General features: G+C 35.2%; 1 protein-coding gene across 4 annotated transcripts; it reads left to right on the top strand.

Moving 5' to 3' along the window:
* Nucleotides 1–24491: 24491 nt before the first annotated feature.
* On the top strand, nucleotides 24492–106425 carry LOC149796716 (uncharacterized). Of its 4 annotated transcripts, XM_089961352.1 has the most exons (28): nucleotides 24493–24647; nucleotides 67903–68133; nucleotides 68626–68820; nucleotides 71684–71824; nucleotides 73920–74060; nucleotides 76613–76753; nucleotides 77424–77564; nucleotides 78364–78504; nucleotides 78820–78960; nucleotides 79238–79378; nucleotides 82942–83082; nucleotides 83596–83719; nucleotides 89275–89399; nucleotides 89912–90036; nucleotides 91638–91719; nucleotides 94221–94312; nucleotides 95032–95068; nucleotides 95772–95869; nucleotides 97211–97330; nucleotides 98297–98445; nucleotides 98902–99037; nucleotides 99584–99733; nucleotides 100771–100863; nucleotides 101556–101669; nucleotides 103377–103508; nucleotides 103864–104018; nucleotides 105118–105253; nucleotides 105588–106425. In XM_089961352.1, exons 1-28 carry the CDS (start codon nucleotides 24563–24565, stop codon nucleotides 105681–105683), a joined length of 3603 nt encoding a protein of 1200 aa, XP_089817478.1. In that variant the 5' UTR covers nucleotides 24493–24562; the 3' UTR covers nucleotides 105684–106425. The 4 variants fall into 4 exon arrangements, with proteins under 4 accessions (XP_089817479.1, XP_089817480.1, XP_089817481.1 ...); XM_089961353.1 differs by lacking the exon at nucleotides 101556–101669 and having other exon boundaries at nucleotides 24492–24647; XM_089961354.1 differs by lacking the exon at nucleotides 78820–78960 and having other exon boundaries at nucleotides 24492–24647.
* Nucleotides 106426–144179: the final 37754 nt, after the last annotated feature.

The following is a 144179-nucleotide window of genomic DNA, read 5'->3' on the forward strand; positions in this document are numbered from 1 at the left end:
ATGAAAAACAAGCCAGAGGAGTGAATTTTGCTCATTTTGAATCATATGCAAAACAAGAAATAACAGGAAAATCTGAGGAAGAACGACGAATTTACGGTAGAAATCCTGCTACTAATTTTTCTTCTGAGGGACTTAGAAAATTAAATAAAAAAAATTTAGCTAGAGTCGCCAAATACGATTACGATATAAGAAATGAATATCTAAAAAAAGATTTTGTAGATCATTACTCTCTTGAAGAATGGGTTCCTGCTGTGTATTTCGCCGAGATGAACGAAGAAGTTGATCCATATAAACCAAGTTATAAAAGATTTAAAAAAGCGGTAAGAGAATTGCCAGATAAAGAGATACCACCAGTGGAAGAAGAAGAAGAAGAAGATGTGGTAGTAGATTGGTTTAGGGAGCCAAAACCAAGAGAAGGAAGCGGATATGGAACTGGATATACTGTTTGCCCCGACAGTGTTGTTAACGACGTGTCTCGTCTCGAAGTATTAATCGGAGGAAAACGAGCTGGAAATAATTCTCCTGAAATAATCAACGAGGCATCAAATATTTGTCAGCGGTTATTTCGCGGTGGTGTAATTGATTCTCATATTTATAAGAAACTCATAGATGAACTTATTGATTAAAACAACACAATTGAAATAACATGATTGTTCACAAATATCAGCGCAGACCAACACCAGTCCGCGTAGTTAACTCTCGATTGCCAGTATATAAATATGTTCACGGCAATGGATTTGGCGATATTGTTAAAAGTCTCGTTACTCGAGTAGTACCCAAAATCGGTCCAATAGCAAAACAATTAGGATTAAAAGCAATAGGAGCAATTGGCGATACTGTTGTTTCTGGTATCGGTAATTTGGCTGGTAAGGGTTTCAATTTTATCAAAAATAAAATAAAAAATTTAATACGCAAAAAACAACCCGTCAAATTACCTAGTACCAGAGAAATGCCACCTGAAATTAGTAAAGTTATAAACGTCGCGGCAAATAAAAAAATAAAAGAACTAGCACAGGAAGCTGCCACGGCGAATGTTGTAAATGAAATTGCTAAGACAAATTTGGTAAATGAAATTGCTAAGACAAATTTGACAAATGGAATTGTTGATACAAATTTAGCAGAAAAAATTAATAATAAAAATTTAGGTTTTATATCAGGCAGCGGTCTTCGTTTTAGATAAGGATCTTATTAATAATGTTCACACAAGTGTCAAACGAAGTGTTCGACATGGACGAGCCCGTAGGTAGAGACACATCTGTGCGAGATTTTCAGTATTTTTCATATATCGCGATTGAACCAAATATAAGTACTCGATTGGAAATTCAGGTTCACGATACAACAAGATATTTTCTTCCATCCGAGGCATATATCGAAGTTGTTGGTGAAATTGTTAGATCAAATAATAATCCCTATGCGGCCGATTTTAATGTTGGATTAGTCAACAACGGTATTATGGCATTATTCAAAAACGCCACTTATATGATCGACGGAAGAGAAATTGAATCAATCACTGATGATATTGATTTAGCAACAACAATAATAGGTCTAGCAAGATATTCGGATGATTTTACTAGATCAGCCGGCCCTAGTATGATGTTCGCTAAAGATACTCATGATAGCCCTATTAGTAAACCATACGAAATAAGAATACCCAAAAAAGTTACCGCAGCCGCCGATGATGCCTACGTTGCAGCTTTAATGATCAAACCCGATGTAACTTATAATGCCGGATATGCCACACGAAAATCTATGCTAATAACAGATCGTAGAAGATTTTCCTGCGCTATTCCGTTATCTCATATATTTGGATTTTGTAGGCATTTCAGAAAAGTTATATACGGCGCAAAACACACTATATCGTTTGTCAGAAAAGCAAATAGCGATGATGCTATCTGGCGAGATGGTACACTTGCCGCTGGTGTACCACACGCCGATGATGCCGCGGATAATGGTGGTAGAGTAAATTTATTAAAATTTACCTTGTGGATGCCAGCGATGACCCCATCAATAGTAGAAGAAGAAAAATTATTGTCATTCATGAATCAAGGCGGTAAAACTATAATGTCATGGTTGACGACAACAACTGATTCCGCAACAACTAATATTAATGGTGATTTTACTTGGCGTATTGCATCGCAGCAAGGTACCTCCGCACCAAGGCATATTTTTATCGCTTTCCTGCGTTCCAGTAAATATCATCAAATGTTTAACCATATGGTATTTGATAAAGTTGCAGCAACAAATGTTTCGTTGAGAATAAACGGTCAACAAGAACCTTCCGAGGAAATATCTATTGATTTTGATCAGTATTCTACGGCCCGCGCGTATCATCGATTACTAAGTTATATGGGTCGCGATCAAAATATTGATACCGGATTACAAATATCACAGTTGGATTTTAATAAACTTTATCCCATATACTACTTTTCATTGGAACATCTAGACTTGATAAAACAATCGGTTGTTGATATTCATTTCAAGGCCCGAATTAACACCGGAGCGGTTAATCATAAAGTAATTGCGATACTCCTTAGTGATAGGACAATGATCCTAGAAGGAATTAGTGGTAGAATGAGAATCATTGATGCTCCCGTAGAGCAAATGTGAGAAAATTCTAAATTTAGATAAAGTGGATTATAATATGCCATACGATCACGTTAGTGTAACTCTGACACCTGGTCAGATGAAAAATCTTCAAGCGGCAATGGCAGGGCGACACGGTTTAGGTTTAACCCTGAAAAATAACCAACTTCACGGTGGACCTAACAAACTATCGTTAACTAAAAGTCAACATGGTCATTTTAATAGAGCCAGATCGGCGAATACTGGTTTTCATATAAATCTCTCAGTTGGCGCAATTAGGGATATGGTGAAAACCGGCGGTATTATTCCATTGGCCGCGATTATACCCGGGTTAATAGCAGGTGCAAAGGCATTAGGATTGGGCGCACTTGGAGGAATAGGTTCCGCAGTGGGAAGTAGAATCATCGAAAAAGGGCGCAGAATGATCGGAAGAGGATATCGTAAAAAAAAGAGAGGGGGGATATTCCCGATTATTCCCAGTCTCGCAAAATTTATAATGATGAAGCAAGCGCAACTACAACGACAACGACAAGGATCCGGCCTACGGTTAGGACGACCCCCAATATACTAATCCAACCTAAAATAGCGTTACCAACCTCAAATTTAGATTTAATCAACGAAGCAAAAAAAAAGAAAATAAAATTTTTCAGGGGCGTATTCATGCGAGATCGACTACCGGACAAACCAAATTCCACCGAGACAGGAATAATAAATCTCGATAAAAATTCCGGTCCTGGTACTCACTGGGTTGCCTACGCGATTAATCCTCGTGAAATCATTTACTTCGATTCATACGGATTAGCACCACCAAACGAATTTTTCAAATATATCTCCTCGTTGAAACTTCCAGTTTGGTATTCAACACTTCCAACACAAACATTGGAGGATCCACCAATATGCGGCCGGGAGACAATTAATGTTCTTGATGCAATTTCAAAATCATCTCGTCCTTATCACAAAATTTTATTTGAATACACCGTAGATAAATATCATGGTTGACATTTACGGTAGATCCTTCCTTAGGAAAGAGGAAAAAATCGATACAACAAAATTTGCAACTAAGTCCGATATTAATAATCTTTTATCGCTGTCAGAGATAGATCCTGGCGAAGTTGCTATATTTCAAAATGCAGAAGGGCGATTACAAACTAGCAACGTCAAAATAACTGATATAATCAAGCGAGACGAATACAGCGATCACATTAGTCGATTTACTCAATTGTCGGATTCAGTAACAAAATATGCTGATGATATTGCAAAATTGCCATTAAAATCGGATATCACTGATATTATTACGAAATTGCCATTAAAAGCGGATATCACGGTTGTGGAAAAACTCAATAAGGAATTATTAGATTTATTACTAAAAACGCATTATGATGCTCAAGATAATATATTAATAAAATTTAATGTTTTAGTTCAGAATTTTCAAAAACTCAATAAGGAATTATTAGATTTATTACTTCAAAAAACCGATATAAAAACGCATTATGATGCTCAAGACGGAGTATCAAGAAGATTTGATGATTTAGTTAAGGATTTTCAAAAACTAGATAATACCTTAAAGCAACTTAACAAAAAAATTAACGATGATCTTGACAAAGTAGAAAAAATCAACGATAATATTATTAAGATTATCACCGATATTACCGGAATAAAAAACGTAATGGAACAAAAACTTGATATATCATTATACAACACTGATATTAAGGTTTTGCGAGAAAAACAACTCGGTGTGGAAACAAAATTATCAAAATTGAGAATTAATAAACTTTCGAAAATTGATATGATAGATCAAGTAGTTGTAAGAAATTTAACTTGTCAAATGACATTTGTATTAAGGTCACAAGATCTTACCTGGACACCTGAAAATAATTCTTTTGATTTTACCTCGCCATTACAAGGTATTTATCGAATATATATTCTCGCTGGAAAGATGAAATTTAACGTAACAGCTGTCAAACTCGGCATTTGTGAATATTACCCTGGATTTTTTGTTATTTCCATGAATGAAGATGTAACTGAGACTTTTAAATTAATACCACCAGATAGAACCACCATGGGACGAATAAATTATTTTGTAGTTTTCGATTTTTTATCCTCGTGGCATGATTTTCCAGAAACAATAGCTGCTAAAATAGGAGAACACAAACCAACTAGTTGAAAATTTACCAGGAATTAACCAAATAAATAACTAATAAATGACCGCATCGGATTACCGATACAATCAGGCGCGATCATGGCAAGACTCACTAAAAAAACAAATAGACGATTATCAGATAAAAATAAATAAATACCAGCGCAGATTAAATATCATTGATGTTGCCGTATACGCGGTATCTGCTATAGTCGCTGGTGCGGGTATTATTTTATCCGCGGTAACAGTAATCGCGCCAATCGCAGCAACAATAATAATATCATCAACAACAACAATTGCCGGTGTTTTAAGTATAATTGCAAGAAAATTATCTTCGTGCACAAATGATAAATTATTATTATACAAAAATAAACTAACTAAGATAAATGACGCGTATTCGAAATTATCATCGCTGATTTCGGAAAGTCTAAACGACGGCGTTATATCCGATTCGGAATTTACTGCAATGATCGGTATTTACTCGGAGATTGAACAAATGAATATTAATAATGTCCGAACTAGCCAAGATCGTGACAAACACGACGCCGCCGACAACAACGTTAATATCGCTAAGTTCAAAGAAACCCGAGTTTAGTATTAATTTCCCAACACCAATTAGCGTCAACGAAATTGCATTAACACAGTTGCGTGTTTATAATAGTTGGCCTAATATTAGATCGGTATCATTTGGTGAGCTAATGTCAAATAATTCACTTGTTTTTGCAAATAATAATAAACCCGATGGAACGCCGGATTGGAAATATGTTAATATACCAACGGGCAGTTATGAGATAGAACAACTGAATACTGAGTTTACCAGAAGAATATCAAATTTAACCGGCGATGCTAAACCGGGCATAAAAATATTAGCTCACGAACCAACATTATCATCAATAATCGAAGTAACATCGCCATATATGGTAGATATTTACCAATCATCTGTTAGATCTATATTAGGCTGGCCAGATACCCCACCTGATGATTTATCTAAACCCCCCGAACCGAAAAAATCGGATTTTATAACCGACGAAGCCTCATACGAAAGTTCCGATATTTTACAAAAAAATCTTTTTATTATCGATCATGTTAGAGTTTTAAATTATCATCATGAAACCGGCAAATTAATATTTGGTGTTAGTAATGTCATCCCAAAAACACCTGGACACGGAGATGTAGATTTTTATTCGTATTTATCGAATGACCCCAAGCGTAATAAAACAATAATCAAATACGACGAACTAGAATCATATATTAATATTTTTAATGACGAACACAATAGAAATTATAATAAATTAAGATCACTGTTCAACGAGTGTATATCAAGCAAATCAGATTCATGCAAACTAATAATCAAACACATAAAAATATTAAATAAACTTGCAAACGATATTGAGTATTATCACAATATATTTGTTAATACAATCATAAAAAATTCGGACAATAAGAAAAAAGAGATCATGCAAATGTATCAATTAACCGAGAAAACGCTACCAAAAATTAAATTTTTCGTCTATAATGTTGATGCGATGAGAAAATCCGTCACCGATACCATAGATGAGTTTTTTCCGAAATTGCATGCCGCGTGGGCAAATAAACAACTAAAATCTGAATTATTTCTCAAACACGACAATGATCCATCAAAAAAAAGACGACATATTTCGCCTGGTATCGTTAATATAACAGATGTGATTGCAGTTTATCTTCACGCGGATATTATCGATGGCAGCTACGTTATTGATTCATCACTGTCAAATCAAGCAAAACAAGGATATATATTATATTCGTTTTCTCCCAGTGTCTCTCCGGGTTATTTGATAATAAAAGAGCCTGTAAATCCGTTTTACCTTCGATGTCATAATAAATTATTATCAAGTATAAATTTCAAACTAACGAATCAAGATGGAAATTTACTTGATATACGCGGAGAAACACTAAGTATTAGTTTGTTGGTGAAATCGTGAGAGTCTCTGATTTTTAAATCTGTATCCCAGGGAAAAATATGCGAAAAAAATAAATAAAAACCAGGGAAATTTTCACAAAATAAAAAAAAAAGATATTTTTTCTTGAATTTTATTTTGGACCGGGGGTATTTACCCTTCAAATTAAGTAATTTATATAATTTCGTGAATCCGCTGGGGTAAATACCCGTCAGATTGTGCAATTTATATAATTTCGTGAATCCGCTGGGGTAAATACCCGTCAAAATTAAGAAATTTGTGTAATTTCAGTAAATAAATTATTTTGTTAAATAATAAAAAAAAATTAATAAAAATCAGAAAAATTAAGAAATTTGTGTAATTTCGTGAATCCGCTGGGGTATTTACCCTTCAAATTAAGTAATTTATATAATTTCGTGAATCCGCTGGGGTAAATACCCGTCAAATTGTGCAATTTATATAATTTCGCGAATCCGTTGGGTAAATACCCCCGTCAAAATTAAAAAAATAAATAAAACCCAGGGAAATTAATCTTTTTTTTTGTTTTGCAATAATCGCTTATAAATTTGTTGTCCCAGAAATTTTCTGGGTTTTAGTTTCATCGACAAGTTTTTTAAGTTGTCTGACACGTGAATTTGTAATTTTTCGTGACTCATAAGCGTCTGATAAAATCGATCTGGCGTTTTCTACCAGCATCGATAATTTGACAAAATCCTCTATACGATCATCGTCGATCGTTGCAAGTGATTGATATATCGCAATCTGGATCTTTTTTATTAATTTATATTCGGATGGCAGCGTGTATTTGTATTCAAGTTTTCCTTGAACAATTGTTTCGAATTCCGATCTGATTTTATTTGTATCTAGATCCGATGGAAGATCAACTTTCTTCTTCAGATCATCAATCGCTACAATGATGTCGTTTACTATTTCTTCTTCCATTATACTAATTTTGTAGTATTTAATTATTCTTCGTCGAATATTATTGGGATATAGGAAAATTTAATCCAAGTACCGAGGTTATAGGAAAATGTCGCACGTTGAATTCCCTCCGCTACTCGCCATATTGATACTGAACTAATTTCATAATACTTCGCAGCAGCATATATCGACACAAATATAATTTCTTCGTTTGTTTCTTGATTTACCGACTTAATAGTTTTAGCGAATCGTGCGCCACCAGTGTTACCAAATTTTGAATTTTCACTCGAAGTCACAGCTCGAAGATTGGAAAGTTTATTGTTGAGTTTATTTCCGTCAATGTGATCTATAACCAAATTATCCTTGATGAGTCCATTGAAACACTCGAATACAAATCTGTGAACCAAGTAATCCGCTTGTCTTCGATTATTATTTTTGTTGATTGAAAATCTGAGATAACCATTCGAATTAATATGACCAACAAGATTTTTTGTCCTGATGTGTCTCACATTTCCATCCTTGGATGCTTCATAATCATCAATGATGGGATGCGATTTATATTCTCTCATAGGAATCGTTGATTTCAGTTCCATATACAATATTCTCTTTGTTTAAATCGTAATTTGCTCTGAATCGATTAATATAATCTTCCTCGCATTTTATCACTGAGGAAGATCTTTTTTCATAATATCTCCGTAACTCACGATATCTCTTTCCTCCACAAGAGAAACACAATCGAGTTTTTCCTCGAATGCCAACCTGACAAACCAAACATCGTTGTGGTCCTTTGTTGCCTCGTCGAACTTCGTATATATGAGCGCCGCAATATTCACCTCTGCAGGATTTATCGCATGATTTTGTTGATCCAACTATTATCCATGAACATTGCTTCATTATATAATTAGATATTTGTCTAAAATATAATAATGGATTTATTTGATCTTGATGAGGCAGAATATACAATTCCTGAAGTAGATCGTGCAAAGAAAGAATTTTTTGACGATGGATCGATTCATGTTTGGTCAACGTGGAAAACTAATTTTGTTGATGCTACGATGAATCTAGAGCGAGCAAAGAAGATAATCGAGCATATAAAATCTGAACACAAAGATGAGCGATTTATATTTGGAATAAAATTTATTGCACAAATGCCGGACGATACTTGGATTATTCGCGACAAACGAGATCCAGTACGCGGCGGTAAGAAAAATGTTATTCTTGATAAGAATTCGAAACCGGGATTGTTATTGGGAATTGATGGTCCTTATTATGCTAGGGCGTATCCTTCTAGTGCTGTTGTTTATGGAATTTATCGTCTGAATAACAATCCTGACGCGAAAAATTTACCAGTGATGAAAGAATCTCCGATGATAAATTGCGTAGCTGAGCGCGTCATCGAGCACATGAAAAATGCTCGTCGCGGATCTGGTCTAACCCAATTGAGATTGGATAAAATTAATTCATGGGCAAAGACAGTTGCTGATGGCGCATCAATTGACGATGTTGCTGCGCTGAGTAAGAAACTTAAATTTCCTATTACGGTTAAAACACTATCGGGTGAAATATTATACTCGTCGCCGTATAAATCTCGAGGAAATCCAATCGAAATTGTTGATCATAATTCACATGCGTGGACTCAGTCGGTAATGATATTTCCACGAGATCGTGTTGTTAAATTCTATCCCGTTAATGACGCTGATGCAATGTTCCGATATATCAAACTATTAGCCAAGTCCGATCCAATATCGGTTTGGTTATTTTCTAGTGAAGAAAAATACGATCAATTTATCTTGCCACGCGGAGATATTTACCGTGATGAACTATTACACAATTCGATGAAAAATATCGCGGAGAAGTATTCGTCAAATCCAAATAAATTGCTGACAAATTGCTTTACTGTTCCTTCTGTTGCCGCTCACGCCGCGAGAGAAAGAAATTCGTGGAAACCTACAAGAAATGAGTTTCTTAATGATATTCAACTTAGCTGTATCGAATATGGCCATGGAGGATTATGGAATACCAAATACAATTTCGAAGATATGATTTCCGTTGATATGAGCGCGTGCTATCCTGGAAGTTTCCTTGGGTATGGCGATTGTGCGGATTACTTTGCTAAATTCGGCCACCCTACTAGCGAGATGACGAGAGTGGCAATTAACGGACCATTACCTGATTTTGTCATGACAGGATTCGCTAATGTTACTTCGTTCGAACTTGCTGAGAATTTGCATAGGATTTGCTATATTTGGTTTGGTCGGCATTTATCTCAGCGAAGATGGGTCCCTACGGTATTGTTGAGATATATGCTGGATTCGTCGATGTTGATATCGTTGACGATAAGCGAGGCGATTATATCGTATAGAAAACAAACTGAAGTGTGGTTGCCAACGGACTGCGAAAACGCGAAAGATATTGGAAGAAAAATAATTGGTAAATTTACTCAAGGAGGATCAGTTGATCATAAACACCGTCACGCTAGGTTATTTATCAATGATGCCGAGATGGATTTTATTATTGCCGATACAGTATCGCGTGGAATATTTTGCAATAGAGAAAATATTATTATTGATGGAACGAAATTAGGAACCGTGATTACTTATCTCGATGGAGAATCAGCGCAGTATACTCATTTAAGATCATCGATGCTCGCTTATGTGAGTATTAATTTACTGTCGATGATAAATAAATTTGCTGATATCGCGGTGAGGGTTGCAACGGATTCATTTTATATCGATAAGAAATATCAATGCAGATTAGAAAATTTAATCGCTGATGGGTCTTGGGGAACCTGGAGAATAAAAAATGAGGATATTCTAGACTATTGCGAAGACGCTGATGTAGAAGATTGCGATAAATTTCACAAAGACCAATGCGATGAGATATCAACGGCCTCATCCGCATTTGATCCGATTTCACGAAACAAATTCGTTTATCTTAATGGTCCTGGCGGTAGTGGTAAAACCACACGAGCGATAAACTTATTTTCAAAATCTGATATGATCGTGTTGACTCCAACTCACAGGTTAGCGCGAGAAATAAAACAGCGTGGCGTTAGTTCTTGTACTTATCATAGTTATTTCAAGTACAGCGGTGGATTGTGGGATCCAGCTCGAATGGGAAACAAATACGTTAATAAGATTATAATATTTGATGAAATTTGCACAGTAAATTTAGTTTTGTTAAAATCATTCCTAAGTTGGCTAGAAGAAAAAAATACCGCAGTAATAATGTGCGGCGATCATGGACAACCGGATCCTATTGATGGTGAATCTCCACATGGATGGCTTAGAAATTTTGTAGATTATTATGAAGAGATTGACGCTGATTATAGATCTAATGATAATTTATTGACTGATTTTAAAAAATTAATTCGATTGCAACCTAATAAAATTCAATGTGATGTGATGAGAAAAATAATAGACGAAACTTCGATGGATAATTTTCTAATTTTGTGGCGTCCAGATCATTTGATAGTTGCTAGTAGGAAAATTATTCGCGATGCTATTCAGAAAATATTATTTAAGCTTCACTGTGAGAGATTTCCAACGTTGCAAGTTCCGCTGTGTTACAGGCCAGCTGATACTAGAAAACAAAATATTAATGTTACTTTGCCGTGCGGAGAAGAAAAAATAATGGTTTTAAATGATATTATTTTCGTCGATATTAATCTTGTCAATGATGCGATAAACGCAGAAAGATCGCCATGGAAACTCGGATACGCAACAACGATTCATTCGTCACAGGGATTAACAGTAGATGGCCAAGTTTGGATTGTTGATGATAGAATTTCCTGGTCGAATTTAGTTTATCTGGCAGTTTCTCGAGTAAGAAAATTATCTCAGTTGGGTAGAATTAGATTTCACATTAACGAAGATGGCGGTAATTGAGTATCTCTTGGAATTACTTGTAGTTCTTCTTTGGTAAATCCTCGTTGTGGTGCTAATGAATCTAGAAAATAAATTGCTGGTCTTCCTGATGATCTTGTTACGGCCGATATTTTATGCGTTGTAACGCTCCAGTTTGGATCGGTTGCTCTTCTTCTGCCACCTTCAGCTTCTCCCTCCTTATATAAATACCTTACAATAACACTACCCAGCACAGGCGAAATTATTGAACTTCGCTTTAGTGGTATTTTTGTTTTTGTAATTGCAATTGCGGGTTTCATTGATATCGTTCGTGTTACCTCGTTATTTAGTGCATTAATCACGTGAGGTAATCTTGTTACCCAATCGTGAGATCGTTTATCTTGAATAAATTCTCTCGCGTACTGATATCCGAATAATCTTTCCGCTAGTGTTTTGTTGAATCTTTCAACGATGGCCTGATTGCGATGAACACCTACAACACCGCGACGGATTTTAACATTATTCTTTTTCATTAACGCAGTAACCGCGCCAAGAAATTCTCGTCCTGGATCAATCTGGAGAAGATTCGGCCATGTCAATGGAGATCGAGAATAAATTCTCTCAAATGCATTTGCTATTTCCGTTGCTGTTTTATTTGATAGCGGTTCTGCTTCTTTATATCTACTAGCAATATCAACAATTGTCAAAACATATTTGTATGTGATTCCATTAACGGTATCGTGAGGAAGAAACATTAAATCAGCTTGATGAACTTCGTTAGGGACACTGACGGAGAAACTTGCGTATGGTATTTTCTTAGGCGGAGGAAGATAAATTTGCCAAATAGCTTGCTTTGATAACCATAACGCAGCGGTGGAGTGTTTTACTTTTGCAGCCTTGGCAAGTTTGGCAATTGCTGATTTTCCTTTCCAGAATCCTCGCGGAGAATAATATATTTGCTCCATTATAAATTAACCAGCACCTAGGACTAATTTACCTTTCATCACTCCCTTTATCAACCAGGTTGCCAATTTCTCTTTGAAATTTTTATTAGGAATAGCGTCTATTGCGTGAATTAATTTAATATCGGCGAGATGTCGTTGTTGTAAATCTCCACTGCGATATGCGAGATCGTGATAATAGCACGCGTTATCAATAGCGTTTACTGGTTCTTCACCAGGATTTGGTTGATCATTATTATTAAGTCTTATATCTAATCTTGTACCGGGTCCGCAGTAGTTGTATCTTGGCAAATGTTTCTCTCCGGGATATTTTGCCCAAGGCAATCCTGGTAGATTTTTCATGGAGGCGGCAATGTCTCCTCCGGTTCTTCTATCTTTTTTTTTGTGAATCTAAATTTGCTTGTTCCGCAAACTGCACATTCACCTCTGATTGCATTCCTGTTGTTGCGCGTGACAACTTCGATTGGATTTAGCGTGGCAGTTCGAGTGCGACACTTAACACAATATGAATCCATAATATTCTAATAACATGAATGTAATTGATTTTTCAGCCACGAAAAAACGCGAGCAAGTAAAGCACACCGAGGCATTACCAAATTCGATTAGAATGATAATCATTGGACCATCCGGTTCTGGAAAAACTCAGTTATTACTAAATTTGATAATGAGATGGCTAAAATGGGATAAATTGTATTTGATTGCGCCGTCCGTAGATGATCAGCGATGTTATCAAGTACTAAAAGAATTTAGCGATAATACTGAGGATGGCACAATAGAATTTATAACGGACATCAATGAATCTCCATCAGTAGAAAATTTAGATGGCGATACTAATAATCTTGTTGTTTTCGACGATGTGATGCTAGACAAGCAAACTAACCCAGCTAGGATATTCTCGCGTGGCCGACACAAGAACACCGATGTAATTTACGTGACGCAGCGATATACGCAAATTCCGAAGGTAATTAGAGATAATTGTAATATTTTATCAGTTTTCAATGGCGTTGATACTCACACGCTGAGAAATATTCATCAAACTTGGTGCAATGGCGATATGGACATAAATAAGTTTAAAAATTTCTTTAGTCACGCTCAAGCGACTCCGCACGGATTTGTCACGATTAATCTTCATGATCCGCGTAGTAGATATCGAGTCGGTCTTGATCAAATTTACTCATAAAATTACAACCCAAATTTGCAATCACAAACAAATTTTACAATACCCCCCCCCAAAAAAGCTGCCATTTTTTTTATGCCCGAAAATGCAATTTGGGGGGGAATTTTGCGGATTATTTTTCGTAGGAGGCGTTATTTTTGCAATCTGAGGGTTCTACGGAGAAATGTTCGGTGGGAGGCTTAAATTTATCTGAGCCACCTGGTCTGTACAACTTCCCTGCTACAGGTGCTATGGAAACTAACCTGGAAAGTCAACAGCCAGCTTGGATATGCTGCAGGGTAAGACTTGATAACTGTATATAAACTGAAGCTTGATCCGGGAAAAGGTTATATACATTTATATCTGGTTGGGAATGGCATTGATGTCTGCAGTGAGGGCATTTCACAAAACTCCCATTAGTAAATAACCGTCTCAATTCATAAAGTTGTGGAAGAAAGAGGGAGTTTTGTTTTCTTTTGTCTTATTCCTAGCTATAAGTTAAACAGTTATTGTTGGTTCCGTGGTGTCGGTCTGTGATATGACAGTTGTCTCTTATTCGATCCATATCCAGCTCCTTTTATCTGATGTGACAGACCTTAACATCACGGAACGTAGTGGCGTTGAAGGGCGTCATCACCCAATTATGAGGGTGGGCTAGTTATTCTCGAAGATATACCATCTTTTTATCCAGGCTTTCGATCACTTCGACTGCCTCGTACTTTCCTCTGTACATCACTTGAGGTTTGGTTTTACATTCACCTCGCTTGATGATGTAGCAGAAGTCGCACTGAAGCTTGAAGGATGACTAATAGTAATGCTCTCGGTAAGATCAGCCTTTTCCCTTTTCACCGGCACGTTCAGGGCCTTGCGGTCAATATAGAAAACGTAGGGTACGTCCATGTAATGAAAGAGATACTCAAAGTAAATCTTGTTCATTCCCGACTCTTGAAGGAGGGTCATCTGCATCTTTAAAACTATACCGCGACAGACCTTGTCGAGGATCTCAAAACGGTCTAGTCAGCATGGAGGCATCAACAGCAGATGCGTTTTCGATCTTTATGCTTGTTGCTGATTAAAACCTGATAATATCAGCAACAGTCATCGGAACTTAAGCTTGTCAAATCAAAGGGTTTACTCAAATTCACTGCAATTAATCGAGAAAGTTTTGATGACATTAGAAATATCAAGGCATTAAAGAATGGCCCATACAAACATGGGCGTCTTATGTTTTCTACTTTAATGACGACTCAATTAGGGATCCAACGGGGTGTGGGTATATGTCCTTTGCCTCAATATGGCCGTTACTGCGAAATGTTGACCATTAAATCTTTCCATCGGACAAGCCGTAAGCGTAAACCTTTCCTCGTAAACTTTTCCAGCCAGTCATCAATATTTGCCATATGCTTAGCTGTCAGTTTCTCTAGGTCATCAGAAAACAGCGCCAAGTTTACTCGGCTGGTTCACAGTCGTTTGCTCTTCTGCTGAGATCTTTTCTAACTGAGCGGTAACGTCAAATTTAAACTTGACGCTTTTCTGTCCTATCTTCTGCGTCAGAATGTTATTCACTCTGGGGGTCGTGGTTCTGAGTAACTTTGAGAGGTCAACTTCCAGGGGCTGGACGCTTGGTATCATGGTTTGGCAGTCTACGACGATTTCATCCTTTCCGGAACGATCGTCGTTCGTCTTGCGAGTGGGCTGGATCCCGGTAATAAGATCGCCAATGACTTCTTTATAATGTCTGAATGTCTCTAATTATATACGTCGCAGGTTGTCAACTTGGTGACCTTTTTTTAGATATGTTGCATATGCGATGGACGGCAACAGTGCCTGCTTCGCACTTCTAACATCTCAGAAGTCAAATGCAGTCTCTGCGGTATGACCGGTGCAGAAATATTAAAGCACTTCCTCATGCAGTGGGTTATACGACCTAAAGACACCCAAGCTCATAACTCTGCTACCAAAGGTTTATGATGTTATATCGAAGGAACCCGCATCTCCAATTTGTGTGTTTTTGATCACTTGTTACCTGATTTATCTGGTCTTTGCGATCCTTAGCCGCCGTCTTTGAGGCGTCGCATCCTCTAAAAGAATTGACCCTGACAAGCTTGTCGTTCCAAGATATGTAAAGACACTGTCTTGAGGTATCTCACATAAAGTAGCAACTACCGGTACTGGTGATCCAGCTTCAAGGAACAATAGAATCTTCCACCAAAACTTGCTTACTGTAATGAAGGTATCCCGTAGAATCCTCGCGTCTCTAGTTGGTGTTTTGATGATAGTGGCCCACCCTGCCATGACCATCAGAAGCCGGCTCCTTCTAGCTCTACCCACTCACCACGGATGATGGGGACAAGGAAAATTTTCCAATAGGTGACTTAGCAAAATGTAATGTAGTCTTAAACGGCCAGTGTACAGCTACTCATTAAAAAGCTGCTGCAAACCAGAAAGAAAGCCCATTAATTTAACTTTCATATCAGTGCACGTTTGCATCCTCTGCACAAAATATATACCACGTAAGGAAGGTATACAATCTTAGAAGAGTGCGTGGATATCCGTGCCAACTGATCGCACATCACATGATAATTTGCGAAGGTTTTGTTTTGAAGGTGCTTAATACATAAGATTATCAAATCACAAATCGACCGAAGATTGACAATAGGAAAGAGATATTAAATTCTGCAGATGCAAACAAATAAATTAAACAAATGGCGAAATTCCCTTTACGTAGAAGGTTCAGTGAAGTTCAAAAGTGTTTCCTTTATGCGTCAGTTTATATCCTATTAGTTTGGTTAGTCTCTGACTATAAATAATTGTAAGATCAATTTTGCATATGTATGGGGCGTAAAAAGACAAAGCTGTACACCCAACTGACTGATTTCTTTCCGTATATACTTTTGGTACGTCCCTATCGTCGTGGACCTATTCAAAATGGTCAAATTTTGCATTGGAGGGCTAAAACTTGTAAGAGTGTTTTAGTCACACATTAATCTAGTATTTTTGCACTCTTTTTCTCAGTACAATGCATTTATTCCAGTGAAGTATTTTAGGTCTAAAATTTAATTCTAGTGTAGTGGCTCTTTGATTCACATTTCTTAGAGCAAAATTGTAATCGCAAAGAGGAAAGAACTCGTCAATAAATATTTTGTCGGTGTATTTATATTTGTGAAGAGAATAGTATTGTCTCGTGTATTTCACAGGTAAACAATATAACTCAGTCTTTAGAACCTAAAGTGAAACGTTTGTATGTTGTATGTGACGAGAGAGAGAGAGAGAGAGAGAGAGAGAGAGAGATTTGTCTTAACATGTACCATAAATGCATTTATTTATATTTAGAATAACACTGACATGCACCTGTCTAAATAATGCACATTTTAGGTATGTCATTTAAACATTCATGTTAGATGTAACTTGAGACCGAATAGGTGAATGAAGCTTTGCGACTGCATTAACACCACACGTGGCTATAATATATAACAATGTCAGAAAATCGAAAATGACAGTAACTGCATTTACACCATACACGGGCTGAAAATGCGTACAAACTACAGAGATGTCATAAGGTCTGGAGTCCGGTGGCGTGATATTTATGTAATTGAATTAGTAACAAAATTTTTCCTTTATGAAACACAGAGGTGCGCTCAGAAAACGGATAAATGCATAAAAGCCAAATTAAGTAATGCATCATGGGGGGCTTCAGCACTTCTGACCCCCTCATGGGGACTTCAGCACTTCTGACCCCCTCATGGGGGGCTTCAGCACTTCTGACCCCCTCTTTCACGTAAGAACAATATATTTTATGATGGTCTATAACCTAACTGTGTTTGAAAGACGTTATGGAAAGTGATTAAGTTCTTTCTAGTTACATGTTTTATTCTTTTGTTCTGTACTCTATAATATTAATTGTGAATCATATTTAGGGATTGTTTGAAGTTACTATGAATTTATATGTATTGTAATTGTAGTCTTGAATTATTGTTTAAACGACTTGCTGCCAACTTCATTCTCAGTTGCAATTGATTTCGAAATGGAATACCTTTCAAGCTACATAAACGTGTTAAATAGGGAGTGTAAGACTTAACATTTAATGATTTGTCCCTTAGACATAATCAATTCGTTATTAGTTAGAAATATCGTTTTCGTACCATATTTTAAGCATGTTTAATCTGTCTTTGTTTTTTCTTAATTTTAATTATTTACGTCGTTCTCAAAATGATAGGGGTTTTAGAATCATATGAAGTTGGTACGGTTCGGATAAGTACAATAATTTTATTTGTAATTCTAATAATTTAATGTGTAGTTCTAATAATTGTATGTGTAATTCTAATACTTTTAGGTGTAGTTCTAATAATTGTATGTGTAATTCTAATAGGTTTATGCGGAATTCTATATCTTGAGCATTGTTTGATCTTGATAATAATTGTTATACCATTGGGTCTTGAAGACTTCCGACCTCGTCTTGTAGTTCGGGTTCCCAGCGATATAACAAAACCCTCATATTCGGAGTAACACCTCCGCAACTGGAGGCCAGAACGACACCTGTATTTCTCTATCTCTCTCTCTCTCTTTAGATCTGAGAGTGACCATCTATAAATACAACTCAAGAAGCAATATAACAATAAAATAATAACTTTTCATAACAAGTGGTGGTGAATATAATGAAGCAGGGTGTCACTCCTCGTAACTACGACCTAAGAACAAGACTCGCACCAAAACGTCCGAGACCAGTAGTCTTCACTTGGCAAAATCAAGTCACGCAAAAATTCATCAGCAAATTTCGTGCCTCGGCCAGCTACAGCGCTACATTATTCACAAGATCGATCTTAGACTTCAGTTACTTCATTCTTGTTGGACTGTCTATCTTCGGTATACACATCGCCGGTGATAACTCTTTCGGCAATAAAACACCCGAAAGGCAACATTTTGAATGCATACAGTACCAATGGCTAGCCCATCCCCAAATCCAAGCTCGCTGCAACACAGACTGAGATACGTCTATCCATACCCTAACCTGAGATTTTCATGGATCTTAGAGCGACATCTCCAGCAGACTGTCAGGCAACAGTAGCCAGCTTTGACAGTTTCCTTTTCCAGTTATGGTGATTTTAACTTTTAAAGTTTGAATCCTTTTAATATTTACAGACAATTCGTGTCTTGATGACTATTCATTTCATATGCAATTCGTTTCAAAGGGACAATAGTTTTGGACAGTGGTAATAGTCATACACTGGTATGTTTTACGAAGTCATATTTTATTTCTTCAAATATATACTCACAGCCTCCAACATTCTAATATTATTTCATCGCGTAATTTGGAAGAACGTCTGTTTCAACATATTTCCAAATAACTGATTCCATCTTTGCTGCAATTCACTTTTTTATACAATAGTTGATTTTGTAAACATAACACTGCCATAGCCTTTCCCACTACTGTTAACGGTTTTTACTACTACATCCAAACCATGTATAACAAAACAAGGCGTGGTTGAATTAACATACTGATCTTGATTTGTATTTCATAGACTGCGCTGTACTAGAAAACAGGTCGTGTTACAATATTGACTACAGTATATGTATGTTGCGCTATTAGCACACATTAACAAAGTTTCACCGTATTTACCCTTCGTAGGGAGAAGTGTAATTTCCGCCTGGCCGTCTCAAATATGTCGATGCTGACTCTGTTTTGTTTTATCAGCCCAATGCGTTCGATAATGTCAGTGAGGTTTATCTCTCACGTTTTCGTATTAGTTGAATGTATATGTACATTATGGTCTCGTGACTAGGCCATGATGGTCCATAACCTTATTAGAATCTCAGTAAATGTAATTGTGTTTGAAAGACATTATGGAAAGTAATTCAGTTATCTCTAGATACATATTGTATTCTTTTGTTATATATCCTTATATTCTATCATATTTATTTTTTTTTTAATTATGAATCATGTTTGGGGATTGTTTAAATTAACTATGAATTTATATGTATTGTAATTGCAGTCTTGAATTATTGTTTAAACGATATGCTGCCAACTTCATGCTCAACTGCAAATGATTTCGAAATAAAATACATTTCAAGCTACATAAATGTGTTAAATAGGGAGTGTAAGACTCAACATTTAATGATTTGTCCGTTCCACAAAATGATTTCGTTATTAGTTAGAAATATTGCTTTCGTACTATATTTTAATATGTTTTGTCTGTTAATGTTTCATTCTGTCATGTTTACCCCGACCCAGAGTAGCCCAGTTTGAAACATGTATAATCAAGGTAATTCTGACGGGTCATTGTTTGATGTCGAACATTGCCGAAGGCTAGCACTAATCCGTTACGTAAGATTGTTGTGGCTAGAATCGAAGGACCGGACATCGGAGTTGCGAAGTCACAGACAGCCAATTATCACCTAGGTGTCGAAATGTTTCCAAGATCAAATGAAATTGCCTGAAGAAGTGGGAGTGTCCTAACTTCTTTCCCCTGCAAACAGACAGACAGGTTGAACTGGCCGCTAAGACGATTGGACAGGGACACAGCGCCACCCAATCAGAATCGAGATAGGGGGAGACCTTGATTTGGGTAGAATGATATCCCTGCGTTTTCCGGCAAAAGTTAGTTCGCTGAGAGAAATTACACAGAGAAGGGATTAGCGTAACTCCGAATAGCCATTCGTTATTGGCGGGAAAATCTTAGAGCGGGAAATTCTAAGTACAGAAAGCTTCAAAAGGTCAGTAGATATTTGTTCGGTCTTTGTGGAATGCGACTGCATTTTAATTGTAGGTCGTATGTATACTTTATTAGTACTAGAATCGTAGTACGAAGAATTACTTTGTTTTCTTAATATGCTTGCATATTTTGAAGAAATGAGTTGATATTTATAAAGAATTATATAGCTTGAGAGCCGTCGTAAGAGTTAATATTGTAATTTACTATGTGGGTATTTTATAGTAGACTAACACATATGTTCATATGATTATAGATTTTGCCATTGTTGAATATTTGTAATGTACAGACATGCTTCTGATTTTGTCAGATTGTAGTACGATGAGATTAAATATATATGTGTATATACTGACGTGACGCAATGTATTGATGTCTGTATAACAATTCGCTGATACTGTGTTATTAAGCCATTGTTTACCCTGCAAGAAGTGTGTGGGAATTTCGATGTGTATGCATGCGTGGCCGAAACAGTGACAGCTATCTGATGGTTAATTGTCGTTATAGTGTGAGGTGAGGTTCGATAAAACATTTGTTAACGCCTTGTGGTTTTTCACAGGAAGCTTTGAGGGACAGACCAGTTAAAGTTTGGTCCCGTTGTCTCGGGTAGAGAGACGGAGGAAAGGAGAAGAAGGTGGAGTGAAGTCTGGGAGCGGAATTGGAGGAGATAATAGAGAGGGAAAGGAGAAGAAAGGAGAAGTTGAAGTCTGGAGCGAAGTTGGAGGAGGAGATAATAGAGAGAGAAACAAAGACAAAGGAGTTAGAGGAACGGAAAGACGGAAGAATCAGCGGGAAGAAATAGATGAGTAGATGCAAGGACAGGGGGAAAATCGAACTCACACTGTAAATCACGGGATGAAGTAGGCTGTCACTTGGTCGAGGGAAAGACGAGTGATTGGAAGTTATCGTTTTAAATTATCACATTTATTAAATTGTTATTGATTGAATTTCATCTTCGTGTTCTCTATAATTTAACCGTCGGCATTGCTGACTGGGGGCTCAGAGCTGTAAATCTACATCATCACTAATTTAACTTTCTAACCTAACGAGCCAGGGTGGAACTTTCAATTTAATTTAATTAAATTATATTGGGAGAACCCCACCCCAATACGACAGAACGTCACACATTCGATATTTAATTATTTACGTCATTCTCAAAATGATATAGATTTTAGAATCATGTGAAGTTGGTAAGGTTCGGATAAGTACAATAAATGTATTTGTAATTCTAATACTTTAAGGTGTAGTTCTAATAATTTTATGTGTAATTCTAATACTTTTAGGTGTAGTTCTAATAACTTCATGTGAAAGTCTGTATCTTAAGCATTGTTTGATCTTGATAATAAGTGTTGCACCATTGGATCTTCAAGACTTCAGACCTCCTCTTGTAGTTCGAACCCAGGTCCCCAGTGTTCTAGCAACACCCTCGTCACCGGAGTGACAGTTCTGCATCGGGTGGCAAGAACGACACCCGTCTCTCTCTCTCTCTCATTAGATCTGAAAGTGACCATCAATAGATATAACCCAAAAAGCAAAATAACAATAACAACTTTACATAATACTTGTACAAAGGGGAGGTCTTAGATATCAGAACAAATTCTCAACAGGTAACCTTTTTAAACGCCCAGATAAACCAAGTATGACTTAGTTCACAGTAAGTATGTCAGACAAGAGAATGTATCGTATGCAGTCATGACACATCGTGTCGTGGGTAGCATTCATTGTTTTTTATGTTGATTGCACATTGCCACATCACAGTATGTAATTATAATTACATTTATCTACATTATAGAAGCCCTTCAACGGTATCTCTCTTATCTAACAGATTCATGATTGTTAGTCAGCTAAAATGGTCTCTTTCACAGTCTGTAGAATGTTACAGGTAAACTCATGAACATTTAAAGGAACTTCAAAAGGACAATCCAGGGTAAATTTGTATGAATCCTTTCTGAATTTGCCATCAACATATTTACTTTTTCCCTTTCATCTAATCCTGCCTTGTTTGTCTTACGTGACAACAACTGACTATTTTACAAGAATGTTGGATAGCACAGTAATGTAGAACTATCACCTACATGCCCCATATCCTACTAGTATCATTCTGACACCAAGACTACTTTCACATAGTACCTTTTGACATTTTGGGGATTTTATGCCAACATTTCAAACGCGCAGAGTAATTCATGTCCACCCTACTATATATTTTAACCTGCCTTTAGTGCAAATTGATTGACAAACAATTCAGTAAAATGTGAGTAACAAAATGCCGAAAATACAGCCTTTTTAAATCTTGGATTAAACAGTTAAATAAGATTGTTATTTAGGATTTCGTCAGTATTTATTCATCATATTTTATTTAAGTAAAAACATTTAAATGTATGCTCCGCAAATACTTCTCATAGGCATAGAAACATTTAAAAAAAAAAAAGTAAAAAAGAAAAGAATTGCTTAAAAATGAAAAAAAATGAGTGTTAATAGGTGGCCATCTTTAACTTAAAGGTTTGTCATACATATTTACTAAATGTTCACCACGATATTCTAAGCCTATGGACCGTACATATCAAACTGTTCTATATGTTCAGGTGCTTACGTCATGTATAAGGCTTCTATTACGTGTTGTTCTTATTTTGTTTTTATCCGTCTGCATGATACACGTGAGATCTGCTTCTCCTGTACGTCATCAGTATTTTTAGTTTCCTTCGTGTGCGTTCACATAGCATTTTGGGTCCAATAATATCAGCCTATGATTTATTTATTTATTTTTAAATTTTGCCATGCGGCCCTCATGCATGAACCCTATTCAAGATCCAGCTACCCTCCTGCAGAGTCCTAGGTTGCCTCATGAGTTAACGTATCAAACTTGACATCTTGTATTTTATACCGAAATACTCCATGGCATTTATTCGGTTCCTAGGGCATATATTTCAACTTACATTGTATGTGGTCTACATACTTTAATTTAGGTTCTGTACTTTTGTAATTGATTCATTTATTAAATTTAGAAATAGAATATATAAAAATATATACTTTGTGCCTTGTCAAATCCAGAAGTATCTCATAACAGCACAACGTTCACACAAAGATTTATCTTTGAGAGCTATTTATTTCGTCTAGTGACTATAATTTTTTGTTTCTGTTTAAGGAATTTATCACTATTCTCTAGTACGAAGCATGTTTAAACAGGTTTAAACCTTTTGACTGAGAGAGTTATAATTCCCTACTCCTTTTAATAACAAATATATATGAATCATATTACGCTCCATCCTCGGCTTTTATTTGTCGATATCAGGCAGTCAAAGTTCAATAAAATGTCGTTTAATTTTGACAGCATCTATTTCAAGCGATTAACGTATGATGCTTCCGTGATGATTCGATAGCAAGTATGCTCTTATCTCCCACACAAAACCGGGGTATTAACATATCAGAGGAAACACACTAGCACTTTTCAGGAAACATACTATCTTTTTTGTTTTTATCATTTATATGAAGTGCAGTTCTCTATACACCGTTGAAACTATAGCCTTGAAACTCAATGGGTGCATTAACCTTCGTCACCTACGTTTGCACCCGTAATAGTTAAATCGTGGTTGTCGTGACTTAATTTCCTTGCTTAAGTTGATGTGCAAAGTTTTTGTCATGATGTTCTGAGCAAGAAGGTAAGGCATACCAATCAAAAACAGAAGCCCAGTGGTTCATTCTTGGTAAAGACCTTTACTATGTCAACAATAATAAGCGTGAAAGGGGAGATGGATTTCGCGTATAGCAAAAATTGCAAATTTCACTCGCGTCCCACCTGTGTCTTTCCTTAGTTACCTTATTGTTATTATTATTATTATTATTATTATTATTGACAGTTACTTTGTTATAAAATATTAACAGTCTATTACGTGTCAAAATACAAAGTACCGAGTTTATGTGTATATGGTCAAATTTAGGTTAAATCTGGGGCCACAGCTTTTAACTGTAAATTGAAGTAAAATGCATTTCATCATGTGATACTTAAGACTATTTCTATAAAAAATATTTGAGCTACCTGCTTGTAATAATGCACACGCTTAGAAAATATCGGCAGGCAAAACATTCTGGCACACCAGGAACTCAGATACTTGTAAAATCTCTTACGTATGAAGATGGTGAAATTTTACCTGTGATCCCTAGGTTAGAACTACATTCAATGTTTCCAGCTATTTAGGGTTACAGTGTGTAACTGGATAGTGTAGCGATTTCAGTTTTATCAAAAGTAGTTCTTTGTTAACTTAGCCAAGTGTTGTTTAAGAGTTTGATCCAGTCCAACAGGATACCGTGTCGTCTGCTGTGATGTTGTTATTGTCAAGGATGAATATTATATCGTGGACAAGATTCATTATTTTTACTCTCATTGTTCATTTCTACATCGGACGTTGTAAGTATAATTGCATGGATGAACTTTACCATAATTATCGTAATAATCTTTGATATTATGTGTGAGATATATGCATGTCGTTTTTCGAGAATTAAATATATTTAGGACACTATTTTATAGAATGCTGGTACGTTCCTCATTCTTTGATGCAGTAGAGTTATTAATTATAAGAAGCATCAGTCTTTCAATAGTGCATACTTTCAATACTGCATACACTCTTAAAGAATAATAAAGAGTACATATATGTTGCTAGTAAATCTAAAGGCTCATATTAACATGATAATATTTAGTATCAAAATAATATGAAAAATTAAACAGACAAATAATTATCTTTGTGTATAGTGTATGGAATATTGCACACACTACAGATTTTTAAGATAAGATACGAGGGAAACAGATGTAAGGCGAGGATTACTATTCAGTTGTTCAAAATAGGAATGCGATAGAGAGCATATTTAATAATTCCGCTGCAGTAACTTTAATCTTTACAAATGAAAGAGAATTCACCTGTTTGGTTGTTTGTCTTGCAGAAAAGAAGACAGGTTGAAATATGTATGATTTTGTTTTTATTAAAAATAAGCGGTGAATCGGAACCTCTGTATACAAGGGATTACAAAAACATTTTGCTGCTACACTTACAAGAAGGAAAGGAGAGGAAATCGAAGTATAATTTACGTCATATTATATGTAAAGTCGATCAGCATAACTCTGAAAACTGTAAAATAGGGTCACCTTAAAAATGTATGCTCTACCCTTATATCATGCATTATTCTAACTGCCACTTTTATTGTTACTAATAAAGTCAAAGGTCGATACAATTTATGAAGAACAGAAAGACAGGATTCAATATAGGCAATACATACAACTATTGCCTCTTTTAAACCATTGACTATATATGGTAGAAAATAGATAGACTATTCGAATTATATGAAGATGTAAATTTGCCTCTGTTGTCTAAACATGTGTGATATCAATGATATTTTACATGATACGTCTCAACACTATTATTTTCATTGATTTTAGCTAATGACAATGCTATTTTCTCATCGACTTTGTTGCTTCAAAAAGTCTTCTTATTCATTTGTTTGACCTCATCTTGGAATACTAAGTATAAATCAGAAGAATAGTCCTTTAGAGAAAAATGCGTTAATATCATGTTTCCCCTTTAAGCTGGAGAGGGTGTTCATCTGCTACTTGATAATGGCGAAATTCATGTATTGTTAACACTTAACCCGACAGCAAGAAATCCCTAACATAATACACTATTGCTGACTCAGTTGCTCATACTCTACACACAATGACTTTCATGTGATAATACAGAGCTGGTAAAACGTATGCTTGGCTATATGGTTTTTATCGTTGCCTCCGTTTACAAGTCGGTCGATCCGTCCGTCCTTCCGTGACAAAGCTTGTCATAACTTTTCCTCTTACACCTGTTGGAGGTTTATATTAAACTTTTGTGGCCTATATGTGTGGTTAGTGCAAGTGCGCAATAACATTTTACCCTGTCTGACACAGTTTTGGGGAAATTTCTTGACCAATTGTAAACGATAGGGTTTATTGATATTTCAGATTGCAATTGTTTCCCCACTGGATATATTGTGGTATTTGTGTTTAGTAATTAGAGATTGTAATAATTCTTTGTATCAGGTTTAAGGGTAGTGTTAGTGCTGCATGACCTTAAGTACAATATTCAGCTTTGAAAGACATACTGACGATTCATACAAATGTGAAACTTGACAAGCCATGCAAGTGTGAAATTAGGGTTTCGTGATGTGTAGTTATGAGGTACTTAAAAGAAATTACCGCATTTATGAACCCTTCAGTTGATAAGGAAACTGTTCTTGAGGCTCTTATGAGTAAATGCTGATGCATTTGTTGGTTAATTTGCTCGTAGCGAGATCTCTTGCGTATAACTATATATTTTATTTACAAAAACGTGCATGACATTTTATGTCCTCGGTAAGGATTTATTTCCAGCACGTATGAGTATCCTTGGTCGACTTATGGAAGGATATGAATTGATTGGATAGGCATTACGTGTGTCAAATGGTAATATATTATTTTTTTGTCACTTGAAATAAAGATCTTTAGAGAAATGTTCATAAACTAAGGTCTCCCAAGTTCTGACGGTGACCAACTACAGATAATAGATGGAAGCATCGGCCTTAAAACTAGCAATGGTGATATTTGTAAGTAATCTAAATAAAAATGACGTGATACCTATACTGATAGTTTTAACTAATGGCTGTCGTATAAGTGTACTTGTCATAAAGTAAACGTGATGATCAAATACTTATCACCACATTATTAACCATAAACATGATAATAACTGGAAAAACTAAACTAGCAAGCAGTTGTGGAAGGTTTATAGGACCCAAACCAGCAACCATTAACTGCTTTAAATGCCACACCATCGAAGATCTACACCACGTATTCAATATATGCCTAAAATATAAACCCGCTAGGAAAATATTTATCAAAAACCAAAAAGAGATTGGATCACTACACACATACCCAGACTTACTTATGGGCTCTAATAAAAATAAACAATCAGCATATAAAAATATAAATAAATTCATAGATTCAGCAGGACTTAGGAACAAAATATAATTACTATTCCCACAAAACCAAAAGACCCAGTAACTAGCTAAATAAATTTAGAGGCCCCCACATCAAACCCATAACATATCACTCAATTTTAAAAAAATATTAATAAATAATTCACTTACGAAGCACCTATCAAAAACTAAGGAAACCGCAAAATCGGATGTCCTAGATGTCATTAACGAACCGAGTAATCAGCCAAGACTCCGGTCCTAGATGTCCTTAACGAACCGTGTAATCGGCTAGGACTCCGGTCTCTTGCTAAATAAAGTATAAATAACATTCAATCTCTAAAAACATTAATAAATAAATAACTTAAAGAGGCAATATCTAAAAACTTATAAATAACATAACCAGGAAACACACCCTAAACACCTCGACTAGTAATACCATAATAATCTTGAAAATCTCTCTTCATACATGATTTCTACTAACAACCTCTATAAACAGCATAGAACACCCCCTACTTTTTTAGAACATTTTGAAGAAAGAAGAAAAGAAGAAAAAAAAAGAGAAAAAAAAAAAAACACGCAAGAAACACCAGGCAAATGCAACAAGAAACCAGAGATGTGAAGTAACCAGGACCGTGCCCGAGCTCTCCTTCCCACTAATGACAGTCAACCATTCAACTGTAAGGGACCTTTATGGACCCACATATTGAGGCCAAACTATCAGGGTTCCTTGAACCCATAAAAGCCTGGTGGAGGTGGTACCATTCCCTTCCCCAGTAACATCTAGCAGGCTGCGGTGCAGTCAGAAAAAGTGGCACATTGCACAGTTGTGCGCACACCACTATAATTAAACTCAACAACAACAACAAAACCAGATTATTTGCACATGCGGTGAGACCTACAAACTTTACCGTCATCTTAATTTCGATGGGTAGATTTTGAAAGACGTCTGAATATGCTAGGTGTCTTCGTACTTGCGTTGGAGAGAACCCCGATACAGAGCGATGCGATCTGGAAGACATGTTTAAATTGCTTAGGCGATCTCTTTGATAAATAACTCAATGTCTACGTAAACCACCTCATTTATAGCAGTCTGGGCCATACGGAAAAATAAACATAACATAATGTGGAGATGACCAGGGCCAACATGTAGAAAAACCTGTTTTCCACAAATTTTATTTTTTCAAAATGTCATGGATGCATTTTTCCTGTTATGTACCTGCATATCTTAAACTTCGATTTTGTTGACATTTATCTTTAAAGGCCCCGACGGTAGCATCTAGGTGCTGTTTTCGAACCACCTGCATTGCATCGGCGTAAATTATGGCAAACGAGTTCTTATTGTCCAAGCACATTTTAACCAACGCGTTTTTATCGGAGGTGTATGTTTTTTGGTTCAGCGCATTGGCTATAAAGGTCTCGCTTTTTGGCAGTATTTTCAGGTCGAGTGGTGTCTTTCACGTTGCGGATTGCACTGCAATAAGGTTTCTAAAGGTGCGGCCTATCGAACGGTCTCCAATAATCGCGCAGCGTACCATAGGCCTGGAGGAAGACGAGGTTATCTGGGGTCTCAACGCTAGTCTGGTGGGACGAAGGCGAGGAAAGATCCACACCGAAGAACGTTATGTTTCTGACAATGTCGACGAATGCAACCAGACCGTTCGGGTCTGCGGTGCCGAGGCGATTGCTGTAGACTACGTGCAGCTATGCCTTGGTGTGGTCGTTAGGAACCCAGTGTACTGCCTTGTGTTTCTGCGAGCACCAGGAGATGTCTGACATCATGTTGTACATAACAACAGCTTCTTTCTAAACGAATCGATTGATCAGAGACCTCTGGGATAATCACCACCTTGGAAGCAATCATCAGGGAAAGGGGACGGGCTAACAGTAGAAAGATGCTTATTTCTTTTTGCAATGAATTTAGAGCCGTGACGAAATGGCTAAAGTTGACGCCGTGTGCTGGGTCCTGCAAGCCGCTCTGGTTAGCTTGGCTGTGAGGCTATCATCATAATAGTAGTACTGTAGGTCCACAGGACGCAGGGGGATCACCCTGGAAAGAACCAAAATAAGGATGACCTTCATTGAGAGCTACTATATTGCTGGCGGGAAATGCTCAATGGTTTTTTATTTTGAGTTGATTTTCTTGGCTAGCGAAGCAGATGCGCTGACGAGTCTCAAAAGATGCATCCATGCCAGTCACGATAATTTACTTATTATGTCAGCCGTCGGTTTATTCATGACAGTTACATTTTAACTGTCATTGCTGAAAACTGGCCAAGCGTTTGGTGGACCTTGATGTAGAAGACGACGGTGAGCGTCTCATCTTGGAAGTTCAATATTTGAGTTTCCAGATTAGTCTTCATAAAGAGTAGGCTAGTGTTTCAGGGCTTTCGATAGGGCAGGTAAACGAGCAGAAGCGACCCGGATATCTAGTGATCCGGTCAGGCTCAAATATGACTCTAAATTTAAATTTTAAGAAAGCCAAATCGACAATTCTTTTTGAAAGTTTAGTTGGGCGCGCGAAATAATTTCAAAATTTGCTGGACGGAGTTATCTACGCATTAATATTGTTTGTGTATTGATGAATCTGCACTTGCGTATTTATTTTGGAATACATCATACATTCAATTACTTTGTTTCTTGTTGTGTATTTTTTATATGTATAATTAAGTCTTATGATGCATAAGAAAATAAGTATATAATACAAAGGTTACCGTATTTGCATGGCAAAATATGAATTCGTTTTGTGTGATGGATATTACACTCCCACAGGTCGTGCAGCATCCGTCCAAAAAATCTCTTTCATGTTTTCCCATACAAATGCAGTAGCCTGTAATTGCTGTAGCTGAGACAGTGCTATAACAAGCTTAAGCTTTCAACTGAATCCCCACAAGCTTATATTTATAATTGCATTAGGCAAAGTTTCTCAGAATGAAAATGGTTTAAAACAAAACATGGTTTTTCGACTTCTTCACTTTCTCAGCCATTGTATTCAACAAATCCGATTTATTATACAGTACACAGCAAACTGTCTAACCAAATGCGGTAACATTACTCACCACTGTAATTTAACGCTCAAGACAATACTTGCTTGCTTCCTCTCTTAAAAAAATACCACATAAGGAAGTCATACAGTCTTTGAAAAGTGCGTGGATACTTTGTAAAGTTTTTGATTAAGGAACTAACATAAGCCTAAACATTTGACACCGCAGTGGTAAGTGTTTCCTCAGTGCGTCAGCTTATGTCGTATTAGTTTGCTTAGTCTCGGGTTACTTCCTTGTGTTAATGCTTCATTACTATTATTATTGATATGTATATTTAATTTGTTTTGTGTGCTTGACCGTTGTTGGTGATAAAGGGCAATAGTTATAGTCTACCTGACCTTAATTTTGAAACTGTTGGAGCGATTTTATGAAACTTTGCCCATGTATATCATGGGTGGAAGGTTTGTAGCCTACCAAAGCAAGATGCACTGTCAACACGTCAAGGTCATAGTAAGGGAAAATAAAAAAAATTGATTTGTGGTTTTACGGCGGGGGACAAGCATCGACTTAATACGATACAATTGTCTATTCTGAGGACGATGAGTGGTTATAGAAAACTTGAGTCTCAAAATTGTATGAGTACATTGAAGTTTCATATGACACTAATATATATGCACTTAAAATTCCTATTTATATACCATATATATATATATATATATATATATATATATATATATATATAATATATGATATGTTCTTGCACATGTAGAACTTGTTTGATGAGATTGTAAAATGAAATGTACATACACCAGCCTACTCTTTCCGACATCGATAGAGTCGAGAGGAAGACAAGAGAGTGAAAAGACAGAATTGCCGAGGTCACTCGTGCAAATATTACAAACTCAAAGTAAATGGGTACATAATTAAAACAGAGACAAACGTTGTGTTTGATGCTGGCCACTTTCGTGACTTTGTATTGAACATAAATGATATTAGTGAACCAAACATTGGGCATGTATTACAGCATAACCTAACTATTTGGACAAAGTCTATTGAGCAAACTAGCAATGGAATTGAACAATTAGACCTAGCGTATAATACAGAAATATTTTGAGGCTGCAACCGCCGTAAACATGATTGTAATATACTGAGCAGACTCGACCTAAACTATGTATTTACATCAATATGACTTCGAACAAAATATATCAAGTAACGATGCTAACAAATAAAACACTGAGACGAGTGACATTATTACAAAACGAGACTGTAGAAGCTGTATAACCTTGTAAGAGAATATGTGCGGATGCATCCGCCTAAAAACTGAACAAATATAGAAAACACCCCCCCAACCCCAAATAAACAACAATAAGCAAGCATGTCATTAACAACACGATAGCATATAACAATTATATACATGGAGGTATGATGTTGCGAAGATTTAGGAAGGGGGATGTCCACGTCTATTACACGCGCGCTGGTGGCTGACGAGCCCAATACGTGACAGGCACGTCCGTCCACAGAGGCTCTAGGTGAATGTCTGGGTCATGGTTGGTGCTGGCGATGGTTCACTGGTTTTTCTTCGCCATCTTTTTTCCTTCAAGCTTGCCCGTCTCTTTCTTTCTTCAAAAGTGGCAGTGGTCCAGTGAACTGTACGGCGCTAGCTTTCACGGTCTGCGGCGGTGATCGATGCCACAGGTTGTGAAGGTCATTTTCAAGGAATCTTTACCTCTCTTTCGATGTGCCCCTATATCACGGTGGCCAGTGGACAGCTCACCATACAGTGCGATCTTTGGCAGGCGATCATCCTCCATCCTGGACACGTGCCACGCAGCGCGTAGCTGTATCTTCATGAGCGTGGCCTCAACGCTGGTGATCCCTGCTTGTTTGAGGACTTCAGTGTTGGTGACGAAGTCACTCCAGTGGATGTTGAGGATGGTGCAGAGGCAGCATTGATGGAAGCGTTCAAGGAGGCAGAGGTGAAGGCTGTAGGTGACCCAGGATTCGGCGCCATATAGGAGGGTGGTCAGTACAACAAATCTGTAGACGCTGATCTTTGTATCATTCTTGAGACTGGCGTTGTACCCTACTCGTTTATAGAATTTACCAAAGGCGCTGGTGGCCTTGGCCAGTCTGTTGTTTACTTCTTTGTCGCTAATGGCATCAGATAAGAACGCACAGCCCAGGTAGGTGAACTGGTGGACTACATTCAGCTCTGTCTGTCAATGAAGATGCTTGATGGCCGGTATTCTTCCTTGGGAGCAGGCTGGCGAAGTACCTCTGTTTTTTTAGGCTGATCTCAAGACCAAAGAGCTGGCAAGCTTCTGCAAAGCATGGTGTTACGTTTTCTAAGGCGGTTTATGTGTGTGCAACAAGAGCGTCGTCGTTTGCAAAGAGAAGTTCTCTAATCAGTTTTTACAAGGTCTTGGTGTAGTCCTGAAGTCGACTTAAGTTGGAGAGATTGCCATCAGTACGAAATCGGATATAGATGCCGTCTTTGTCATCAAGATAAACCAGCTCTGTTTCACGCCATTTTGGACGGTGAAGGTCTGTGACAGGTCGTTATTGCTTCTGATCTGACCAGCTGGTCTTCATGTAGCTGGATGACCATGGTAAGAAACTTTGGGAGACAGCCGAGCTTTTCAAGGATTTTCCACAGTCCAGTTCAGCTCACCGTGTCAAATGACATCGTCAGGTCCACAAATGTGATGTACAGTCATTCGTTTTGTTCTCGTATGTATGTATGTATATATGTATGTCTGTTTGTCTGTCTGGGTCTGTGTGTGTGTGTGTGTGTGTGTGTGTGTGTGTGTCTGTGTAAAGGTACGTGGTCTTGGAGTTGATGTCGTTTTTAATATTCGAAATCCTCCATTGCTGCCAACATCCTGTTTCGGCAAAAGTTTAGCAGGTATATGGCGCAAAAGGGTATAAAAGGCATTAATAACAACATGTCATTAAAATATCGGTGCAATGCAGGAGAATGATTTTTTTGGTAATAATGGTGTATTTTATCGTTCCAGCGATACATTCATCGTTGTAACTGTAATCTGTTTCGTTGTAAGGCTAAAGTTATATTTTTAAGAACATCGATGTTACTCTTGTAATTGTACGTTTTATCATCGTTGCGCTAAATGTAGCGTTGTATCAATATAAACCTGTCGCAACAACAACAACATAAACAACGACAAGAAAGATATCTATGAGTCTGTATTGGAATATCGTTGCTGGGGTAGGTGAATATCGTTGCAGGGGTATATCAATATCATTGCTGGAGTAGGTGAAGATCGTTGCAGGATTCGGTGAATATCGTTGCAGGGGTATATCAATATCATTACCGGGGTAGGTGAATATCGTTGCAATCGTCGGTGAATATCATTGATGGGGTAGATGAATATCGTTGCAGGGGAGGATGAATATTGTTGTCACGGTATATGTATGCCGTTGTAACAAATATAGGTATTATTTCAATGACACCAGTGTTGAAAATACCTTTTCCCACAGTCAATTGTACTACTGCACTATAAACATTAACGTTGCATCACCAAACGTAGGACTTTTATTAAGAGCTGGATGTTATTAGAGATATAAAAAGCGCAAATTGATTCTATACAATTTTCTCAAGTGATCCTTCATGGATTTTATTCACTGATAAATGGAGAAGGAAGAGAAATCAGGAACAAGAATAGTCTAGAAATCGGAATTCAAAGTTGTTTCCCTGAGTTAGATAAGTCGATTAACAGAGAACCCAGTGAAACAAATAACTTGCGTACTTCTCTGTCTTTGTTTCAGTTAAGTTTTCCTTACCAATAAAATTCTTTTGTTCTGTAACATCTAGTAGAAAAAAAGGATATTATATTTTTAAATGTATAAACGTAGCTGAGAAGTACAGACAAGGTTTTTCAATGATAATTGGACCGTATACATTTTTCTAGGTAAACGTCTCCCGCACAGGAAGATCTTAAAAATAACTTAATTATAATGATGTATTTCTGGGCAGACGCCATATTTTGTTCTTCTTATGTGAAACAAATAAATAAATAACTCTATGCTTAAAACACGTGCTTGGCATCAAATCAAAAAGGATTTTATCCATACAGCTGAAATTTGTCTCCAGAGTCCTGCTTAACCACCAAGGGGCTAAAACTATAGGGCAAAATGAAGAAAATATTAAGCTCTTATGTGCATATCTATGGGTCGTAAAACGACAAAGGTACACTACCAACTTAGTGTTTCCTTTGATTGCGTCCCTACCTTCGTGGACCTATCCAAAAGGCTCAAATTTCGGAGTGAAAGGTTACAATATGCATGCGTATTGTCATCGCACATACCTCTAATGATTTTGTTCTCTTTTCCCAACACATTGCGCGTGTACAGGGAAGATATTTCAGGTCCAAATTTATTCTAGTGCAGAGGCAGTTTGATTCAAAATTTCTAAAATATTGTTTTAGATTAAAGTGATAGGTCGCAAGTAGGAAAGAAAGCGTCGACCAGCACATCCTCGGTGTATTTGTATGTGTGAATACAATAGAATTGTCTCATGTGTTTCACACGGTTACAGGATAGCCCAGGATTCAGCGTTACAGTCTAAAGTGAAACCCTAGTATTATTTAAGTCAGAATATTTAAAAGAATATTTCGCTATTACTTCTCAGTGGCATGGAAACAAATTTAAAAAAGAATTAAAACAAAAATTTGTTGAAAATTAAAATCCAAAGAGTAATAAGAGGTCGCCATCTTTAACGTCAAGGTTTGTCATACAGTTTCGCAAAATGCGCACCACAATATTAAAAGCTTGTGACCATATAGGCAGTATATATATCCACACACACACACACACACACACATATATATATATATATATATATATATATATATATATATATATATATATATATATATATATATATATATATATATATATATATATATATATATAGGGTCCACGAGTGGCCGAGTGGTCTAACCATCTCTGTCTGCGTAGGTTCGAGTCTCGGATCTCGGCAAATGTGGATATGTGAGAAAGCTTCTCGGTAGCTTCTCGTGGGTTAGTGGTTCTTTCCGGGGTTTTCCCAGGTTCTTCCTCCACCATTAATACTGACCGCCATGTATAGCCTATCTTGTGCTGAAAAATGGCGTTAAACCCTATAACAACAACAACAACAATATATATATATATATATATATATATATATATATATATATATATATATATATATATATATATATATATATATATATATATATATATATATATTGACGTGACGGATTGTTATGCCGCCACTGTGGTAGGTGTGTTATGGTTGGGGAGGGGTGCACCCAATATTATATTTAAATTGTTATAGAAGTCCCACCCAGGCTCTATTTTGGTTGGAAGTTAACTTAGTGAAAGCTAGATGTAAAGCTCCATGCCCCCAACCAGCAATGCCGACGGTTAAATCATTGAATATACAAAAAAGTGAAATTCAACGAATAACAATTTAATGACAATTCAATAGTCATGTGCTTAAAGTTTCCCAAGTAATCTCCTTCTGCTCGACATTTGATAACCTATTGCATCACATGATTAGTAATATAAGATAGCTTTCCAATTATCCTTGTATTCTACTCATCTGTGTATTTTTCTCTCTTATTCTTCCAATTCCATCACCTCTTCCTCCCGGCCTTTTACATATTCCTTTTCCTCGTCGACTTCTCTTTGATCCTCCTCCTTCTCTAATTTCTCATCCTCGACTCCTTTTTTACCTCCTCCTCAACTCTCTCCACCGACTAGACTTGTCGACTCCGTCTGCTCTGCTAGTCTCACTTCCGTCTCCCCTCTAAGAGACTCGGGACTTAACTGAACCGGAAGTTTTGTCCCACAAAAAGCTTCCTGTGAAAACACAAGGACGGTATAATATTCTCGTTAGCCTTTCTTACCTCGCACTACACCCAGCCTATAATCAGATAACGGCTATTAAATTTCTTCTGTCACGAATTCATTCGCAGCGAAATAGGGGTCCGAGAGTGGCCAAGTGGTCTAAATCGCTCTCCGTTACGGATCACTGCCATCTCACCTCTGTCTGTGTGGGTTCTAGTCTAGGATTCGGCCAATGTGGGTATGTGAGAAAGCTTGCCAGTAGCTTCTCGAGGGTCGGTGGTTCTTCGCGGGGTTGTCCCAGATTCTTCCTTTACAATTAATACTGGCCGCCATGCATAGGCTATCGTGTACTGAAAAATAACGTTAAACCCCACAACAACAACAGCACATCGAAATATGGTAAAACAACGTCGTAAAAAAGCACGGTATCAATTACTTCTCATACATATATCAATAAATTGTGTCGCATCAGTAAATATTACTAATCCCATTATAATAAACAATATCACAGCAATCAGTTGCATTTATTTACATTACAACTCATGCAAAGTACACAAATATTCAGATAACCATGTTCTGATATATCCATATTAACTAATCTTACAAACTTCAACCATTTTCCGTCTCGACAATTCAAGCATGTGTAAATTCCAACATATTGCATTAATAAATTCACTAGTTTACTACGAAGTAACCTAATAGCGAATTACAAAATTAATTATGACCACAAGCTAACAATCTACATAACTCTCTATATAATACTCAAGCTCATTTCTCAAGTACGCATGTAAATTAAAAACTACAAAGGTAATTCTACGTACTAAACGGTTCTATTAATTAAGTATACATGCGACACGTAATTACAATTACAATGCCGTAATATTCTGCAAAAAATTGAGCAAACATCTTACTGACCTTTACGAAGCTTTGTCTTTCCTTAGAATCTCCTCTCTAAGTTTTACCGCCAAATTACGAGTGGCTTCCTCGGAGTTACCCTATATTACTCAGCACTCTTCCTAGGCGAGATTTAATTTTCGCTTGCTAGTTAGAAGTTATAACTTGTTATCATACCCTCTATCTCAATTCCGACTGGGTGTCGTTTTGACCCAATCCAACCAAATTTAGCGGACAATGTCATTCTCGCTGTCTGTCCACGTGAGGACGAATATAGAACACATCCCGGTTCATTGCGGGTTCCTCCGCTGTTAGGACTAAGCTGTAACACATAGGTGGGAATTTGCTCAATCTAACGCCTGTGCCGATTCAAGATGTCGGGTCTTCTCTATGGTCACGGTAACCTTGCATAAGAGATTGACTCTAACGTACTGCAATGCTTAGACATCAAACCATGGCTTCTAATAATACCATAGTTTATACATGACTTACTATTTAGGGTTGAGAAAACGTGACACACACGCACGCACAAACACTCAAACACATGCACGCACACACGCACACATACATACATGCATACATACATACATACATACATACATATATATATATATATATATATATATATATATATATATATATATATATATATATATATATATATATATATATATATATATATATATAACTGTCTGACATGATGTGTGCAGCTTTCAGTATCTTAGCCATGCGATTATTTTGTTGTGTCGTTCATTTGTATCCGTCAGGATGCCACTTATAAGATACGAGTCATTCGTATTTCTAGATTGCTTCGATTGCGTTCGCATGACATAATATGTTCAGTAAAATCAGTGTATATATTATTTTTTTTACAATCTTGTCACTCGGCTCTCATGATTACCCCCACACACGATCCCGGCCCCCACCCGAGTGTTTTGACGCCTAGGTTGCCTCATGCATTCACATATCTACTTTAGAACTTGCATATTATGCCGAAATTTGAAGTACTCGATGCTATTTATTCAGCTCAACGAGCATTTATTTCAATTTGCTTTTTATGTCATCTACTTTATTTACTCGGGACCCCGGTTGGCCTAGTGGTCTAAAACACCCGCCTTTACCGATCTCTGCCATCTTACTTATTTCTGTGTAGCTTCTAGTCTCGGGCTCGGCCAGTGTGGGTCTCTGAGAAAGCACCCAGCAGCTTCCCGTGAGTCGGTGTTTCTTACTGGTGTTGTCCCAGGTTCTTCCTGCATCAGATATATAGGCCACCGTGAATATTCTATATTGCGCTGAGAAATGGCGTTAAACCCCCAACCCCCGCCAAAAAAAAAACAAAACAAAGGCAACAAAGAACAACCAATTATTTACTAAGGATGTTAGTCAGATACCCACAGTTAATCGAGTTAATGGGGATAGGATGAATACGGCACTGTTGTCTTCAAGTTTCTCAATAAACGAGTGCGTCTTATTTACTGAAGTTATTGATGTATGTCCCTTCAAAAAAAACACAGGCAACGCCTGGCTTCAATGGTCTAATCTCGATTTCAATTCTGACGTTTTCTCTATAGTCAGTATTACAAGTAACTGCCTAAAACACTGGGATGAATGAGATATCAGGGGTTGTAATTTACTTACTAAGACGAGCTGAGCTATAAGGGTTTTTAGCGTAGTAATGAGATGGACAGAGATATTTGGGGCTTACTTTGCTTAATGATCTGCCATTATATATTAGAGGTTTTAATTTACTTACTAAGATTGACTGAGCTGTTACGGGTTTCAAACTACGTACTGAGCTGTACTGAGATATTAGAGTTTTGAATATTCTTTTGAAAATGACTGAGATATTTTAATCTGATTATTGAGATAGACTGAGATATTAGGGCTTTATTCTAATTATTGAGATGACACTGATATATTTTAATCTTTCTTTGAGATAGACTGAGATAATAGGGCTTTATTCTAATGTTGAGATATACTGAGATTTTTAATCTGATTATTGAGATTGACTGAGATATTAGGGCTATATTCTAATTATTGAGATGGACTCATACATTTTAATCTTATTATTGAGATAAACGGAGATAATAGGGCTTTGATCTAATTGCTGAGATGGACTGATATATTTTAATCTTTTTTTTAGATTGACTGAGATAATAGGGCTTTAACCTAATTGTTGAGATGGACTGAGATATTTTAATCTTATTTTTTTAGATAGACTGATATATTAGGGCTTTATTCTAATTAATGAAATGAACTAATATATTTTAAACAGATTATTGAAATAGACTGAGATATTAGGGCTTTATTCTAAATAATGAAATGAACTGAGATTTTTGAATCTCATTATTGAAATAGACTGAGATAATAGGGCTTTATTCTAAATAATGAAATGAACTGAGATATTTGAATCTCATTATTGAAATAGACTGAGATATAGGACTTGATTCTAATTATTGAGATTATTATTGCACATCTTTTCAGACACACATCAACACTTGTTAATTGGGCAAAGCCCGTGTCGGATTATTCTTTCCAAAATCCCCAAGGATTTTAATTTCAGCACACCATTTCTACGTTTATTTTTCTCTATGCTGCCATCCTGTGTGTGTGTGTGTGTGTGTGTGTGATTTGGATTTTTAACGTAGGTTTAAAAAATTCAGTCATATCGCTACGATGTCTGAAGTTAAGCAGTTTATAGTGATGTATATCACTGGGGCATCATGTCGCAGACATGTAGCATGATGTCCCACCCAGTCACATTATCCTGACACCATGCCGACCAGTCCTAACACTAACCTCTTAATGCTGAGCGCTAAGCGAGGCAGCTGTTAGTACCATTTTTATAAGTCTTTGGTATGACTCGGCCGGGGATGGAACCCACAAGCTCCCGCATCCGAGGCGGACTCTCTAACCACTAGGCCACCGGAGCGGTCGTCACCCTTTGTTTTCCAAAGGTATGTGGTTTATTTAGAGACATATTGTTCTTTAGTCAAATATCATTTTATAAACGGTCATATACTTTTGTAAAGAAAGGGTATACCAATATATCCTTTATTTTAGGCTATTTGCGTTTTAAATTGTTGCACTTGTTTATTAAATGTTTGAGAAAAATCTATAGAGGATCTAGGTCATATTGTGTCAGAACCAGAAGTACCCCATCATGGAATAACCAACACACATTGATTTATCACCCTTTGATAAATATCTAGGTGGTCTAAGTACCCCATCATAAAATAGCCAACACACATTGATTTATCACCCTTAGATAAATATCTATGTGGTCTAAGTACCCCATCATAAAATAACCACCACACATTGATTAATCACCCTTTGATCAATATCTAGGTGGTCTAAGTGCCCCATCATAGAATAACCAACACACATTGATTTATCACCCTTAGATAAATATATATGTAGTCTAAGTACACCATAATAGAATAACCAACACACACTGCTTAATCACCCTTAGATAAATATCTAGGTGGTCTAAGTACCCCATCATAAAATAACCAACACACATTGATTTATCACCCTTAGATAAATATCTATGTGGTCTAAGTACCCTATCATAGAATAACCAACACACATTGATTAATCACCCTTAGATCAATATCTATGTGGTCTAAGTACCGCATCATAGAATAACCATCACACATTGATTAATCACTCTTTGATCAATATCTATGTGGTCTAAGTGCACCATCATAGAATAACCAACACACATTGATTTATCACCTTTAGATAAATATATATGTGGTTTAAGTACCCCATCATAGAATAACCAACACACATTGATTAATCATCCTTAGATCAACATCTATGTGGTCTAAGTAGAATAACCAACACACATTGATTTATCACCCTTTGATCAATATCAAGGTGGTCTAAGTACCCCATCGTAGAATAACCAATACACATTGATTTATCACCCTTAGATCAATATATATGTGGTCCAGTTACTATAGTGTGCTGGTTGTGTTTAAGAAATGTATTAGTGCTGTCTTGTATATGGCATGTATAAACCGGCATGAACCGACTGAATGTTTCAGAAAGTTCTCGCATCGAGGTACGAGTATACCGTTTTAAAACTTTCTGTTTCAACACTTTCTCATATCAGAGTATGATTATAATTATATTTAAACCGTTTTAAGACTTTCTGTTTTCAGACTTTCTCTCATCGGAGTACGAGTATCTTTAAACCGTTTTAGGACTTTCTGTTTTAATACTTGCAAAAATACCAGTAAGAGGATGTTGAATCTGATGGCAAACTTGTGATGCACACATCTATAGTTTTCACGTCTATTTCTAAATTCTCTTTGTATTATGTCAAGGTAAAAGTAAAGCTGCGAACAAAATCTTTAAGTAATGCGTGATGAAATCTCTAGTGGGTAGACTTTGTATACGCTCATCGCTACTTCATGTATCAAAATTTACTGAAAAAAATAGTTTGTGGAATTTTGTTTGAAATGTTCGCAGGTAAATACACGTGCAAATTAGTATTTAAACATATCGGTGTTAGATTTAACCATCTATGATAATTACTTTGGCAAAATACTCTAAAAACTCTTCGGAACGTAGATACATAGAACTGCATTGTATACCCTGGAATTCCGTGTACAGTTGACCTATCAAGCTATCGATAAATGGTATATTGATCTTGGTGCATACTACTGTATTCAAAATTAAATCATGGGGATCATATACATTTTTCTATTAAGTCCTGACACTTGAAATTGCCAGAGGCAGAAGGAACATCAAGTTAGAAGATACACATATGGAGTTTTCAATTCAATGTTTTTGACCTTTTCCACCCTGTTTTAATGATAAACAGATATACATTTGAATAATATTACATTTCTGTTTCTTATTGTTGATATCAGTCAATTAGGGTTCAATACAACGTCATCCAGTTTTGCTAGTTTCTGTCTAATGCTACCTATGTCTGTCGTTTCTTCGCGTTTTGAGCGAACTCCATGTTTTTGATAGCGAATACGCCCTGACTTCCCACACCAACACAACAGACCAGATATCTAGCACGAGGTGTGAATATAAGAGGAACCTCACACTAGCACTTTTAATGCTTTATGTTGTTCTTTTTTCATATATATGAAGAGCAGTTTTATAGACACAGTTGAAACTATGGTCTTGAAACTTAATGTTTCGTTGACCGTTGTCACTTACGTTTGAACCCGTAAATTTTTAAAAGGTAAATTGTGGTTGTATATACTTCCCTTGCTTGAGTAGCTGTGCTGAGTTTTTTCATCTTGTTCTACGGAAGCCGGCAAGACATACCATTCAAAAACAGAAACCCAATGGTTCATTCTTGGCATATACTTTCACTATTTCAACAATAATAATTGTGAAAGGGGAGAAGATATGTATTGGATTGATTTCGTCGATAGGAAACAATGATACAGCTGTAGTATGCAATTTCAATCGCGTCCTCACCTGTCTTTCCTTTGTAACAATATTATTATTGTTTATTATCGTGTTTGACATTTTCTTTGTGGTAAAATATACGCAGTCTATTACGTGTCAAAATACAAAGTATCAGAGTTTTTGAGTATGTGATATGTGGTCAAATATAAGTTAAAAATTTGGTGCCACAGTTTAAAAGTGTAAATTGAATTAAAATGCATTCCATTATTTGACACTTAAGACTATTTCCAAAAAAAATATTTGCTTTTTCCGCTTGTAGTAATGTACACGCGTAGAAAATATCTATCTGCAGGCAAAACATTTTGGCACACCATGATCTCAGATACTTGTCCCACTAGTAAGAAACTAATCTATGTTGACACCAATGGTGTCGGCGAATTCCAACTTCTCGACAGGGCAATAACTCGGACCCTACACCCTAACATAAATGTCCAAAAATCAAAAGTAGGGTGCGAATGGTCAGTGGTATTAGGCGCCGTAGCGGACAAAAGCTGGTCTAATGGGAAAGTTGCCGTTGAAATTTCGATGTCGTATGTCGAGAAATCCAATATCACGTGTTGGATCAAATTGCATGTCCTTTAAGTTCCATTTTTTAGATCGAGGTGTTATATTTTATATGTTGAATTATACAGTGGTGATTTAAAGTTATACTTCCTATGTTGACGTTTTACAGTATATATTCTGAATAAAACAGCGGTGGTTGAAATTTCAATATCATATGTCGAGAATGCCTAATTCACACGTTGAATGTAATTGTTTGTGATGAAAGTTGCATTTCATATGGCGAGTATTTAGATTTCATCTGTTGAATTTTCACAGCAACGAGAAACAGCCTTCTTGTTTAAAAAAAAAATGCGGTCCGTTCACGAGAGCGACCTGTAGCTAAGAAATTCATAGTAATGCTCGACCTGTGAATGATAACTTTCAAACCGTAAATGCACGAAATGTAATGGCGCCTAATAATTGAATACACGAATGATGTGTCATAATACTCGATATTATTTTGAATTGTTAAAGTGGAAATTGTGAAATGTTACTTTTAGCACCAACACATCATTTCACCATACAAAAATAGCAATTCTGACAAGCACAATAAAATATTGTTGTTGTTGTTGTTGTAGGGTTTTACGCCATTTTTCAGCACACGATAGGCTATACATGGCGGCCAGTATTAATGGTGGAGGAAGAACCCGGGAAAACCCCGGAAAGAACCACCGACCCACGAGAAGCTACTGGCAAGCTTTCTCACATGCCCACATTGGCTGAATCCGAGACTCGAACCCACGCAGACAGAGGTGAGATGGCAGTGATCCGTAACGGAGAGCGCTTTAGACCACTCGGCCACTCGGGGCCCCTCACAATAAAATATCCAACCTGTGTAATTCAACAGATACAATTTAACAACTCAACATACAAAATGGAACTTTGAGCACAATCAATGTGATTTAACATGTTGAATTGAAACTCTTGACATATGACATCAAACTTTCAACAACCGCCGTGTATTTCAGAAGACACAATCTAAAAACTCGACATTGGACATCGAATTTTCAACCAGCGCTGTGCAATTCAACAGATGAAATCTAAATACTCAACATATGAAATGGAACTTTCAATATAAATTCTTTGAACCAATACGTAAATTAGGAATTCACGACGTATGACATTGATATGTCAACCACCACCGTGTAATTCAAACGACACAATCTAAAACCTCGGCATAGAAAATATGACGTTCAACCAATACCGATTAATTTAACAGATACAATCTAAAATATCGACCTAGAAAATGGAACTTTAAGGACAAGCATTTTTTAAACAACACGTGAAATTGGAATTCTGGACATATAACATTAAAATTTCAACGGCAACGTTCTGATTGGACCAGCTTTTGTCCGCTACGGCGCCTCATACAGGGGAAACAGGGATTACATAACCCTCGATCACAATCATGACATACATCAAGCATGAAACACAAGAATCAGTCAGAGAGAAATTAAGCACACTATACATTAAATATACGCCCAGTGATTTATATCCTGGGTCATGTCTTGGAAAGTAATGAGATCTTTACCCTGTACTATATATGCGCTTAGAGGGCAAAAACATCTAACGTTTTGCATGCAACTCACGCTAATTTCTGGATCAATCCGTACTCCTGGGTCATAACTCATAAATTAGAATTTTGAGATCACAGTAATACATACATACATATATATATATATATATATATATATATATATATATATATATATATATATATATATATATATATATGGAGCTGAATTTGCCTTGCTATTCATCTTATCTCCTAATCGACTAAACACTTGGGGCATGATGGGACTAAGCCCTTGAAGCCAAGTATGCAGAATATTAAAATCAAAAGTACAAATGAATGAGACGTGACATGACGAATGTACACACCCAACTGAATAGTCATCTTTGGACTCTCTGTACCCTCTTGTGTCTATTAAATAAGTTCGAATTTCGCGGTTGAGATCAAAGCGCGGATGTGTGTTTTAGTCACATGTGTTACAAGTATTTCTTGCCCACGTTTGGTAATAAAATGCATATACACAGTTCAGATATTTAACATCCGAAACTAAAATCTAGTGCAGGAGCCATTTCCTCCACTTTCCGAAAATTTAAAGTTGTATTTGCAAATAGAAGCAATAACTCTTAGACATTACGCCAGTGTGTGAACACATGGATCTGACTCTTGTACTTTAAATGTATATAGGACAACTCAATCTTTAATTTTAAATCTCTAAGGTAAATCTAAACCTTAGATGCGAAGAGAGAGAGAGAGAGAGAGAGAGAGAGAGAGAGTCTTGTTTTGAGGTATGATAAAGGCAAATAGATCCCTTTACTTCTTACAAATAAGCACATATTCATAAAGTCGATGTGAATGCACATGATAAATAAGTACTTTAATGTTCACATAAGGCAGTAGAAGCATGATGCCTTTGCGTTAGACACCTGACATTTTTAGCATTTCATTTCGATCAACAACAACAAAAAAAATTCTCTATACATGACCTTGATAAAGTCTCTGATAATAGAGGTTCGATCTATGTGTCACATATATCCTGTCAAAGCAGAGAAGTTATTTTATTCGGTTAGATATGAAGATCCAGCACGAGACTCGTGACCTGCATATGATACTAATTGTTCATCGCCACAACACAGGCTTTAAGTATTATTAAATTTATTACTGCCATTAATCGTAGCCATGAAGTAAATTCATTTTCAGAAAATGTTTTAAGGGCCAGTAGAGGTCTCTCCATGCTTCTTCAGGTATCTGATGGTTAGTAATGCTAAATCAGGTTTATCTACAACCCGTATATTATTACAGGATCATTTATGTATGTCTATGGGAATGTGAAAACAACAATGTATGATTATAATGCGTAACCGTACATTAAAATCGGTATCGTGCGGTACTAATTTCTCATGGACGTCAACGCTGCATCATAACACGAGTATTCTCATGACAGAGTGCTATTGATGAGACCTATTTTGCATCTACTTCACGGCATAAGTGTAGTTTAATGGACCCACACGATAATTTGCTGCATTTTAATTTAATTTTACATGGTTGATCTGGGGATCAGTATGGAAGTTTAACCCGTATTTCCAAACCATACCCCTAACATTTCTGATTCGTGCACCTAACCTAGATCTCGTTTTACCACATAAAATAAAACATATTATTCAGGGCTCAGAAACGAGTTTGTTGGAATAAGTGTTCATCCTTGACACCACTTTATTCAAAACGGCCCATTTATCAACTGCACTCCCCAAGGTCTTACTAAATAAATCCACTGAAAAACCCGACGTATGCTTGATACTATCATGGGTCCAAGCCATGAAGTATTATATTTATAGCGAAGACAGCGAATTAAAAACCTTTCTAATATATAACACACCTTGTACCAGATGTCTTTAAACCTTTTGTGTTTACTGTGACACTTTACAGCAATCTAGTTTACTGTGACACTTTATAGCAATCCAGGTGCAATTTGCTGGTCCCAGTCACCAGCATTTGTAGAACTGTTCAGCTTTATGAATACTTTGTTATACCCAAGTGAAGACACCAGCAGATGTTGCAATAAATATTGAGTTAAGTTTTAAATGAAGGTCGTCGCTAACGTACCTCTTTTTTAAAGAAGCTTTCCAAACATGTCATCACTCCTCCATTGGTACAATATTACTCAAGAGCGCCTATCAAAGGGAAGCTTTGTGACTGACCAAATGAGTTTATTACGTCACGCGTTCAGTTAAAATACGACCAATCACATGTCTCAATATTATGTGCTTTATCCATAGATTACAATGGCATGCATTTAGTGAAAGTTCGTGGGAATCGGCGTAGACACCTTAAACGCTTCATCCGATTGAAAGGTTGCAACATTTTTCTTGGGAAAAGTAATTACCTATAGTACATACCTATATAAATATATCCTGATGACTTCTTTTTGGCGTGACTCAGTATCAGTAAAGCGATACAGCTGTAAAAATACAAGTGACGTAGGACTCGCATAACACTGTCTGATCAGAAGAATAATTTTGAGATTTTCAGAGCATATATATTTCTGGTAAACTCCAAGAAATGGAAACTCACACCGCATTCATACGCCATGGGCTCAAAAGACTAGACGCCGACAAACATTGGAAACTTAAAGCTGGGTATGATAAATGATGCCATTTCTTGGTGATCCAGGTCAACATTAAAGTGGTAACTGTCACTGATACTTTGTATATAACGGCAACGCTATGGATTGGTGTACCAGTGTATAATTTGAAAATGATAAATATAAATCACAAGATAACTTGCACACGTTCCCAGTCAAGAATACAATTAAAGAGCATTCCAAAAGCTGCAAGGAAAAATATGAAGCAATATAATGACTACCTTGAATCATAAACTTGATATGACGAGCCTCTGAACTTCAGTTCATGATTATCTGACAGCAATAATGAATTACAAAATTAACTTACTTGTGACTGGTCTACATACATAATTTATTTGTGACTGGTATACATGCAAAAGTAACTTACCTGTGGTGGCGTACAAACCAATTTATGCTCAACATCAAGTTTACACAATTTGCCATATCCTGCAGCTGTGTGTGTACCAAAAAACTGTACCTAGATCTGTCAACATTTCAAATTTATACATTATAAGGAGGTGATGACACTCGCTTGCCGGTTTCCTGCTGAGCAGAAACCTGGCCGTGTCTACCCTCTCCCTAAAGGTTATACAGTTCCCTAAAGGCTATCATTTCTTATAAGAATAACGCCACAAAGCATATATATGGATTCTTCGATCACTTTCTCCGCCGCTGTATAACAATTCCGATCTTATTGAAGAAGATACCACAGAATATCTCCACAAAACCGCATTACTCAGTCCATCAATGTAACCTTTGTGACAATGCATGTTTGTACATAACATCTTTGAAATGCACCCAGTCTTACAAGCATTCGTAGAAAGCCGTAACAACTGTTCGGCCAGCATATGTTACTTTGTAAAGCTTTAATAATCAACATTATATTCAAGTCAGTGCAACAGCAGCGGGCTACAAAATGGCCCCGAAGTAGGCCAAGGGGGCAGGGACCCAATTTTATGTACAAAATTATTGCCGCATTCAGCGACCTAGTATAAAAAAAGCATAACAAATCAAATACACGTGAGGTCAAAACGTTCCATATTTTTGGATACCTATATTAAAACAAAGCATAAGAATATTATCCACTTGACCAGAAAAGTCCATGGCAGTTCATAGCAGAAGTTTAAGCACCCCAACCCCAACCCCAAATTTATACCTGCATTTTTCATGTCCGAAGGCCATTTCTGACACCATGTGATGTTCACAATGCAAACACAAGCCCTTTTCATAGACTAAAATTCTGCAAAACATTGTGTACTAAACAGGCTGATGTAATTAAAAATAGTTGTCATCCAAGCCGTTTCTGAGATATTCTACTTGCCCCAAACCCATGTGTTTACTGCTACGCGAGGCTAGCTCTTCTTCCTAGCCAACTATTCGTATTTCACTATCAACATACTGCAGAGTAACTATGGAAGGCGAACATGCCTGCGTCAATTTAAAGAGCAAAACAAGCTCGAAACACCCAGTACACAAATATATCCATATCTGTAAATTGTAAACAATAATAGCTGAAAAAGTCACACCATAGCCTTAAGTTAAGAAATTTGCCAGGGGCCATTTTACGAAACTGGACCCTGCCACCCAAGCACAAAACTTTACGATTTAAACTCAGTCCAGTAACAATCTGCATATTCCCTTGGATTTCTGCTCACTGAGTCAAATAACAATAGGACGGATATCGACGGTGGAGAGAGGTTGAGATATTATATGCTACAGATACGATCAGATAGTAGTTTTTTAGTGGTAGTAGTAGTGGGTTTCTCCATCACATTCTTTTGTAATGGAAATAGATTCATGTCTATGTTTCTCACAGTGGAAATAATATATGGGATGTAAAGACTTGACCAAAGATGATGTATCTCTATGGATGCCACCTATGTGACCCAATATATTCTATGTATTTAGATTGGGGTTAAGCCCGTGACCCAGTACGACCTCTATATAATCGTGAAGGTTAAACTTGTATTGACCAAGGTAAAGAAGGGTTTCAGAAATATTTAAGTGGCAAACTATTATGAAACGAATGCACTCTGATATCACACTTGACTTTCATTGTTCTGTGCCACTCATATTTACAGTACTTGGTCCTAGATTGGATGACATTATCGATAAGTGAAATCCACCATTGTAATGTCCTTTCTTTTCTGGATAAAACCAAGTCGGTCTCTGGCACAAGCGTGGTCGCATTAAAGCATATTCATTAATGCACTGACTTTGTGATAAGATGATATGGGCATACATCGGTTGTAAACAAAGAAGTTAATGCAATAGGAAAACATCCACACAACATTTATGGGTGTACAGGGTTAATAGTTTAAATGACCTACCTAATTATAACACGTAATGTGGTCGCTATGTTAGACTATAACTCTCCCTCTACAGATTTATAAATAAGGAAACACTCGTATTTTAATTGTAATTATCAAACCAACTCTGGATACTATTCAATAGGTTAATAGATTTCCGTATGCACTCAAAGAAATTACACTATAATTTCCGTGCTTTCAAAAGGCAAAAATGTTATGCAGTCTAACTATTTATCTGTTCGCCTGTACATGTGTATTATCCCTGAACTCTTCCTTCACTATTAAAACCGGATACGTGAAAGTGAGGTTACTGGTCAAGAATTTAATGTTCTGGGGCAGGGATCAGACACTTGAAAACAGCTCTGTAGGAGTGATAGTGGCCATTATAACGATAATGAGAATGTCCATATATTATCCCCCTCCCTGGGCAACTATAGCGATATAATTTATGGCGATAATGGGAATTATCATTACAAGATCCGCTGGGCCACAATTGCGGCAAATGTATAGCGCCAATGGGAATTAGCATTACATGACCCCCCTGGACCAATGTAGCGACAAGACAAAAGGTTGGTTCTGTATATCGACAATAGTAATGGAACAGGTAGGTGACGTCATGGTACTGGACATTGGCAACAATGTTGTACCTATCAGGACAAACAGGAAATAGTGACAGCGGAAAGAAAGCGGGAAGCGGGTAAGTACAGCTAGTGCAGCGGGTGGCGGCTAAGTTCAGCTAGTTCAAAAACTATACGAATAATAACGTTTGGTGCGGCGGGACTGGCGGTACGTAGACATAGGACACATACATATATGTATGAACATAAATCTATCACACAAATAATACAAAATCGACTAAAATGTTTTAGGTAAGAGAGAATATATATCTTTTCGAGGTAATTTAGTGGCCCTGAAACTTCTCTTCCTCAAACTTCTTCTGATTTCTGGACCGTAGATGAGGACTCGCTTAAGACAGCAATTTCTCTCCACATAGATCATTATTTTCCAAAGAGCCGTATCCCCATGATGATTTGTCGTACATGGATAAGTCCGCGCGGACCAGCATCGACGATACGAGGGTAGATGATTCAACGTTAGTCCAAATATTGTCATGAGAACAGGAGAAGGGAATGAAGTGATGCAGGGTTATTTATAGTGGAAGAGCAGATCGAAACGGATTCAGTTGTTTCACCAATCCCAATGCGCGTTAAAAAATTCAGTCACAGTGAGGAGAGTCTGTCTTCCAATCCGAAGATAGCTACCTGTGACGTCACATTCCCTATATAGTTGCGCTAGCGTCTGTGCGCAGTGAATCAATGCGACATTGTTTTGTAACATGACGGAAACTAAGAAGAATATGAATTGTGGTGCACCAGCCGTGGCGACGAGGAATGATAACATAGCACTGGCTACCAAAGTCAACACGGGCCTACTTCCAGAAGAGGTCGATTTTAATTGGGATTTAGCTGATTTTCGCTCTTCTTCGCAAGAATTTGTTCCGGTATCAGCACCTTAGCGACCATCTCCTTGTTTACTACACGTCGAGGATTTTAGACAGAGATAGAAAGAAGAATTGGAAAAAAATTTCAACAGCAGAAACGAAGCAGAACAAGATTGTCTTCTTCATCAGCAACAGCGAGAAGAAGAACATGCAAGAAGGAAACGACAGGAAGAAGAAGCAGAGAAAATATCAAGGGCTAGTTAGAAGGAGGAAAGCATAAGTCAGATGTTGATGGTACTCTTGGACATTTTGGCAGAGTTAAGGAGTCTGAAATAAATGTTATCAGACTTCTTTATTACGACCTAAGAGTAAAAGACCTTCCTGAGCCAAACAGCCTGACCCTGTTGTACGCCTGAGATACCCATCCTAGTCATTTCTACCAAATCATCGGCAGGAACAGGTCCAGACGTCGACCATGGCCATGGCAAAGAGATAATGTAGTTAAAGCTCAAAAAACAAACACCCAACGGATAGCATTCAGTTTGCCAAAATCAATTAAAACTCAATATCCCTTTTTTAACCCTATGATGTACTTGTGTGAGTGCATGAGTGTAGGTCCTTATTCTAGAAAATCAAAATCAAGAGACACTTATGCTTTTCTTTATTCCTCCGTTTCGGGCATGTTGGATCAATTTATCTTCCTTGTCGCACAAGTAATGTAGCCAGCGTAGGGCTTTGACAAAGTATTGACGTTTGACAAAGTTCGTCGTTTGAGGGCTTAAGACAGCCAGGGTGATTTCGGTCATAAATCGTTTTGGTACACTAAGGAACACGCTTTGGCAATGGTGCAGGCTTCTTTCAAAGGATCGTGTTTGTGGGAGGCATTCCTGGCGAAGACAACATGATCGTGTCTGAACCAAGTTAAACCCATCTGGTCATCTTCGACGACATGTTAGGAGAAGACGAAGAAGAAATTAAAATTTGGTCTACACGCAAGGGGCATCATCGTAAAGCCAGTGTCATTTACACGACTCAACATTTGTTTTAACAATGTAAAGCCTATCGCACCATCATTCTCAATGCTCATTACGTGGTCTTGTTTAAAAGCCGTAGAGATAAATCGCAAGCGCAAGTCTTGTCCAAACAGTTAGGAACGCAATGGGTTACTCATACGTATGACGATGCCACGCAAATCCCACATTTCTACTTACCGTGGATTACTAGTAAGATTTCAGCGTTTTTGTTGACCACTTCCACTACCCATCAATGACAAGAACTCAAAGCTTGGGTTAAAAAAATGATGTACACTATTCCTTCGACAGAAGTCAAAAAGAAAGGAGGGAAACCAGAAGCGAGAAAAGAAAAGAAGACCAAAGCCATCCTATTACCATCACCACCTCCACCAGTACCATCAACTCCTACTCCCGTGGCACATGGGACACGTAAAGCTGTTTCCAAACCACCATATCGGCCCATTCAAAGCAGCATCAGCGAAGAGTGGGTGACTTATTAAGAAATGGATAAAGTGTTAGCCAGCATTTACTACAATCTGCCCCATTATGGAGGATACAGAGTGGTTCAGAAATTGTATCGTGCTGCCATAACCAGATTGAAAAGTGTCCGTTTACCTCAAGCGCAGCGATGGTTACAATAACAAGCCACGCACACCTTACACAAACCCATTCGACGAACATTTTCCAGACGTCGCACCCGAGTGGAGGGCATCGATCATCAATGGCAGGCCGATTTAGCCGATGTCTCTCATTCAGCCACATACAATCGTGGTTAGAAATATTTGTTTTGTGTCATAGACGTAATTTCCAAATTTGCCTGGGTCGTGCCATGGACTTCCAAATCGAGAAGTGAGTTAGTACGAGCCTTAAAACTGGTTTGGAAACAAAGCGGTCGTTACCCTGTTCGATGGCAAACTGATAAACGCACCAAATTTCTGAACCAAAAAGAATTAAGACAACGAGTAATTCATTGTTTTCACCACTGATAATCCCGCTACCAAAACCAGCATCGTGGAACATTTTGAACGCACCTTGAAGGAACCCATGTGGAAATATTTTACACATCAACACACTGTCAAGTATATCGACGTCTTACCGCACATTTTGCATGCTTACAACCAATCTTACCATCGGATCATCGGTCGTGCCCTCTCCCACAATAATTGATTACCGACAACGAAGTGACAGTCTGCGAGCGCTTGTTTGGTACGTCTCCGACTGTGACTGTTCCCAAGAAAGGCGGAGTGTTGGCACTAGGAGATTGGGTGCCATTGACAAAACCAAACGCAATTTCTTTAAAGGTTACTTACCCGGTTGGACCACCGAATCGTGTTGTGTCACTGAACGAGTGCTTGTCCGTCCTACTGCCGTCTATAACTTGGAAATCATGAACCGGGAAGTGTTAAAAGGAACGTTTTACTTGCCCAAGCTACAATGCTTAACCAAAAAAGAAGACGAAGTGTACGACATCGAAAGCATTCTCGAACGAAGTACCCCAAAAGTGGGGAAACAATGTGTCAGAGACGTTAAAGTGCGTTGGAAAGAATATCCTCCCAATTTTGATTTTTGGATCAACGCTTCGCAAGTCATCGACTGGAAAAAGAAGTGACCATCATGTCCTTTAGAACTGCCTCAACCTCTACTACGGCAGTGACAACTCCTTCACACAGTTCTTCTCTGCAAGATCTACAAAAGCTACCCTTGTGGGTATGGTGTAAAGAACGTGTTCTTAAAACGCAAATCGTCTTTTTCTGCCAAATCTTTGTGGTGTTTTGTGTCATTGGTGCTGCATTTTAAATTTGAGTTTGCAAGAAGGACACACATAATTGGGGACCACATTACTGAGCAGTTGCATCGGTTACCTTCTTTCCAATGCTTCCCTGAAATACTCCTATAACGGTCACGATGGGGAGCTTTGCGTCCAACGACAGTCATCCTCCCAACAATCGCTATGCGAAGCACAACAGTCCTCTTTTAGACACTCATCTCACTGCTTGTGGCCCTCGGACAGCAGAACTCTGAAAGTATTAATACTAATAACCAATTTTACTCAATGTTACCCAGTGACAGTTCCATGGCGTTGTATCCCAATAACCTCAGGCCATCCAATTAGATCACGACGCTCATTTGGAAGTGGCTTTGGTACAAATCATCCACCCTACACAAGTCCTGAATGTCCTTCCAAATCAATTTTTTTTGAGGTCGCAGTTTATGACGAACAAGTGCAAAATTACTTGAACACTTACAAATCTGTTGTAGATGTAAATACCATTAAGGTAGATGTTCCGGAGAAACCAATTAAATGGTACACCTATACGATGATCATTCCTGCAGGCTATTAATTTAGCGGTCAAGGAATACATGTAACTTAACACATTAACATACGCCAGTAAATAAATAAACGTCGCATTTCTCCATCAAATTGGCACAATTGACACGTGACAAATACAACTGTTGTGTAAAATTAACTTTTTGAATTATTTTATTATGTAAAATGAAAACATGATCTTAATGTCATTCAATTGGCAACTAAATTACTCGAAAATTGCATTACATTCTTCAATGATGGAAATTACGAAAGTACCAGTACAGTGAAACTTTGCGTGATGCGGAACACCGGAAATAATTACAGCGTTAAACCGGTAATACACGGCACCTCTAGTGATAACTGACCCTAATGTCAATTCATGTAATACTGAGTCATTCTTTGAGATTTTTCCCTAACCCTGGGAATAAGCCTCTAAGTACCCTAAACCGACGATTTAGTCACAGGATCTTAATTGGAAGCAATCAAGATCCATAGTCTCATCGACATAGCCCCTTGGTTTAACTCGATCATTACTTGTAAAGTAATAAGTTTCACACTCACCATCATACCATATACACACCTGCCTGGCGTATGTTAATAGTATTTCATACATTTTTTTGTTAATGTAATACATTTAAACAGTTAGTACATTGAATACTCGTAAGTAAATTATAGTGCAAGTTTAATTTTCTCCATTATCAGCAGAGAGGGTGAACAGAGACCTTTGCTAGCACCCCATTTTTGATAAAAAAGCTTCCTACGAAAATTGAAAACAAAACGTCAATAACGCCAAACCAAAACCTCTAACTTACCGAGAGTTTCTCTCATTGGGTTAGTTTATTTTGTTACTTTATTTTTGTCGTTAGTGGTTTTTTTTAGAAGTATGCACGTTTTCGTTTAACTGCCAGACTTTTTTTATTGAGGTCGCACACTCTCTGCTGCAATAATTAGATTAGTCTTTCACCCAAATATTGTATCAATACCTATACGATATCGCGATCGAGGGTCATGTTAATTTATTGTTATAAATACGTGTTGGGCAGATTGTGCTTTTATAAGTTTTGAACTTAGTAATGTCCATGTCTCCACTACACCAGGTTTAATGAATGTTTCTTTGAGTATTTGTATGAACTCCGTTAAACACAATTAAAATATTATAAATATCTCTGATCACTTTTCGTATCTGTGTATATCGCTGTGTAACAGATTTAACATGAGTGTTTTATGCCTACCTCTAGAAAATATTCGAAATTATTGATAAATCCATCGAGATCGTCTACGGATGGTGCTTCATCAATATCATTTATAAAATCAATAATGTCATCTCCATCTTCATTTAACAATTTTGCATTTTCATTAAAATCTTTAAGTACATCATAATACCGCTGATCATCAGCTGACGGTGCTAATAAATATAGTTTATCCCACTTTAACCATCTCATTAGTACATTAAGCAGTAATTGTGTTTTACCCGATCGAGATGCACCTATTATTATCATTCTGATGGAATTCGGCAATGCTGAAATATGTTTGCCTGGTTCTTGCTTTCGTGTCGCTGTGGCATCCATGTTGTAAATATATAATAAATAATATGAAGTTATATTGCGTTCGATGTAAAGCATCCAAATCCACAAGTTGATTAACAACAATAATAACAAAAAATGAAAAGCGTGCACTTACAAGCAAGTGTGTGAAATGTGGTACAAAAATATAAATTTATCTCCCTGATACAGTCAGGACACAAAGTTTCTGGTGGTGATATTGCTGCTTCAGTATGAATATTGACATGAACTCCATGGGCTAAATACCATGGAGAAAAGCACCTTCCAGGATATAATTATAATGGTCCTGGAACTCGACTTGATATCCGATTTGATGAACAAGATCAACCAAGACCTGATGAGTATCCTATACATGCTATTGATCAAGCATGTCAAGTCCATGATGTATCTTATAAAAGTAAAGATCTGCAACAAGAATATATTGCAGATTTGAAGTTGATTCATGCATTAAATTCTATGAAAACATCTTTCAGAAAATCATTATCTAATTGGTTGGTAAGGCCTGCGATGAAATGTAAATTATAATTTGAAGCCGGTAATTAATTATCCGATTATTGAAATAATTGAATTGATTTATTATACCCTAAGAGAACATTACAAAGGTAGAGCAGTTATTAGTAAACTCGCTGATGCAGCAAATGTTACTCGTTCTGTTGCTGCAAAATGGTTGGCACAACAGACAATTTATCTACCACCACCTAAACAAATTCAGCATGCAAATGTTGATGGCAGCGCTCTTAATGAGGGTCATCAAGCAGATATTTTATTTTTACCACATGACACTATAAAAATTGGAAGACGTACATTAACATACAAATATGTGCTGACTGTCGTTGATGTTGCAAGTAGACATAAAGAATCAGCAACTGCAACTGAAGTTGTATCTCATTTTGAACGAATTTATCAACGAGGACCCTTACGATAGCCACGACTATTACAGGTTGATCCTGGCAAGGAATTTTAGGGGCGGTATGGTCGTTGATGAAGCGACACAATGGCAAAATCAGACGTGGACATACCGCAATTCCTCGTGGTCAGGCGATTGTTGAACGTTTTAATCGAATCCTTGTTGAGAGGTTATTTCGATATCAATATGCAAAATAAATAATTCAGAAAGATATGAGATCTCGCAAATAGGCTGCAAGATTACCAAGTGTGATAGCTGCCTTAAATAACGAAATTACTCGAACAACTGACATGAAACCCGTTAAGGATATTACAAACAAACATATACCAATATAACGACGTGACGTTTCAAAACATCCAGTTCTAGGTAGTGTTACTGTAAGATATTTATATGAACCCCGTGAACTTGAAGGCGGTAAAAAAGATCGAATGATCCGATTTGGAGTAACACATACAATTTCTAGCGTGGTAAGAACTACAGGTAAACCTGTAATCTACAGAATAGATTCAACTGCTTCTCAACGTGGATTTGTACGCGAACAGTTACAAGTAATTTCTGAAGACACCCAATTACCACCGCGTTCAATTCTGTAAACTAGCACCTCGAAGTCGATTACATTCAAGACAGGTCAGCATTACATTTTCGCGTGTATGACCTAGACTACTCTTAATTCTGTCTACGGTGAATTGTCATGGATTAGTATTTAATACTGCCACAACATTACTGTGTTACTGCTCGCACAATGGTTATTCTCTTGTTGATCGTGATCAAAGTCGCGTTTATTGTTTTGTCACATTGTTTATACTATTTTTTTCTTACTATATCATTATCGGTAACATCACTATTACCAGCAACTTTTGTGAAGTCTATGACAATGCTCCGCAATTAAGATATTCTTTTGATTCGAGACAACTGCAAGATAAAATAAATTTGACCATTCGACGATCCAAAAATTTGTATCAGAGATGGTTAATCCTAGTGATGAATGAATTGTCATTGCGTATTTTAACTCCATTAGTAGTTTAAGCGCTCTCAACAAGACTGACAGGAAGTAAAACAATATCATTTAATACAGGATTTTGTTTCTCTGACGATTCTGGTATATCAACTTCAATATTTTGTCATCGCGTATCTGCTGGTCGGTAATATAATGGTACGGATAGAGTTGAAAACCTTACCTTATGTAACATAAATAATTGTTGTTAAAGTGTATCACGAACTATCTTTCTACTTGCAAATATCAACTCATTTAGTCTTCATAAATTCCAAATATAATTAATAGAAGTTTCTAAAATTATTTCACGCATTATTTCACATTGAATGTTATTCGGTTGTAGTTAGATTAATTCCTTAAACTCTCTTAATTCTGGATGAAGTGCTCTATGATCATCATTTATTTGTTCATAATAAGCTACAAAGTCCTCAGCCATTCGTGTGGTGACAATCCAACAAAAGGCGGTGGTTGACCATGGTCACCACACATTATTATTGCAGTATTTGTTGTTAATAACCTGTCAAAAATGTTTTCAAGGTTTCTAATGAAACGGTGCATATTTCATCCCAAACACTAATCCTTGGAATATATTTCCCTCCAGTTCGTTCAGGAGTCCATTTATCTCCCTTCCATCGAAAGAATTTCTCTCGTGAGTCTGTGTGTAGGTATTAATACAATTATAATATCAAAATTCCTTGATAATTCAATCACACGATTTGTTTTACCACAACCTGTAGGTCCATTAAGGCAATCTGTTTTATGTCTAGCTGCAGGATCAAATACAGATGGTGCTGATGACAATTTTGATATCTTATTTTTGGCGATAAATGCCCTTAATTGCAACGTCGTCGGATTCAGAATAATTAAGTATATTTTCTTGTTTTATTCTCCATTATCCCATTTATGCATACGTGCCGATATGTAGTTGTTCTAGCAATTGTGTATTCTTGACGATATAAAACGAATCCATAGAGACTCTGATAGCAGACTCAGAAACTCTATTTATCACTGATTGTATATTTATCGAAACGTACGCGAGCATTGAATATCTTAAATGAGTACACTGCGGTGACTAACCATCAATATAACTAACAATCGTACCGAAGTTAGTTCCGTCTGATAAATTAACATTAATTCGACTTATAAATGTGCTTCTATTCGTTCTATCAGCAATCTATTTCAGCATCATCTATAATCAATCTTGCACAACGTCGTGTATGATCATATGATCCTTTCTTGGGTAATTTAATGATCATTTTTCTGCCAAAATCTTTTGCGATTTTATTCTCAAAATTAGTTATATCAGGATTTTCATCATCGAAATCTTTCTTTTGTTGTGGTAACCAAACTTCTTTCTTTGGACGATATGATATAATTGCTTCACTTGCAATCGACGATAATAGTACTTTTACATCGAGCATATACCGTACTAAAACTATTGGTGTCCACATTTTTTTCTGAAAAATAATAGCCAAACCAGACATAACAAGTCGGATGAAGATTTTCAGCAAATTTAAATGACTCGATACAAGCAAATCCAGTCAAATACAAATCTGGTAATGGTCCATTTCTCGATACTCTGGTCATGTTTTGTGTGGGATGTCCAAAACGCTTACAATACTTAGAACACCCTCCCATACCAAGAAAACTTCCCCGATAACATGCAACCATATCAACCGAAATAACATCTATTTAATCGTATTTCGTATTTCATAGTCCACCGTGTTCGTATTCGACACAACTGCGTCGTATTTCTTCAAGAAAATCCAATTGTGTTGGTTTCCACGAATTTATCTCTCTAGCAAAATGAGAAGCGACTGAAGGAACTCTAAAACAATTGCTCAGTAATTGTTCAGCATCGTCATGGGTATGTTTCTTTGCAAGATGTTTCATTTCTTCATGGAGAGATTCTGTGCTATACATATCTCCATTAGGTCGTACAAACTGATCGTAGTTTCCATTATCAGAACTCTGAAATAACTACACGGATACAGCACCATTCTTGCATGTTGAGGATTTTGGAAAACGTTTACTTGGCCAGCAGGTTTATCATTTTCTAACAGTAGTATGATGTTTAGTCAGTTAAAATAGTATATTTTTCAGCTAATAATTTATAAGATCATTTACTTATGTCGATTGGAATTAGAAAACAACACCATTTGGTCATAGTGTGTAACAGTGTGTATGATTGGTTGGTGTGATACTAATTTATGATGACCGTCAAGTCTGCATACACGCGTAGGCATCCTCAAAACAGTAAATGTATGAGGCCTCCTTTGTATGTACTTCTTTGTCTCAGTGTAGTTAGATAAATCCACATGTGATGGAAAATAATGAAAGTAGACAAAGTCTTTAACCTGTCGTTATACATCCTAATTTTGCAATTAACTTATTTGCATAATATGTTTCCTTTAACAGATTCCGATTGCTTTCTTGATTGACATTATTTCAGTACATACCTATTTAATTATACTTCTCAGTACAGATATTTAATCCATGTTTCCATCTGTTATCCCTAACATGACCATTTCGGACACCCAGCCTAGAACTGTGTATCGAGTGTTAAGTAAAATACATGGAGCCACATTGTAACGCAGCCAACTATATTCGTTTATTAAACTTGTGTATTGCATAGACGCATTCAAGATTCATGATGATGATACCGCTTATCATTTATTCGCATTTCCATTAGAAGCCACGTTCTTTTGCTTTCTTTGATGAGTCTGACGAAAACACACATAGAGTTTGCAAGCGTTAAACAGGTAGCAAATAATTTTACTGATCTTAAGGAGGTTATTTACAATTAACAACCAAGGTGTATATTGTCTCTAAAACTTGCATCCGATAAACAATCATAACATCTTAAAAAAGTGTTTCCATTTGTAGCGAGTGTTGTTTTGGTCATTCATAAGACATTGGTCATATACATATCAACCCTTGGATAATGTATCATGCATATACCGAGTGATGCATATATAAATATCAGTAATTAATGATTACAACTAATAATACACAATCAGTACAGCATCAGTAGAATTTGTTTATTTATCTACTTATGTTTTCAAGATTCTTGTTTTCGTCTTGGTTTTTATTGCTTCTTTCAACACAGTATTGGCAATAATATGCAGAGACAAAAGTAGGATCTAAGCGAACTGCCAATGACACACCTAGGCAATCGACCCTAGCTCGTATGGATGAAAATCGAAACTGTAACCAGTGGATTACGAGTCTCACTCTAATAACAGTAATCACAGGATACCTATGCTGACACAATACCGGTTGATCTAAACATTTATTCAACAGTTAATAATATTGAATATTACATCGAGGTTTAATGTAATTTACTGCAGCATTGCTCTAACAAATAGCAATAACAGTGAGTAATGAGATATTGATGACGATCCGGTAGCTAAATCTGTGACCCAATGTAGGGTGCTTTGTTTTATTACTAATTGAATAACAATGGCAGAGCCTCATTCTTACAGGCGTGAATAATAATAATCGAAGCAGAAAAACAGCTGCAAAATGAGATTGCCAAGTGAACCTCACCGATCGAGAATACAAACGTGCAAGTTAGGTCTTGCTTCAGCCGCGGTCTTGCTGCAGCTGCAACTGTTGATCTTGGTGTGACTGGAATCACGACAACATTAGCCATTGTAGGTGCACCAATCAGTATTATTGTCCGCGCTATATCGATATTAACTGGTATCTCTGGTGGTGCTAGGAAATTATTTTCGATGCGACTATTTGGACGAATACGCGTCTATTCCTAATTGCTTGAGGCAACACAAAGCAGTCTGAATGCAACCGGTAAACTGTATTCCGTTTCAATATAGGATGAAATAATAGTGCGGATGAGTTTGAGACTGTGTTGGTAGAAATGGAAAATCACAGACAGTTACGGGCATAAAATACATATAGCGAGGATTTAAAGACAGAATAGTTCAGATGGAAAACACGCTGAGATCTGGTTACAGATCGAAAACACATTAGTTCGCAGTATGTGTATTGATCGGTGCCTGAATAAATACACTCCGCTGGATTTGTTTCTGCAATAAAAGGATTAGTATGTATGGCTGGTGTTTTGTCCCCATTTCAGCTCTTAGCACAATTCTATCCGTACGAGACTCAAGCTCCACATGATTGGATCACGTGACATATATAGGCACAATTACAAGTGATCAACATGGAATGGTCACCTTTGCCAACATCCTTTTTAAAAATCAACATGCGGGTCCTTTTCTTTACTGAATAAAGTGGCAAATAATTTGTAAATGTTAAATGATATTGAATTTGTGTTGCATTCAGCATTAAGCGGATGTGTGTTTATTTAAAAGTAGAGCTTAAAGAAACCCCTCTTGTTCTTGTCAAACACGTAATTTCGCATTGACATGATAGACTGTAGTAAAATATATTAGTGAATATTAGTGAATATTGATCGCATTAGCACAAGTGTAACCAGAGTCTGACATCCAATAACAGTATATTGACGGTGAATGCAAAACGAACGAATTATATTATCCACATTAAACATGAAATTCATGAATCTGGCAATCAATTGTTATCTTCATATATCTAGTTTCCATCCCATGTCATATACATATAGCATGGAGCAAAACAGCTGTGAAAATTATTATTATTATTATTATTATTATTATTATTATTATTATTATTATTATTTACTAATCGGTCTTCATTATAAAATGTAACCCGTCTACTCTGATGCATTGGCGAGTGCATGTTCAGAAATGAGTATTATTATATACTCATTATTTTCTCGGTTAACATTACATTATCAGAATCGTTCAGTATTTTACGATATTGGACACCTTCATATTGCACCCACACGCAGGACACGTGTGCCCAATAATATATTAGGAACTACTTTGCAAACAAATCATGTACATTCGCATAGTAGGCGAAGTACGTTTTGGTTGATTAAATTTGTGTCCGAATGAACTATAGCAGATGTTTCGTGGACTGCAACATACCAACTGATTTGCTAAATTCCAGGTTAACATTGTGATACATTTTTTCAGATTTTACGTTAGACACCAGATTTCATAAAATTGCTCGGTACCTACAAATAGCATGAAAGCTGTAAAGGCATAAACTGTCTCCTTTAGCTGGTAATAAGAATGGAAAAAATATACTTACAGTTTTACATCAGAATTTCCTCAAAATGTACTTTATTAGTTCTGCAACTCCAATTACATGAGCCATGTCATGAGTTCTCAAGCTTGATTATACATTTCGAAATTGTACTGTAATTATAGGTTACTGCATTAGTATTGGAAAATATGAACGAGTTTTTTGGATGGAATACTACACGACCTCAAAATGAAATAAACATTAATTTCAATAGCGTCTTTTTTATAATTGCAATTGAAACACATCATATTTTCCCCACATTATGATTTCAAATAGTCAATGACAGAACAAACACACGAGCAGATGTAAACTTGCTTCTCCACGTTGTTTTAATCCGCTGTATTTCATGTAAAATTTGCACAGATGAATCCAGTCGAAAATCACGAACTTTCGTAGAATCGAAACAAAATACCAAAATATATTCATTCCAGAACAAATGGAAAAGTTATTGCAATTCACATTCATTCACAATATGACTGCAAATTTCAATTTTAACTAGACACGCCATTTTCTTTCGAAAGTTATGCCGACCGCGCGACTAAGTTCAAATTTATCTGGGCGGAGTTATGTGCGCCTTAATAATGTTGTTGTTGTTTGGTGATGAATCTACGCTTGTATATTTAGTTTGGAATACGGCATTCATTCATTTACTTTGTTTCGTGTAGTGTATTTTGTTTATATACTTAAGCCTTAGGTAGAATAAGAAAATGAGCATATCATGAAAAGGTTACTGCAATGTATGGGAAAATATGAACTCGTTTTGTCTGAAGGATATACTGCACTCCCATGGTCGTCCAGTATTCCATCCAAAAACTCGTTCATTATTTCCCATACAAATGCAGTAATAATTTCACTACCTGTAGTAATGTCACTGATGTTTCAATAAATAGGCGGCTCTTGCTATTTCAGGGTGTTGAAAGTATTTCTTTTACACTTTCCACAAATGTTTTTGTGGTCGATTATCGCAAAATCGATATTTAGCAGGTGATCGATCACGGTGTTATTACACTGATCGAGTAAACAATATATTAAACATGAATTTAATGGCTGGAAAAATAGAGATCTGAACAGAGATATAGAATTGAACAACAAGATTCCCCTTATGTAAAATATAACAATCCAATAAATTAGTAAATAAAATGAAATTGAACATGGCATTTCAATGATTCACTTCTCTTAGAAACAGCCACAAAATTTATGCGAAGTTTAATAAGCCGTTCTGATACACCAATCACACAATTTTCATTATATAATCGAGTAACTGATTAAACTCAAATTGGGTTGCTTCCAGTATTGCCAAATCACTGTCGGTGATAGGTCAGAGTTGCTGTATTTCTTCTTCTTCTCTCTCTCTCTCTCTCTCTCTCTCTCTGTTTCACTCTGTCTCTGTCTCTGTCTGTCTGTCTGTCACTGTCTGTCTCTGTCTGTCTGTCTCTCTCCAGCCTCTTCGGGTCGTCAACCGTTTTGTTTGTAGACTGCTCTCTCTTCCACTGTGCAATACAGGTATCGAGGTAGTGTTTCCTTCAAACAAAAATATAATGCCCAACTAAATACGTGTGAGGTATTTCTTGTTCAGGATCAATTAATATCCCTGCTCTCTTTTACGTGAGATATCGTCTATCCTAATTCAACAGAACTAAGCTTTGGTCAGTTCTCAAATTCATTCTGATATACAATCGTACTATCAATTACTAATCTCCTTGCTTGCCACTACCCGTATTCCTAGCAGAGAATCATTACATAATTAGACTGCTTAAATAAACCACCAGACCCCACTCTGGCTATAAATTATTGACTGCGCAATGTCTGTCGGCACACGTTCCTAATACCAACACCGTCAATTCTCGGTTGAAAAGAATTCACAACTTTATTACACAAATGAGTTAATGGACCTCACTCCTTGTCTTTACTACAATGCCTTGTTAATTAGCAATTCATGACATACATCTCAAGACATAGAAAAATCAGTTTTCAGCATACATGATACAAATAAATTAAAACAGATAATTTATTTCGCACAATTAGTACCAGAAGAATGCATGAAATCCTTATAATGCATGATTTCTATTACATCTGAATGAGGTAATCTTAACTTTTGCATGTAATCAATGAATCGTATGATATTCAAGAGAAAATGCACGTAAACAATTAACTTCTGAATTCAAGGATAATTAGTTAAATAAATAATTGCAAACATACATCAATGACCATACTATATGCAATTCAGAATAATCCTGTCTTTTAGTGAGACTATGTCTTACAATGTAGCTGAAATTCTCTCTTTTTGTGTCCTCCTTTCCGGCATATTTCCCATGGACAATGCAACAAGAAATATTTATTTCCGGTTGATAAATTAAGCTTGCCTCAGATTGTCTACTATCGCGAGGGAGACTACTTTAAAGCCGCCATGAATTTTGTTTGGGAAACACATCCTTTTGTTTAGCTTATCTAGTCAGAATTGCTTTCTCAAACCACCAAAAAATATAACACTCCAATCGAAGTTAGAATGTTCCGCTCTAGTCCTCCTTTATTAATAGCTATTATAGAAAGTATTATTTAATGAAACCCATTTCAATTAGCCCAAGATGTTCTCCGGCTTTTTCATAACCCTCGCATTCCATAAACTTAAGCCTACAACGGCATATATGTAGGACTTTTATTAAATGGACTATATATACAATTAATATCATGCTCCAACATAGCAGACCCCATCCCTTGCAGACAGCAATTTATTGTGATTCTGTCCGACAGGTTAAATGTACGTGTCATGCTGACCACGACAGAATGTACTGCAAAATTATCTGTACTAAATTATGCACAATTACGATAATTTAGAATTTCGGTCATAATTCATGATTGTTACTTTGCAGAAGTATTTTTTGCTTTATGGAACTGAAGCATACTCAATTCAATTACATGTAAGGTATATTTTGTCCTTGTTGACTCAGCCCATAAGTAGTTATCGAAGTCATGAAATAATCCCAGGCAGCCACCCTACCAGTTAATGGCTTGCCCGTCTATTCATCCATGCAAATATTCCGTTCTTTTGCATGATTGTATTGAATAAGCAGCGTGCAAAAACTCACGTGTAACCGTCGTTACATGAACGCACGCACGGACAAATGCACAACTGTTACATGTATTGTTTTAAAACAATTGGCAAAATATTATGTTTGGGATTGATTAAATATGTTAATTTGAATCAGTTTTATGGTCATCAATATTGTGTTTAATTTTCATTTTGGTCCACTTATCATATATTAGTAACATGTCATATATATGCATCAGTTCAAAAGTCTTCATCGCATAAGTATTAATTAGTATTTTTTAAATACTGATGAAAGAATAAGACACCAATGAGGAATATGGTTCTGTGTCGATGACAAGAGAAACAATGTAGACTCGCTAAAGTCCATGTTCTTTGTTGATGGGTTGTCCCACGTGCGCACATACATTACGACAAAATTTGAGGATATGTATATAACACCCCTGCCACATAATTGTATGGTTGCTGACAACTAGTATTAATTTGTCATTACTTTTGACTGTTTGTATAAAGGTATTTATCTGTAGAGAGGTGTCTTTATTATATGATGATAACTTCAAATGTCGATACTTCTTACTTGCGCTACACTTCCAAAATATACTTGGCGTCGTCATGATAATGAATTTATTACCACATGTTCATCACTATGCATATATTTGTAGCACGGATCCAGCCTAACTTAAATGAAGATTTAGTTGTCAATACATGTAAGCGACAGCCATTAATAAATGTTCATGTTCCGGTGACCATGTATGTTTCTAGTCCAAATCTCAGAAAAAGATGAGCATTTCTTGTTTAAGGGAAGTTACCTCCAGAAACGTTTTGTTCCGAATGACGTTTCCCTGTTTGACCGAACGAAAGCTTGGATTTTATTTATGAAACAACAAGTTTACTGAATATAATCTAACTTAGCAGTCTTTCATGTCTTTTAACTGACAAGGAAATCTTGATTTTAAGCTTGCCTTATATCGCAGGTTCATTTACGGTTGTATGCAAGCCAAATCGCTCATTGTGTATTTTCGTTTATATGCACAAGTTCAAAATCAATTTTCTCATTTTGACAACGATACAAGAGCAGTTAATATCTATGAGAATAAGACCCATTAAAATGTAAGAAACATTTATACTGGAGACATGATACTTACTTATAAAGAAACGATTAGCAATGGCGTCAACTGGTAGAATAATTTGAAGGAAACAAGAAACCAAAATATAATCTGTAACAAGACAATGACACAAATCAGGGCAGGTTGACCTCAGACAAAAAAATCAAGTCAAATAATGTGATTGTAGACATTCTACAAATGTAAACGACCGTTATGTGTAAGTATCAAACCTTCTGCTGATAACAAGGATTTTTTCTTGTAAACATTTGGAACCTTCCAGAATGAAAATGTCATTAGGTAATAGTTATTGGTACAAAATGCTAATTGTGCCTTGAGATCATGAAGAAGACTATGTAATCTTGTTCCTTGGAAACAATAATTACTCGTACTTTAAAATCTGATCGAATCAGTGGGTTTATTCTTGTCCCCATTTTTTTATTTGGGTCGGATTTTATTTATTCAAATTATTTTTATCCAATTGACTATTCTCTGGAAATACGAATTTATCAAAAATAACATTCTTGAAAAAGAGATTTGGATTCATAGTGAAATTTAAATCTGGATATATTCGTGGATTCTATTATTCTAATTCATCAAAAGACTGTTGACACATCACTACAACACAGGTCACCACAGGCACATAAACACTTCTAGCTTAAGATTTATTTTCGAATATCACTAAAGCTTATTCAGAACTTTAAATATTAGGACTTGTTTTAGAAATTCTATGATTATGTGCGATTTAATTCTCAATACAGTAGGATCCTTATTGTACGTTTTGGCTTTATTCTAGGGAAATAAATTGTTTTCGAATTTTACAAATCTTTTATGTTCCCATTCTTTCCCATTACTTATTATAAGTCCATCAAGTCGCACTAGTATGTATGTATGTATGTATGTATGTATGTATGTAGGTAGGTAGGTAGGTAGGTAGGTAGGTAGGTAGGTATCTATGTATGTATGTATGCATTTCTCTTCAATTGTACCAATAACGGGTCATGTTGTTTGCCTTAGGTTTCAAGAATTTCGCTCTGAATAAATCTGCTCGTCAGTCGTCAACATTGAACTGGAACGATTTCAATTGGACGGCTGATAAGGCTGTAGATGGTAATACAGATGGAAAAGATCCTGATGTATCCAAGACCTGTAGTGCAACACAAGAGTTTCCGCGAAACCATACATGGGAGGTTGATATTGGCTTCCTGATTATTGTAAAGACCATCATGGTTTATAAAAGAAGTGGTAGTAAGTTTCCTTCGTTAATAAAATGCATGAGGATCTTCTCTCGTTTCAATGACTATTTTAACAAATCATTAACAAACATCATATTAAGCCCTAAAATTAAGGCGAACGTAAGCAAGTACCGACATTCATTTAGTAGTTTTACATAACCTAATTTGCCATATTGAATGGGTAATAGCATAATTCCAATATATCTTTGCCAATTTGTATGCATCAATAAATATATTTAAATCATAATAAATGAAGATAACAAACAGTGAAACAATATATATACACACTCTTTGTGAAGACATGGGTATGCATGTTACTTGTCTCATAGACGATTCTACCGTCTCAAATACCTATATTAATTATATGTATAAGCAGTGAAAAAATGTCATGAAACGAAACATTTGCATATAACTCAACTTCGCCTATGCTTATACGTGTTAAAATAACCATATACATTGAAATAACATCTGAATAATTATTATAAAAGGACTATTTCTACTTTAGATGATCAGCTTTCCGGTTTCCAGGTATTCATCGGCAATGCTACGAAGCCATGGACTTTGAATGGACCGCTAGTAGAAGTACAGCCAGTCAAAAATCCACACACATTTAGAGTTAATGATTCTTTAGCCCGGTTTGTATCAGTGATACGACAGAACAAGGACATTCTTACTATATGTGAGGTCGTCGTCGATGGTGGTAAGTGTATTGTCATAGATATGTACAAAATTATACCTTTATTGATAATGGAATGACAATACACCTAATGCTTTGTATTCCGTTCCTCGTTGTTCGAATAATCCATTTCAATGAAAATGTAACTTATTGAATGTAGATGTGATTTAATGTCCGATTTTGTATTCCTCCACAAAAGAGGCTTGTATTTTTTTGCAACATTTAGGTTTTTAATGTTTTCAGATTATAAGGAGAAGAAAATCAGGTTGTCTTGACCCAGTAATGTGACATGCTATATACAAATTAAATTTAAAGAAGCAAGACTAATTACAAGCTGGAAATTAGGTATTAGATCAGCTAGAAAATAATTATCACTTTCTGTATCTTCTGGGTCCAGCATCACATAAGATATATGCGGGGTATATAGAGGCTACATTTTATTAAAACTTCGTCTTTAGTGCAAAGGTGAAACCCCAAAGCTTAGTAATCATATACACATTGAAGATAGAATTCGGTGTACAATGTTTGCCAAACATTGATGCCCGTAACTTATTACTACGACTCTAGGTCATAATTAAGGAACAGAAATAAGCGAAACCAACAATTTAAGTAAAATGAACAAATTACTTAATTATCTACAATCCCAAATAATTATAAGTGTCTTATCACAAGTCCAACATTAAAGAATAGTTCAGTGATTTACAATAATCTTGATTGTTCTGATGTACTACTCTAATGCAATACATAATGAGTCCGAACGAATTTACAATATATTAAAAGTAATGCGATAATACAAAGTCAATGAGGTCTTAGTAATTCCATGAGTAATTTAAATAAAGAACTCCTCTCGAATCATGTCTCAATACGGCTATAAACTCTGATAACAAATGGATTTCAGGGAATGAATGAATGAATGAGTTATTGTTTTTCAAGTCCCTATTTATAAATATTTTCACTTGATGTAGATGTGAGTCATTCCTGTGGAAAACTTCAATCAATTCGCAAACAAGCCGGACCAAAAATGTTCCGAACACAAACGTTGTGCCAGCATCACTCTTCACTTCATTTTGAATGCTCTTATGTTTATTTATAATGGAGAAAATAGCACTTTTTTGACCGAACCGCTTTTGTTATATCTGAGGTGGTTTAAGATGGATATAATTAATACATTGAGGTATCAAAAGAATTGCAATGTACCATCTATTTTAAAGGACGCGTTAAAAAGCATTGATGCAAACTGATTATTGTTGACTTGATTTAGAAAGAACATTGATAATTACCACATCCTCGAAAGTAAATTAATGGAACGTGTCATAGTATCTCAGCTTGAAAATATGGTAAAATTTTCAAATTCTCTTTCGAGTTAATAGTCCATGTACTACACATTCTTGATAAATATCGACTATCCGTCCATAGTTAAAAATGTTTGTTCCGAATTTCCTTGCCATAACTCGGATATGTTATTCACGAGGAGCATGATTAAATCTAATAAGCTTTCTTTTATGCTGATTAGACACTATAAAGGAATTTTTGGACAATTAAAGTATCATATCGTCTGAACATGTAAAATGCATTTTCAAAGTGTCGTGTACTTTCTGAAGCACGATTAGTATTTCTACACTTGTCTAATATTTCCTCTCGTTATTATTATAAGACATTGACATACGGGGTCGATGAAAGATTTAAATGTGAAAGTGACAATATATATCCGTAAATTCCCGAAGTAAGAATTTGAATTTAGCGTGTAATAGAAGTGATGCATGCTTGCTATCTCTACAGAAGAGGTGAGAAAATAATTGGGCAATGATATAAATTTCTAATCATACGCTTCAAGTGAAATTGCGTATGTGCGCGTCTGAATGAAAGATACACATCACGAGATAGATTGATTGGGTTCACACGGGACAATCTTACAAGAAAAGCAAAAACGATAGTAACTTTACATCGAATTATGTACGCAGTTAGGAGTGACAGGAAGTTACCAGTACATACATATATTATAGTCATATTTTGACAAAGCGAATAATCCTAAAACTGAGGAAAAGATAAATAAGCATATGCAGCCAACATTCCATATTGAGAAAATAATAGAAAAACATTTCTTTTTTTAAACTATAATATTCGCTGCTAGTTGTTAGTATCATATAGGGTAGTAGTGATTGATGCGTGGAAATGGGAGAAGATTTGTGTTGCTTTATCATAGATTTTGATTAAAATACAGTTTTCTAAATAACAGTATATACTTTGCATACTGATCTTTCGTTTAGTCTCCATCGGACATGTTCTTTTATGCCTCAACGAATTGTTTTAATTATACTTTTCATGATGCTGCAAAAAGTTACAAAACTTCCAAGGCATCAACATCTTAAAATAAAACTAAATACTACATCTTAAGCTACCAACATGGAACGATATCATCCTCAACGCAAAAGGTTTCAACTCGGATTATATTCTGTATTTACGTCTTACAGGATGAAGTATCGTGATATTCACATACTCTCTCTCTCTCTCTCTCACACACACACACACACACAAACACACACATACACACACACACACATATATATGTACATATATATATATATATATATATATATATATATATATATATATATATATATATATATATATATATAATCATATACAGTTCTGAATATACATATATATGATCCTTTAAATATTTAAACTTAACTCGATACAGCATCCTTTTCTCGATTATGATGCTATAACTGAAATTTAGGAGCCTGTTTCCGGAGAGGTACATCAGTTGAATGTTGCCATTTCACTGGACAGGCAGTTGTATTATTAACATTTCGTCACGTATTGATACACATTGGTCGATATATTTAAACCTTGAAATATCTATGATAGAAACTCTTTTTCTTAGAGTGCCAGAAAGGAAAATTTGGCGATGGATGCAATGAAACGTGTGGAAACTGTCTTAACGGCAACGTTAGCTGTAATAGTACAACCGGACATTGTACAGAGGGATGTGAGAGAGGATGGAGTGGCATAACATGTAAAGACGGTATGTCTTATTGAAGTGAAGCTTTCCTAAGTTATTTCTACTTACCGGTGATTCCAGAAAACTAGTAAATTAAAACAAAATAACAAGTGGAAAATACTTTCAAGATAATTTTGGCGTAAAGCAAAGTATATTAGCGTTATAACATCCATGTTGGAAAATACATTTCTCCTCACATTGATTAGTGCATAGTTCTTTGTATGTTTTAGCTACAAGCTAAAAGGTGCTTAAAGGAGTTCCAGCTTGATGGTGTTTAGATAAAAATGCTTAAAGGAATTCAGCCTTGATGGTTCTTAGATGAAAATAGTTAAAGGAATTCAGCCTTGGTGGTTTTTATAAGAAAATGTATCTGAAGCACTATTTAAAAGTAGCTCAGTTGAATGTAAATGTTCTTAAGATAATAATGGGGTAAAGACGCGAATAAATGGAAGTATCTTAAGCAATGCACACCATCTTTGACAAAACACATTGAATGATACGAATTTTAGGAATTATATGCTATGCTATGGAAACAACAACGATTTCATTGATCAATAAAGCTCTATGCGAATGAAGCATTGAAAAGACCATTTGAAGCCTTAATAAATCAACTAATTTTTAATTAATCTTTAAGGTGTCGTTGTTAAACCTGATTATATTTAATATGAACTACTAGAAATATATCGTTTTCTTGATGAGGCAAACTAAAACAATCTAATGAAAATGAGAATTAATCATGGTTGCCAGAAGTTACGAAATAAAGAAAACCCCTACCTGTATTATTGAGAATGATTACACCTGAAATTAAGGTAAAAGGCTATTACTGTTTGCGCTATTAAAAAAAGTGCAGTTTGATGGTAATCATAAAGCACGATAAGGAGAGGTACATAACTTACACTATGCTCCAAACCATTTATGAAATATTCCAAAGGAACTTATTTTATTTTCTTATCTATTCGAATTGTTATTATAGCTTTATTAGATCATTGTTCAAAATGTGGAAAGATGAAAGGAACTTGTGACAAATATCTGATGTGAATAATCAATCCGTTAGAATGTGATAAAGGAACATACGGCTACTGAAGGAACAAAATATGTGTCATGGGTTTGACCATCAATAACAGTTGTTCAACATCAGCTGAACTATACCAATATGACTGTGAAGCTATGTGCGGGGAGGAACAAGCTAACTAGGAATGTCGCATTCCTATCTGCAGATACAGCTATACGTTGAAACAAGCTTTAGGGTTTGGTAGTTTGATACTGTTTCCCAGAATTTTTATTCCTGGAACATAGGCGTCTTTTTTATTGGTGTTACTTTTTTGTGAAAATCGTTCGTTAAATATCGTAAAACGTCACGCTATGTATGTATAGGAATTCTTATACAAGTAAGCATAATTGTAATCTCTCATCGGTATATTTCAGGAAATATTAGCTAATATCTTCGTTGTGTGAAACGGTATCTGGTTTCAGTGCCACTTTTCAGAACTTTTATTAAATACTGAAAGCATTTATAATGATTCAAATAAGCTTAATGACCCTTAATTTCCTAAAATATGTTAATATGTTTGAATTTTTTTCTAATTTTATTAGTTTTGTCTTACAAAACATTCAATTAAATGAAAATTATCAGGCATGTTATATAGTGAGAATAACGCTAATTGTTTTAATATTCACCATATTGTCTTGATATGCAGGAAATTTGCATACTAATGTCTACATTTTTTGGGACGAGAAAGTAGAAGACATATATATTAGAAAAATTCAAATAGGTTTATGTGAGAACACGATTTACCTATAGAGGGGCAACAACTTCATTTTACATTTATAGAATGAACAATCTCATTCGTTAAAATGAACTACGACGCTTAGTAATAGACTGCTTTCCTTATAAAGTGTCAAGGAGGTTTCCTTTTAAAAATAATACTGGTAATATGATCTAAGGAATATAGTTATTCTGTAAGGTTACGTTCAACAACGTATCTGGATTTTTGGAATTTAAATATTATTTTCGCTAGAAAATATGAAGCTGGTATCAAAAGTTATAACGTCCGTATAGCCTTTCATTCAAGGTAAATTACAAATTGTGACTATCCTATAATTTTCTTATTTTTGTTAGCTTGCGGGATAGGAAAATACGGCTACGGATGTAATGAAACATGTGGCATGTGTTTTAGTGGCAACAACAGCTGCTCTGTGAATGACGGAGAGTGCAAGCACGGTTGCGAAGCTGGATGGCAGGGAGGAACTTGTAAAAAGGGTATGTCACATCCCATTGGAAAATAGAATTGTAATTTCGAACAATCCGTAAGTTGTCATTATTAAAGTAACATATGTACAAACTACTATTATATTGTTTGCAATACGATATTTGGATATTATTAACAAAGGCAACGAGTTTCTGAAATTTAAATAGTTGCTTTATTCCGCAAAAAATACTCCACATGGGTGGGAAATACAATGTTCCTGGCGACTTTCTTTCAAGGGAAATACTAACAGTTTGTTTATCCTAAAATGCTGTGAAATATATTGTTTCCTCTAAGGATGCGATGCAAGAGCATACGTCGTACGACATAGGAGATAGGAGCAGTCGGATTCCATAGCCATATACTCATATACAGTATCCTAAATGGAAAGAAATATATAACATCAATTTTAGATAATACAATTTTAATAAACCATGTGGCATGTCGTTTAGCGGCAACAACAGCTGTTCAACGCTTTTTTTTTGCAGAATGTGAGGTGAGATGTGAAGGTGGATGACTGCGCAGAACTTGTAACCCTGATATGTCACATTCCATAGGAAAATACGGCTGTACTTTCAAACATTCTGTACGTTGTCATATTCAAAGTAGATCTGTACATCATACAAGTATATTTCCTGGTATTCATTATCTTTTGTAGGTATTGGTAACAAAGGCAGCGAGTTGCAGAATTTAAACATTTTCCGCAAGAACATACTCTACACGGATGAGAAGGAAAATTACTTATATAGCACTCCTTTAAAAAAAGTAAGAATAGTGTTTATCCTAAACTAATGTGAAATAATTTGTTCCCTTTAGAATGAAATAAAGGAGCCTACGGACACGGATGTAATGAAACGTGTGGCGTGTGTTTCAACGGCAACAATAGCTGTTCAACGAATAATGGACTGTGCCAGCACGGTTGTGAAGCTGGCTGGTGGGGAGCAACGTGCAAACAAGGTATGTCAGATTCGGAAAATGCGGATATTGTCTCGAATAGACTGTAGGTTGTCATTTTCAAAATAAATTTGCATTTAATACACTATAATCTACCAACAAATGCATTATTTTTTCAATAATAAGAATCTGTAGTTTCGTAATTTGATTTGTTTTGTGTAACACAAAGCCCTACAAGGAGTAGGAGTAAAATTTTGATACACTCTTTCTTTCAAAGAAAATACAAATTACGTTTATTCGCAGATGCAGTTTCGTATTTTGTTTCCTTTTTGGCATGTGAAAAACGGACATGTAGCAACAAGTCTAATTAAACTTGTGGCATGTGTTTTAGCGGCAACAACAAATATTCAGTTACAGGTGGACGTTGACAGGTCGTTTGGAAAGCTGGATAGCGGGGAGTACTTGTAAACCATGCGTTGTGTATTCCATTAGAATAACAAATTGTAAGTTGTGATTATCAAAATAAATCTGCACAAAACTCCAGTATAATGCCCGAAATGTATTATATTGGAACGACCGCTTTCAATAAAGAATCTGGATTTTCAGAAATTAAATATTGTTTGCACAAGGACATAATCTGATGAGAAGTTACAGAACACATACATCCTCTTTTAAAGGAATTCACAATATGTGTTAATGACAAAATGTGACTTTGTGTTTCATTTTCGTATAGTGTGCCATAAAGGAGCATATGGGTACGGGTGTAATGAAACCTGTGGAATGTGTTTTAGTGGCAACAACAGCTGTTCAAGTATTGATGGACATTGCAAGGTCGGTTGTGAAGCTGGGTGGCAGGGAGGAACTTGTAAACAGGGCATGTCACATCCCATTGGAAAATAGAATTGTAATTTCGAACAATCTGTAAGTTGTCATTATTAAAGTAACATATGTACATGCTACTATTATATTGTTTGCAATGCGATATTTGGATATTATTAACAACGGCAATGAGTTTCTGGAATTTAAATATTAGCTTTATTCCGCAAGAAAATACTCCACATGGATGGGAAATACAATGTTCCTGGTGACTTACTTTCAAGGGAAATACTCAGTTTGTTTATCCTAAAATGCTGTGAAATATATTGTTTCCTCTAAGGATGCGACGCAAGAGCATACGGCGTACTACATAGGAGATAGGAGCAGTCGGATTCCATAGCCGTATACTCATATACAGTATCATAAATGGAAAGAAATATGTAACATCATTTTTAGATAATACAATTTTAATAAACCATGTGGCATGTCGTTTAGCGGCAGCAACAGCTGTTCAACGCTTTTTTGCAGAATGTGAGGTGAGATGTGAAGGTGGATGACTGCGCAGAACTTCTAACCGGATATGTCACATTCCATCGAACAATACGGCTGTACTCTCAAACATTCTGTACGTTGTCATATTCAAAGTAGATCTGTACATCACACAAGTATATTTCCTGGTATTCATTATCTTTTGTAGGTATTGGTAACAAGGGCAGCGAGTTGCAGAATTTAAACATTTTCCGCAAGAACATACTCTACACGGATGAGAAGGAAAATTACTTATATAGCACTCCTTTAAAAAAAAGTAAGAATAGTGTTTATCCTAAACTAATGTGAAATAATTTGTTCCCTTTAGAATGCAATAAAGGAGCCTACGGCCACGGATGTAATGAAACGTGTGGCGTGTGTTTCAACGGCAACAATAGCTGTTCAACGAATAATGGACTGTGCCAGCACGGTTGTGAAGCTGGCTGGTGGGGAGCAACGTGCAAACAAGGTATGTCAGATTCGGAAAATGCGGATATTGTCTCGAATAGACTGTAGGTTGTCATTTTCAAAATAAATTTGCATTTAATACAGTAAAATCTACCAACAAATGCATTATTTTTTCAATAATAAGAATCTGTAGTTTCGTAATTTGATTTGTTTTGTGTAATACAAAGCCCTACAAGGAGTAGGAGTAAAATGTTGATACACTCTTTCTTTCAAAGAAAATACAAATTACGTTTATTCGCAGATGCAGCTTCGTATTTTGTTTCCTTTTTGGCATGTGAAAAACGAACATGTAGCAACAAGTCTAATTAAACTTGTGGCATGTGTTTTAGCGGCAACAACAAATATTCAGTTACAGGTGGACGTTGACAGGTCGTTTGGAAAGCTGGATAGCGGGGAGTACTTGTAAACCATGCGTTGTGTATTCCATTAGAATAACAAATTGTAAGTTGTGATTATCAAAATAAATCTGCACAAAACTCCAGTATAATGCCCGAAATGTATTATATTGGAACGACCGCTTTCAATAAAGAATCTGGATTTTCAGAAATTAAATATTGTTTGCACAAGGACATAATCTGATGAGAAGTTACAGAACACATACATCCTCTTTTAAAGGAATTCACAATATGTGTTAATGACAAAATGTGACTTTGTGTTTCATTTTCGTATAGTGTGCCATAAAGGAGCATATGGGTACGGGTGTAATGAAACCTGTGGAATGTGTTTTAGTGGCAACAACAGCTGTTCAAGTATTGATGGACATTGCAAGGTCGGTTGTGAAGCTGGGTGGCAGGGAGGAACTTGTAAACAGGGTATGTCACATCCCATTGGAAAATAGAATTGTAATTTCGAACAATCTGTAAGTTGTCATTATTAAAGTAACATATATGTACATGCTACTATTATACTGTTTGCAATGCGATATTTGGATATTATTAACAACGGCAATGAGTTTCTGGAATTTAAATATTAGCTTTATTCCGCAAGAAAATACTCCACATGGATGGGAAATACAATGTTCCTGGTGACTTACTTTCAAGGGAAATACTCAGTTTGTTTATCCTAAAATGCTGTGAAATATATTGTTTCCTCTAAGGATGCGACGCAAGAGCATACGGCGTACTACATAGGAGATAGGAGCAGTCGGATTCCATAGCCGTATACTCATATACAGTATCATAAATGGAAAGAAATATGTAACATCATTTTTAGATAATACAATTTTAATAAACCATGTGGCATGTCGTTTAGCGGCAGCAACAGCTGTTCAACGCTTTTTTGCAGAATGTGAGGTGAGATGTGAAGGTGGATGACTGCGCAGAACTTCTAACCGGATATGTCACATTCCATCGAACAATACGGCTGTACTCTCAAACATTCTGTACGTTGTCATATTCAAAGTAGATCTGTACATCACACAAGTATATTTCCTGGTATTCATTATCTTTTGTAGGTATTGGTAACAAGGGCAGCGAGTTGCAGAATTTAAACATTTTCCGCAAGAACATACTCTACACGGATGAGAAGGAAAATTACTTATATAGCACTCCTTTAAAAAAAGTAAGAATAGTGTTTATCCTAAACTAATGTGAAATAATTTGTTCCCTTTAGAATGCAATAAAGGAGCCTACGGACACGGATGTAATGAAACGTGTGGCGTGTGTTTCAACGGCAACAATAGCTGTTCAACGAATAATGGACTGTGCCAGCACGGTTGTGAAGCTGGCTGGTGGGGAGCAACGTGCAAACAAGGTATGTCAGATTCGGAAAATGCGGATATTGTTTCGAATAGACTGTATGTTGTCATTTTCAAAATAAATTTGCATTTAATACAGTAAAATCTACCAACGAATGCATTATTTTTTCAATAATAAGAATCTGTAGTTTCGTAATTTGATTTGTTTAGTGCAATACAAAGCCCTTTCAATAAAGAATCTGGATTTTCAGAAATTAAATATTGTTTGCACAAGGACATAATTTAATGAGAAGTTACAAAACACATACATCCTCTTTCAAAGGAATTCGCAATTTGTATTAATGACAAAACGTCACTTTGTTTACGCGTAGTGTGCGATAAAGGAGCATATGGGTACGGGTGTAATGAAACCTGTGGAATGTGTTTTCGTGGCAACAACAGCTGTTCAAGTGTTGACGGACATTGCAAGGTCGGTTGTGAAGCTGGATGGTATGGACGAACTTGTAAACAGGGTATGTAACATTCCATTTGAAAATGCAGATTTAATCGCAAGTAGGTTGTAAGTTGTCATAATCATAGCAGATATGCGCATAAGACTAGTACATCGCCTATATTAGATTACATTTGGACAGCTACTTTTAGCAAAATTTCGGACTGTTCAGAATGCGAGTGTTTCTTTGTGCAAAGAAGATGCTCTGCTTGGATAAGTAAGTTGAATACATTATTATTTTAAAATAGTTAAAAGATTTAATGAATTCTAAAATGATGTTTTGCATTTTGTCTTTTTAGCATGCCAGAAAGGAACATATGGGTACGGATGCAATAATACCTGTGGCATGTGTTTAAATGGCAATAGCAGCTGTTCAACGATTGACGGAGAGTGCAAACTCGGTTGTAAAGCTGGATGGCGGGGAGAAAGATGCACACAGGGTATATCATATTCCATTTTGAAAAGTTATGTATTATCTCGAACAAAATGTACGTTGTAATTATTTTAGCTCTCTTGTTCCTTAGCTTTTATCTAAACAATGTCACGCCGATGTGTAATCATCGTGGGAAACGTATCTGTACTTAAGAGGATGCAAATTTTTGATCTTTGCAGTTGTAAATTAGGTTTGAAATAAAGGAGTAAGGAATCGTCAGTATATATCAGTAAATGATAATTTGTATTTATGCTCACATTTTTCGCAAACGTTTCCTGATGATGTGGTACTATGTGCCTTTGCCGTGATTAATTATCACTGGATTCGTCTTTGATTCGATGCCATTAAAGTATTCTATTTGTTAGAATGCTAATGGTAATGATAATTTAAGGGAAATCTTAATGATTTCTTTCTTGTCACAGAAATTAATTAATAAAAGAAAATAAAGGGAATTATTTTATACTGTTTCAAGAGTTGCTGGATTTAAACATATATTTAGTCTGCAAGAACAGTTTCGTTTAGAATTTCCCGGTGACCTAAATGCACGTAGTCACAAGGAAAGAAGAAGTGCACACCTGTTCTGAAAGCCTTTTTTATTGTCCTCTTTTCTAAGAATGAGAAAGTGGAATATGTGGTTTTAAGAGAAGAGAAATTTTGGTATCTGTTTAAAAGGTGTCATTATTCGTTTGTTGAGCAACAGAAGGGCAGTGCATAGGCGGTTGTGAAGCTGGATGGTAGGGAGGAGTGTGCAAATTTAGGTAGTCGGATTTCTAAGGCAAAATAATATAATGCACAACAAGCTTTGTCATTCGTTTGATATTTTATTCTGAGACACGTATTTGTCTTCGTACATTTAAGATATAATTATTCGTAATTTTAAATAACAGTAAGTCCACTCCATGCCATATTATAATCTAAGAGTCTAAGTAATTTATGTCAATTATTGTATGATGTTGATTTCAGTAAAACTGACATTATCTGCTAAAGGTGTAGGCAATTCTGACTACTTTAAGACGTAGTAGGTTGAGGGTTGCAAATAAGTGAAAGGTAAAAAGTTTGCTTATCAATTAATTGTGGCTAAATCATCAATCGCGCACTTCTTCTCTACACCAAATTATATTCTAGCAGAATGTTTTGTCTTGTTTCGTGCAAAAATGTTTTGAAATGAATATATGTGATTAAAGACGATAGCAACAGTGTGAGCTCTCTTTTTTGTAAGTGTTCTAAATATTTAGCCGACAATATAAAGTATTTTGCATGTGCCGTGCTAGTTTGCTTTCCCGTGATAAAGTTAAGGGATCGAAGAGCCCTTACAAGATATAAAGCAATACAACAGTGTGTATCAGATCGTTGCAAGGGACTGTGCTCCATCAGTTATACCCTCAGATCTTATGAACAAAATGCCTCTATAGGTAATGCAGTTAAATATTTTGAATATTCATGAAGTAAATAACGTCAGATATATTTATTGAAATCGAACATATCAGAGTGTGGTTCATGGCAATATCATTTTGGAAAGAACTAGAGGAAATATCAATGTGACTATAGGATCATCCTATTATTTACGAACCATATTTATTTCTTGTGAAACAAAATTGGATATACTTACTCTCTGATGTTAACATATTCGGGTATTACACATTTAATATAGGATTTGATGCCATACTAAAAATCCATGAAAGGTATATTATCAGGTAATATATTAAAAAGAAAACATAAGACGAGATTCGCTTCATAATGCTTTCTTGCTGTTCATTTTCGAAGTGTTATTTATATTTAATTTACATTTTTTGTTAGTATTTGTATTTTGTTTTCATTATGTGCTATGCATAATTGTATTTTGGACTTAACCATGTCTAAAATCAGGTTTCTTTTCGACCTGACCTGACTCATTGATTTTGGTTTTGTAGTTGTTTCGTACCTACGGTCACAAATTAAGTAACAGAGAAGAAAACAACCCAACAACGTTTGTATAAGTTAAAAAATAATTTATTTTTCAAAGATATAAATACAAATGCGCGAGGAACTTACAGTATTATGAGGTGCCTCGAAACAAATCATTATAAAGGTCTATAAAATTCGTAAATGAATGAACAGTTCCTTATAAATCTCAAAACCGGAAATGTTCTGGTCATCCATCATCTCTGACGTTGTCAATATGGCGTTGTCCAGATTTTCTTCGAATGATGTATAACAGTTCTGGAATAATATTATAGTGCAACAAATGAGCACTTTCTATATCCACTGAAAAGTGCAAAAAAATCGTTTTACCTCTTATCTACGTACGGCATAAACACGTCTGCATACATTACAAAAGGAACACAAGAAATGTGAATGACTTCATAATCGGAATGAATCTTATTAGTCAGTTCTCTCTTTATATACACCATATATTGCAAGTGTATTTCCCAATAGACCTCGTGTGATAGGCAATGCCACTCGTTTTGCATCGATTTTGCATATTCACATGACCTAGCCCAACCAATAGGAAGTTACAGAATTATTCTAGAAACGTCGAAACCTCATCTGCCACTGAGAGCCATATGCGCCACCAAGTGTTATTATTAAGATTATCATTAATAAGCGTCAGGACATAAATAGGCATTTTTTTATAGATCCTATGAAACTACTACACTCATAAGATCATATCATGTATGCAGAATTTAACTAAATATATTACGTGCGGTTTATAGCCATGAATAAATTATGGTTAAAATTTAATAAAATCTTGTAGCAGGAGTTACAAAAAATATAGATATACATAACATAGTAAACATGTTTATCTCAATCTTAGTCGAGAACGTTTGAAATTCCCCATGAATGCTGGTTCTACCTTTTGTTTACTACATTTTATATTATAATTTTAGAAGTAGAATTCTAATTATAACTAAGATTTCATCTTGTAACATTTGGAACATTTCAGAAGGAAACTTTGCGTCAGGAAATATGAAAAAGGCAAATTGTAACCTGTGGTCAAGAAGAGAACTATATAATGTTGTTTTTCTAGAAATTAATTATTCTTGCTGTATGAGCTTAGTAGAATCGGTACTGTTATACCCAGTGATGCATTTGGGGTGGAATTTCTTTAATATAAATTATTTAATTCAAGTTATTGGTCTCTGGAAATAAAAAGTGCCTAACAGTAGTATTCCTGGCAAAAGAAACTGGACCTTATAGGAAATTTCAAATAAGGATATATTCTTAGATTGTATTGTTGTGATACAAGATAATCTGTTGGCACGTCAACACTACGTGGGCCACAATATGCACAGCAAAAGTTCCACCGTTGGATTTATTTTGGATTTCCACTAAAGAACATTCATAATTAGGACTTGTATTTGTAATTCTAAGATTCTTTTGGATTTAATTCGCGATACCGTAAGATTCTTTTTTTACATTTTCACTTTGTATTCTAAGGAAATTAATTATTTGTTGAAGATAACAAAGATTGTTTCTTCTCGCTTTTTCTATTACTTGTATGAAGATCACAGAGTCATAATAGTAAAATGAAAAAAGAAACCCAAAAAATGCGATAGATTTTATAATGCTATTTGCTGATCATTTTCTTAGAATGCGAGAAAGGGACATATGGCTATGGATGCAATGAAATCTGTGGTAAGTGTATGCACGGCACTGACAGTTGTTCAACCATAAATGGAACGTGCATACATGGCTGTCAAGATGGATGGAAAGATGAGAAGTGTACACTAGGTATGCCATGTCACATTGAAACTGATTTTAACACTTTCCATTCACTGACACAACGTTAACAATTATGTAATATGTAATTCGTCTCAAATCATCAGAGACACTTCCCATGAGGATTACTAATACTGGAGCGTGTTTCGTAGGTCTGATATATGTCATAGCGATGTAATACATATGTTGAACAATATATATATATATATATATATATATATATATATATATATATATATATATATATATATATATATATATATCAAGGCGATGAAGATTATGTGTCATAGCAATCTAGGTCCTATATATCTTGACACCGATGGTTACATTTTCAGTGGCGATGTAGGTGATATATGTTACGTTAATTCCGCAGGGTATTATTGGAGTGGTTATACAAAACAGTGTTCAGTTTTCTCAGAAAACAATATATATAATATATTTATCTCAGAAAAAGATTTTCTTGAAGTTTGTTATATGCTGACGCAAATGTTAATTGCTTTATTCTCAAATATTCATTTTATTCAGAAATAAGTATGCCACCCCTTCCGTCAGACAGTGGTATCATAATCGGTGTTGTTGTTCCTGTTGTCATCGGGATCATAGTTTTAATCATCGTCCTTGTCGTTTTGAGAGTGAGGAGAAATCGAAGGTAATAATTTAAGTAATGTGTCAGTATGAAACAAATACATCTTGCATACGTGTTACGACTCTATGTTCTTAACTGAGCAACAGAAAAATACATTTTAGTAATATTTTAAAGATAATTTTATTCTCTAAGTTATAATTTGATATGTTAATCGGAGCTACAGTATTTTGAATTAAATCTCAAACAATCAATATAGTTCTATGATGCATCCAAAAGAATAGAGTGTTCCGAATGCAATCCCGTGCTTACGTATATCAATATAAATTTTAAATGATTGGTTGCAGTTTTGTTCTGAATGAACTGGTGCACTCGTATTTATGACCTTTAATTTAACAAACTCCTCTAGTTATTTGTCAGACCAATGAAACTTACTTAATAAAGTCAGCAATAAAGGAAATATATATGTAACTTATCCGATAATATTGAGACATACATAAAAAACGCACTAGATGCCTTTTTGCTAAAGGGCACAAGGAATTCAGAGACAGCATTAAAATTAACTTTAACAGGTTTAATTTCACCGTGTCTTATTATATGGTCTAAATGTAACACAAGCATATGAAAACTGAATTTCGTTTGAGATAAGTGTCAAATTTGCATTTAAATCGATCAAAGAAATTCCGAATGGTTTCACAGTGATCTGTCCGGGTTTTGTTCTAGATGATGGCGTCATTGATGTACATATCACAATGATATGGACCAGATGCTATCATGTTCATCATAGGCTGGAATGTTGACTAAGACCTTTTGTATCATACGTCATCACTTTATATTTTTAAGTCCATATGGATTTTGACTCTTTCCCCTGAGTGGAGCTTTTCAAAAATCTTTTGAAAAGGTCAAGCTTGTGACATATTTTGCATTTGTCAGTGCAGTCCCTGATTCTAAGTATTGGAAATACATCCGTTTCGGTGACACTGTTCACTTTGAAAGTGAGTATACATACAGGAAATATCTGGATTCGGCACAAGAATACAGGGTAAACTTCAGTTACTTTCGTTTGTTTAATGCAATCATTCTCCAGCAAATACTGAATTTCTTTTTTCCAAATATTTCTAATTGAAAGGTAGAGTGAATATTACTTCATGCTACTTCACAGATGTTTGAAAACTTGTATCTGATATCAAAGACAGTAAAACAAAATCTAAATCGTCGAGTAAACTAAGTTTCTTCTAACAACTTCAATGGTCCACGCACATTATATCCAAAAACTAGTTCAAAAGGAATAAAACGTAAACATTCTTGAAATGATTTCGAAACAGCTAAGAACAGCAAATGAACACCTTCATCGCAATCGTTTCATGTATCAAAGGAATATGCCCGAATCATATTCATCAAAGTTTTGATGAAATTGTTATAAAGTCCATTGACTTTTAGGGTGATTAGCAGAATATTTAAGCTGGTGGATGCCTAATTGATGTATTAAATTTAAATTAGACCCATGATCATATCGGATTAATTTTAGATGGTCAAAACGTGTAAAACACTTTATGAAAGTTTTACTACGATTTTAGTTTTAATATTCCTGAAACTATCTGCCTCTGGGATTTAGGAGGTAAGCACACATTATTTTAAACAAGTAATGGTAGACTGACATGGTTTTAGGATAAGGACTGACACAGTATTCCATTGTTCTGCCACATGGTTCGTCAAATGCTAGCATAGGTTACAGATGAGACTTAGGTATCTTCTGATTTGGTTTTGTTACCATTTGACACGTGACAAGGTCTACAACTTTTAGAAGCCTTACTTTTAATATTCTGTCAGTAAAAATGGTTTCTAGGTCTTGTGATAAGTCCTGTTAACTCCTAAATGACCATCAAAGGGCGCTTCATGGGCTAGACTGAGAATTTGGTCTCATTATGAGTTTAGAACAAGAATTTAATATCTCACTCAATACGTGTCACACGCGAGTACCTCTTGCGGTCGCCATTTTCACATTTATTGAAAAACGAATATTTGGTGAGTCAAGGGATATTAGTCAGCTGTTTGATCAGCACTCTTCAAATGTTCTACATTTTGCTCATCAAGGAAGGTTTTTACATAACAAAGGACGCAATGTTTGAAGTATTCAACTAATGTAAGCTTCCTGAGGCTATCGTAATCTTGCCCAACCTTCTTGGCAGAACATCATCTGTGACATAATTGTTCTGTTTTCCTTCAAAATCCGATATAGCTTTGTCCAATTTTCCTTCTACAATTCATAAACCTCTGTCAATATGCCTTAAGTACTAACTCATATCCCTTCATATACCATTATCAACATTTTGTTGTGCCAACAATGACGTGTAGGTTTACTAGCTGTGCCAGTAAATACTGCTAAAGTATTATATATCATCTTTTGAATTCATAATATAATTTTTCTTTTAGTATTTTGAGGCTGAGAATTCTGTTTTAAATCCTTTAATTTAATGGTTAATATTATAGTTATAGTACACGTATACGTTTTAACAAGAATCTCATTGTTAACAAGATCGTTCGCTAAGGTGAAATGAACAATTAAGCATGTCAGGAATGGTGCGAGCATGATTGGGATCACGTAAAACAAAGAGTGTGATTCAAAGTGCACGTACAATATGGAGAACACACGCATGCTGACGAAAGGGAAACGAAATAATACGATTCAAATTATTCTTTGAATTATTGTGAATCAGAGATTGTTTATTTGAGACGTAAATGGACACTTGTTGCGAGACAATGCTTTTAAAATAAGTAACAGAAAAAGGTGAAAAGCAACAAGCTTCGTAACATCTAGCAAATAATTTATTTTGCTAGAATACGAATTGAAAATGAAACAAGTACTTACGTTACTGCAAATTAAATTACAAAATAATCATATAATTACAGACACAAGTTGTTTACAGAATATAAACCTCAATAACTAAGGTCAAGTAGAAAATATTATTTTTGGACAAGGTTAAGTCCACCATAAAATGTTGCATTACAATATCTTATAATGAAATAAAAAATATAACAAACAACGCAAATTTAATATACATAACGCACTATGTAATGACCATACGCCCTGTTTGCTTTATTCTTGTGCAGTTATCCTTGTTTTCATAAGACTCATTGAGAACAAGATAGTGATTGACAGTTATATGTTAATTGGATATAGTGGAGAAGATAATCATTAATTTTAACATTTAATACCTTGGGATTATGTGATTATATTCAAGGGCTTCAGTGATATTCGTCGTTCACGTGATAAAATTGAAATGGAAAACATTTGAGTTAATAATTCTGTTAAATTTAGTGGCGTTATCATTGTAGCATATAAACTCTCTAGGAGCTTTGTTTTGAATACCTTGGAACAGTTTTTCAGATTAGCGAGAAATTGATAGCACAATTAAGACCATTTAGGATTACATACAAGGAATTCATACACTTAAGTCATTGTTTGATTTTATATTTTATTTAGATAAATTTATATTTTGGAAAACCTTGACTGATTGTTTGGATTTTACCTAATCGTATTATTATTATTATTAAGTTGAAACCCCTAGACGTAACAGTACACTTCGTAAATAATAAAGTTCATTGCTGTCTTGGCCATTGCAGATGTTCAGGAATTGTCTCAAAATGATAAAATATTGATCTACATCTTTTACCCAAAAAGTTTGTACTAACCTAATATGTATGGTAATATCAAAACTGAAATTGTGTATAAAGGGGGGGTGGGGAAGGAGTGTTTTCCGCTGCCAGTTATAACTCTTATGATCTAAATTGCATTTCTCTTTCTTCTGTTTCTCATTCTCTCTGCATCTATATTTGTCTATCTTCTATCCTCCTGTCTTTTTCCCCTCTCTGAATTATTTGTTCTGTCCTTGTTTTCTTTGCATTTGTCTTTTTTCTCTTTCTTCATTATGTGTTTTCATTTGCATTTGCATCTCTGGTCTTTATCTTTCTGTTTTCTTTATTTCATTTCTCTTTCTTCTTTCTCCTTTTGAATTTGCATTTGCCTCTCTTCATTTTGATCATTTCTTCCTGAACCTTTCATGACTTGAGCTCCGTCTGATTTCTTAACTGCATTCTTTTAGTTTCTCGTCAGAGCCAGGTAGAGACTCACTAATCAAATCCAAAACAATTTTATATATCAAATTATTTTCAACGAAGTAGTGCGCCAAAACATTTTGTATTTTCTACTGAAGATGTTTTTACTTCCGAAATATAACACATGTTTGGCAATCTGAATCAATTCGTTCTTTGTCGAAGGTTCAACTCATTGCTAGATCGGATTTGAAACAAAATTCACTTCATTTGTTGACATTGTGAATGTCTGTTAATTTCACTAAAGTGTTCATAAACGTATACAATTAAATTGTTACCAGAGACAATAAAACTCCGAAACAAAGTAAATTTACATTTAACAAAGAATTTGGATTCTTCTGAAATCTTTTAAAGATATTTATATCGCTAATGGTCCCCCAAATGTTTTGTTACTACCCTACGACTTTAAGCTAAGTAAAAGAGAAAGTAAAACTTATAAGTTTAGTAAAATTAAATAAATTCAATTCTCTAAATTATAACATGACAATTTAAGTGGAACTTAAGCGTTGTGAATGAAATCCCAAATTATCCTAAAACTGTTATCACAAGTTTAAAATAAGGGTGTTTTGAATGAGTTCCAGGTCTTTAATGTGTTGATTATCAATAACCGTGAATGTCCCGTAGTGCCAACAGTCTTGCTGTATCAAAGCGATATAATCCAAAAATGTCTTACAATAATCCCGAAATGTGTTTTGTCCCAACAATCACTTTCACACTTTGTAATTCCAATAAATAATTTAAACAAACGATTCCTCTCATCTAAACACAACATTATATACGTATGGAAAGTGAAAATAAAATAGGAATATAAACAGCAATAGGAATGAATAGTTGTTCACTTTCACTTCTTATATACATCCCACGTCTCTGTATCGCAATACATCTCTACCCGATATATGTGGCAATACATACCCGCGTTGCATGTCGCAATAAATCCCCACATGACCTGCGTCATTAACGCATGATCTTAATAGAAAATTAGCATAAACTGTAAACAGTTTCATTCTCAAGACCCTTTCAAGTTTATAATCACAACATATCTAGAACTCAAATCTAATTAAACAACCTATTTATAGCCTACACATGATATTAAATATATCGTACAATTATGGACAAAAAATAACTATGCAATATGTTGTTTATAAATGGTTGTAAAAATTTACAAATGTGGTTAAATTAAACACACAATATAGATATTCATAACATACTGGAGTAGATATTTCTCGCTCATCTGCATAAGAATTGTTTGGGTTTTTAAAAAAATGATATACCTATATTTATTTTAATGTGGCTAAAAGATAAACACGCAAACCATCTATTCATAACATAGTGGAGTAGATATTTCATAAGAATTGTCTGGGTTTTTTAAATATGATATACCTCTATTCATTTGATTTGTAAGCGTCATATCTTTGGAAACGTTAGAATAAACTGAAACATATTATCGATAAATCTACAGAGATTGTCAAATATTTACATAAAACTCTGAGTTTGGTTGACTCTTATAGTAACCTTACCAAAGAAGTTCCCTCTATGCCGAATCGGGAGCGAAAAGTGTTCCAGCAAGTGATTCAGGAAGGAGAAAGCGGTGATCGAAAACCACGAGAGATCGAAGATACGTCTCTTCCTACAGGTAAATTTCTAATCGGTGGTTCTATAAATATTGTTAGCAAGTAGTGTGTTCTATATTACTTTCCCTAAATCGTTTCCATGTTGATTTTTTAGGATGCTACACAAAATGGATTCTGTGAAATCATTTATTTTAGTAGGTATGGATTTTCATGTTTTTGGAACAATTCGTATTTTTCGGTGGATAAATTCGTAGAGGTCTGAACGAGTCCTATCGTTTTCAGAGAAAGATTATTGGTTGCGAGATCGTTAATTTTTGTCTTATTCAAAAGCGAAATTTGCTAACATTGTTTACTCATACAGTCACATAATTAAAACGTACAGAAAGATACAATCTGAAAGTCCACATTCATGAAAACTTTAAGGAACAAATAATAAGAACATTTCGATAGGATAAGCTTCATTACCAAGAGAAATTCTTTCGTCATAATTTTAACTCAACCTTCTGTCTCGTTTTGTGTCAAAAAAAGCGTCTCAAGGTAAGCTGCTGGAAACAAAACAATGTTCGATTTTCAGATGGTGTATACCAAAATACAGAGAAAAAGACACAGCCGATAGCTCAGAGTATACCGGTTTTCTCCTTTTGGGGTAACGTTATGAAGAAGAAAGCAAACAAAAAAGAATTTGAGTCGGAGTTCCAAGTAAGTAAGACGTTTTAAATGAATACAAAGAAAGCCTTACTGCCTTACGTCATTGACGAAATTTGTTTTCTTAAGCTCATTTGATTTTTTTCTTTTGTATTTGACTAACTGAAATTAGGACATAAGCATTACGTCACAGATGCACTCGAATGTACCTCAAAGTCATCGCACGTCACGAATTCGCTTTCTCGTAATAAGTGAGTTGTACTCGATACAAAATGTCAGGGCCAGCATGTCGAGGCCACAATCCAAGCATTGAAATAAAAACGTCAAACAATGAACTAACACTTGCTTGTAAGAATTGCTTTAGTTTCATATCTATTGATCGTAAAGGTTGAGCAAAGTCCAATAAAGGGATTAAAAATAAAGGCAAATAAAAAGGAATGTAAACAAAACTTAAACGCACATTTTCTATGCTTGTGACCTTGACCTCAGTATAAAAGGCAAAGTAACATGTGTAACACAATGAATTGGCTTAAATTGATCATGAGTCATGGCAAATATGATTAAAAGTCAGTCAAATGAAACATTTTATTAAAGTAATAAGCAATGGCTTTGCCTGTACTCCTACAAACATGGGCTAACCAATAGTCGCTCGTGTAATATCTTCCACATATTGAATACAAATAACACGGGCTTGATAATGGTCGCTCGTGCCATATCCTCCATTAACTGAATACAAATAACATGTGTACTTGTCTACGTTTCGGCGAGAAACACAGATTGACTTACATCTTCACAGAATTATCGACAACGTAATTCGTTACAATCTGATAGCATGAATAATACCATTAACATGCAGAAAGGGACATACTTAAAACTTTGTCAAACAACCGTGTAATGCAAAAGGAAAGAAAATATTCATTTGGAAAATATATTTGATTGATCCTAATTTGGAAAGTTGTTTTCTTTCCTAGGAATAAAATATAACATAGCAAATACAGCGTCTATTTCTCAAAGGGTACATGCCAGAAGTCCGTTTAATACTAGCATATGCAGTGTGATAAATATAGCGTCAATTTCTCAAAGGGTACATACCGACTGTCCATTTAATACTAGCATATGCAATTGGATGATTATAGTATTCTTCCGCTACATTAGTACATGTCATATTACTGTTGTATCATAGCTCTGTGCAAATCCATGGTTTTCCCATAGATTTGTAAGACAAATCACTACATAAAATCAATACCATTTGTGGTTTACCTTCAGAAGACTAAACGACTTTGATAAATTGTAAAACATGTTTGATCACGTGAAAGATACGTATTTCAATTCCATAGTTCTTTGCCACTAATTGAACAAAATATTACACATATTAAACTTCATTTTGGAAACTTTCGAAATCTTTTTTCCAGAACTTAAATGGCAAAGCCTATCACACATGCGTACGGCATTAAAACGCACACACTGAATACTAAACAAGAATTGTTTTTCCATTACATACAGTAATTGATAAACGCCCCAGAGCATTTACCTAAATTTAATCCCATGAAAATTCATTGTAGCTATGTCCTGACTATGCAAATGATACATTGTCCATATGCGATATGTAAATAAGCAATTGAGGTTAATATGTTAACAATATGTATTTATGACAGGAATTCAGTCAAGGGTTGACCAAGACGCACGATGCAGCCCTGGCAAATCCTTCAAAGAACCGATACAAATCAATGTATCCATGTAAGAAAGATTATTTGCAGTAGTCAGGTTCTTCTGTTAACTTTCTGTCATTAGTGTCTCACATGTGTCTTTCGTTTAGGAAAGCATTTGACATTCTTACGTAATTGCTTCAGATGCTAATACGTTACCTTATATATATATATATATATATATATATATATATATATATATATATATATATATATATATATATATATATATGTGTGTGTGTGTGTGTGTGTGTGTGTGTGTGTGTGTGTGTGTGTGTGTACTGTTCTTTAAATTAAGTAACAGAACAGAGCGAAGAACAACAAGTTTGTAAAATTCAACAAATAAGGCATTGCCCTAGCATACAAGGGGAAAATTTCAATATTATCAATTAAATCCGAAATTGTCTTAAACCTTATATCACAAGTCCAACTTATGAAGTTCCAGTTAAAATATGATGGCATTCCAAATAACCTGCAATACTGAATGTTTTAGTGGGTCTATAGTATGGAGTTTGATGATCTGCTATGGTTTTTGATGTGTCATAATAATGTTATAGAAAACGTTCTTATCTGAATTCACTTTCATTCAAAATGAATGCTACAATCCAAGAATGTTATTGTGTACTTTGTTATTCCAGTGAATAATAATTTGAATAAGTCAAAATAAAATAATCGAAATCAAATCTGAACACAATAACAAGTGTGATTCTGCTTCAGATATTAAGGCATGATTGAGTCATGTGTTAGGTAGACAAGATTGTGTACCCTTTTAGGACATAGGTTGCAATTTCCATTTTCAGAAAATACTATTAATTAATGAAGTTTTCCAGTCTAGAAATGTATGAGGTCAGAATGAAGACTATAAAAATGCTTACCATTAAAAACGATCTGAATATTTAATTAGGAAAAGCCAGCAAGTAATTCAAATCGAACATATATATATATATATATATATATATATATATATATATATATATATATATATATATATATATATATATCACATACTCGGTATGCTTTGACTATAGTGTGTACAGTTTCATATTGTTGATATTATTCACGTAAACATATCACATACCACTTTATATGATTCTTATTCGTCCAAATAAACCCACGAAATCAGTGTGCAGTATTCTCTTTATTGACTGGCTGCGATCGTGAGAAATCGTTTTTAACCCAGCCATATGGAAGGTTTCGTTTTCATTGAACATTTTTAGCCGCCATCTTTTGATTCGAATCGTAAAAGGGAATTGGGGGAAAATGGTTTCGTCTGTTTCAATATTCCCAATTTACCATCACAACGGTTTTTTATGTCATGTATAGCATATCACAGCATGAACAATTGCAAAAGAACCAAAGACAAGAAGAATAACAACTCAGTTGATAACAAGGATGGGTTTGTGGCTGGAGGGTGTTATATCTGTAGCATGGAATCCACTCTATGTAAAAGCTTGGTTTAACTGTACACTTCCTGCAGTAAATAAAGATTCCTTTGTTCACAGAAAAATGTAGACATAAACCGGTCTCCCCAACTGACAGAACTTCATCCAACCACAGCATATTTACGCGGTAACTATCTGATGCAAGTCTGACTCAAACAGAGATTTGTTAAAGTCTTCTGTAGAATCAAATGTTCCAAATCAAATACTGCAAATATCCGGTCACAAATACATAACAGTAAATATGTATATTTCTGCAGCCAGTAATAGTATTTTCACGAAAGTTCGCAACAATGGAATTTTTAGTTGTGATGTGAAATTTCAACGTAAGCACTGGCACTGTGTTGTGTATATAGGCCAACTCAAACCGGTACTGTGCGCCATTAGAAATAATGTAACGTCACACGCATTATTATTTTGTGTTGAAAAATGCTTTGTCGTTTGTAAAATGTTCTGTTTATTTGCATGGACGCTTGTTCTTTGATTTATATCTGACAAAAATGTAATATATACCTTTAATATTTCAACTTTGTTTGGGACTATATTTTACTCACAACAACTGAAATGTACAGCGTCTATCAGAATGAACGAAATTATTATTCTTCTTTTTACCCAAACAATTTCTACTGAAATAAAACTCAGTGATAAAAAGAATATCAAAAGGATAATGATTTTATAATATATTTATGAAACTCGTTAAATAATGTCCAGCTCACAAAAGAAGGACATTACTTAACTCCTTTCAAAAATTCAAAATAAAATCTTTACCCTTTAAGATCCTCTATCTGTATCTATCTAATCTCTCTCTCCCTCTCTCTCTCTCTCCCTATATATATATATATATATATATATATATATATATATATATATATATATATATATATGTATATATACATGTATATATACATACATACATATATATATATATATATATATATATATATATATATATATATATATATATATATATATATATATATATATATATTCTTAATTCCAAAGTACATCTGTCAGTATGTTCTCATTGTTTTCATTTCCTTTGGAGATACTGAGTTTCCTAACTACATCTGACCTCAGAGATATTATGTTCCAGATGACTTTAATAGGGTTGTTCTGAAAAGAGATTCGACACATGACTCAGATTATGAAAACCATTCGGACTATATCAACGCCAGCCATATAAAGGTATATGATATAGATGGAAATAATAATAATAATAATAATAATAATAATAATCAGCACAAGCAGGAACAGTTGAGAATTTAATATTATGATCTTTATCGATGATATCGAAAGTCAGAAGACAATTTGGAACTAAGTGGTCAGTTCACAGATAATGTCTGTTATTTCACTCACTACTTACTAGATACTTGTGTGTTCCATATATCTATCATTATGACCTAATAGTGATGTAATATGCGTGTGTGTATGTGTGTATGTGTGTGATTTGGATTTTTAATGCAGTTTTTAACAAATTTTCAGTCATATCGCTACAATGTCTGCAGTGTGACAGTTTTTAGTGATGTCTAGCACTGGGGCATCATGCCACATACATGTTGCATGATGTCCGTCCAAGTTACATTATCTTGACACCAGGCCTACCAGTCCTAACACTCGTAATGCTGAGAACCTAGGGAGGCAGCTGAGAGTACCATTTTTCCATTAGTCCTTGGTATGACACGGCAGGGTTTCAAGCCGGCATCCTCCCGCATCCGCGGCGGACGCTTGACTCACTAAGCCACCATCTAATTTGCATACACGCAATCGGGAGCACAGGATGATAAGAGAATGACGTTAGGAAAATATAAGGATTTTCTAACGTTAAAAATGCAAATATATTTAATGAAACATTGGAGTCACCGAAAAACCATATACAGTTACTTACGATATTGTTTTTCTCACAGGGGTTTGAAGGCCGCAAGTGCTACATTGCTGCCCAAGGTATGCACACATTCTCGTAAAATAGTTGTTCAATCAATGAAAAATAATGTTCAATATTAGTAATATATCGTAATAGATATCAGGAACTGAAACAAGGATAGTAGTTTGGAATTTGCTTGCACTGTAATGAACACCATTCAGTGTTTTTTTCTTTTATAGGATACGTCATAATAGTACGATTGCAGTGAAATTATTACATGGTTACCGTTATTGTACAAAATGATAAGTCTTCCAAGGTGATAAGGAGATACCATAAGCTTCTAATTTTCGATGGAATAGAGGTAATGATAATATAGCTCGGTCGTTGTGTATTTATTTTCTGCTGTCATTGTATGTTAATCCTTTTTGTATGATTTCTTAAAGGACAAAAAATAATCTCTAGTTTATCATCACTTTGCATTAAATTAAGTAAATGATCACATCCATGTACTTGAAGCTCATATCACCACAATTTTGTGAGGTGTTTTGAATGAAATTTGGAATTAAGTAAGGCGATGGACATGTTTTTACACCTTTTCTTATTTTAAAAGACATTTTTGATTATAAGTTCAATACCATGTGCAATTTTTATAAAGGAAAATACTGATTTATCTACCTAAATATATTTTATATGAACGCTCATGTAGTATCGCCTACACGTATTATGACAGATACAAAATCCACAGATTATGGATGAAATAATCTTAGTTAATTACAATCACAGGTCCTATAAAGAAAACAGTGGACGATTTCTGGTGGATGGTATGGCAAGAACGGACAGAATGCATCGTCATGCTAACAAATCTCAGTGAAATGGGCAAGGTTAGTCTAAATTTTAAATATAAATTTTCACATGTTGCAGGGGTTTGTGTGATTATGAACATTTCAATGGTAGAAAACAGGTTTTGGGACTATTGGTGTGTGTGTGTGTGTGTGTGTGTGTGTGTGTGGTGATGGTTGGTTTTATACGTTATTGCTATTTTAAATAAAGGAATTCTCACGGAGAATAGATGTCTATTGCTGTATTATCCAACATTGGGTTTAAGTGTTCTACTCCTCTGTCACATGGGCTTTTGTGATTAATGCCATGTCAGTGGTAGAAAACCAGTTTTGGGTCTATGTGTGTGTGTGTGTGTGTGTGTGTGTGTGTGTGTGTGTGTGTGTGTGTGTGTTTGTGTGTGTGGTGATTGTTGGGTTTATTCTTTATTGGTATATACATAAGGGAATTCAGGCACAGAATAAATGTCTATCGCTGTATTACCAAAATTGGTTTTAAGTTTTCTCCTCCTCTGGGTTTTGTTCCACATTGGTTCTTTAACTTAGAGGAGAACATAGCACACTCATATCTGCAATTATGTGGACAGATAATGACGACAATGTTTATGATGACAATGTTAGATTGGATCTTTTAGACACAAAATATGGAGATGCTTGCATTGATATTGCGCAATAATAGGCACACATTATTCAACCAGGAAAAATACGCAGTAATACTACTTGTAACAGAATGTCCAGATAAAAGCTAATTGATCTTCCAAATATAGGTTTAGAAAAAGCAATATTTTTCTTCATGTTGATACCTAGAACAATCTATGCTTTTAAATCGGCAAAGGCGCTAAAGTATTTGGACATCTAATGTCATTTGATTCAGGTCAATAATAGCAGAAAACTAGAATACTTGAACATATAAATCGTGAACAGAAATTAGAAGTGCTTAATTCAAACATGGAATATCCGTGTTTTATGTCTTAACTGAATTTTCTAAAACTTTAATTATAACATATGATTTCTTAAGTACCTGGACTTCGAAACAATAAAATCTCACCCTCGCATCATATTTATTTCGTTTTTTAAAATATTCTTTTGAAGGCTATACTCTGTATTATATGATAAATAATTGTATATTTTATCACAATGTATTAACAAACATTAACCAAATTAACAAATATTAACCAAGCTCTAAGTATCGCAAGGTTTTGCATATTGACAAAGTGATCAAAATATGAAATAAGGGTTCCTTTTAATTATGTGTATAATGTCATCCTACATATTAGTTTCATATTTTGCGGACAAATAATGAGTAAAAATCAAAAACTATATCCAGCTATGTATACCAATACTGTTTAAAAACAAAACAAGAGTGAATATTATGTTTTTGTGTAGATGAAGTGTATCCAGTACTGGCCGGATAAGGAAGAACAGACGTGCGGAGATGTGAATGTTAAAATTCTAAGGAATGAATCTTTCGCTGACTGTGTCAGAAGAGACTTACAACTAACTGTGGTAAATATTACACATGTGTCCTGATGAACTAATACAACATTGTGTTCATTGTTGTATGTGTTAAGAGGGATGTGCATTAAAATATAATGTAATAGATAAGAGTTTAATAAATAAACAGCTGATTTTATGGAACATTCAACCTTCTGCTTCTTATTTGACATAATATAAATCTAACAGTAAACGATCCCATCCTAAGTCAGCATTTAACGGTGAATTGTGTTTTTGTTTTTACTATAAAGGATAAATAGCACTCACATCTGAAATTTGTTTGCGAATAGACTAATCTCTTATTTTCTGTGTAAATATTTATATTTTTTTCAAATCTGATTTACAGATAAGATCTGCAAGACTGGCACTAAATAGCATACATGGAAATATTATGTGATTCTGTTTTAAATTATTGTATAGTTTTGTTAGTGAAACATGGAAGTGACAATGTTATGATGAAAAAAGTAAATTTAGATGTATCTAGTTTTCTCTCATATTTATTTAACATTGGTGTTTTGCTCTTAAATGTACAAATATGTTACATTATTTATAAAGCACTTATAATAATTTACATGCAACTAATAATTTCGAATATATCTGAATATGAATGCAATTAAAGGAGCCAGTAAGATGAGGAAGAGTTTGAAAATGAAATCACAACAAAATGTTACAAAGAATGATGGTATTTATGTTTGGTTTACTCATCAATATGTGCGAGAAATTGGCATAGGCAAAGCAAAGTTTAGATAACGAGAAATCGAATCAAATATGAAGAGAAATTTAATTGTTTATTTGATGCTATCTTAAACAGAAAATAAGCTTCCCAGCTATAATTATAAAATAATGGATGTTTAACACCCTTTAGCAGAACGGGCTGAAGCTATATTCAGAAGTTAAACTTCAGTGGTGCACATAGCAAATTACTAGAAAAGAAAACAGATGCTAAACCAGTATCACTACGTGGGTTCTTTTATTTAGAGTGGAAAGTCGAAGAAGATCACTCAGTTTCATTACACAGCCTGGCCAGACAAAGACGTACCGGACACAGCCTGGTCACTTGTGGAATTCTGGAAATCTGTCAGGAAGCACAATGCATATAGCAAGGGTCCTATGGTTGTGCATTGCAGGTATACGTTTTAATCACACTTTTGAAAATTAATAAATTAGAATTAAAACAACGGGAATGACGTTTGAGTGGTTATTATCTTTGTCTTTTTTTCAGAGGGGCATAAAGCATACATAACCCTGCTGTGATATTTAGATCAACTTAGAACTGATGGTCCAACATAATAATGCAATAAAAATAACATTTATACAGGACAAATATTTAGCATGTCTGTGTGTGATATATATGTGTGTGTGATTATTTCTAGATATAATCGCGTCTTTATCATCCCCTTCATGATAATTAATTTGGTGTAATTGCCATTCTTCAATGCTTGTAAAATAGAACGATTCGTTGACAAGAAAGTTGCAAATGATATTTGTTTGAACGAAAGTGTTTGCAATACGATCAGTATTCCATACAAACATAAGTGTATCGTTTGCTAGAATTATCTAAATCTAATGAAATCCATATTTAGTGCTGGAGTGGGAAGGACAGGGACATTCATCGCTTTGGACATTATCCACGACGAGGCATGTGAAACGGGACACGTCGCCGTTATGAAGTGTGTCGAGAATTTACGAGAACAGAGAGTCAACATGGTCCAGACTGCGGTACTATTGACGATCTATTCACATTTTATTTTTGCTGTAGTATATTTTTTGGAAATCTATATAATATAATGGATTTTATATTGTAAGAAACCTATTCCCAATTGTTTTCTCAGATCAGTGAGGACACCTCATGTTACGTATGAGTCAAGAGTTTAAAACATGACAGAGCTAACATATCGGTTTCAACAAATGAACCTGAATAAGCAGGAGCAAGCAAAATGTAAACCAAAAATAAATTTCAAACATTGGAAATTAGAGTTGGCAACATTTGCTAATAGAATGGAAACGTTTGCGCTAGAAATAAGCGTGTTTTTATATAAAATAAATAGGCAGGTATGGTAGCTGATATTGCCATAAATTGTAGATCAATTTTGCACATTGCACATCCTAAACTCTTCTTATTATTGTCTTCAGTTAGTCATTTTATCAGGCCATGCCACAATAAATGCAAAATTGTATTGAGAGTGTAAAATATAATTAACATATTTATCTACTTTCTTACCTACCTATATAAATATCTGTATATGTCTTTCTTCCTTTCTTTAGAATCAGTTTATATTCCTGCATGATGTTGTCGCAGAAGCTCTCGGATTTGGAACAAGGCCTGTACTAAAGAATCAGTTTTCAGATGTACTCAGACATTTAATGGAGCAAGACGAAAGGTCCGGACCCACTCGCCTGCAAAGACAATACAATGTACGTAGTATTAAAAAAGTGCATGTTTTGTTTTAAAGCATTTATAAGGTTTATGAACAAAGTCTCTGACTGAATCACCTATGCAATTTTTGGGAAATCGCCAAGTGACTAACTGATTTCTTTACTTCATGAATGCTCAAACGGAAATCTTACAATCTTGATAGTGACATTTTCCTTATCTGTGGGTTCCAAAACTTTACGAGAACCTGTGAAGCGCGTACTCAGTATACACCAATAGTAACTAAAATGTTGCTTATGCCATATTATTATTGCGCATGCTTGGTTTGGTACCAGATGTGTCAACTACCCCTTAAATAAGGTGCTTCCACTGGGAAAAATGTAGTGGTAAGATATATAACTCTTGAATCGAATTTAGTCACATATCCAGCGGTAAACGAAATAAATACATTAGTACAGGGACTTAAGTTTCGTTTTATGTGTGTTAATAGAACGCTACATAATGAATTTGCATGTTGAATTCGTAAAAGTAAAGATAAATACATTTCGTCTACGAGAAACTGGAAACTGCTACTAACGGTGAAAGTTGCACATGTCTTGTGTATTTTTACAAACAACATCCTGATTCAATTCTCTGTTTTGCTGTTATCGAATCAAATATAATATAAACCTTTACAGACACGATCATCTTGAAATTGGTGAAACAACATGCTAGTTGTAGGTAATGATTCAATATAAACTATGCGATTATTTTGGTTTTAGTTCAGTTTTAGAGTCATTGGGCTTGTAGTTTAACTTCAGTGTATAATTGTCAATAGCTAATACATATTTGTATATTGTATGCTTTGATTATTATGTCTGGATACGTATATCATATATGTGATAGATACGTATGTAGCGATGAGTATGGTTCCATGGTTTTATGTTGAAATATTAAAATGAAATGGTTTAAACAAACTGTCCAATGTCAGTATGAAAATGTGATTTCTTCCATTGTCATAAAGTCAGTGTTGTAAATATGTAAGTTTAAGTATTTTTAGAATCAGCATCAACTTAATGATGCGTTTAACTTATTTCAGATTCTCAAGAAATTAAACCTTGGACAAGAGGAAAGCAATGTGCCAATCTACTCGAATTCGGAAGGCTTTCAGTCTGAGATCATATGGCTACCGGTAAAATTAATATTTTGCTGTAAACATCTCTTAGTCAATAGACATTGTACAGATTATACCTATGCTGGAATTTCGAGAATGTTATATAATATTCAAAGGAAGATTGTTTTCAGTATGATTAGGAGATTATGAGCACTTGCAGCAAATTTTTGGAACGTTTTCAGGAGGCATCATCTCCCTTTTTATATTTATAACTGTCACGGTTTATTAAAACCAAGATGTCTTGCCCAGAGCATGCTTTATGTATACAAAACTTCTCCACTTGACAGTGGTGGCCACGAGTGGTCAAGTGTTCTAAAGCCCTCTCCGTTACCGATCACTGCTATCTCATCTCTGCGTCGATTCGAGTATAGGATTCGGCCAGTGTGGGCTTGCCGAGTAATTTCTCGCGGGTCTGTGGTTCTTCCCGGGATTTTCCCGGGTTCTTCCTCTACCATTAATATTGGTCACCATGCATAGCCTATCATGTGCTGAAAAATGCCGTTAAACCCACAACAACAATAACACCAATCACTCGATAATCTTGGAAATCAAAGCACTATAAAATTATAACCAAGTTAGGTAATTCCCTGGAATTTTGTAAAATTGCAAACTTTATATGTATATTTTAAACCGTCTCTTGATCCAGCACCTTTTCTACTTATATCGATGACCCTAAGTTAGTTAATCATTGGAAAACATATTAACTGCAGAATCTGTCGGGAAGAGATGTCTACATCGCAATGAAACGAGTCGACGACGAAACACTGCTGGGCACCATTCGAGAGAGGAATATCAAATATTGGATCATCGTGGATAGCAGCATTGTAAGTAGAGATACAAATATACACTGTCTGCATCTAATAGATATCTGTTTTACATATTCTATTATTTTTAAACTGACAAATAAATATTTTATGTGAATCACAGGCATATTGAAATAAAGAGATATGAATGTTGAACACGGCTTCGACATGTTCTTCACCTTGTTAGAAAATGTAACTTAGTATCTAATCGTCAAACATTGATGATATATTTTGCTGCATTTCCTGAAGCAAAGTACTTTCAGTGTTTGAAAAAGGTGAGTATTCTATCATAGGAATTGCACGTCATTGATTAGTAACAATTAAGTAAAAATGACTGACATATACACTGTTCGTATGCATTCTACATTTTATACACATAACGCATATTTTAAGTTCTGCTAACTTAACACTTCTTCCATGATTGCAAAACATTTCCATAAAAATCCAGCTGATATGCATGCATATAAAAAAGAAAGTATTTCATTCGCGAGATTATGTGGTATTCCCCGCCCTAATATCATTATCAATATCACTCTTTCTGCAGTTCAATGATAGCTTATTGGACACAGTTGTTACGACTCTGATATCTAAAATTAAGTAATATAAAGAAGGGAAACCAACAAGGTTTGTAAACCACAAGAAATAATTTAATTATCTAACTTATGCCATGAAAATGTAAGAAAACATGAAATAAATCCAAAATATTCCTAAACGTTTCTAACATGTACAAAAGAATGAATATCTTTGAATATGCTGAAGTGTCAATAGTGTTGATGGCTCACAATGGAATTGTCTACAGAGTCTTGGAATGAATTCAAAAGACTTCTAATATGTTGCTCAAGTCCAAAGTCGACGAGCACTTTGTAATTTTAATGAGTTCTCCAAACAAACGATTCTTCTCAAATTAAATCTCAACACAAAATTAAATACATATGCAAAATGATAATTAAACAAGAGCAATATCAGGAAATAAGAATAAGAATAATTCTCCGACAATAGTCACCTCTTTATCTCTATTACGACTCAGTGTTGGTGTTCATCCATGTCATATTTTCGCAATACATGACTTATGTTAAAATAAAACCTACCTGAACTATGTACCAATACTCAACCATCCAATTTGAAAATTATCCAAACCTGATAAGAAATGTTTATTACCATATTCTATTTAAAATGTCAAACACTCAATACAGATATACATGCCACTGTAAAGCCAACCAGCGGTATTTTAGGCTTTGTTTATAACTGGTGACTTTAATGAAAACTGTTTTGAGGCAAATCCCAGTGTCTAACAGGTTAGACACTTTGGCCTGTATATACATATCTTAGGTTTCAAGTTTATATTTATACTGTAGAAGCGGGCTTGATTTAAACGAAAATAACATTCTGTTCAATCTATCTTTTCTCATGAGAGTGAAAGAAAAAATGACAAACGAGAACCAGTATTACGAAAATACTAGTTTGTGATGAGGAATGACTAGTCAATAAAGGGCAAGAACTATCCCTGGGAAAACGTAATAAGTTCACGTTTTCTATTACATAGTGTGTGAAAATTTGTGTACAGTAATTTCTGATACTTCTTCGTATTGTATATGATGGGCAGATTAGGCTTGTGTTCAGTAATACGATCAACACAATTAAGTACAAAATATGCTATGAAACTATTGAATTTAAATGTCACTCATATATATTTACAATACGCTTAAGTAATGGCGTTTCTATTCGCAGCCTAAAGATGTATTGTTTTCCATTGGAGTCAATCAGTCCAAAACAGTTGCTGGCTTGGACATCACATGTAACAAAAAAGAAGACCTGGGAACGTTTGAAAGGAATCAGTTTTCTATCACAAGTGACGAAAAGGTATTACATATGCTAGCTTAAGCAATCAAACAATGATTAATTTATTTAATGCCCGTAATAAAATGCCTTTGTAAATGAGATAATGATTTATATATTGTATTATTTTTAAGAGGACAATGGTAAATCTCTTTTATGATATGACCGTAGCGTTGCCGGATGATACCATTTATTTTGTAAAGACAGAAATTTGTGTGACTAGAAATGATTAAGAGAATGATTGATGCTTATTCTTTACAGGTTATGTGTGCACTTCAGTGCCCATACGACACACATCGTATCTAACCATTTTTTTTCTCATGATTTTGAAATATTGCCAATACAAAAATATGAGATGATCTCTCTTTTCTAACTACAGAAAGAGCCACATAAACTGACAGTGTTCTTGCTGAAAACCTGGCAAGAATCACATGAAGTACCTTCAGATGCGAACTCTGTTTTGTCACTACTTGAGGACTTTAGCCAGTACCATCCAAATCCCAGCGAATTAAATCCTGTCCTCCTCTACTCCAGGTTTGTATACATATCTGCAGCTATATAACGTATAAATCTTGTCGTAATCTTATTCTTGATTGTGACCTCTATTTGACAATTTTATTCTTTATAGTCATCGTACTATATTACGCTCGGGCATGGATTAAACACATCATTCAAAATAAACGTGAATGTCTAGTTTAATTGGACTCCACTACTTGACCCGATACTACATTTTGTTTATTTAATTGGTTTACCTTATTACTATTCAACATACGGGTTGCCAAAACGAAAGATACAATGGTGTTGAAATCTTTATTTAACGTGCATATAATTACAATACTATTATTTTTAAAAGATAAGCAATTCATGCTTCATCTAATATTCTCTTCTTTGTGTGTTGACACCATGCCATCATGTCGTGTAGCTACCCATGTTTCGCAAAATAGTCTTCTTTGTGTGTTGGCATCGTGCTATCGTATCGTATAGATACCCATGTTTCATCAAATATTGTCTTCTTTGTGTGTCGGCACCTTGCTATCATATCGTATTGAATATTGTGGCATACATGTTGAATGCCAATGGATTAGTATGATATACTGTGCTATTGTTTTAAGTAAAATAACTTTATTGTTAACGTAGCCCTAAGGTTAAAGCATGCATGCGGATAGAACTGAACATATAGTTCAAGCAAATCGCTACTTAACAGCACTCCACTACAAATTAAAGTCCTATTCCTGACAATTACTGTTAATTATCATTTACTTGATAAGTATATATTAGGATTTAATTTTTTGCACTCAGTTTTAATTGTTTGATTTACTTGCACAGATAAGTAATTATTTCATGGTACATTGATGTTTCTAAAACATTATGTTCAAGCGTGAATTACATTGTGTCCTAATAAATCGTTTCCTTACTTGCACGAAGATGTAACCTCTTTCGCCTGAGTAATGTTGATTGTTGGACCAAATCATTCATCTTATATATAATTGATATTACCCAAAATTCGATTCGGAATACATTTAAAGGATACATCTGAACCTATTCTAACTGATCGTTAAGTATTAAACATAAAACAAAACCTTACGTTGCGTCTCATAAACTTTATGCGAATTTCTGTTGATTAATACCTCAGATGGGAGTTGAACAGATGCAGCCTTATTTACATCTTGCTGAATGAAAAAGACAGAATTCGTAGAGACGGAGAAATTCATATCTTGCGGACAAGTGCGGATATGTTAGAAAGGAGTCGGAAACTGCTACCGACATTTGTAAGTGTCATTTAGTAGCCTGTCTTAAGCGAGTTTTCTAAAGTGTCTATTTCATGGTCTTGAATAAAACGGTCTGTAAAAGTAAATTTGAATTTTAGTTTATCGGTTTCCATTTGTGTCACCTGAATAATCAGTATTGTTATTTACAAGATGAATCATCAATACTGGAATATAATCTTTTTATATAGATATTATTATTATTATTACAGCTGATAATACTACACATATCAGCTACTAATACTGCTACACGAATCACAACGGTGGTAATGACTACTACTATTTGTATAATCAATTGATAATTAGCATACCTAATTATTGTGTATACCTATTTCAGGAGCAGTATGTTTTTATTCATACATGCCTTCCCACCGATGCTTTGCCAGAATCCACATATGAAAATACAGTTGGGATCACGAGGGAAATTCTTTGATCGTCATAGATGAAGAGATTTCATCAAAGCATGTAGATTATTTGAATATGGAGAATGAAACCATGACTATAGCATTCCATTGATATCATGCACAACACTTCAGACATTATTTTTTTACGCAGATAAACATAATCTAGTTATACTTTTCTATTACATCAAACAGTCTTTTTATAATTTGACTTTTACATACCGTTTTCATTCAGTATCTAAAACATAATTTACATCCAAAAAGCATAATATCCCAAATCTGTATATTTTTAATGTTAAAACATTGTGGCTTTTTTATATTCCTTTCGTTTATATTCCACGTCCTAAGTAAAGTGCAGATGTTTTAAAATAGAACAGACCGATATGTAACACATGTTCCAGGAGTCCTTATCGAAGGTAGAAAAATGGCAACTACCTAAGGACATCTCGCCCAAATGTCATTGGAAACGGATATATAATTTTTTCATTTCTTTATTCAGGAAAGGAATATTATTCTTGTAAGATAAACTGCACTCAACAATTAGGTTTGAAATATGAAAATAATTCTGAGAAATTAAATAGCAATATTTGATTAGAAATTTACTTTACGAGTCTGTAGGTCAAATCTAAATTTATTGTTAATGTTATTTACCTGATAGCAAAAGCAGGAAACTTGTAGGTAGTGTGACCCAAATCTTTTCATGTGTATTTTCGTATATTCTGTTGAGAAACGACAAGGTATTTGAAATATAAAAAATACAACATTGATTGAATCCTAGCTTCGTTTGTTTTGTCTGGAAAGCATGCTTATTTTCACAAAATATAGATAAATATGTTACAGCCATGATCATGTATAATTTATTTAAGAATATACAACTTTGAATGTGAACGGGATATTAATCTTACTTTATACTTCATCAAAGTATATGACTACAGAGGTTTGATCAAAATTAACATTATTCTTAAAATTGCTTCTATTTTGTTTATATATTCAGCTATTTAAACATCCGATTTTCTTTTAGCTAGAAAAGAAGAAAAGAAAGAAAGATCATTTGTAATGGTTCGCATGCAAAAAGGTTATATGTGTGATTATTTGTGATGATATGGGTGATTATTTGTGATTATATGGGTGATTATTTGTGATGATATTGGTGATTATTTGTGATGATATAGGTGATTATTTGTGATGATATGAGTGATTATTTGTGATGATATTGGTGATTATTTGTGATGATATTGGTGATTATTTGTGATGATATGGGCGATTATTTGTGATGATATGGGTGATTATTTGTGATGATATTGGTGATTATTTGTGATGATATGGGTGATTATTTGTGATGATATGGGTGATTATTTGTGATGATATTGGTGATTATTTGTGATGATATTGGTGATTATTTGTGATGATATGGGCGATTATTTGTGATGATATGGGTGATTATTTGTGATGATATTGGTGATTATTTGTGATGATATGGGTGATTATTTGTGATGATATGGGTGATTATTTGTGATGATATTGGTGATTATTTGTGATGATATTGGTGATTATTTGTGATGATATGGGTGATTATTTGTGATGATATGGGTGATTATTTGTGATGATATGGGTGATTATTTGTGATGATATTGGTGATTATTTGTGATGATATGGGTGATTATTTGTGATTATATGGGTGATTATTTGTGATGATATTGGTGATTATTTGTGATGATATGGGTGATTATTTGTGATTATATGGGTGATTATTTGTGATGATATTGGTGATTATTTGTGATGATATGGGTGATTATTTGTGATGATATGGGTGATTATTTCTGATGATATTGGTTATTATTTGTGATGATATGGGTGATTATTTGTGATGATATTGGTGATTATTTGTGATGATATGGGTGATTATTTGTGATTATATGGGTGATTATTTGTGATTATATTGGTGATTATTTGTGATGATATTGGTGATTATTTGTGATTATATGCGTGATTATTTGTGATGATATTGGTGATTATTTGTGATGATATTGGTGATTATTTGTGATGATATTGGTGATTATTTGTGATGATATTGGTGATTATTTGTGATGATATGGGTGATTATTTGTGATTATATGGGTGATTATTTGTGATGATATTGGTGATTATTTGTGATGATATTGGTGATTATTTGTGATGATATTGGTGATTATTTGTGATTATATGGGTGATTATTTGTGATGATATGGGTGATTATTTGTGATGATATGGGTGATTATTTGTGATGATATTGGTGATTATTTGCAAAGTAAAGCAAGTAAGTGATATTGGTTTTATTATTGGGAATATTTCACCAAAAGCAAATTCGAAAGTATGTACTATAAAAATATATAGTGTCACTGTGAATGTAGGGGCCTCCAGTGGATGATTGGTTTAAAATACTCCACTTTGTCAATCATTATCATTCCACCTATCCACATCGGGTCATGTCACAAGCTCGACAAATGTGGGTACGTGACAAAGTAGCATCCTGTAGATCGGTGGTTTTCACCTGGATTATCCCGGGTTCGTCCAGCACCAGTTATACTGGTGGCATGTATCCCATGATGTGCTGAAAATGGGCGTTAAATTCACAAAAACAACAAAACAACAACAGCAACAATAACTGCAAATGCAATTGCAGGAAAGGACAACATTGAGGGTGTTCGAGGTTGTAGTATCTTTTACAGTGTAGGGCAAATTTAAATCCAAAGATGGAAACTAATGGTACCAGTCTTTTCATAGCTTCAAAAAACTTACCCATTTAAGATGCTTGAAAATGAAACAAACTTGACTTTGAAATTGATGAAATGATGCGTGACAAAAACAAACCAAATCAGGAAAAAACTTCATCCATACAATGTTGGTCTTATCAGTGTCGGAAATCGATATATATATATATATATATATATATATATATATATATATATATATATATATATATATATATAAACCTTCAAGAGCAGCAAGCGCAGCAAGGACTGCTACTCCTGCATTGTGCCTCAGCAGACGCTGCACAACCACCAACCGGGACATCTCTCATGGGCGCACTGCCATTGTCTCTCGAGATTAACGGATGCCAACCTAACCTAAGATGCTATAACAAATAGATGCTACTACATATATTATTTCCAATCGAGTGTCCGATTTTCCAGCTGGATATAAAAACAAACGTGTTTTGTCTATCATTAACCGTTTAACAGAATATTAGAAATTGACATAAATCAGAACAATTATTACTATGACTCATACAAGTAACAGCCTCGATGACTTGTGTTAATAATGACACAGATATATGGTTCGCTTACTTGTTTTAACTAGAAAGAACTATTCTTTACTTTTGTCCGGAGTGAAACGAGTCTTGCTTTCTCTTAAAGGAAAATCTCGGACTGAGAAAATTCGCCCAAAGTCGTTACTTAAAATTCAGCATTACTTCCAAGGTGTACGCCTTAAGTTAAACTGACCAATCTTAATCATCCGTAACGTTTCCTAGTTTTTCCTCAAGATAATTATTTCTTTCGTCAGGTTTTGACAGTCTAAAATCTGAGAATAACGACGCATACCAACTTCCCTTTGTTAAGTGACTATTCGACATGGCGTTCCAATTAAGCGGTTATGGTCCGCAACTTTAATGTTTACTTTGCCAGGACAGCTTTGCGGTGCCCCGGTCAATTCTAAAATAGCCGTAGATGTCGGCCTCTCAATTTAAAACTGACATGGAAAAAGGTCGAAGTTACCCTTCACATAAAGTTTTGCTGGCTTGACTGCAACACAATTTTAATGTACAATGCATTCGATTTTAAGATTCAATACTTCGTCAAAATAGAAGCATTACAATTGACATTTCGTTGTTGTCGCTCTGTTTGCCATCAGTCTATATTACGCTTAAAGAAACATGACTATTTTCTGTTACATTTTATTTTATTCCTATGAAGAATATACGCATAAAATTTATAAGAAAGAAGACAACGAGATTTTTAAACACACATTATCATTGTGCAGTAACATTTTGATTGAGATTACTAGATCGACATATATAATTTTCTTTAAAACGATTTTAGGACAGAACATAAAACCCAGAGATAATACTGGAGAGGCCAACCTCGGCTGTATTGTTTTGTAGGAAGAAGCTAATGAATATTGGCATTTCTTTTCAATCTTATGGCGATAGAGCATATATAAAGATTATGTACATGTATGTACATTGCCATGCAACTAAGGAAAACAGTTCCTAATGGATCTCATTTTTTACATGGACAAGAGAAAAAAATGTTTATTCTCGAAGAACATGAGAACTCAAACACCCTAGAAATAAATCATGATCAATCATATTAGCTAACAATATAAAAAAGTTCTCAAATAGACAGAGATTTTGATCTTATTTTTTAAACTTAATTTTAAACAGTTTCATGTTTATAAGATTTACTAATCATAGGTTACTTGAGTTTATTTTGGGTATTTTTCTAAACAAGTTAAAACATTATTTTATGCTACTTTATACCAGAAAAATATAAATATTAAATTACATTTTAAATGTTGTGAAAATGTAATGAATAGACAATTACGAGAAGAAAAATTAAAAACTGAACGTTTTGAATAATGTTTTATATGTTCGGTACCCAAGTTTTCCATAGCGGAGAGTACCTGAACACAAAACCTGTGTCGGAAATAAAATCAAGCTATCTTATATTTGTAATATACATCATTTAACGAAAATTGGAGAGGGGGCAGAAAACTGCCCTCATTCTTTATAGTCCATTTAAATCAGATGAGTATGGATAATATCACGGAGCTCTGAATTGGATGCTTAAGTGAGAAAATAAAGTCAGACGGGGGGGTTTATTAGACTTAACAAATATATTGCTTTCATTACATTACCGTGACACTGACCTCCTAGAAATAAGAGCATTTGGAATATGTCTGTCTTGATTCTGATGCTTATGGTTTAATTTGTAGCAATCAGAAATAACGTGTCCTTTTTTCTTACAATAGGTACACCTATGAAGAAACAAGGATCTTTGATCAAGCTTATTAGAAGCTTCATTCCTAAAAGTTGTTCCAGATTGAAATTTAGAAGGGGTTGTATTAGGCTGAAATAAGTTTCTACCAGAAGACTGCTGAGTGAAAGTCTTATTTACGAAAGTAACTTTATCAGCTAAAGAATACTCGTCACCAGCACGCGCAGCATCTTCTAATGTTTCGACCTTATGCTCATCAAGATAAATCCTAATGTCACTATGGACACTGTTCTTGAACTCTTCAACTAATACGAGTTGTGTGAGACTTTCATAATCTTTATTAACATTTTTTTGAAGAGCACCACCTATTAAATAAATGTTCTTTTTTTCTTGCAACTTCGACATGTGTTTGTCCAGCTTTTATATATATATAGTTTCTGACTTTTTTGCCTATAAGCCTCAGGGACTAACTCATAACTCTTTAAGATGCATTCTTTAACCATATCATAGTCAGTACTTTGCTGTACTGACAGTGAAATGTACATATCACGAGCTTTACCAGTGAATACACATTGCAATAGTAGAGTCCTGTACTCTCTTGGCCACTTACAATTTTCAGCAATTTTATCAAAATAAGGAAAATATTTGCTTCTTTTTGCAGAACAAGGTGTACTAACTTGCTAATTCTTAAAGCATCAAACATAGGGGAGTATTTTCCCTTTGACAGTTCTAATTCTTTTAACCTAATTTGAAATTCTCATTCTTCCTTCACAATTTGCATTTTCATTTGCATCTGTCTCTCTCATTCTTCCTTTTGCAAATGCATTTGTTTCTCTCTCTCTTCTTCCTCCTTATATAATTGCATTTGCACTTGTTCTTTCTGTAACTGCATTCAATTGTTCCCTTCCTCAAACTGCATTTGTCTTACTTCCTTCTCTCTCTTTCTATTTGTATCTTTTCGATCTAAACTGAACCTGTCTTATCTCTAATTCCAACTTTTTAAACTGTTTTTCAATTTTCAAAATTTCCAGTCACTCCTGAGTAAAAATCAAATAATTCTCTACATTTGATGATATTGTAAAAAAGTTTGCTGATTTCACTAAATATTTTTAAAATGTAAAATAACACTTAGGACATTTTTTTAAAATAAAAAATTATGGGAATTCAATTTTCAAAATACACACTGTTCTGAAATATTTTATCCAAAATTCATATATCTCAATCATGAGCAACCTAATTTTCTTGTTACGTGTTTATGCTCTTACAAATATAACAAGAAAAGAGTGAAAGCAACAAGCTTTGTAAGAATAAACTAATTAAAAGATAAGTCTAGATAAAGAAGGTAAAAATGAGAAAAAGAATTTACTATGTTTCGAATCAAGTAGAAAATAATCCAAGAATTATAAAATATGTCCTAATGAAACTGAGGTAAATCCAGTTGAAATCAAAAATGGATTGAAATGACGTATGTTGTATGATGTGTCAACATTTTATTGTTGGATCACAAAAAATAATATTCCAGTTTTTGGAATTCTGATTAAATTTTCTATAAATATCTTTGTCCAAGATTTAGTTAGAGCACTAGTATTTCCAGGGAAAACAAACTTGAAATCCAGATAAATTTAATAAAACAAAATAAGTAGCCAAAACTGGTCACACAATAAAACACTTTAACGTATCAAGTATTAAGGCACTAATACCAATTCGTTCTCAAAACATTATTAATGAATCTAATTACAACACAAAACAGATACCAGATGAAGGCCAATAGTTCATCCTTCTGGGAAAACCAAAGTTTGTAACAATACGTACATGTTATTTGTCACGCACTCCAAGTACGGCCTCAATACCACACTATGAATCTTACTCTGAGAAAGATTAAAAAAATAAAAAAGTTGTTTACTACAATTCTTGCTGGTTAGTAATCAAGGTCATCATTAGATGCAATGTTTCTATTATTAGTTGTTAACTTTGAAAAATAAAAACAAAATCAGTCAAACCTGAAGTCTATTCCAGTAACTAAACTTACATTACAAAAACATGTGAAGGAGTTCAAAACATTAAAACTAACAAACAAACAATTAAATTAAATCGAATATAAATTAAATCAGATATGCATAACATGGTATTCATTAAATGTTACTTCCATTTGGTTCATTGCTAATACAAAATGAATAAACTGAATAAGTGTTTTAGCAGCTCTTTAAAACTAAAAAACCGTAGGAGAAAATTCATGAGTGAATGGTGTCTTATTAAATATAAAGTTTACTCGAATAAGACAAAATATCAACCTAAAAACTATCCAGTATTATTTTGGAGTCGTATCCTGGTTTTTTTACGCGTCTTCGTGTATTTTATTTAGCTGTGGTTTGGTTTTCAGTCTTCACCATTGGTTTGCACTGACGGCAATTATTTTCGTTTCAAATAGCTAACGACACGTTTCTGATCTTTGATCAGTCTTTTGAGTTCAGAGAATATACCACCTGTAAATAAGATATATCAAATCGGTTAGCATTGTCTCAAAATTTTACTTTATCTATATGTTAAGCACAATTAGTTAAAATGTTGCGTACATGTACCTTGTTTCCAATGATTACGTTGCCTTGATACGGTTCCTCTTTGAAAGCAAATGTTGGCTTTTAATGAGATCGACTGACACTCATTTCAACTATTGTGATGATTATTTCAACTCGTCACAATGTTTCGAGTAACTGTTAGATAATGATATATTACTAGATGACGATATTTTATGTTGCCTTACTTGTTTACAGTGTATTTTAATCAAATATTACCTCACGGAACGTGTTCCGCTAGGTTTGTAATGACGCCATTTTTCTCAGCACTTTAGGTTGCTGAGCGCGAGGTGGTAGCGTTCTCGTTTCTAACCCGAATCGGAGAACCTCGAGTGTCCCCATTGTTTATGTTTGTGTAAATATCCGAGGTTCTCCAAGGGTACAGAGAGTATAAAAAGGCCCCCCTCCCCCACCCCCGTCTATGCAGACGAGAGACGGACAGCATCGAAATCGCAGCCATGTGTCTCCATTCAGACCAAAATTCTCAATCCTGATTTTTATCAGTCATGACTAATTTTATTCAGGTAAAAACATCCGTGAAAGTGATATGTTATTACAATATCAAAATTCGGACTTGCCCTGATTTAATGTTATCAGAATTTCGGATTTGTCCAAAATTCGGATTTGTCCAGACTTTGATTTATACAAATTTCGGATTTGTCCAAAATTCGGATTTGCCCAGATTTTGATTTATACAAATATACCAATTTCGGATTTGTTCTAAATTCGGAATTGCCCAGATTTTGATTGATATAAATTTAGAATTTGTCCAAAATTCTGATTTGACCAGATTTAGATTTATAAAAATTTCGGATTTGTCCAACATTCGGATTTGCCCAGATTTTGATTTATATAAATTTTGCATTTGTCCAAAATTTGGATTTGCTCAGATTTTGATTTATAAAAATTTCGAATTTGTCTAAAATTTCGGAATTGCCCAGATTTAATTTAAAGCTTTTGTTTTACAGAATATCTATAAATAGGGTTAGTACAATTCACCACCAATATAATTACACTTTGATGTTATTAAAACATAATCTTCATTATATCAAATTTAGTTTATTATAGTATTTATGCTAAAATTGTTGTTTCTTAAAATAAACATTAACACTTGTGTATCAAAAAAATAATCTTGTTTGGCTTATGTTGTATAGAACATGTGTGGTCATGAAATAAAATAATTATTGTGTATGTCAATGCAAGTATTATGAGTATTAGAAAAAGGAAATAAGAGAACACAATAAAAGGTTAAATATAATTTATTCTGTATTTATTTCCAACATAAATAGCACACATTTCTACGTTCTTCTCTTTAATCTCCTCTGTCATTCTATCCTTTTATTGTCCAGAAATATCAATACAATCACCACAGTCAAAATGCTACATTCATTTCACATCAAGCCAGTACCAAGTGAACCCAGAATATGTTATGACTGAAAGAACCGTAGCAAACATTCGTAATATTATGTAAGGGAAGTTATCGAAAATGTAATGATCATGGAAAATAAATAGTATCATATAAACTACCTCCCTTGGCCTCGTAATATTTCTCTCTCTCCCTCCCTCCCTCCCCCTCTATCTCTTTCTCTGTCTGTCTGTCTGTCTCTCTCTCTCTCTCTCTCTCTCTCTAAAACACTACATTTGCAGCTAACGTTTTTTAAACTTTTATTGTTTTATTGTCTGAAAACAACGCCACCTTAAGGGGTTACAATCATAGGTAAATAATCCGTAGACAAATCGCAGTCTCTTCGTGCAATCAAAAATGGTAAAAGGGTATCTCTGATCAATGTTTGTATGAGAAACGGGTATGCTAAATAATACGGTAATACTGTGTCTAAAATGAACATTCTGATTTCAGAGAGAATGATCCGGAATTATCTAATTAACCGCAAATAGCTTATACTGCAACGTATCCAAAGAATACCTTGATAATTTACTGTTAACCTTTTGTTCAGATGTGCTAAACGAAGAATATTTGGTAAATTCCATGTTTCTTGTAACTATATAAAGTGTATAAAATTAACATCTCATAGTCAGTTGGTATGCAGAGACTGTTTCATGATATCTCTTAGACAAACCCGCCTTTAACTTGCCATAGCTCGTGCTTTTACCGTGAATTTTAAAACTTTGCTCATTATACTTAGATAAATTGTTGCAATCACTATTTTTAATTCATATATTCACCGTTGGGATAATGTTTTGTATTCCTCCAAACTATCGAGAGTTGCCGTTTTCTCCGAGCGTGCGGGAAGTAATTTTAATTCCTAATGTGCGTGCCAGTGATACACATGTAACGTAGGACTGGAATATGCCCGATAGAAAAATGAATAGAAGTTCATAATTGATGATGTCTCCGTAATATTTAAATGAAAAGGAAGGGAATTTAATCACGTACATCTTTTTGTGTTAGGTCTAGCTGACACTTCTGCAGTTGCATTATATCTAAATATAAGTTCTTTACGAGAGAGAGAGAGAGAGAGAATGGTTTATGATGCAGCAACCTGAGTGTGTCGTCCATTTCGTCTCCCTTATTCAATGCTACTTTAATGGTTGTCCACTATGCAGTGTTTAGAAACGAGATTAGTCAAGCTGCTGCCTTGTAAGAAGACGGTTGCTGGTGCCAGACCATGTTTTGGTATAATATCAGGACAAAAGGGATATGTTCCTGTTTCACAGATGACTGTCTCTAGGTTACCTGACGATAATATTTCAGAGTAAGCTGTTCACGCTATGTTACATATGTCATGTATGGGTACCACACCAGTGCAAGACCTTTTTCCACTGTGGCATTGAGAATAAAATTTCCGGTGGAAAGGCCCAAACCAACCAAAATCAAGGGGCTATTGGAGATAGATAATGCGAGATGGGAGGATGTGTATAATGATGTTGTGTTCCTTTGCCCATTTTGTGACTCCCATGATGATGTCCGTTTTCTGTTCTTCTATAAGAAGAACAATTGATTCATCTCCTCTACCTTGTGCAAAACGAAAACAATGGTTCTTCTCTAGGCATAGGCGGAGAATGACAGAATTTGGCCACCCAGTATCAGTTGCATTGGAACAGAACCCCTCAGTGGGGGATGGACTCTGCAGAATTACTACTCTCCTTCTTTCATAAGGTAAGACAAAGTATGGGTGAACTGCAATGCCAGCAATGTTTCCATTTTAAATGATACTGATTATCAATGAGTGGCCAGAAACTACTGCAGGACGATGGACCCCTTTGACACCAGCTATTTAGAAAGGAATATGGTTGATGGTAACTTCCTTGTCATGAATGAAATAAATCAAGTGTGACCGTTCCTTTGGGTTGTATTTCGTAAGCACATGGTTCGGTTGGACAAAACATTTTGTGGTAGTTTGTCTTTTTATTAAGCCTACTATCTATGCTCCAGGGCTCTCAGTCGGACAATGTTCAAATTTAGCTGTCGCTGGATAAACCCTGTAAACCGTTTCTTTTATTATTAGCTGATATGTTTTATCTTCACGTTCTGAAATACCACCTGACCTATCTGTCCGAATGGGAAAAAAAACTGATTCTCGTACGTTTATTTACTAACAGTTTTATTTTTTAGTAGCTATCAACATATACCTAAGTATCTATTAATACATTTTATGCCATTTCGCGTTTTTTAATATCTTAAAATAGTCGTTACGTTTACGAAATCCAGCTAACGATAATCACTACAATTTGCAGTCATCAAGAGAAATTACAAAAATGAGACAAAACCATGAAAGAGGAGTTACAAAAAATATTGATGCACAAACAGTTTATAGGGAATGAGCAAGATGGATATTTCTAACATTTTAGCATTAAAGTTAGCAGCTAGAACTAAGAGCGACACTTCAGCAAGCACTGTTTTAGAACTTTTCTTAAAACTTAGCTTGAATTTGATGTTTCTTTTCTATCTGATTCATTCAGTAGTTGAAGATAACAGGAAATCTAGGTACTAAAAATGGACATGGGGCTTCTATGCAAATATTTCTAATTGGCGACAATGTCAATGCAATCAAAGCATAGAGTCTTAAAGAAACCTTCTAGGTGACAGGGTTCTTAGTTATGCATTTCACCGCCTTCCAAAATAAATAAGGATAAACTTTTCAATGAACGTATTGTGGACAAAACATTGCAGAGTTCTGTTTAATAAAACGTATCAATTTATTAAGCTGTTCAGGGTCACAATCTACTACTATAGTTCAATAGATGGCTAGCTAGATTGCCTAATTCGATTTACTGAGTTAAGCAGAAATACCTACGCGCAAAGATACAAAATTAGATGCATGCATACATATACATAAATGCCACCATACATGCGCATAAAAGTACGTAATAAACGTACATTATAGCATTCGCATTAGCGCACATAAATATGTGGCTACGATTATATATTCATACATAAATACTGCCGTTTCCAAATGATAAATACTTACATATATATATACACATACATACATACATACATACATACATACATACATACATCAAGAGATGGTTAGATGAATGGGTTGAGTAAGTTAAATATCCAGACATGCAGAAGCTATTAGTAGTATCAAAACTGGTTTGACCTAGAAATAAGTAAGTGAACAACCAAATTAATCATACAATGACAAATACACTACGGTCAACATTGTACACATTTTGGTGCATTAATTTTAATGACTGTATAAATAACAATCTATATCCGAATTACCTTTATGGTCACACTTTCCTACCTACCTTTATAGACATACACCTCTCTCTCTCTCTCTCTCTGTATATATATATATATATATATATATATATATATATATATATATATATATATATATATATATACGACTCTTCGATCTTAAACTATAGTAACAAGCACAAGACAAGAGTGACAAACAACAATGCATTTGTAAAATGCAACAAAAATTTTATTTTTCAAGGTATACAAAGGGACAGTTTAAAAGAGAACACACTCTATTGTAAATTTAATCATAGGTAATCCTATACGTTCTATCACAAGACAAAAGGTTTTGAAGTTCAAATTGAATTCAAGTGGTCTTCTAAAAAAACTCCAATATATATATATATATATATATATATATATATATATATATATATATATATATATATATATATATATACGTATGTTACTTTACTTGGTAGCCTAATTTCTGTATGCATCGAATGAGGGGGAGTGATCGTAGTTGATACGATATTTCAGGAGCATGGTATATAATAGCGAATGTATTTGATCTTAGATAATCACACTACCACCCATCGAGAGACGGTGGTGGGACTCGTCCTTGTAACCTGAACTCCAACTATACTAATTGATTGTGGGTTATCAAATTTGGTAGAATGTTTCAGAAGAGCAGATATGTTAATAATGACATCTGATACATGGCGGTTGATGATGGGAGTGGCGGAAAGCGTGGTATGAGTGGGCGATACAAAATTGTTGATACTTGTCATGGTCTCTTTATTTCCTGTATTTTGGCAAGTAAGTGACAAGTTGTGCCAAAACCAGCCTTAAAAACAAATATTGCCAGGACATGTACACGATTGGTGTCTTTTGCATTGCCTAATATGCTCGCATAGGGTACTCAGTATTTTCTGTGTCCTATTCTCCATCCGTCTTTCCTGTATGTGGCTACCAGAACCGGATTAAGGCCTTCCAGTGACCTAAGCACTAAAACTGTTATGGTGTCCCCGCCAACTAAATGTTAAACTCAAATACTATTAGAACCTAACAAGATGGTACAATAATAGTGTTCCAAATCAAAAAATTCGTACTGATCTTATATAATTCAGTTAATTTATCATCAACAATGAATTTGATTTTTTTTCTAGTGCCCCTGTTGGCCCAATGCCCTAAGCACGTGCTTAATATTCTTAGTGAGTAAACCGGTCTTGGTGGCTACCAATCAAATTCTTAACACAAAAATAAATAAATCGAAGTCAATTCAGCTCGTTAATTTTGAATCCACTCTGTTATGGCCTCCTGTTAAGTCAAATCAAGAAATGTGTTTCAAAATTGTATAATATACATGGTTATGACACGATGCTGAACCTCAATAGGGTTTTGGTAAGGCTCAGTTCTCATCGGTATTCGCTAGATACCCATGTTTGTCAAGGAAATATATATCAGCAACTTTGTATGTCTCTGTTTTATGGAAACTGGAAGTGTTTTGATGCGATGATCGCATAGTCATTGAGAGTATTTTATGTAAAATTGGTTTGATATTTAGAGGTGTATCAAATTGCAAGCAGGCATAAATAATCCCCCTATTGATAAATACACTAGCTAAGGACGCACCACATAAGACAGTTATAGCGTTCCATAATGTTTAAATGTTGCCACAACGATAAACATTTTGTTTTATTCTAAATCATTTTACACAAGTATATCGCATTCTGAATTTCAGAGTAAATCCTACGGATCTTACCTCGAATGTATATTGATGGCTGCCCATCACTTCGGCTATTTACAACAACGCGGTTGACCAAGAAGTTACGATTGAAGTATGTACTAGAAACCTTATCTTATTCGAAGTATGAGGGTGGGGATAGTCTCAGTCAATGCTTCAGTCAATCCAGTTTTAGATATAGCCGTTAACGAAGCAGGACGTATAGACACACAAACACAAATACATGCATGCATACGTACCATCACAGGCGTAAAACATGGATATATGTATTTGCCATGTTATGGTAGTTATCCATTTCAATTTGCAAAGTACGGCACAATATATGTCGATATTAGTAAGGAGATGTAAAATGTTTTAATTTAACGTTTTATCGTATGTACTTTGTTGGCTGCTTTGACTGAGTTTCTTAAAAGGAATTTAACATGTATATTGTGTGTGTGATTTGGGGGTTTAAAAACATAATAATGAATATGATATACGCTTTATATAGAGGTGTATGAAGAACCCGGGAAAACCCTGGGAAGAACCACCGGGCCGTTGAAAGCTACTGGCAACCAATCGCACATACCCACGTTGGCCTAGTCAAGACTAGAACCTATGCGGATAGAGCTGAGATGTTGCTCAACTAAAGAACGGTGTCCGTTTTGCAAATAAGAATAATTTATTTGAAAAATAATCTTGTTAGCTTCGTTTTAGATTGTGCATTTAATTTTAAAATTGCTACCACCCCCACAGTGCTTACACAGGAAGCGGAAGGTGATTAGTAATTAAATTCTTGTCGTGTTCACTGCTTTTATATTTCATTGCATACTGGTACACTATTCTGCCTCTATAGGATAAATCTACTTTGCTGAAAGGTGCGAAAGACACTCCAGGTATTTTCTTATGCACCGTTCAGTTTACTTTGTGCGTGCCTGGAACATCATCCTGCTATATATATATATATATATATATATATATATATATATATATATATATATATATATATATATATATATTAATTTGGGATAGACAGTCCCAGAAAAAAAGTATTCATTTACTTCAGGAAATAAAAGCAGCTCCAAAATACCCGTATGTCAAAAACCAATGTAGTACAGAGGATACTCTGGCGTCCTTAAGGGCATTACCACATTAAGTGGTTGTAAGGAAATTACACACTAAAACCACACTAGAATCCAATCACTTGAAATTGCGGTTTCCATATCACGCATATTTGCAGGAATTTAATCGTGGCTTTGGCGATCGAAGTGTTGAAGGATTTAAAGGGAATATCTGGATTCCAACACATTCAATAGATAGATTAAAAAATTTGAAAGACCCCTTTTACAAGGTCCACTTTGGTGACATATTTAGCTTTTCAAATTTTAAAGATGCAGTCATGCATTCTTGGCAATGGAAGGCGCATTTGCCTTTGCCCTTTTCTCTTTCTGAAACTGTATTTACCTATCGTCTCTTTGTCTTTCTCTCTTATTCTCCTCTTTCTGCAACTGCAACTTGCATGTCTCTTTTTTCGTCTTTCTGCAGCTGCTTTTTTCTTTCTCTTATGTCCTTCTGATTGAGAGGCTTTCCTAACTCTATTTTCATTTTGTGTTTTAATTGCAATTATATTACTTTTATTTCAGAGACATACAGAGAATCATTAATCGGACAGAAAGCAATTTTATCCAAACATTCTTCTACATCAACTACTAGAACTAACTATTCTTTCACTTCTTACTTAAAATAGCCTTCGCCTCAGAAAGATCATATTGTGACTTAAGCTGGAGCAATTCGTCCTTTTTCACTGACTCTGACACGTCGTGGGAAGATATAAAATAATTTTATCCACTTTAGATGACAAATTACTAAGTTTGTTGGTTTCATCATGGATGACTCAAAATGTAAAATTACAATTCCTTGGACCTAGAAAGATCCTAAACAATGTGAATTTAAATTTCAAAAACAAAGTTTCCAGAAATATTTTAAGGAAATTCATATCACAGTTGAAAACTCTCAATCTTTTTTTATGACTCCATGTTCTTGAGCTAAGTAATAGAAAAGAGCGAAAACCAGCAAGTTGTGAAACATTCAATTAAATATTTATTTATTTTGAATACATGACTAACGACATTGTGAATTAAATCCCAAACAGTCTAAACACTTCTATGACATGTCCAAATGTATGAAGTTCCATGCAGATTCTAGTGTTTTTTCAAATGCATAGCAATATTGAATGCATTGATATGAAAGTGCTATTTATCTAATGACCTGGGATGTGACGATATGCTAATAATCTTTCGACGCATCACAAATATAATATAATCCCAAATGTCCTTGACTGAATTCATTAATTCCGATATTATATATTATTAAACCCTTCGTAATTCCAGTAAATAATACTATTTTGAATAATTAAATCCACAGAAAATAAAAACTGAACACAAAATTAAGACTGATTCGGCTTTGGCTGTTAAGACTACAGTTAGTATTTTTTCTACTAAGTAACACTATATAAAAAGCCATGACACAAATGTAGAGCCTCTTACTGTATTATTTCTAGCACCGGAGAAGGACGAACAATTTAAATTTGGAGAGATCCGATCCCCCAGTCAGCAATGCCCACGGTCTAGATGCATAAAAGACTCAATGTAAAAGATATAAGAATTTAATATAATATCACCATATTCAACAATTTCGTCGACAATTTCTCAACCGTAATTCTTTCATCAAATGCAACCAGTGACTTATTCCGTTTCCAGTTACTATCCTCATATGAAATTACAGTCTTAAGAGAGTGTGTTTCCTTTCGGTGTTGATTCTGTTACTCATCTGTCCACGTCTTGTTTTTGTCCTCTGGTACTTTTGGTAACCTCGACTCCGTGCTTTCCTTGCACTAACGGAAATCTCTTCTACCCTATTTCTTCATTAAGAATATATTATTAGTACACTGAACTTTGATATGAAATTTTAAAAAATATGCTTAAAATCAGGTTTATCCCCCCCCCACACACACACACACAAGTACCATATGTTGGCTTTGATGCCTTTCTTAGTGATATAATTTCTCCATTGCCGCCTACTCTCTGAGCCGGATAAAGTTTAGTAGGATTCTAGCAGAAATGTGGTCGTATAAAAAAAAAAAAAAAAAAAAAAAAAAAAAAAAAAAAACTTTAATGACATTATACCCTGCGAATACATCAGTTATAAACAAAGACTGTACATACCAAGCAAACACATGTACAAATAGCGATAAGTGAGCTGACCTGATAACCTACTATAATATGGATGATAATGTTGTTATTTGATGGTCTTCATCACTTGTTATGAGAGGGATTTACTCATAGCTTTAAGAATGAAATGTTGTCATCCATGAGGAGAGAGAGAGAGTTCGAGTTCAGGCTTTGTTAACAAATGTCATTCCTAACGGTATAGATACGACTACATCATGGGGAAGGTAGACAAGAAGTACGGAGTTGACCGTAAGGGAAGATGAATTTCTGAGCTGTGGCGAACAAACTAATTTTGCACACTGCTGCGTCTCGCTTTATACGCGATTTAGGATGTATCCTCGATACCAAATAAGGATATACGTTTAGGCGACTATGCGCCTTCGCTTTACACCAGAACTCAAAGATCCACTGCTGTCTTTTTTTTTCTGGGTTTGTATACGTCATTAGATAAAAATCTGCCTCAACACATTTTTCCAATAAACACGTGAAATCTTAATGATATTCTCAACAGAAAAGAATTCGGCTACACCTTGGTACTGAGTCTAAATTTTCCGACTTACAATATAAGAAGAAATGCATTATGTAATGTGAGGGATTTTAATAATTCTCACATAAAAAACACAATATTTATGAAAATCATATACACTTGAATTGCAGGAATACAAATATTGTTTTCAGTATAAATATGTGAAACATTCAATCCTAACAATGTCGCCATTATGTTAAAATGTAAGCCTTCATACAAATGTTATTACAACGAGATTCTCCACATCGACAATGCAATTCATATGTGCAAATATCAACCCAATTCAAGTTAACTAACAGCTCTCTGTTATAAACCCAGATATAAATTGTTGTTTCAACGTTTTAAATCCTTATTATGACTGTAGTTGGTATCCTTCTCTTCATACTTATTAAAGTCAATGTCATACAAGAAGTTCATTATATTTATATCATGTACCAAACATTCCAAAGCTAATAGAATCATTGGAACAGTATCCGAATATGATTGTAAGGATATTTAAGTATTGTTGCCACGTTAAGAGTATGTTGATGCGACGGTAATTTTGTATCTTGCTGCAATTGCAGCATACCGTCGGAAGTTTACTTTTAAATATGGGGCTCATGGCAATATCCAAGGCCTGTGAGCCTAGGGATGGTGTATATATAATTTTGTCTTATTTCTTTATCCGTCAGTATGGCACACGTGAGACCAGCTCCTACAATGAGTCATTCGTATTTCTAGGCTGTTTCCTGTGCATTCGCATGACATATTGGGTTCAATATTATTAGCCTATGTTAAACTTTCGTTTTACAATTTTTTTTTGTCACTCGGCCCTCATGCATGAATCTTATTTTTATGACGCCTTGGTTGCCTCATTCGTTCACATATCGAATTTTGATCTTGTATTGTATGCCGAAATTCAAAATATTCGATGCTGTTTGTTTGGCCCTCTAGGAATCATATATTTCAACCTGGAATTTATGTGATCTACTTTATTTACGAATGTTGTGCGTCAGAAACGCGAAGTTAACACACGGATTTATTGGAGACAGCCTGAATAAGCATTTTGTTTCTTCAGAATTGTCTGTACACGATTCCACCCTATGTACTGAGGTTATTGGTGTGTGTCATTTTGTTAGACAAACATTGGCAACGGCTGGTTTCAATGGGTAAATCCAGATTTAAATTCTAAAGTTTTCTCTACAGTCAATACTACATGCATCTACCTAACATAATGAGATGGAATGAGATATTAGCGGTTTGAATGTACGTACTATAATGAACTGAGATATTAGGGGCCTTAATCTACTGATTGAGATGGACGGAGATATTAAGGGTTTTCACATACGTACTGACATGGACTGGTACATCAGGAGCTTTCAAATTTAGCCCACATACTTTCTCCGTTCATTTTCTTCTATATTCTCAACATTTATTTTCGAAATGATATCTGCTTATTTTAGAGACATATTGTTCTTTGGTCTAATATCGTTTTATAAAATATAAACGGCATCATATACGTTTGTAAAGAATCGGGGACGGTGTACCATTAAATAATTTATATTAGGGCTTTGACTTTTGTACTTGTCTCATTCGTTTATTAAATGTTTAATAAAAGGAATGTATAACAAATCTAGGACACGCTGTATCAGAACCAGAAATGCAGAACAATAGTATATCCAACGCACTAAGATTGATCTTCATTTGATCAGTATTGATGTCGTCTAGTTAGTATAGTGTGATGGTTGTTTTAAAGAATTAATCAGTGATCTTAGCAAAGATAATGTTTAAACCGACTTTAACTGGTTGACAGTTTGAGAAAGTTATTGTACGATTATCTCAAAAATATATCACCGTTCCACATTGGGTTTTGATTTCCGAAATTTAAAATAACATCTTTTCAACAATTACTGTGCTACAAAATAAATCCACTGTTAGGTTAATGGCTCTCAGTTTGAGCTGTTCATATCTTGTTACGAAACTCATTTAAATTTTAAAATATTCCATCAAAATTGGCATTTAATTGTTTTGTAAAGGACTAAAGCAGTGTAATAAAATGAATACTGTACCAACTGTATCACCATACAATTAAAGCAGTGTAATAACATTAATACTGTACCTGTTGTATCACCATACAGTTAAAGCAGTCTAATAACGTTAATACTGTACCTGTTGTATCACCATACAATTAAGCTTCCCAGCCCTGTAACCTGCTCACATCTGAATGTCCTCTTCATTTGATTTAGGATATCAGATACGGGTATAGTTGGGTTGTTTTTGCTTCTGGAAGCAAAAGAGCAATTCCTATTGGTACTGTGTTTATCAGCTTCATACACGAAATGGTTTCTCTGACATAAGAAGGGCATAAAAAGCACGCACAATGCACAACCGTATGTCTGACAACACTGGAATGTCACAGTCGGTTGCTTGAATAGAAAGCTTTAGCAGATATGCATGATGTAAAAAGATTACTGTGTACCCGACAAAGACCAATTCATTGAAGATGTCGTTCTTATTTCCATTATTTTCGCAAGCGTAGTTAACGGGTAGTGGTGATATACAAAATCGTGCATATCAGCAGGTTTATTACGTGTGTGAAAAACAGTAGAGAATATTTTGCTTTAAATAACTCTTCTTGTTTACTCCTTCACCAGCCCTATTAAGTAATATATTGCTATTTGACCAGCCTTTTCAAGTCGGCCATTGCTCCTTGACCAGCAGTCTCAAGTCAGACATTGGTCGTTGACCAGCCTTGTCAGGCCAGACATTGCTGCTTGACCAACCATCAAAATTCAGACGTGGATTTTATCCAATAAGTTTATGTCTGACTGGATAAATGTAATCCACTGAGTAACGAATCTGTGCAGTTTTTGTTTGAAATGTTAACCGATAAAATACATATGCAAATTAGTGTTTAAACGTAGTGTGGTTAGATTTATCCATCTATGATGTTGCTTTTGTAAAATACGCTAGAATATATATATATATATATATATATATATATATATATATATATATATATATATATATATTGGATTTTATTGTATTCATTGAAATTCCAAGTGAAGCTAACAAGTCTTATTGAATAATCGAAAAATGGTATGTTTTCCTTGCAGGGTACTAAAACATCTAAGGTTGAATACAATATTTGGAAAATAGAAAACAATAATTTGCTTCCAATAATTGATATTATTTGCACATTGTCCAGCCGTCTCAAGTCAGACGTGGATTTTGTCCTGTCAGTACAGGTTTCACATGATATAGGCGGTCCACTGAGAAAATAACTTGATTATTTGCAGCTAAATATACGTGCAAAGCTGGAATGATATACCGACTAGGGGTGGGTGGTACCACCACACTGCGGATTACCAATACAGAATTCAACATGCAATGTTTAGCACGACGATGTCAATTTAAGTCCGATGTAGGATTTTCATGTTTGATACCACTGTCATATATATTCGGATTCTGCAGACATGTTATAAAGGTTATCTTTGTAGCCTAACACTCAACAGCACTGGATTGAAATTTCACCGACAACGATGAAATCTTGTGCGCTGGAATTGCTTAGTTAGTGCTAGTAGATTACTACTAACAAAACTTGGATGCCAACAATGACTCTGTCTCAGACAGAAGAACAACGAATGTTCTCGTTCATTGACAGTGTTAGTAAATGAACGTTGTCGTGGTTGACAATGCCTACGGACATATCTGAAGGCATAACATAAACATTTTCATGGCAGATCGCATCACAGCAAGGAATTTTAGCACCATGACATATATTCGTGGCATTTCAGTGTGTCACCAGCTCTGAAATTCAGACAAGAAACCCAGTTGTGTTTTACAGATTAGAAGTGTCTACGATTTCGTTGAGGATAAACAAGCATCAAGAAAAATCAGAGGACATAATACTGAATGTCGTCAAAAACAACGTTGCACGGGTGTAAAATAGTTTGATGAAATTCATGGGATGTGATCAGAATGTCGATTACGGCCTGCATATATCTCAGAGGGATTTTTCAGCGTAGTATCCCATCTATTATTTCTCACTTCATCTGGATCTATTCAGTCAGTCAGTCCTTGAGTTAATGTTGATCCTGCGTCAGCTGGTGATTACAGAACAATTGCAAGCATGCTGTCGGACAAAACAATGTTACTCGAAGGCGATGGAGAACGAATGAGAGTCATTGATGCACTTGTGGAAAATATTTAATTAAATCACTCATAATGCTCGATAAATTCATATCAACACCTGGTCAGATTCTTCAATGACAATTAGCATAGAATAAAACATTCTGCAATAAAGATACCACTGATTATTCCGCCATCAATTCATAGGTTCAGCAAGCTCTTCTTTAGTTGCATATTTTGACAATTCAGAGTCACCGGGAACAGGTTTCGTAACTCTAAAGAGAGATCTTCAGTAAATATATATCATTATACACTAAGAGATCTTTAAAACAATGCGAGTCTAATGGTACATTCATGTACGACTTTATCCAGCGGCGGATCATCAGTGGTCCCTAACCCTGATATTGAATCAAGTTCGAGTGCTTCTGGTCCACATATAGGTCGATCTGTTGATTTTGGTTGCGCCAATCTATACGAACCGAAATAGACAAAGCCTATATGGATCAATTGCATATGGGACCTATTTAGTACCAGGGAGTGAACTTCCACTGAGATTAATGATGCCAGTTTCCTTGCTACTTGTTAATATTTTAACTGATCTCCCACGAAAAGTCATCTAACTTTTGTGATGCTTGGTTGACGAGCAGCATCAAGAAATCAAAGTTGGACATTGGAACGCTTTGCGTTCTAGGCTTCCTTAGAGAAACGTTCCTGTTAGTCTCAGGCCTCAACCGTACCAGGAATGTGGGTTCCTGACAGGAGTTATAACGTGTCCTGTCACTATATTTAATGCCATATAGGGAACAGTTCTAACAACACCAAGTGCCTTTGCAAAAGTCACAACAACTGCAGCTGAAATCAGAAGTGGAAATATACCACCAGTGTTTGCTATTTCATTAACATCACCCACAGAATAATCCAATGTGATGCTAGTCTTTGATTGCTTGCCGTTATTGAAGTTTTTGAATTGACTTTTGAGTCAGTGGTAATTTAGACATCGCAACGTAACTACTGTCATATTTAAACAAAATGTGGAATCAAAGAAAATAAAAGTTTCCAGTGAGCCGATGATTCCAAGACGTTGTCAGTAAATTTGTATCAAAAATGTTAGGTAATCACTGTTGCAAATGGCGATGACTATATGAATACCTATTTCCTGCCCTATTCTGTAGACCTACATTAGTTCAAGTGAAACGTTGCTCATCAATAAGATCTCGGTCTAAAAGAATATCGATTGGGAAATATTGGATTCCAGGACACAAAGACCTTGGGACAAATTCTCCAAATCAAGAAAAGTTAGGAATATGTGACGAGCATAATAACGTATTTGGAAATCTAATTATAACTTGTTCAAACGTAACAATCTTCCGAAATATTGAAGTTCGATGTTCCAGACTAAAAATACATATAGAGCATCTCAAATGGGTAACGATTTAATATTGAATTTATGAAACTCGTTGAATAATGTCCAGCTTTTGGGAGACTTGGCTGTAGTTGGATTAAGTTCCGTCAGTTAAGAGACCCATTTATGTCCAAATTATTATGTGAACAGAGGTGAGTTTATTTAATTCTGCAAGTTTACATTTAAACCACGCTTGTATATACGATAGATTCTATATATTACAGATATACCGCTTCCTCTCCCACCCCGCCATCAAATAAGCAATACCCTTAATTTTGCTTCTTATGGTCGTTTTTTCTTGTAGTTTAACGCCATTTTTCTCACTATGATATTATTATACATGACATAACAAACCTTTTTTGGGGTAACATATCCATATTCAGACAGCCGAAGTAAGTTTTCTTTAATTTCCCTTTGAGACTCGAGTTAAAAATTAGCCGCCAAATCATTTCATTCTAAACCAAACATTCCAAAAGGCGGGGTTTGAAAACGTTTTCCCACGAGCACAGCCAATACGGAAAGAGGATACTGCACACTAATGTCATGGGCTCATTTGGACCAATCAGAATCACCTAAAGTGATATTTTAGCGTGTGGTAACATCAAAAATATGAAACTGCAGATACTATAGGAAAACTATACCTACTATATGATAAAAATAAATAATAAATGGGGAAAGAAGGAAAGAAACGATATCCATTTGATAATAAATAATATATGGGGAAAGAAGGAAAGAAACGACATTCATTTATTCTCATATATGATATCAGCACTTTAAGTTTTCTTTCTGGGTGAATAACTAACTATGTGAACATACAAGTCAACACGAATATTTAAAACGAAAGCAATGCCCAAGGACGATAAATGAAATATCTTCTTATGACTAAAGGTAAATTGCAACATATGCAAGGACCTTATAATATACTCCTTTTTAATAAAGCCAATACGTTTTTGTGTCTACTCCCAGTGCCATGTACGTCAAAATACACCATTTACTTAACTGTAAAAGTACCCCCCTTAGTCGTTTTCTAAATATGTGAAATCAGGCGTAGATAATCTAGAACATTTATGTTGTAATGCGGTTTGAACCAATTTCGAACGCAAATTAAGATAAAGTGACAAAATGAACTAATAATAACAGTTATATTCATATGTATGGCCTAGTCAAGTAACAGAATATTAACTTCGTGTCAGGGACACTGTTGGTTTTAATATTAGGGATTAATTTTAATTTTCGATTATTTTCTTTCTAGCACATATATTCGTACTTCGTCATACACGACGACCCGGGATACCACTCTTCCTGAGGGGAAGGATTCTGAAACCAGATACTGGGCAAGTAAACGTGACTGTGTCACTGAAACAAATGTCCGTGGAACCAAATAGTGTTCCCACCGTAGTTGCAGAGTCAAGCCAAATGTTTACTAGCGGCGAGGATAAATATACCTTGAAATCTGAAGATTTTTAGCTAGTGAAGATGAGTATATGCTAAGAAGATTTGATAATAATATAAAAGAGAAAATGGTTTAAACAAGATGTTGATATTCCTGTAAAAAACGGAAATGTTCCAAATAGAAGAACATTTTTATACGATGCTACTTTTTCAAATAAAGACAGGATTTAGTACTAAAAAAGCCGTCTCTTCTAAGGATCGTTTCAACTAATATCTTTTGTACAGAAGTAATTTATAATTATATTATTACATGAAGTTTTTCAATTATATTTGATACGTATTTTCTTGGGTGTTATTAGTTTTACCTTTGGTCTTTTCAGAATCAATGCTGGATCTAATGGTAAATTATTATTATTATTATTAGTAGTAGTAGTAGTAGTAGTAGTAGTAGTAGCAGTAGTAGTAGTGGAATTAGTAATAATATTAGTAGTAGTAGTATTTCTAGTAGTAGTATCATAATCAGCACTTTGGCCGCTTCATATACTTGTAGTAATATCCACCCTTAAAAGTGTCAAAAATGTGTTGTACTGAGAGTGTCAGGCTAATTAACCTTCTGTTCAGTTTATACGAAATCCTTCAATCCTACATAAAGGGATGTATGTACTATTTATGTCATGCTTGCATACGTACATTCATGCATATTGCAAGACAGCCACATTCATTCGCACAAAATGTAACAATGTTAGATAGCTACACATCTGTTAAATTGATGGAAAACATATGTTAAAACCTGGAAAATAAACAATTAGAAAGCACATTTCTGCAATTCTTAACAGGTGCCTCAGAACCATTGATTAAGAACATATGAAATCCACATAAAGGGGAGGGGCGCGGTATCTTGCAAGAATTTTACCTATATAGCCTATAATTTAAAGACTGTTTTGATCTTACAATAAACTGACAAAGCAACATACAAACCAGGACAAACATGTAACTATCTCTGCCTCTCTCTGTTTTTCGTCTTTCGACGAAACGTAACATATATACGTATTGTCTCATTCACACTGTAGAAAATGCGATTTACAACTTAAGCTTATAAATCGTTATGCAGGATTATAGCTTTACAAGAATATAATCATAGCTTTATGCGTGTTCTCTTCATTTCCTTGTCATATGAAAGCAATACTTTATTTGTTTTCTGATTTACAGTGCAGTCTAGGATCTTGACGGTTCGTTTTGACCTAAAGGTAGTACAAGGACAAATTGACAATGATTTGAATGTACGTTGCTAAAGTTAAATAACGTTTTTGTATTCCGGAGTATTTGTAGTAAGTGACACATTATATCAAAAGGATACATTTTTTACCTAACATGTCTAGGAAAAATAATTCCCGATGTTGCGACAGTTAGTTTATGTGCCAGATGCGGTGTTGTGTCCACGCCTTCCTTAACGTCCGCAGACATTAGACACGATAGCAAAAGGACATAATGTCCACAATCTGCTGAAGGTGTTCAGATCGAAATATGGGTTGCTTAAACAGACGTAAAATAAAGAATAAATATTTGGGTCGATACTTTGGAACTATATTTTTGAACTGGTTGAACTAGTTAAATGTAAATGACTTGTATTTACCTTTATTAAGGTTTCTTTTCTTCCTAGCATTTGTCCGTTATTGCATTCAGTTTTCCTTTCATTTATACCATCGTTTTCTTTTGAAAGTTTGCTGTATTCTTTATATGCTGAAAGTATCTAAGGTCTCTTCCGTGGAAAGTTCAATGTGCTGAAGCATATTTCCCTAATCAAGCAGGCAAGATAGAGGAAAAACAAGAAAGAAAGACCGATATAAATAAAATGCTACCATTTTACATTTATTTATTATCTACTTTTTCACTGCATGCTGTGTTGAATTTTGGCATGGGATATAAATAAACAGATCATTGTTTGCCAATAAGTCAGATTGATCGTGAGAATCACACAATTAATACTACTATGATAATAGTGGTCCTTTTCAGAGACTGGATAAACACAATTTTCTCTTAGAATTTGCATCATACCCACTCAGTCCAAAACCTGATGTCACAGTAACTAAAGTAACTGAAAGAAAGAAGCACTGAAAGGGAGAAAATCTGACATAAAACACGTCATGCATTCATTTACTTTGCTATAAAAATTGCATTATCCATGAATAAAAAACTTTGCAGTCACACTTTATACTTTGGTACTTTATTTCATATGAATCTCTGTCATCATTAAAACCTTGTAAATAAAAAGGCTAGGGAAAACAAGCAATATCAAATTCGCCATTAGATTCGTTAGCATATCATTCAAATTTTGTGTTTTGGACCCTAAAGGCAACAATATCAACCAATGGAGAGGTGTTGAAGGCCCCAGGGTATTTGAAGGGCAGCAGATCTTGTCAGGCTAACCCGTTCTGTGATTATTATTATTATTAGTAGTAGTAGTAGTAACATTATGAGAAGTAGTAGTAGTCACAAATCATTACGACGGTATTTTCGACTGACCTCTTTTAATCATGTTAGAATTATTATTATTATTATTATTATTATTATTATTATTATTATTATTATTATATGTTGATGCTATAATTGTCAATATGTTTCTAAATAAAAATTTTAGTTAAAAAAGGCTAACCGTCAGATTTCTTAAAGTTAACTTACAGAAAGGATTCTGGTCAAAAATTGAATAAACGTTTCCATTAATATGTTCTGAGACCTTGTTGTTATAACGAGCTGAGACATTTCTGTCACAAAGTACTGAGACATTACTGTTACTATGGTTTGAGACGTTACTGTTACTATGTACCAAGATCTTACTGTAACTAGTCAGTGTGCCATGACTGCTGCTATGTACCAAGAAATTGCTGCTTATATTTACCAAGACATTACTTCTATTATATTTCTTCTGCTATGTACCCAGACATTGCTGCCGTTCTGTATTAAGTCCTTATAGCTTCTATGTAACAATAAACTGCTTCCACATATGTATCATTACGTTACTGCTAATATGTACCAATATATTAATGTAAATATGTACTAAGGTATTACTGCTAAAATGTGCCAAGGAATTAGTGCTACTATATATTTTGATATTTTATAGTAAGACATCATGTATCAAGACATTATGTACCTATACATGTGTACTCAGTCATTATTTATCAACACATTATGTATTAATCACTATGTACGAATACCTTATGTACTATGACATTATGCACCAAAGCATTTTGTACCAAGACTCATTTTTACCAAGACATTGTGTACCAAGACAGTATGTACCAAGACCATATCAACCAAGACATTATGAAGCAAGACATTTTGTGCCAAGACATTTTGTACCAAGACAGTATGTACCAAGACCTTATCAACCAAGACATTATGAAGCAAGACATTTTGTGCCAAGACATTTTGTACCAAGACATTATGAACCAAGACAGTATGTACGTAGACATTATGTACCAATGTAATTTGTACCAAGACAGCTTGTACCAAGACATCATGTGTCAAGGCATTTTGTTTCAAGACATTATGTACCAAGACATTTTTTGCCAGGGTATTATGTACCACGACATGATGTACCAATACATTATGTAACAAGGCATTATGTACCAATACATTATGTACCAAGACAGTGTGTACCAAGATATTATGTACCAAGACAGTATGTACCAATACATCATGTACCAAGACCTTATCTACCAAGACATTGTGAACCAAGGCATTTTGTGCCAAGACATTTTGTAGCAAGACATTATCTACCAAGACAGTGTGAACCAAGGCATTTTGTGCCAAGACATTTTGTAGCAAGACATTATGAACCAGGACATCGTGTACCAAGACAGCATGGGGGCCCCGAGTGGCCGAGTGGTCTAAAGCGCTCTCCGTTACGGATCACTGCCATCTCACCTCTGTCTGCGGCGGTTCGAGTCTAGAATTCAGCCAATGTGGGTATGTGAGAAAGCTTGCCAGTAGCTTCTCGTGGGTCGGTGGTTCTTTCCGGGGTTTTTCCCGGGTTCTTCCTCCACCATTAATACTGGCCGCCATGTATAGCCTATCGTGTGCTGAAAAATGGCGTTAAGCCCCAAAAACAACAACAACAACAACCAAGACAGCATGCACCAATGCATTTTTGCCAAGACATGTTGTACCAAGACATTTTGTACCAAGACGTCACGTATCAAGGTATTTTGTTTCAATATATTATGTACCAATACATTATGTGCTAAAACATGATGTACCAAGACATTATGTACCAACACATTATGTACCAATACATTGTGTACTACCACATACACGTATCAATATATCATTATTACTCTGAACTTTAGGTTTGAAGGATATGTACATTGTAAACCATAGTCAGATAATTAAATATATTATTAATGTTTTCCTTTAAACCAAAGCATATTTATTGATGCTTGTTCTAACGGATACATGTAAAGGATATGTACTTTGTGAACTATAGCAAGATGATAAAATATATTTTTAATGTTTTCCTTTAAACTAAAGCATATTTATTGATGCTTGTTCTAACGGATATATGTAAAGGATATGTACTTTGTGAACTATAGCTAGATGATTAAATATATTTTTAATGTTTTCCTTTAAACCAAAGCATATTTATTGATGCTTGTTCTAACGGATATATGTAACGGATAGGTACTTTGTAATCTATAGTAAGATGATTGCATATATGTTTAATGTTTTTCTTGAAATTTAAGCAGATGTCGTCATGATTGGTATAACCGATATATTTAAGTTACTAATGCAAGCTGTTATGTTATAGTATTAAAGGAAGTGAAAGCGGTACAAACATTCACAGTAGACGAATATAGTAAGTTTCAGACAATGGACTCCTACAGTTTCCTTCATATATGTTGATTAAAAACATAAATTGTATTCAAATGAATGAATTTAAATGTGACTTTCGTTTTGTGTCTCCAAATATTGGCATAACTTAAGTAATGCAATAATAAAACACCACAGGATTAGCACGTGTAAGAATAGTTTTATGAATTTATAAAAGATGAACAAACGGTAGTTTTAAACCATTCAAATTACCAATTACCGTATATATATATATATATATATATATATATATATATATATATATATATATATATATATATATAGAGAGAGAGAGAGAGAGAGAGAGAGAGAGAGAGAGAGAGAGACAGACAGACAGACAGAGACAGACAGAGACAAAGAGACAGAGAGAGAGAGAGTCGACTAGCTTACATTTATATGATTTTTTTAAAAGAAAATCATCCATCGTCGAAAGATAGCCTATAATAAGAAGAGTTTGAACTAGAAAATAGCAATACACACATAAAAGTAAAACAAAAATTACATATGCAGCTATGTCGACTGTAAAGGAAGGATTTCCATGAATATAAAGGTTATGTCTTTATTCTTGTTGAGCTGAATATAAGTCGCAAGTTTATTTGTTTATTGTCAAACTTTATATTACTAATGATTTTAGAATGTCCACTGAAAACAATCTAAGTTTATAAAGATGTAGATGAACTAAAATAATGATACTTGATATCTAATTTATGAATGATGTTACATTTCAGAATTTTGTTCAGCATTGTTCAACCACATGAATCAACTTCGCAAAATGCTAAGAGATTGATTACAGATATATATAAATACAGACATACTTACAGGCATGCTGGCTCCCTTACTCATTCACATGATTAATTACTGTCTTATTTTATTTCTCACTGACACTTGCAGTTTAAATTACATAACAATTTTTACTTCCATGACGCATGACTAAAGTACTCATTGAATTACTTTAATAGTCAACTATAGTTTTATAATGATCATTTCCTTTTCCATTCCTCCCGAGGTTACAGTGGACTTACCGTCTTTTCAAGGACTTACCGTCAGTAGTAAATAGGGCCACCCTAGGGACAATGGGAATTAGCATTACAGACCCCCCCTGGGCCACTCTAGGGACAATGGAAATTTAACATGGAGAGAAACGCTGGGCCACTCTAGGGACAATGGGAATTTAACATGGGGAATAGAGTTTGGGCTTGTCTAGGGACAAGGGAAATTAACATGAGGAATAGAGTTTGGGCTTGTCTAGGGACAAGGGGAATTGAACATGGGATTTTTTTTTTTTTAAAATTTTAAAAAAGGGGTAGGCAATTGAAAAGTCATTCTCTTTTCGAGAAATATGGCTTGCCCTGAAAAGGGCCTTTGGCTTTCTTCTATTTCCTCCATTAACTCATCCAGCCCCTAATCTTTCCCCAAATTCCTTTTTTCTTCTTCTTTTCATTGTCCGGTATCCAGTCCGGGTGACCCATGGCTCGGAACGTCTGTTGGATTTTTATCCAGTTATTGTTCAGTCTCTCATATTCTTCTTTTTTCTTTCTATTCTCTTGTTCTTTTCTATCTTTTGCCCACCTGTCCTTAATTTTCTGCACTTCTTCCTCTATTATCTTTTTCATCTTTTCTTCCACTTTCTTTAGTTGTTCAATGCCCCTTTTCACGAACTTCCACTCTGACCATTTCTCTAGCTCTTCTAAATAGCATCTCACTGCTTTTACCTTGTCCATAGACTCTTTTATAGTCCCCACTCTTACATACTCTAGTTGAATCAATCCTCTCAATCTCTTAACTTCTTCCTCTATTATCTCCTCTATCATCTTCCTCGCTAATTGTAGTTCTATGACATAGTCAAGACTTTTTCTCAACCTCCATTCTCTTTCTATCCTTTCAATAGTATACTCTCCATCCATCATCCAAAAGTAAACATTTCTTAAGTCATTAAACAACGCCGACACTTCCATCTTGTATCTGTTATTCCGTAGAATGGTTTGAACGACGGATACTGTGGGTTCTTATACGAAAAGCGCGGACGTGAAGGAAAACATCCCCCTAAAAACATAAAAATGAGTTAGTTAGTTAGTTGGATTATAGTGGTTTTCGTTCTTTTGAACATGTACCACTTTTTTATTCACGCACTGCGTGATTTTTAATTACTCCTGGGGGAAGGAAAAGGAGCCTCATCCCCCAGGCTTTTATGTACTCAAAGAGTACTTTTTAATTTAGCCACTCAGGTGTAGGACTAACTAGTCCTTAACAACCTGACTGAAAGGCTAATAGACATGAGTGGGAATAGTCACACCACACACTCGTGTTTCTTAGTTGGATTGAAATGCCCCAGGTGTCAAACCAAGCAGTATGTGACTCCCGCCACGATTGGTCGGCAGCGATGAGGTCACATTAGGACACCCGGTCTTGTGGCATTGACGAAGTGGCCCGCTTTTTTGATATCATCAATTGCCTTTCCCAGTCCGATATTCCGGTAGACAGAGCCTTCCTTTTTTCCACTCTGTTTAGGTGGTGCAGGTTCATCAGCTTCATCGCCGCTGGATGATGATACTTCCAGGGCCGCTGCCAGCGTGGAAGTTTCAAATTCTTCAGTGTCGTCTGCCAACATTGCCTGGATTTGGCTGAGTATGTTAGTAGAAATAGCTGTGGAAGCTTGATTTAAAAGTTCAGCCAGATGTTGTTTAAGAGACAAGGAGACGGTTAGGAGTATTTTTTTTTTTTTTTTATTTTTTTATTTTTTTATTTTTTTTTTATTTTTTTTTTTTTTGTTTTCTTTTTTTTTTTATTCATCAATTCCTTATTTATTTTGATTCCCTATCTTATTGGTTTGGAATGAAAACTTGTTTTTATGGTTGTTTGTATGTTATTATGGAGTCCTGTTTTAATTAATTCCTATTTTCCTATTTTAATTTTTTGTGGCCTTAATTGGTTTTTATTATTCGGGGTATGAACGGCTGTGTCAGTTTGTGAACCTACGAGACCTAGCAGGCCGTCATAATTCCCAAACAGTGATTTTGTAATATTCGTCCTTAACTGGTTTTTATTATTCGGGCTATGAACGGCTGTGTCAGTCTGTGAACCCACGAGACCGAGCCGGCCGTCATAATTCCCAAACAGTGATTTGTTATATTTTTAACTGGTCTTTGATTTACTTTCTTAGATTTTTTTGAGTAGATTGGATTCGTGTATAAAACTTATGATATTTTTGAATGTTAGATTAATATTGGGGTTTGTGTTCATCAAGAATTCTGGGTATGTTGTAGGGGATCCAATTTTATGCTGTTTAACTTTAAACTTAGCCCTTTCTTTTTCAAGTGTATGGCAGTTGTTAAAAATATGCTCTATGTCTTCTGGGACCCTGCAGTGGTAGCAGTTAGGGTTATGTGGTTGTTGTCCTATGTACTGTCCGAAGCTGTTAGCCAGCTTGGTTTTGCCCGTGAGTATTCTATTTATGAATTTTTGTTCACTGCCTTTTGTTTTGGGTGGTTTCCTATTTCTACATACTTCTTTAATGATGGTTTTTAGTTTCCTGCCTTGAGTGCTTGTGTTCCATAATTCCTGCCATTTATTATCAATGAGGGTTTTAGATATGCTATTGAGTTCGCATATGCTATAATCTAGGTTGATGTGAGTGGTTTCGTTTAGTTTTTGTTTAGCTGTTATATCTGCCATATCGTTACCTGGTATGTTAATATGGGATGGTATCCACATAAATTCACCTTGTAAGTTATTATTGTTCAGTATTTTTAACAATAAATTGGTTTGCCTAAGATAGTTTTCTCTTGATTTGGTGTTGTTATTAAGTATTGAGTTTATGACGCTTAGCGAGTCACTTATTATTACCGCTTGGGGTATTTTGTTCTCTTTGATCCATTTGAGTGCTTCAAGTATGGCCCAGAATTCAGCTGTGTATATAGAGCAGAGGTTAGGTAGTCTTCTTCCTACTTTAATGTTAAGTTCGGGGATTACGTAAGCTGCTGCTGTTCTGGGTGGTTCTGTAATTTTGGATCCATCAGTGTAAATCTTAATGTAGTTGCAATATTTTGAGTTGATTTCTTCTGTACAGATTGTGTTTAGTTTGAGTTCCTGTTCGTTTTTATTGCCATATTTCGTAATGAGGGTGTTAACTGTGGGGTTGATATTTATCCATGGTTCTTTGTCATAGTGATTTGCAATTTCTGCTTGGAGTTTGTCTATAGGAAGTTGTTCAACTAATTGATGAACTAATTTCCCTGCTGGTATGTTTTGTGATAATTTAGTTCTAAAAGGTATGTTGCATTTATTTATAGCTAGCCGGGTGGGGTGTGTGTCGGGGTGTGTTGTTAGCCTGGCTGCATATCTGAGGGTGAGTTCTTGTCTTCTAAGGTGGAGCGGCAGTTCTCCAGTTAAGATTTGAAGTTCCACTAGTGATGTGGATGGTAGTGCACCAGTGCAAATAATTAGGGCCTTTCTTTGTATGCTATCTAGTTTTTTGAGGTTATTTTGCGGTGCCGAGTTGTAAATTTGGCATCCGTAATCTAGTTTAGATCTAATTAACGATTTATATAAAGCTAGTAAGGTTTCTTGATTGGATCCCCAGGTGGTTCCTTTAAGGGTTGTAAGGAGGTTAAGGTCTTTATTACACCTTTTGACTAGTTCGTTTATGTGGTGTCCCCAGTTTAGCTTGGAGTCATAATGCATTCCTAAAAATCGTGCTACATTTACGAATTTAATTTCTTGATTTTGGATGGTGAGTTTGGGAAACTGATTTTGTAATTTACGTTTGGTGGTGAATAATACTGCTATGGTTTTTTCATGGGACATTTTGAAACCCCATTTATCAGCCCATTTCCCTATTTTGTTTAAACTTGTTTGAATATCGCTGATTACTTTGTGGTTGGAAGGGTTTCCTGCTCTCCATAATCCACTATCATCAGCAAATTGTGAGAGTTCAATTAGTTTTGATGTTAAGTTGGTGTCCAAGTCATTAATCATGATGTTGAAAAGGGTTGGGCTGAGTACGCTCCCTTGTGGTGTACCGTTTTCAAGTGTGTGTGGTTCAGAGTAGGTGTCGCCGACTCTGGTTGATATTTTACGGTCAGCGAGGAAGTTTTCAATGAATTTAAACATTCGACCTGTGATGGCGTAGTGGTTGAGTTTGGCTAATAAGCCTTTGGTCCATACAAGGTCGAATGCCTTTTCGAGGTCAATAAATACTGCAATTAAATTCCTATCAGCTTTGCGTTTGGAGTTGAACGCCAATTTAATTGCGGTTTCTAATCGTATTAGTTGATCCGTGGTGGATCTTTTGTTTCTAAATCCGCATTGATTATCGGAGATTAAATTATTGCTCTCTAGGTGGTGTTTGAGTCGGTTGGTGACTATGGTTTCCATGATCTTACAAATGTTGTTTGTTAGGGAAATGGGTCTGTAGGAGCTAATATCGTTAGGGTCTTTTCCTTGCTTGGGTATTGGAATTACTATTGCGTGTTTCCATTTATCGGGTAGTTTGCCTGAGGTCCATATTTGGTTTAGTAATTTAATAATTGTTTGTTTAATGTTATTTGGGATATTTTTGTATATTGTGTATCCTATTTGATCTTCCCCTGGGCTAGTTTCGTTTTTGGTTTTCAATGCTAGGTCCCATTCGTAAGTTGTAATGTCTTTATTTAGGTTCGAGACTTTGGGACCGAGGTCTTTAAAGAGATTACTATGGGTTCTTTCTACTTTGTCCCTATGTAACTGAAATGCTGGGGTGTGGTTGGTGTTGCTACTCATATCTGAGAAATGCTGAGCTAGTCGGTCAGCCTTTTCTTTATTAGTAATGGCTCCAGCTATTTTTGGAGTGGTGTTAGTTGTCTTTCCTCTAATTGATCTAATCTTATCCCAGACTTGTTTGGTACTAGTTGTGATATTGATATTCGTGCAGTAATTATGCCAAGTTGATTCCTTTGCCTGTTTAATTATGTTTTTAAGGTTTTTCTCCTTTTGTTTATATATAGTGAAATCAATAGAGTTTTTAGTGCGTTTGAATTTATTGAGGGCTTTTTTCTTATCAGTGATGGCTTGTTTGCATTCATCATTCCACCATGGGACTCCTTGTTTATGTGGGTTACCACTGGTTTTGGGTATGTTAGTGGTGGCTGCCTTTAGTATGGTATCAATCAGGTCTTCGTAATATTTATTAATATTATCATTTTCTATGTTTTTGGTGTCTATTTTGCTTAGTGTTTCATTAAATGAGGTCCAATCTGCTTTTGAATATATCCATCTAGGGGTTCTTTTTAGCGAGTTGTATTGGACCGTCATCTGCAGGGTGACTATTACTGGAAAGTGGTCACTGCCCAAGGGGTCAGTTTGATCCACTCTCCAGTCCGCCACCTGGGTTATTGATGGCGAGCAAATGGTGAGGTCGATGGCGGACATGAGACCGTTTTCTGGGTTAAGGCGTGTTTTTGTACCGTCATTTAAAATGGCTAAGTTAGATTCTGCGGTCCATTCTTCAATCAATTTGCCTCTTTTGTCCGTCACACCGCCCCCCCATAGCTCGTTATGGGCATTGAAATCTCCACAGATGACGATCTGATTTACTCGTTTGTGATCATTTATTTGTTTGTAAGTAATTAAGTTAGCTGTGCCTGATGTTCCCCCTGGGTCATAAATATTGAATATTTGTATTTGACCCTTGCCTGTATGAATTATGAGGGACTGAATTTCGAATGCTTCGTTGCTACCTGGGGTTGGTGTTATGGTTATTGTTGTTACATTCGGGATGTTATCTGCTATATAGATGGCTAAACCCCCACCTCCTTGTCCCGTGGTTCGATTTTTGAAGTGACCTGGGGAATATCCTGGGAGTTTGGGTATTTGTTTGGTTCTACTTGTTATTTTTGTTTCTTGAATGCATATAATATCTGGTTTGTGTTCTAAGCTTTGTAATTTGGCTTTGAGTTCACTGATATTACTTATTAAGCCTCTAGCATTCCATTGCCATATTATAATGTTCCGGTTTGTTGTATAATCCATTATTGGGGTGGTCATTTATTGATTCTTTTGTGTTGAGGGTTATTATGGTAACTTCAAATTTGATTCGATTTTGCTTATTATGCTTATTATCTGTGTTATTTTATCCACGATGTAGTGGTGGTTGTTGATAAGTTCGGCTTTGATCTCTGTGAGTAACTTTTCTATTGTCGGGTTTGACAGTGATTTGTTTTTGGTGTTAGTGTTATCTGATTCTTCGGGGTGGAGTTGTGAGTCTTTGTGGGATTTGATTAAGAATGTATCTTGTTTATTTAATCTTGTTTGATCTTGTTTGACCTTGTTTGACCTTGGTAGGTTGGGTGTTTGGGCTGTGGTTGCTTCAGTTGCTGGTTTGTTTGGGGTCATGATGTGGTAATTTTTATTACTGGGGGTTAGTTTTTTCGCCGCATGATACGGGATTTGCTTGTTGTTCATGATATCTATGGTTTGATATTCCTTGATAGTGTTGGGGCATTCGTGGGATTTAGGTAGGTGCGGGCCCCTGCAGTTGGTACATTTGGGTGTGGTTCTACAACATACATCTTTGTGGTTTCCCCCACATTTGTAGCATAGTTGGGTATATCTACATCTGTTAGAGAAATGTCCCCAGTGTTGGCAGTTGCTGCAGAACCTGGGTTTGTTTATGTATGTCTCAAGGCGGTGGCGTGCCCCAGAGTGATCTAGTCTTATCATGGTTGAGAGTGGAGAATTTGATTCTAGTATCGCTGTATTGGTTTCCTGTCCTAAATGATTTTTGAGTTTATACGCCCTATTTATGGGGGTACCACTGTCTTTGAGTTTGGCAGTGAGGGTTTCATTGTTTATCCCTTTATTTTGTCCTGTGAGTTTTAGAACTGCTTTAAATGTGGGGGTGTTCGTGCGGGAGTATGTGGCTAAGTCATTTGTTCGTGTGTTATTGTTTATTGCCATGAGGGTCTGGTTGCTATTGTGTGTTTTGGTTATTATGTTCTTTGTCCCTATTTGTTTGTGTCTTTCGACGTTAACCCTAATGTTGTTAATAATTTCAATTTCTAGGAATTTGGCCATTTGACTGCGAGTGCTGCAGTGTACTATTATGTATCTTGTGTTTGGCCTAAATATTTTGAATTGTCCTTGATGAACCCTAAGGAGGGCCTGTGTGAGACTGTTAACAGTTAAGTTTATCAGTTTATTGGAGTTGCTACTGATATAAAGTGTGTGTTCTATGGGGTGGTATGAAAATTTGGCCTGTTTCTTTGGTTCTTTGTGGGGGTGTGAGTTTGAATTATTTTGGGGGGCAGGTTTGTTCTTGGTAAACATGGGTCCCTTCCCTTTACCCTTGCCATCCCACACGTTAGGTTTTGATTTAGTGGTTGGGTTAGCTTGTGTTTTGTTTCGGCTGCTGAGTAATTGTTCTTCAGTTAAGGGTTTTGATGGTCCAGGGGTCTGACTGTTAGGTTTTGATTTAGTGGTTGGGTTAGCTTGTGTTTTGTTTCGGCTGCTGAGTAATTGTTCTTCAGTTAAGGGTTTTGATGGTCCAGGGGTCTGACTGTTATGATATTTCGGTTTGTTGTTACTGATATGAATGGGTGGAGTTATCGTTACCATGGGACCCATTTTGGGTGTAGTTTTTCCTTTGTTACATGAGTTGGGCCCTATTTTCGGTGGGTTTCTTATTATCATGGCTATATGTTTTTTTTCCGGGGATTGTGCAATGACCATGTATTTGGGGGTGGGTGGCTGGTCTTGTTTTTGGAGTGGCGATATTGGTGTTTCTATAGGTATTGTATCATCCAGGTCCTTGTTTGCCGATGGATCTAGTAAGTTTTTGAAACTTACAGTTGAGTTGATACTTAAGTCGGCTGCTGATATTTGAATTAGTTCATTTCTCTCAGGGGTGGTTAGATGCGGTGTTGTTAAATCTTTCCTTTCAGGAGTGGATGAGAAGTTGAGATTCTTCTCGCAAAGTTCAAGGTGCTTGGAGTTTTCACTGAGATCCAATTTCCCCGTGATTATTTGCGGGTTTGGTGTCATAGGGGTGGGAGGTTTATGTGATTTCATTTCCTTTTCAAGCCTATTGTTTCTCAGAATTTGT

The sequence above is a fragment of the Sinohyriopsis cumingii genome, chromosome 6 (genome assembly GCF_028554795.1).
Source record: "Sinohyriopsis cumingii isolate HCF-2022 chromosome 6, ASM2855479v2, whole genome shotgun sequence".
Classification (NCBI taxonomy): Eukaryota; Metazoa; Mollusca; class Bivalvia; order Unionida; family Unionidae; genus Sinohyriopsis; species Sinohyriopsis cumingii.

Excerpts from the sequence above, each read along its gene's own strand:
- LOC149796716 (XM_089961352.1), top strand. The coding sequence starts at position 24,563 with ATGTTGTTATTGTCAAGGATGAATATTATATCGTGGACAAGATTCATT. Across the intron at positions 78,961-79,237 it reads TGGACGAACTTGTAAACAGG|CATGCCAGAAAGGAACATAT; the intron begins GTATGTAACATT and ends TTGTCTTTTTAG. Across the intron at positions 103,509-103,863 it reads CTATCACAAGTGACGAAAAG|AAAGAGCCACATAAACTGAC; the intron begins GTATTACATATG and ends TTCTAACTACAG.